General features: G+C 38.5%; 2 protein-coding genes across 4 annotated transcripts in view; one reads left to right on the top strand and one right to left on the bottom strand.

Moving 5' to 3' along the window:
• Nucleotides 1-13,145: 13,145 nt before the first annotated feature.
• UPF2 (UPF2 regulator of nonsense mediated mRNA decay) lies at nucleotides 13,146-118,871 on the bottom strand. 2 transcript variants are annotated; one of them, XM_039246008.1, is made up of 21 exons: nucleotides 118,623-118,871; nucleotides 112,413-112,792; nucleotides 107,580-108,359; nucleotides 97,328-97,488; nucleotides 89,806-90,003; nucleotides 80,861-81,010; nucleotides 79,023-79,126; nucleotides 73,745-73,830; nucleotides 56,582-56,690; nucleotides 47,725-47,838; nucleotides 44,794-44,910; nucleotides 43,576-43,761; nucleotides 41,030-41,233; nucleotides 39,581-39,856; nucleotides 37,233-37,416; nucleotides 31,565-31,704; nucleotides 27,943-28,047; nucleotides 27,538-27,636; nucleotides 23,720-23,887; nucleotides 14,498-14,639; nucleotides 13,146-13,270 (listed from the first exon to the last, which is right to left on the bottom strand). In XM_039246008.1, exons 2-21 carry the CDS (start codon nucleotides 112,772-112,774, stop codon nucleotides 13,146-13,148), a joined length of 3,810 nt encoding a protein of 1,269 aa, XP_039101939.1. In that variant the 5' UTR covers nucleotides 112,775-112,792; nucleotides 118,623-118,871. The 2 variants fall into 2 exon arrangements, with proteins under 2 accessions (XP_039101939.1, XP_039101938.1); XM_039246007.1 differs by lacking the exon at nucleotides 118,623-118,871 and adding an exon at nucleotides 118,393-118,467.
• Nucleotides 118,872-131,557: 12,686 nt separating this feature from the next.
• Nucleotides 131,558-144,179, top strand: part of DHTKD1 (dehydrogenase E1 and transketolase domain containing 1) — a 52,785-nt gene continuing 40,163 nt past the window's right edge. For both annotated transcript variants that reach the window (XM_039246019.1, XM_039246020.1), the window contains exon 1: nucleotides 131,558-131,818. In XM_039246019.1, coding sequence (XP_039101950.1) covers nucleotides 131,662-131,818 — 157 coding nt within the window. In that variant the 5' untranslated portion in view covers nucleotides 131,558-131,661. The remainder of the gene's footprint in view (nucleotides 131,819-144,179) is intronic.

The raw sequence follows: 144,179 nt of genomic DNA on the forward strand, positions 1-144,179 counted from the left end.
TCTGCAAACCAGTTGAGCAGACCAAGCAGGAGCCTCTGTGCAGCTCTCTTTCCCTGTGAATGATCCCCCTGGACACCTTGTGGTCTCTCCCTCTCAGCATCCCACCACCCAGCTGCTCATGTCAGGGATCCAACAGCTCCTCCCCACACCCTCCTAGCCCCCCGCCCCCAGCAGTCCCCTCGGCTGTCCTCAGGAAATACCTCTGAACCGGTTCCTTCTCCCCTCCATCACCCCCACTGTCTCCTGTCTGAGCTCCTGCCTCACAGGTCTCCCCAGGTCTACGTTAGCCCCTTGCTCTCCACTCAGCAGTGAGTGACCCATTAAAATCAGATCAAATCAGTGCTATCAAACCCAGAAGGCAATCCAAATTTCTCACGCTGGCTTACAAATCCTCTCTAATAAGAGGCCCTGCCTCCCACTGATCTCCCCCTTAGTTCCTCAATGGGCCATACTCATATCTTTTTCTCTGACCTCATCTGGAATGTGTTCCCCTGTCTCCAAGGGCCGATCCTTGTCATCTGGGTCTTGGCTGAGCCTGCTGTCTTTGCAGGGACGGCCCCTTCTCTACAGGGCCAATCTCAAGCAGCCGACCGGCCACACTGCCTTGGCCAGCACAGCACCTGGGTTACGGTGTGGTCTCAGAGAGCAGACCCCAGGAGGAATATATATAGCATGGAATGTTTATCAGGAAGGACTCCAGGGATCCACCACTGTGGAAGGGGGGCAGGGGGATGGGTAGGGGGCAAGTTGGCTGTGATGCAGGCCCAATGACACTCCCATGAGGAGCTCTGCTGCTGGAAAGGCCCTGGACTTATCCTGATTGGAGCCAAGGATGGCCAGGCCTTTGCACTCCTGCACTGACCAGCCTCTGCCTGTGGACCTCCCCAGGCCGCATCCAGCAACACCTGCAGCCAAGCCCATGACAGAAGGAGCGGACCGCCCAAGGTTCCCTGCTGGCAATGCTCCCAGAACAAGGCCTTCAGCCAAGGCGGTCCAGGCGGCCCTCACGGCTACTCTGATATTTTTCTTAATGGTTTTGATGACGTTATCTCTTCCTCCTAGAATGTAAGCTCCTTCGAAGCAGGATAGTGCCTTGTACATCCCTGTCACCGCAGCTTAGCCAGGTGTTGAAAGACTGCTTTACCTTCAATTTCAAAACACCCTAGGAAATTCAGAATTTGATTCTCATTGTACAAATGATTTCAATGGGGCTTAGGTTATGACACTTACCCAACAAGGGCGGGACGGGAATTCCAGCTGGCGTGGTCCAGCATCCCACCACCATACTGGGGGCACGGAAGGGGGCAGTGCGGTCGTTGGTCCCGGGCTGACGTGGAAGGAGACACCTTCTGAGTGCAGCTTTGATCAAGGTTATACATTTCTGAAGCATTTGGGCCATTCCTTACAATTCCTCATATTCTCAATGCTTCATCAATGGCCCCTGTGCACACAGAAGTTGTAGTAAACGTGGGCTCACAGATTTGAAAGCCAAGACCCAGATGCACTTGTGCCATACACGCAGGCGGGTAGTCAGACTGGTCAGACCAAGGAACAACTCCACTTTCTCTTTTCAAAATGCTTCCTGTTTCACCCCCCTTTACTTCTCATAGTCAATATCCATTCAAAGGAGCCCAGCAAAAACCCCATCTGAGTCTTGACATGACTTAAGTATTTTCCTGGCTCACCCTCTGTCTGCTGGAAAAGAAGTCACCACCAGCCTGTGGAGTTTCAAGCATCCCCACCTCTTTCAAAGTGCATCCAGGAATTTTGTCACTGTGGCCCCCTGTCCATGATACGCCTTGGGAAAACACTGAGGGGGGTTCGACCCAACAACACAATACTGCCTGTGAATGTTGGGAGACTCAGAAGCTTCCATCACACTTTTGGAGACCTATGAACTAGGACCACCATGGAGTTCTCCTTAGCATTCAAGTCAACCACCAACCCTCTGTTGTTGGGGAAGGAAGACACGAAATAACTGATGAGAAGAGGCTTGTGTCTGAATTTAAGTGGCCAGTATTCTCTGGGGAGACAGAGGCAGTATTTTTCTACTTGGTAAGAAAACGGGACTTAGTTCAGGCCACATTCACATGAAGGGTGGCATTCCCACTGCTTTTCAGGCACATCTTTCTGTGGGCAGTATAATTTGTCCAAAATCATGCTTTTCCTCTTAGCCACCCAGGTCTGAACTTAATATTCATTCTCTGCACACTTGAGGGGTTTATGAGTTCCTTAAGGGTTGAGTCTGTCCGTCAACTTTGTATCCAACACTGCATCTGGCACACTAAAGCTGTGGTACTACTACTACCACCACCATCATTACTAGTTAACCTCTATTGAGCACCTACTACACACCAGCCACTGTGTGAAGACTCTCATGTCCATTAACCTATTATTTCCTCCTATAACCCTGATAAGTTACCCCATTGTACAGATGAGAAAACTGAGGTCTAGAGCTTAAGGACTACCTAAGGTCATATAGGAAGGAAGCGTCAGAGATGGTGCTCCATACACAACTAAGGAGTGAGTAATCAGTGGTCAGCCTGGTGCCTTCACTGACCCTCTGGATAGAGCAGGCATTTCTTGCCTTTAGCCACTTCTGAAAATATGTTCCAGACCTGAGCACCTCCAAATCTCAAGTGTATACAGACGCACACAGCTCCTGGGAGACCGGGGGTGGGGGAGGGGAGACACATCAAACCCCTCTTAGATTACAAAATGTTTTACCTCTTAGATGACAAAGCAAACAGTTCACAGAACCAGAATAACATAAAAACACGAGTACTTGCACACAAACACATATACGCTCAACGAAACTTGAAATGCTTTTCTCAAAAACTGTAAAATTAGAACCACTTCCAAGGAAACAAACATTTGAGCCATGAACAATTTGTACCATTATTCCTCTAGAAAGAAGTAGATCTATTGAGATAACAGAAGGTGGTTGAATGTCCTTTGGATTTCCAAAGATTAAAAAAAATATTTAAATGAGAATGCCAAAAATGTGATTTTATTTACAGCATACTAAGTATCTTAAAATTTTGTTTTAAATGGATCCCACCCCCGTTTTGTTTTCATTCAAAGTAAGTCTACAGACAAGCCCCAGACTGAGAGCTGGACAATTACACCTGCATACAGCCGTATACAAAGTAAAAGTAAAAGGGATGCTTTAATGAGAGGTTGTATAGATGAAATATTTGGAGTTCTTTAATAACCTTACAGCTGTGTGGGGAATCTCACATTTAAAATCTGAGAGAACCCCAATTTTGGGAAACTTAGTGTAGGAACTGGCCCTCCCCCAGATAATTCCTAAGGCTCCTGCAAGACCACCCATGACTTCGCAGGACCTGACCCTTGACCACAGCTCACTGGGCCAAGGTCAGATGCCTGTGCCAAACGGCGCCAGCAGTTCTGCATACACAGACTTGGTTGCAGGGTCCATCAGGTCGTCTCTGTAGCTACAGATATGACTCAGGAAATGTCAGCAGCCAAGTTCACAACGAATGCTATGAACTAAATCAGGACCCCTCCTCTGAATTTATAGGGTGAAGCACCAACCCCCAGTGTGACTGTTATTTGGAGGGGAACCTTTAGGGAGGTTACTAAGGTTAAATAAGGTCATAGGCTGGGGCCCTAATGTGATAGGAGTGGTGTTCTTATAAGAGCACGACACTACGGCGGCGGCGGGGGGCAGGGGGAGGGGGGCGGCGTGCACAGAAGAAAGGCCATGTGAGGACACTGTGAGAAGGCGGCCGGTTGCAAGCCAGGGAGAGATGCCTGGCCAGAACCTGACTGTGCTGGTACCTTGACCTTGGGCTTCCCACCCTCCACAGTGGTAAAGAATGAAGCCAAGGAGAAGAGAACATACATGTGAATTCTGACTGTATTTAGTTATGTCTCAATGCAGTAAACAATACTCTTGTGCTGGTTTCAAACTTAGGATCACTACAGTCACCTGTGAATTTAAGCAAATTCAAATTGGGTATGTTCCATTTGCAATTAAATAACACATTGGATAGCTGGAAGGTCATCCATAAACCTAAAAAACATTAAAACCGTTTCAGAAGGGAACGCAAGATGTTTCATGTCTGCCTTTTATAAGAGGTTGTGTTGTTGTTGTTGTTTTTAGAACAATACGTCAGGTTTTCCATTATGAGTATTATGAAGATACTATATTCTATGATGGGAGTTATTAGGAAGTCTGAGGTCTACCTCTCTTAGCTATTGGCCTCATCACTCTGGGTCCATTCCTTCCTATAAGACAGTTATTTCTGCTGATTACAAAAATTCTGATACCACCAATGACTGACCGTACCACATTAAATGGTGTGAAGTCACTATACCTTTCAGGATGATTCACCATCTGTAGACTGCCCAGTACTGACATTCCACATATTCTATTTCTGTGTCTTGCATACGTGGTTGTTAGTTTTCTAGTCTTGCTCCTTCTCATTGCTTTGAGCTATTGCACGCTACCTAGGCCCTTCCTTCTGTCTGGCCACAGGGTCTATATGGCTCATGTTTGTAATGACTCTGGAAGAGACAGAGCGGTTAAGGTGTAGGCGACTCTCAAAGGAAAAGTACAGGGACTCACCTGGAAAGAACTTTTAGGCTGCAGAGAGCCTTTTTTGGCTCATGAGTCCCCAAAAAGCAATCAAAGGATCAAAATCTGACATCTGATTCATTAACATCTGTCTACCTTGGTGGATCATAAGAGGAAAAAGGCCCAAAAGACTGACAAAGTTATGAGAATCCGTATGTTTCCCAAAATTAAGGATGCTTTCCTCTTTATTTGGTCCACTTTCTTTATGGTTCCCAAAACATGTTACACCTACTAGTGACCTTAGTCACTCTAGATCAAGGACTGAAGGTGAATTATCACGCCAGATCTTCAGATATTCTCTGCCCTGTTTATGATATACATTCGAAGTGCCCCTGGCTCCCTCTAATAATTTCACACTTAGAAAGAATAGGAAAATAACAAAACTCGTAAGCCATTTTCCCTGACAGAGAATCACAGGTAACGGCATACAGAACAATGATAAAGATGGCGATGAGGGTTGGAAAAATGGGTTAAAAGAATGGAGTTTTGAAACTTCCTTTTTTTTTTTTTAAGTTTATTTCTTTTCGAATTCTAATGACTCTCAGATTGTGGGTTGCGTAAGGCAGCCTTGAAATGAACACCTGGAAAGAAACTGAGAACAATGGTTCTTGGGACTCCTTCCCGAGTTGCTTAGAGGATTCTGTCAATCCCGCCTCACGCACACAAGTAAAATCATAAATGTTGCCTCGCGGTGGGCCAGGCTGTGTCACAACTTTTTCCATCCTAACCAGCTTCAAGCCTATTCTAAAAATGCTTGATTCTATTCACGGGCTCCCTTTTGTACCGACCCAGTGGTGAGCTGACTCAGGGAGCCAAGAAAACCATGCAAACAAAGGAGGCTGCATGGCCAGGCCAAAGAAAGTGACTCTGAAACTGTTCCAGAAAGGACGCGGAGGATCTAAGCATTAATAAATCTCCAAAACCCACGCCAAATAAAGCGCGATCACGCCAAATCTAAATGACAACACTTTATTGCAGCATCGGCAAAGGTCAGATTTCTGAAGCTGGTGAAGATCGGGCAGCATTTCCATGTGAAATGTTACAACTTTACAAGTTTTGTTTCTTATTTAATTCTACATGCAGAAACTGAAACATGGTAAAAGAAAAAAATGCAAAATAGCTAGAAAAAAAGATGTGATCAAGTTGTAGCATACAGATGTGCTCTTTAACTAAATTTACTATGCCTATCGGAAAGCAAACGAAAGACAACTATCCTAATAAATTAACAGATTGCCAGAAACAGACTAAGAACCCTCATTTCTATTTATTGGGGGGGGGAACAAAACAAAACAAGAAACAAAACAAAAACAAACGCAAAATAAAAGCTCTACTGTTTCCATACTTTGTTTAGAGACAGAGGCTGTAAACCCATGGAGGTCAACAAAATCTTCTGATCCCCTTCTTGCTGTCCTTCGTCCATGTTCTGTGACATGCTGGCCGGCACGCTGTCTGTTTTCAATGATACTTACAATGGGCTCAACTCTCCCTTCTCAGGTTGCTGTCAGACTCTCCTAAGCCATCTGAACTCATGCTCTTTGTATACTAAAAGTCTTCACATTTTTCTTTTACCCTAATAGGCAATTTTGTATTACCGACTCTGATGGATAAAACTGATTTTTCTCCCTCATCCCTTGTTCCTCTTGAAACAAATTCCTAAACAAAAGCCTTCCTGGTGGATTATCTGGTATTTGGATATCTTTCATCATTTTGTTGTCCTGCATGTAAGGTTTACTAGAAGATTTTACTGCTTGCTCTATACTTTTCTACTGTAGTCCTGGAGCCCCCAAATGTATCTTCTTCCAACATGGGATGTTCAATTCAGAGACACTGTAACTCAAATCAAATTTAAAACTCAGGTTCATTTCCCCCATACCATTACCATCACAACCGTTTCTTCTCTGGCTCAGTCGTCTCACTGATGCTCTTCTTGGTGTAGCTGCTCAGGAGTCAAGTTAACCATCTCATTTCTTGACTGCCATTCTCAAGAGAAGATTAACCCTCACGTGATTTCCATTACAAAAGGCCTTTCCGCCTTATCTGGAAGCGTCGGCTTGTTCCGGTGTTGGCAGAGGCTGCTGTTCCCGCCTCACGGCCCCAGCCTGTCCCAGGTTTAGATTCGCAACTCTCTAGACCGACATGCTGAGATGTGTCCACTGCTCTCATTCAATTGCTGGAGGACTCCACTATCCACAACATCAGATACAGGACCTAATGAAATGACACGTGCTGCTGGATCAACGTCTCCTGGAGGCACAAACAGGGCAACGTTAAAAAGAACTAGTACTGAGGGCAAACTTGCGGCAAGAAAAGGTGCCCTAAAAACCACCGACTGCTGTTTACTGTTGTCTCCCAGGCAAATCAGTGCTTCTTAAATAGCATACAAGGAGCGCCTGGGTGGCTCAGTCGGTTGAGTGACAGGCTCTTGATTTCGGCTCAGGCTGTGAGATCAAGCCTGGCATTGGGCTCTTTCCTGAGGGCAGAGACTGCTTGGGATTCTCTCTCTGCCCTCCCTCTTGCTTGCGCTCACGCACTCTCTCTCTCAAAATAAATGAAACTCCAAAAAAAAAAAAAAAAAAAAAAACACACAAACTCCTATTGGACTAAGAAACAACAGGAACAGAGAGGCAGGCACTAAAAAGAGCAGTGCTGATGGTGATCGGATGGGTGGTCCTGGAATCTTTCCTGTAACTACTTTCTAAGATGTTTAGGGTTTGTACAATGGTTGAACTGGGTCTCCCCACAAAAGTCACATGTTGAAGTCTACCGCCAGTACCTCAGGATACGGCCTTGTTCGGAAATGGTCAGTGCAGATGGAATTATTAGGATGAGGCCACAGTGGAGTAGGAGAGGGCCCCAATCCAGTCTGACTGTGTCCTAAGGAGGGGGGACTGGGCACAGACACACAGAGAGGGAGAATGCCAGGTGAAGATGGAGGTGCTGGATCAACAAAGGGAAGCCAAGGGATGCCAAGACTGTGGCAAACCACAGGAAGCTGACGGAAGCAGCTGAGACTCTCCCTCCCAGCCCTCAGGAGGAAGCAGCCCTCCAGGCACCTCCAGACTAAGGTGTTAGTTCTGTCACTACAGTCACCCAGGGGTGGTACTTCTTATGGCAGCGCAAGCAAACACACACAGTTTGTTTCTCACAAGGCAAGTTACAGTAGCAAGAAAATGATTTCAAAGAATAAGACGTGAACATGGAAAAGTGTATCTTTGGTTGGTTATATCTAGAGCAGGAATGAACTGAATGGAAGACAGTCAAGAACACAAGTATTCTCTGAGAGAAAGAAAAAGTCTCCTTGAAATCAAGACAAACCAATGTTCTAAAATGGAGTATTTTAAAGTTTATTTATTTATTTTACAAAGAAGGGGCAGAGAACAGGACCAGGGGAGGGGCAGAGAGACAGGGAGGGAGAGAGAGAATCCCAAGCAGGCTCTATACTGTCAGTACAGAGCCCAATACGGAGCTAGAACCCACAAATCACAAGATCATGAGCGAAATGAAGAGCTAGATGCCCATTTCAGCTGAAATGAAGACCCAGACACACAACTGACTGAGGTACTCAGGCACCCCTAAAATAGAGTATTTTAAATAAATACAGTAAATGACAGGAAAAAATGTCCAGTCTTTGATAAGACAAATATATCCCTATATATAGTATAGAATGTCATTTGACTGGTTTATAGGCAAACAATCATTTTGAGAGATTTAAAAATTTAAGAGTTCAGAAACTACTTAAAATACACGCTTTGGATTACGTGCTATTCTACTTTACAATAAAAATATCAAATTACTTAACTTTATAATAAGGACACAATAAAATATCTAACAAAAAAGGCCTATCTCCTTAAGATGCGTTTAAAGTCTGAGAGCACAACTCACACTTGCTACTTAGAGTGTGACCTGCATTCCAGCAGCTCTGACATAACCTGGGAGACATTGTTAGAAACAAGAGTCACAATGATTAAAATACATATTTTAAAGTTTAAAGGAGCACCTGGCTGGCTTAGTCAGAGAAGCATGTAACTCCTGATCTCGGAGTCATGAGTTCGAGCCCCACACGGGGTGTAGAGATTACCTAAATAACTAAAAACTTTAAAATCACAAAAACAAAAAATAAGGTTTAAGGGGCACTGGTTTAATTCATATGAATTTCAGTGTATCAACCATATGAGCACTAACACCTGCCAGAGATGTAAAGTTTCGGTTTTTTCATCCCCAGCAGAGTAGAAAACAACTTGGTTCTACACTGGTTAATTGTTTTACTTAGAGAACTTTGCCATTTTAATGCATTATAAGCAAAGACCTGTACTTTACTAGGGTATCAGTGCCCAGTGAGAATGGCCACTATTTTAATTTACAACCTACTTTAAGGACGCCTTGTGATTAGAAAAATCATAAATCATTATATTTAATGTCTGGGAACCTATTAAAATCCATGAGTAAGAAAAACTTTAACTGCTTTAACTAGCAGTTTCCAAATGAATTTCCCCTCATTTGCCATATAACATGGACAATGTTAATAACGAATTTTTAAAATAAGCAGTAGCCAAGTTAAAAGTCAAACTGAAAACAGTTTCTCAGACCTGACAATTCCCTTCCCTCCTGTTCAGGAGCTCAGTGCGCAGCACTTTCTCCCTACGGGACTGGATGAGCCGCCACTCTAGATACATGTCTTCCCGCTCGGGTCCAGCGTTAAAAACAGACAAATAATAAAGAGGTGCCAGACCACCAGCAGACTCCACCCACCAGTGATTTTCCTTCAAATCAGTACATTTCTTCACTTAAAAATGAAGTTTAAAGAAATGGCAAAGAACGGGATTGCTTGTTCCTCTACCATGTTCACTCACACCTGTATCTGAAGAGCACTGGCTTTGAAAATACCTTAAAACTTTACAGAGAGCCATTCTGAAAAATGATGGACAAGTCAGTTTTTTTTTTGAGTTATAATTTTAAGAAGAAATTTAAAACAGGAAGAGATGGTAGCTCAAGAATTGAGACTTTCACAAAATCAGGAATGAGGTCAGAAGAGCTCCTAGGGAGCAGAGCTTAGGGGAAAAGCTCATTAAATGACCAAATACAGATTTCTCAAAGTCCCTCTGTCCACTTAACAAATATTAACTGAGAATCTACTGTGTGGCAGACACAAGAATGACAAAGGAGCCACAACAGAAAACAAGACAAGGCTTCATTTCTGTCTTCAGTCTTCAGTCCCATGGGGGATACAGACGAACTAGCAGGTGACTACACGGGATAAGGTCTATAGAATATAGTGAGAAGGGCAGCATATATGTACCACCCTACGTCAGACTTGAGAATATCAAGATAAGACCCAAAGGAAGAGCAGGAGATATCCAGAGGAAAGCGTGAGAAAGTTCCACAAGAGGGAGGTAAACAAGAACATAACCAGAAGGACTAAAAGACCAGCTTGGTTGGGAGTAGAGGGAGGAAGGAAGAGAAAGAGATAAAGCCAATAAGGTAAGTACACCCCCACCCCATCATGCAGGGCCATGGCAAACAAGTTTAGGAGTTTGGACTTTATCTTACAAGCCCTGACGAGCATTTTAAACACAAGAGTTCACCTACTCAGACAGCAGACTGCATCTGAGAAAGAACAATGTGAGTACAGTGCAGAGAATGAACTGGAAGGGTTGGCAGTGGAGACTGAGAAGAAGATGTGGGGGCTGCGGGCAGCAACCCAATGAGAGGTGATAGCGGCGTGATCTCAGGTCTCAGGAGCAGAGGGAGACTCAAACAGGCAAGTGTGCGAGCCATCCAGTAGTAGAATCAAAGGATTTGTCAGTTAATTAGATACGGAAGCTGAGGGAGCAAAGAGTCCAAACTAAAACCTCCATTTCCAGTTTGGACAACTGGCTCGTCAGTGCCTCCACTGGCGGGGCCAAAGAACAGAGGAAGAGAGAGGCCTGGGGGCAGGGACATGCCTTCTAGATGGTGGTTTAGAAGACAGGTGGACATACAGTCAGAAACTAAACCATGAGACCTGACCTGGAGCTCTGGAAGGGAACTGGGCCACAGGAGGGAAGGATGCCTCCTGCGGAGAGTACACAGGCTCAGGACTGGAGGGCCTAGCATGGACCCAGAGGGACAGAGTGTCTGGACAGAGGCAAGCCCACAGAGGAGTCAGGAGACAGGAGGAGGAGTCAAGGAGGAAGAGAATGACCAGAAGACAGGAGAGCCACAGAAGTCCAGGGAAGAGAGCATATGTTAAGAAAAAGAGGGGTCACGTGCTAAGCGTTGCTGACGTGCCTGAAAGAGACAGAAGTGTCTCAGGAGCAGCTGGGGGCTGGGGAGGGCAGCAGACTGCAGAGGGGAAGAAGAAAGAGCAAACGGCCAATTCTTCCAAGTTTGGTTAACTAGGGGCTGGAGGGAGGGAAGGAAAACAAAGTTAACAAAGAGAATTAGGAAAAACAACCAAATAACTGTAGCAAACGAAGAAAGGTATACCTTTGTGTTCATCTATTAGCATATGTACGTTCACACATCTGCTTTCCCATATTTTCCTCCTACTGCTTATGAATGCCTGGTACTTAATAAATTCTTAATGGCTTTTTAAATAAATGTATGACTTGGATAGAACTGGCTCTTACAAGTAGCCACACTTGGTTTTCCCACCAGGCTTGAGGGTAAAGACTTTGTCTTTTCACACTTTTAGTTTGTCACAATGCAGGAGGACTGAACCCATGGCAGATGCGGAGGGCAGCAAATCATACTGGAGATATCCATCCTGTACCAAATGTCCTAGTTACTGATTCTATGAATCCATCCAAATATTTAAACATTAGGAAAAGACACTACACTTGCATTGTGTGACTCAAGAAAGGATTAGGTATTAATAGAAATACTGCTGTTCAGAGATGTTAAGTTGTAATATAAACAGGTGAAACTGATGGAAAACATCAAGATAGAATATTCCTCTTTTTAAAGTTGTTTTTTTAACTTAAAGAAAAAAGGTTCATTTATTTTTGAGAGAGAAAGATAGCATGAATGGGAGAGGGGCAGAGAGGGAGGGAGAGAGAGAATCCCAAGTAGGCGCCATGATGTCAGCACAGAGCCCAACACGGGGCTCGACCCCATGAACTGTGAGATCATGACCTGAGCTGAAATCAAGAGTCGGACACTCAAAACAACTGAGCCACCCAGGCGCCCCTCAAGATAATATATTCTAATAGTTCTGTTTGCCAATCATGAGACAAGAAGAGAAACGGGTATTATCAAGAACCCTGAAATATATTTAAAGCTATGTAAGAAAACAAGAATTTGCATAGCCTGATAAACTAGCTGGCTTCTATATTTTAGCAGCAATAAAAGATTTTATTAAAGGACTTTAATGAAGCTTGGATAATAAAAATAACTTAATATCTTATTATGCCTAATTTGATGGATTTGTACGTCAGTTCTAACTTGGACTTCTAAAAACATTACACTCAATAGATGTTAAAAAACAGACCCCTAAAGTGTCCTGACAAGCCACTGTTCTAACCAGCAATCTGATTAGACCTGTCTGAGCAAATAGTACAAAGAAAACTGTTATCAGGAACATACACACACACAGAGTGAGTAAAGGACAGAGACCTGTGCATTTCCCCAGCACTGCTCTACACAATAAAGAACTTCTCTGCTCCCACTCCGAGCACACTCCCTTCCATACCTAACTTGCCCACCCCTAACAGCAAGGTGACATCCTGGGACTGATGTATGTCATTAGCTAAATACGAGTACCCTGCATGAGATCGGTAAGAGCAGCAAAGACAATGACACCTTTGAACACAACTCAACCACAAAAGATAGAAAGCTGAGTTGATGGTATGGGTTTTTAGATCAAATCTTAGAAAAACTTTAAATAATTTTCTCCCTTAAAAGATGAATAAGATCTCATTAGGAATTATCTATGTAAAAGTTCTTCTAGAGTTTTAACTATTTCACTTTAAGCAACTCAAGTTTAAGTAAGACTAGCATGGCTGGGAGGACACTTGGGCACCTGGGTGGCTAAGTCGGTTACCCATCCTACTCAAATACCAGGCTCATGAGTTCTAGCTCTGTATTGGACTCTGAGCTGAGCTCAGAGACTACTTAAAAAAAAAAAAAAAAAAAAGTAAAACTGGCATAGATCCCAGCAGTACATTTTATAATTAAGAATAAACAAAATACCTCAAAACAAACTCAACCTGCAAGCGTGAAGTCTAGGAAATGGGCTCTGAGTTTTTGTAAACACTGATTACTTAACACTCACCTCAGAAATTTTAACACAAAAGCCTGTGATTTCTCTCAAACTCATCTATAACTACTCATCTCTATGAACGCAAATGAGAAAACTTAAAAATCCAAAGAAGTCCACTCAGAGAAAGGGAAAGGCACATCATTTTATAAATAGGTTTTCTTTTCTCAAATATCTACAACTCAAAGACTTTTCTAGTTTGCTAATAATCAGGCCTTTATCATTAGTTGTACTCCAGAACTATCTATTCATGTGGACATCATGAAAAACAAACAGCTACAGGAGAAGAGAGAGAGACAGACTATCCTACCTCCCACCAGTCTTAAAGATTAGATCCGCATTAGGTGCTCCCTTTGGATGTTGGTAACGAGGCCGCCTTTCCCGATTGGTGTTTGCTGGGGCTGGGCGCTGGGCAAGAGACTGCAGCATTTCTGTAAGCAGGAACAAAACAGAAAAGGTGGCTAACTCTGGTAAATGTACTCCCCTCTGTGAAACAAGTAAAACCCTAGGGAAATCAAGTTTACTAGTTCTGTTAGGTAGGTGAGTAAACAAAAATAACCACTACACAGTCTACAATGATTAAGAAATTCTGAAAGAGCACATCAAGAGAGGAGACATGCTCTTTAATATCATTTAATATTCAATGCCCCCCATTCTGTCAATTTGGCCACCACATATGTGTCTTGTGAGGCAGTAAAAACAGTATGAGAAGCGGCTGAGTTCAACAGCTACAAGCATTACTGTCTGCAGCCACAAGACACTAGTGGTACAAATCCCAGTTCTGCCACTTACTAGCCATGGGTATTCCAGTTCAGTTTCCCTAAATGTCAAATGGGGATAAGAATAAGCACTTATCTTCTAGAACTGTGATGAGATTACATGCTTTCCAGAAATACATAAGACAGTGTCCAGCCCACAGTTAAGCCCTTTACACTGAGTGCTAGTTACTCTCACTTATTGTCAAAAATGCTGGGTTATCAACCTGAAAAGATTCTAGAAGACAGACTCAAGGACAGAAAACCAAATACTTATTTATGCAACAGTCTCCTGCACAGAAAGCAGTGTGTCAGTACAGTGCTATATAAACAGCCATGTTATGGCTCTAAAATTTGGGTGACACAGAAATGCCAAGAGGCTGGTTTATGAGGTGTTCATGGACTCTAAACACATAAGGTTCCAGTTAAACCAAGAGTGATGGGTTTATCTGCATAAAACTGGAATCCTAATTTGAGTATACTCAAATCTGAAGAAACACGGGCCCTCAAGACAGGACTCCCAAACAGACAAAATGAGATAATGAATAGGTCTTGATTTAATTAAATTTAATCACAGATGACTGGCAACATGAGGCAATTAAAAATTGACCTTCATCTCACTTGCACACAGAGCTCTAACAGTGTGGGATCTAACTGAATAATGGAGTTAGCAAAGCATGATGAAAATTATATTGCTATTTTACAAGTAAGTGAGAAAAATGTAGAATGGAATATAAAAAACAATAAATTTTATAGGCTAAATATTTACAAAGATGACATGAAAAGGGGGACATAAGAACTCTGTTATTCTGTATTTTAAAAGCCGAAGAGGAAAAAAAAAAAAAAAAAAAAGCCGAAGAGGTATAAACATTTTCTATTTCTGTCCTATAAATGACTGTATACCTTGATAATCTTCTTGTTCTTGCCGTTCATTGATATCTAAAGTGAGCTTTTTCATTCTCATCCTCTCTTCTTGTTCTGCCTGTTGCTGGTTCCAGTGATTTGCAGCAAGTTGGGAAGACATGGGTACATTAAGGATCTTAAACTGAGAAAAAATAACAAAAGAAATCACAAATGGCTTGAGAAAATCAAAAGAAGGAAAAAGATCTCAAAGAAAATGTTAAGTAGAATTAAATGAGTTCAGAAAATAGGAACATCTTTCCTGTAAGTCAATAAAGACAGTATCATCTAAGAACAGAAACTGATAATAGTCTTTTTTTTTTTTCTGAGCGAGAGAGAGAGAGAGAGAGACAGTGTGAGCAGGGGAGGGTCAGAGAGAGAGGGAGATACAGAATCTGAAACAGGCTCCAGACTCTGAGCTAGCTGTCAGCACAGAGCCTGACGCGGGGCTCGAACCCACGAACTGTGAGATCATGACCTGAGCCAAAGTTGGATGCTTAACTGACTGAGCCACCCAGGCACCCCACAGACAACAGTCTTAATCTACTAGAGACAAACCCACTAGGGTTGGATAGGAAATGTAAGACCATCAAGTTCAACCTCAAGAAAAGCAGAAGCTTCTCTCTTTCTGTACTATGTTTGGAGGCACACATCTAGCAACAGGGTTTCAATTTCTATCATACAGACCCTATTATGTATGGGTGATTATCAAAAAAGGCTTTTATATAGCAAGCTGTAACCTGCATCCTTTTCATTTCTATCCTCTGGAACCAGTTCTGGCCTCCTGAACAATACAGAACAAATCTATGCCACCTTTAGTATTGATAGACTTTATTTCTAAAGAGAGAATGAAATGTTAGAACAGAGGAAGAGTTAAGCAACTGCCCTCAGACATACTTCTCTGTTATGAGACAGAATCCTTATCTGTGAAATGCTTTTGTTTTCAGCAGGATGTCCCTGGTTAGAGTTGTACAACGTAAACAAACCTAGATAGAAATCTATGAATTTAAGGGCCATAGTTCCCTGAAAATTGATGAGTAAGCTATATAACTGAGTACAAAAGAGAAATGTTTCATAACCCTAATTCTCTCTGCTGTGTATAACATGCACACCTCAGTTAAGAGACCTCAGCTAACACTTTGGATCAGCAGCCATGCCTCATGAGGAAAGAAAGTGCAAAGGGAGCTGTGCTCAGGAGCCCAGACCTCTCTCTGCTTGATCTATGCCCTTTTGATGCTTGCAATCTTGAAATTACTCGTAAAGCTTAACACTGTGTAAGAATTCTGATTCATTTGGATCTAATGAAAATCTGATTCTTTGTATTAACTCAGATGTCCTCTTCTGGTATTCTCTTTTATAAAATGCTCTTCAGTCAGGCAATATTCCTCTTAAAACACAATACCCAGAACTACATGCACTAGGCCAGGTACACTAAGGTGAAGAATATTAAGTGTGGGTGTGAAATATCTACAAATCCAACTAACCACATTTCATCTTTATCATAGTAGATAACTAAATGTCTCATATAGCAAAATAAAAATATATTAAAGGTAGTTCATTTGGCAGGGTGCTTGGGTGGCTCAGTTGGTGTGGCTCAGGTCATGAATCTGAGCCTTGCATGAATCGAGCTTTGCTCGGATACCTGGTGTGTTTTACTTTTTAATTTTTTTTTTAAAGTAAACTCTACACCAGGCTCTCTGCTGCCAACATGGAGCCTACTTCAGACCCTCTGTCTACCTTCCCCCTCGTTCATGCTTTCTCTCTCTCTCAAAAATATAAACAAACATTAAAAGAAAAAAAAAGTAGTCCATTTAGCTACCAGTCTAGCAGACCTCATTTGTTCTCCTTGATGAACTTAGTATGACATAATATACTCTGAGTGATTGAGCACAGACTCCTAACTATCCCTTTCTATTTTATGAGCTCAAAACCATCTTTTAAAGAAAAAAAATATGCATACACATACAATCAAGAAAACCTCACTGAAATCAAGATAATGAGCATGTCCATCACTTCTAAAGGCTCCTTTTGTCCCTCTGTAACCCATCTCTTTCTCTACCTCACCCCCAGGCAATTGCTGACTTGATTTCTGTCACTATCGAATAGTTTGTACTTTCAAAAAGTTTATGTAAGTTGAATCATACACCACACATTTTATTTTGTCCAGCTCCTTTTACTTTGCACAATTATTTTCAGATGCATCCATGTGGCTGTGTGTATTAATAGTTCGTTCCTTTTTATTGTAGAGCTGCATTCCCTTGTCTGGATACACCACGATTTGTTTATCCACTCACTTGTTCATAGCATTCAGGATTTCTATTTTGGATTACTACAAATATACTTAACAAATGTTCATGTAGACGTATGTCTGCATTTCTCTTAAATGCGAAATGCTAGTAATGAAAAGCTCGAATACCTGGTGTGTTTTACTTTTTAATTTTTTTTAAAGTAAACTCTACACCCAACATGGGGCACGAACTTATGACCCCGAGATCAAGAGTGACACACTCTAGTAACTGAGACAGCCAGGCACCCTGTGGTGTGTTTTACCTTTTAAAAAACTATAAAAATGTTTTCCAAAGTAGTTGCACCATTTTACATTCCACCAAGAGTGTATGTGAGCTCCAGTTCTGCCGCACTCTTACCAGCACCTCGTACGGCCAGTCTGCCTGCCTATCTATATTATCTACTTACGTCGGTCTTTTTAATTTTAGCCATTCTAGTGAGTATACAGTGGTATTTTTCACTTTGGTGTCGATTTTCATTTTCATAATGACTAAAATCACCTGTTTTAAAATTCAATCTAGAATTATGCTAAAAGTTGACATCAAGTTTTCTGGATTGCAGTATTCAGAATGTACTTTTCCTTGCTTTTTGAACAAGGATATCATTTGCTTATTTATGAATCTTTTGACTACTGCCTCATTCTGAAAGACTTTCTAAATTTAACATCTGCTCTACAATTACACACAGAAGTTGTTTCAGATCTTGAGTATGTAATTTATTTCTGCCTAAAGACTGGGAATCATTTAAAGTAGGTAAATTATCCCTTTTGACACTATCTGATTTTACCCAACCTGCAACTTACCCTTCCTGGTTGAAATCTTTTTTTTTTTTATTTATTTTTTTATTGTTTGTTTTTGAGAGAGACAGAGAGAGAGAGAGTGCGCACAGTGGGGGGGGGGGGGGGGAGAGAGAGAGAATATCTCAACAGGCTCCACATTGTCAGCTCAGAGCCTGATGCAGGGCTTTAACTCCTAAACTGTGAGATCATGGCCTGAGCCAAAATCAAAAGTCTGGCGCTCAACCGACTGGGTCACCCAAGTGGCCTGAAATATTCCTACTTGATAAAAATGAAAGTGAATAGCTATTTTTTCCCAAAATCTCTCCAAAAGCAGTGGGGTTATCCTTCTTTGTTCTTATGACCCTGAACGCAGCCTTTTAAAAAGTACTTCCTCATGTCAACTACCCATCAAAATTTTTAAAAAAAGGATCTCCATATACTCTCTCAACAATATCTCCTTTAAAAACTGCAGGTTATGGACTATTTATTGCTAAATTCTACTATCCATGGTTTGATCATGGTCCTGTTTTCCCTTCATCCACAACTATGAATTCTGTGCCATCTTTTTTTCTGCCTCTTCCCCAAGCTTCCTCTCAGTTCCATGTTAGTTGGTGCTCCCATGAAATGTGTGCTTGCTGGCAGTGCTGCAGAGAACACAGATTTCTGTATCAGACAGGCAGGCTTCACAGCTCTTCCTCTCAACTATACAAGGAGGATTTCCACACTACCTTTGAGGTTTGCTGTGAGAATTAAGTAAGGTAAATATGTAAGGTGCCCAGTATAAGGCCCGGCACACACAAGGGTCTCCATAAATATTACCCATTCATAATGTGCCAAAATAACAAAGTTCAGAAGAACAATCACCCTTGTTACTTACTGTACATTCTGAAACTAAAACTGCAGCAAAATAAAACCACAAGTCAACTAAAAAAAACCATCTTCTTAGCAGAATGTGACTGACAACCACCAAGTAGCAAGTCACACCCGTGACTCGGGCCTGTGCAGTAGTCTGCACCAGGAATGTCTGTATCAGATGGGACTTGCCTCAACTGTCTCTTATTTCCACTAACAAAACCAATGGAAACAAGGTGAAAATAAAATGGCCATAGATCCCTCCAATAAATCTTTTCATTTACATTTTACAATTCAGGAAGATACACAGAAAGTAAGTTGACAAAAAAGTTCAGCTCCAAATGAATTTTCTGCCATACTCTTTACTGAGATGTCACAATAATTCATAATGAAATTTTTAATTTTCAGCACTATTCATGAGGAAAGCATCCTGTTACACCTGCATTTCCAGGTGCTAAAAAAACTAATGGTAGAGAAAAGCTGAATTAAAATGGACTCTGTACACAGAAGCAGGCCAAATTACTATGACAGCAGAGACAGAGATGTCAATTTCTAGAAAGACCACAACTATGAGAACAATCTCCAGAATGATGACCTGAAGTAATTTTCCAATCTTCCCTCAACACAACTGTGAAATCTGGTTAGTAAATATATACCAGAGGTACAAATACTCTAAATAAAATTTAACCAGTCAGTATGAATCAATAAAGATAGAGCTACATAAATTAACCCACTAATTTTAAAGATATAATTACATCTTAGTGTAATTATAGTGTTGGAAACAGTAGGAATTCAATATATTTTAGCTGTTTTTATTGTAACTTTATTATTATTTTTATTAGAGTAAAGAAATATGGGCAATGTTGAGTACTGTCTCAGGGAAATATAAAATGCCTATTAGGCTTCAAGAATTGCAGCTAAACTTTAAGTCATTCTCTGTTCCTAGTATCAAATGTGATGTCTTATTTTAGATGATAAGGGTAAAGAGAGACGAAAAATCTGAGTCTCTCAAGGTAAGTTACAGATTCCCCTATTACAATGCTCTTTCTTATTCAGCTGGCTGTTTTTTTCCTCAGGGGCTTTACAAACTGGTTTGTAAATGTGTATAAATACATGCAAATGTAGAAAGACTGACATATTACTGTTTCATGAGATACTAAAGGCAAAGCACACAGACAGATAACTTCTTGATCACCATGAAATCACAAGCTGCAATTCTAAGATGCTTCTACCTGTCACTACATTAACATATTCAGAGAGAAAACAGGGTGGCCATTTTTTCCTCCTTACTGGGTTCCTGATAATAACATTTGAACTGTCCTTCATAATTCAGTAATGACAAGATTAATGGTGATGGTGCTTACCACACTAATGAAACAATATAAAAGAAATTACATAATGATCAAAAAATGTGCAAAATACAGATTTCTATTCACTTACAAGACTAATTGACCTGAGACAAATTTTACAAAAGAAAGTGTTCCAAGTATTAGGTACTTAACAAGACGACAAAAGAGACAATAATAAATACAGAGAGCATAAGAGACAAATTTCCTGATGTGACCTCACCAGTGCCTTTACTATAAAGCTGCTAAAACAATTTTAAAAGAGAATCAGTACTTTATGACAAATTAAATGACAAAAAGACTACAGTCACTCAAATATGATTTCTTTAATATAATAATAGGATAAAGGTGACTTACTTTGTACCTTAAAGCTACTTCATAAATGCAGCTGAAATTGAAACACACACACACACACACACGTATACATACATAATCCCAAGTTACTGTAAGTATCAATTGATCCAGTCAAATGATATATAAAATAATGACTCCTTATAAATATTAAAATACTGCAAAAAATGGGTTGTTTACAAGTATTAAGCTATTGCACATTTTAAAAAATTTTTTAAATATTTATTTTTGAGAGAGAGAGAGAAAATTAATGAGCAGAGGAGAGACAGAGAGAGAAGGAGACACAGAATCCGAAGCAGGGTGCAGGCTCTGAGCTGTCAGCACAGAGTCCAACGCGGGGCTTGAACTCACAAATCGTGAGATCCTGACCTGAGCTGAAGTCAGTCACTTAACCAACTGAGCCACGCAGGCACCCCTATTGCACATTTGTTTAAAGCAATCAAAAAAGTTCTTTAAAACATTATACAATGCACTTATCACATTAAAACTTTTGTTTTAATGATCAAAAAATATTATTTCAATTCATTATTCTAATTCATAAATATTTAAATCTAGAAAGAAATAAATTATGAATAGCATTATCCTCTTTGTTTTCAACTACTCATTTCATTGGTTCAAATTTTTATCTTCCTAATGACTAGAGAAGAAAGTTATTTCTGAGCACAAATCTGGTACACAAAGAGATCTTTCACTGAGGAACTAAAGATTCCTATAAGGCAAAACATTTCACATTTCTAGAAAAACCGTTGCACCAGAAGGGCCAACACCCAAAAGTTAAATAAAGAAATAAAAATCAGACAAAATAACTTTCTTTTTCAGACCACAAAATTCCAGTGATGTTTCTTCAAATAATGTTCCTAAAACTGAACATCTTCCAAAATTCCAAATAAAGTTTATGAGTTGAAAATTTACTTAAAAACCAAGTACTCTGAGCTTTCATTTCATGCTTGCTAATATTTTTAAAGTTCAGTAAAAACATTTCCTTAAAAGTTAAAGAGAATTTCACATTTTAAGAAATAAGGACTTTCACTCTTCATTTTGTATAGTCATATGGGTTATAACACATATAATTTATCTACTTTAAACCAAAAATATTCCTTCTGAAAAATAAACACATAGTCTTACTTTGATTCATACAATTTAGACTTTAGGACTGCTGAAATGAATGTATTTTTCAAAGCTTAGGAGTTTCTTAAGGTAGTCTGGGGTTTAATTTATGCCCACATGTTCTAAAAAGATCAAATGGGATATATGAGTTGACAAAGTTTAAATGAATTTTCACATGAGCCTCACAAAAGGGAGGGACAAATGAAGAAAACGAATTATTTCCTCTTGTGTGATTTCATCTCCACAGAAAGATATTCCCAAGCCCCCTTTTAGGTAAGAAAAAGGGTTAGACAAATGTGCCAGCAATAGGAATGTCCAGCAGAGCTACAGGAATGGAAAGCAAGGGACAGCGAACTGAAATGGTCAGGTACAGCCCTTTACAATGAAAAACCCCTCTCTTTCGTGCCAAGAACATTTGGTGATGGGGTTAGGGAGGGGCTGAGAGCTTTGAAAGAAAAAAGAGAATGAAGTCTAAAAGGTAATGACTGAAATAGAAAAGCGAAGCTCAGAGAGCAATGTAGTCCCTAGAAAAGTAAAGCAGAAACTCTGGGCTTGGAGAATCCTGGGAACCGTGATGAACTCAGTTTCAGGTCCTGTGAGGAGAGCAGTTTTGCAAAGCTCTTGATTCAACAACTCAGCTTAGGGTCTGGCTCAAAACCATCCTTATTTTTCTAGGGGCTCAGTGGAGGATGGGGGAGTGAGGAAATGCCAGAGCTCAACCCTGGCCTAGAGGTGGGTGTGCGCAAGCTAACCCGAGAGGCCGAGATGGAGGAAAGGCTAGAGCTGGAAAGGAATCGTGAAGGCGGCATCTGAAGACACAGCAGTGCTCTGAGCCTGAGCCAAGGCTAACTTCACACACAACATGATGGAAAGTCTTTTCTGGTCTTCCCTTCCAGGATTCTAACTGGGGTACAGTTTTTATATCTCAAGATTTACTAGCAGTATAACAAAAAATATATCCTGGACAAGTCTGATCCTTTGACTACGTAAGAAATTACCTGACAAAAGCGAAGATAAAAATTAAATTGAGCATCATCTCTTGGCAGCTGTGCTGATGGAGGGAACAGACTATCCCGTCCATCACAGATGGCATCACATTAGAGAACCTGCAGATCGTCCCATTCAGAAGAGCAGTCTCTCTCTAGCCTCTATTTTATTTTCCTTGCAAGCATTTCCCCTAAGCTGACATTACATTCCTAGCACCGGAATGAAGGCTCCTGAGAGAGGAAGGGCTGTGGTGGCTGCTGTACGTTCTGCACAAAGGGCAGTGTCTGGTACGTAGCAAGTGAGCAACAAATCACCTGTTACATGACCGTGTGAATGAATATGGAAGCCAGGCATTCAGCTCGACTCTGAGTTGTGGTGGCTGCCATATTTCATAGAATCTAATGGCCCATTAATTGTTGAGACACATCACCATTTCATACATCACTAGAACAGAAAAAAATGCTGCCAGTTATAAATGCTAAGAGGCAGCTTGATTTCAGAAATGTTAAAATGTGAAAATACTCTCACAGAATCAGTAATATGTGATATATCCTAGAGTTGTATCTGAGAGTTGAGCTTTATTTTCTTCACAGCACTTTTCACTCTCTGCAAATACATTTGTCTATCAACCTTGGGAGGATGTGAGCTCATGAGGGCAGGGACTTTTATCACCATAGCCTCAGCACCTAGAACAGTATTTGGCACATATGAGATGCTCAATAATATTTGATGAATGAATGTATGAACCAATGTTTAGCTGAACCCTAAAGTAACAGCTTAAAGGTCAGGGAAATAATTTTGAAGGCCATCTGTAAGACATGGGAAACACAGGGGAAGCAGTGTAAGGAGAATGGAGAAGGGTTTAGGGGTCTGAAAACAATGATTTAAAAGAGAAAATTTTAACAACTGAACATTTTCTTGAGATGTATCATCACCATCCTTTCCTTTCCTACCTGAGTTAACTAATGAAACCTTCCTCCTGAAAGTCAAAGTATTTATATACCGCACCCTCACTACCCCTTGCTACTTCAGTCTATATACTGCCATTCTAACAAATATATATGAATTCAAAATTTAAATGACCTTTCCTTTACAAAATATCCATTCAAAAGAAGTCTGATGTGTCTTCTATACACAATAAAAAACAAAATTATGTCTACCACTGAATACTTTAAATGTTTCCAATTCTTGGGGCGCCTGGGTAGCTTAGTCAGTTAAGCATCCGACTTTCGCTTGGGTCATGATCTCGCGGTTCGTGGGTTCGAGCCCCGCGTCGGGCTCTGTGCTGACTGCCAGCTCAGAGCCTGGAGCCTGTTTCATTCTGTGACTCCCTCTCTCTCTAATCCTCCCCTGCTCACGCTGTCTCTCTCTCTCTCTCTCTCTTAGAAATAAATTAAAAAAAAAACCAAACATTTAAATGTTTCCAATTCTTTCCCCCTTGAGATAACTTACAACCTATAAAACAAAGTTACTGTTTACACTTGATAAGTAACAATCACCTGTGGTGGAGTCTCTTACCTGCTGTTTATTGCCTTTTCTTGTTAACATTACAAATGGCATAGTGTCTGCAGACTCCGCCTCTCCCTCCCCACCACCTAGTGGTGGCCCTTTCCTCAGCTGGCTTTTGAGATGCAGAGGAATAGCAACATCAAGTTGGTGCACTTTAACAGATTCGCCACTTCGTTGCTTAAAGACAGAAATGAAAAAATATAAGTATTCCAAGGCACACAGGGATATATGTGAATATAAATTGTACAATTCATTCAGTGCTATTATTTCTTTTTTTAAAACTTTTTGACATTTATTCATTTTTTGAGACAGACAGACAAAGCGTGAATGCGGGAGGGGCAGAGAGAAAGGGAGACACAGAATCTGAAGCAGGCTCCAGGTTCTGAGCTGTCAGCACAGAGCCCAACGCGGGGCTCAAATTCACAAACCATGAGATTATGACCTGAGCCGTAGTCAGACACTTAACCGACTGAGCCACCTAGGTGCCCTTCAGTGCCATTATTTCTTAAAACACAACGATCATTAGAGCCAAAGTAATCTTTCTTTCTTTCTTTTTTTTGAAAGAGAGAGAGAAACAGCGTGAACAGAGGAGGGTCAGAGAGAGAGAGACACAGAATCTGAAACAGGCTCCAGGTTTTGAGCTAGCTGTCAGCACAGAGCCTGACGCAGGGCTCGAACCCACGAACCATGAGATCATGACCTGAGCCAAAGTCGAATGCTTAACCGACTGAGACACCCAGATGCCCTGCCAAAGTAATCTTTCTGACAGGCGGCTGAAACAGAGGCAGCCCCTCCCCTGCGCTCACCTCTTACTTATGGCTGTGTAAGACCATTGTGGCGGTGTGATTGGCTCTGTTTACCGCTGCAGCCTCTCCCGAGTCCAAACACACAATGCTGTAGGTTCCCCTGACTTCGTCTGCTCCTGAAATGCATACCCACACCACGTATCTTCCTTCATATATCACGTGTCCTAAGTGCCTACTTCTCAGTGACAATCCTCCACCAGACTAGCAGGGTTCTGCACTGAATACCCATCCCTTGGTGTTCTCTAGCAATGTTTTACATACCACAGGTGCTGAATTAATATTTAGGAATGAATGGAATCTATTACTGTTCAAATTAACTTTGTTTGTTAATATCAAGTTTTTAAGACACTGGATTTATTAAGCAATTATTTAAACGAACCTTCACTGAAGAATACTTACGTGTTGGGCTTAGAGATACTGATACTAAAAAGGCAGTCTCTACCCTCAAAGAGTTCAAAAATGGTTAATTAAGATAGAGAAATAAATTAATTACAATCCATCCAAGTCATGTGTAACCTGTGCTGGGGGTGAAGTGACTATATAGGCCTGGCTGGGAGTGGGTGGGTGCTAAAACTTCGGGGAAGACAGAATAAAGATGGGACATTTGAGGTCTTTAAGGCTTCCTATGACTTCTTGTAAGCAGATGGCAGCAGAGTGGGCTGGGGATATGAAGGGACTTTCCAGGGAAGGACACGGAACAGCACAGTGCATGTTGGGAACTGCACATAATTTTTTGTATTTGCTGAATGGAGCACAAATGAGGAAACAATTGAATGTGATTCTTCAAATCTAAGCAGGTAATGCTAAAAGGCCACACAGGTTTTGAAACTGCTTTACCATAATTTAAATGGTCTTTGATATAGGCTCCATATTTGCAAGAGAGCTAAATCAAACAAAATGGTAACAAAGATATGAGGTTTTATTTTTATGTTCTAATTCACTAGAATTTGTGTGAAGTTATCCCAGATTCATAAAATTTATGAAGACTTCTTTACTTAAAATTTGAAAGGATCGTGTTAGATCAATCTTTATTTGTAAATTAACTTCTTCCTAATTATAAAATGAACATATTCTCTTTGTAAGTCATTTAAATACAAAAACGTATCATAACAGCTAGTATGTCCATACCAACCCCTCCCTCTGCCCTGCTCCAAGGTGCAACAACCAGTATCAAGGGGGTATGTTCTCCAGATTTTTCTGGATAATAGTAGTAACCCACATATACATACAAGCTGCATCTATGCATACTGTTCTATATTATATACATGTTTTTCTTCTTTTAGATTCTATATCATGGGCATCTTCGTAGTTGAGTACATACAGAGCTAATTATATGGATATGCTCTTAATTATATAGTTGGTTCTCTACTGATAGTCTAGACTTTTCCCTATGACAGTATGACAGATTTATATATTTAAATTCATGTACTTGAGTGAAAATTAGTTAAGGGTATATTTTCAGATCAAATGGCATGCCCATTTGCTGGGTTTGCGAAGTTTCTCTCTAAAAAGGCTGGCCTGATTTACATATTCCAAATACAGATATTTACCCACACTTAACCACAATGGGGATTATCACTTTTCACATTTTAATCATCTGATAAAAAGGCCCATCTTAAGTTGCTTATCTTTTGATTATCAGTGAGCTTTAACATGATTTTACTGATTGTTTCAATCAACAACAACAACAACAACAACAACAACAACACTTGGGTCACTCATGTGTCCTCACTGGTCTGTAGCATCAGCTGGTGCAGTGCAGCCATTCCCCTGCACTATACAGGCTAAAATGGTCTGTCGCTGCTCGCAGCATTCTTTGCTGGAAAGCAACAGAGCAAGATGGTTGAAAACAGGGTACACCACTTACTCTTGTGGCTTTAACTGAAATATGGCAATATTAACAGTATCTGACAGCACTGCCTGAAGAAGAAAGGTGAAGCCTTAATGCAATAATCCATAGTCTTCACAATTATTAAGATTTCTGATAAATTTGCAATTAATTCTGGTGTGGATATAAAATAGAAATTCAGCTTTATTTTTACTGACCGTTCATTGAATAATACATTTTCCCTCAACTGAGTTGCAATGTTATCTTTATCATATTATTAAACTGCCATGTTTTAAGTCAATTTTGGACTTTCCTATTTCATTAATCTATTTTTTCTTATGTCAATGTATTATTGTGTGTTTAAAAGGTTTTACCGTCTTATTGAGTATCTCACACTCCACTTTCCATAAGCTTCCTAGCTATTTTGTTTCTTCATAATTATTCTAAATCACTGGAGAAGATGGGGCTTTTTATAAAATCCGTGTATTAATGTCAAGAATACATTAAAACAAAATTTCTTTAAATATCAAATAACCAATATTCCTCTAAATATTTATATACAAGTTATTCACATTTTAAATCAAGCTTAATAATTTAGTATATTAAATTTCACCAAATATTTATCTTTGGCCAAGTTTGAATCGTAAACAAACTGTAAGTAAAAGGTCTTAGAAACAGAAATAGGACTTTAGAGGGGCGCCTAGGTGGCTCAGTCAGTTAAGCATCTGACTCCTGACTTCGGCTCAGGTCATGATCTCACAGTTCATGGGTTCGAGCCCCACATAGGGCTCTGTGCTGACAGTGTGGAGTCTGCTTGGGATTCTATCTCCCTCTCCTGCTGCCCCTCCCCCCTCACACTCTCTCTTTCAAAAGTAAATAAACATTAAAAAATTTAAAAAAAGAGAGAGAGAGAAGAAATAGGACTTCAGAGAGAAACAGCAGAGACTGGTATAATGAAAGTACTCTGTTCGAGGTCTTGTATTTTTACTACATTTTCCCCGCATTGTATCCCAAAGAAATGTGCACATGAGGATGGGGGATAAGAAGTACTGGCAGATGCAAACTGTACAAGTTAGGAAAAAGCTGCAACAGAGGCAAATGTTTAGATGTAGGGACCCTCCTATCAACCACACTGAATGTGCTGTAGTATCCTGTAGGGAGAAGACCCTCTGGAGTAGAGGAACCACTCGTACCTGGAGATTTTCCAGCATCATTTTATCCAGAGCTTGAATGAAGTCCTCATCTTCTACACAAGGTACATGCTTAAGTCCACCTCCCTTAATCATTACCTCCTTATTAAAACAAAACAAGAAATCAGACCAGAAATTTTAACTACAATGTTTTGGGTGGCAGAGTCTTTTGTATGGATAACTTCTTCAACATAACTCAAGGAACAAGTAAGTAAAATATGTAACATTATTATATGTTTTTATAAAACTTGTTAATACAGTAAAGTACTTAGATAGGAAAACAAACTGAAATGAATTTACAAAGGACTATTCTTCCATAATCACAAGAAACATAACTTCAGTGGCTAAAAGTGAAATACTCATGAAAATGTTACATGACTTCAAAAACAAATTTTCAGCCATACATACAGTATTTTCTTCATCGGTTTCATTCTCTTTATTTGAATCTGTAAGGTAATCGGTATTCTCTTCCTCTTCCTCCTCGCCCTCATCATCATCATTATCAGAACCCTCCTGAAATTATACAACATTAGAAGATTAAAATATTTTGAAAAGGGTTACCATATTTTACATCACTTAAAAGGGTTTTAAAACCTTCTGTATAATTGTTCATTATTCTCAAGTTCCAGCCTTTTATGTGGTTTGCCTACAATTTAGGGCAAAGTCAGCTGGCAACATTAGATGAAAACTAGTGCACACCAGTTGCCGAAAACCCATTTCACTATCTTCCATCGATCTAATCATACAAAGATCCTTTGTACAAACTCTTCCTTGAATTCCAAAAGGAATGAGCTTCCTGAACCATCTGTATATTTCTATTCCTGGCTATTTTGAGACTGAGTTTCTCATAGTATTTCTTTTAATACTCAACTAACTCTGGAATGAAAGTTGGCGTGTAGTTCAAATTTACCCCAGTTAGCAGTGGAAAGCAAGGGCAGTAGATTTATAAAGCGCTACACTGTAGATGGCACGAGAGAGTGCAAGGTGCTCTCAACATACTTCATTTTGTTTGCTTTACCCAGTTCTAAGAGAAGGCAGGATAAGCTTTCATATCCCCATTGTTATACATGAACAAACTGAGGCTCGGATAAGTTAAGTGACTTGCCCAAGGATACACTGTCTAATCAGCAGAGGAGCTAGCCGTTCTGATCCCCCTCACCACTTCTCCCCATCCTCTCGTCAATACCCCCACTTCCTCTTCTATCAGCCAGATTTCCTTTCAAACAGAAGACTGGACAGAACACCAAAGGATATTTCAAAAGGGCATACACACACAAAAGCACACAGTTGTACCCCATCTGTGCAGCTTTTCACTTCCAACAATACAACTCACTCCCACTTGGTTCTATGAGTATTAAAAAAAAAAAAAAAAAAAAAAAAAACTACACTAAATCCAGTTTCTTCTCATCGTGCCAAGAGAAAGAATATGAATGAGAAATAATTCCTAAGGGAGAATAAATTATTTTAATTTGTTACAACTTTTTTAAGTATATATGACAATTAATTTTAAAAATTCAAATAGTGTATTATAATTTACTATACATATATAGGGAGACTTTTAGAGTTTCAAAAGTAGAAATACTCTAGGAATGTACAGAAATGCATTTTTCAAATGCATTCGCTTTTTTTTTAACATAAGTCTGTAATTCAAAATCAAATTTGCAATAGAGATGCTCTTAAATTTGCCCTTGGTAAAAAAATCAATTATTTCTTTTTTTTTTAATCTTTTTTTTAACGTTTTATTTATTTCTGAGAGAGAGAGAGAGAGACAGCGTGAGCAGGGGAGGGTCAGAGAAAGAGGGAAACACAGAATCCAAAACAGGCTCCAGGATCTGAGCTAGCTGTCAGCACAGAGCCCGACACGGGGCTAGAACCCACAAACTGTGAGATCATGACCTGAGCCGAAGTTGGCCACCCAACCGAGCCACCCAGGCACCCCAAAATTAATTATATCTTAACACATAAGTTAAAATGCATCGAGGCCCCTGGGTGGCTCAGATGGTTGAGCATCTGAATCTTGATTTCGGCTCAGGTCATGATCTCAAGGTTTGTTCTGTCAGCACAGAGCCTGCTTAGGATGCTGTCTCTCCCTCTCTCTCTGCTCCTCTCCGACTTTTGCTCTTTCAAAACTAAAAAAATAAATAAACCGCATTAACTTTTTCTCCTTACCCTTTATTTTTTATATTACTCAGGCAAATAGAATGGGTTAACTTTTGAAACTGGAAGGATGAATAAGAATTCCATTGTCCTAATTCCTATTATACACTGACATAATAACCTGTGGGATCTAGAAGTAAACGGACCACAAAATCTAAGCTGGCTAAGGAGAGTAGGAGGGGCCAGCACAGCACCAGTCACACTGTCTGAGTCTAAATACTGACTCACCACTTACTACTGTGAGATCTTGGACAAATTTACGTATCTGTCCCTTTCTTTCTCACCTACCTCACAGGGTGGTATGAGAAATGATAACATAAATACAGTGTCTTAAAAAATGACTATGGGGGCGCCTGAGTGGCTCAGTCGGTTGAGCATCCGACTTCGGCTCAGGTCATGATCTCACAGTTCATGGGTTCGAGCCCCATGGTGGGCTCTGTGCTGACACCTCAGAGCCTGGAGCCTGCTTCAGATTCTGTGTCTCCCTCTCTCTGCCCCATCCCCACTCATGCTATATTTCTGTCTCAATAATAAATAAACATTTTTTTAAAAAGTGACTACGAACAATAAATGCGCGATAAATATTCTTGCTATTATAATGATAAATCTTGTACTTAATCTGCCAAGTTATATAAATGCTACAGAAAATTCAAATTTTAGCAGAACATTTATTTAATCTTTACAGTTATCTTTAATTTACATAGCTAATATTAAGGAGAAAATATTCTGGTTGTTAGGTCCTGGGAAGAACTTCAAAATGCCATATTGAACTTGAATGAGTTGAGGACCAAGATGAAAAATAGAGCACAATTTATCTGAAGAGTGAATTCTAGCCATTTACTTTCTCAGCTGAAACAAGTTGTTGCAAAATATCTTATTCACCGCTCTTATTAATCAACCCACTTTCTCTCTTTAACAATGTTCTCCCTATGCTCAGAGAGCAATCAAGGGAAATGGTGGTCTTGAGTGGGAGGAGAAGCAAACTACACCAACTTCATTTATTAAGCCACATCTCTCTCACTTTTGCTCCCAGACAAGGCACATAGAATGCCAACCTAACACTGTTTTTTTCTACTTAACAAACACACTATATCATGTATGATATTCAACTGCAATTGAAAAAGTAAGCAATGGTTAAAAATCATACAAATTTCAAGGGTGCCTGGGTGGCTCAACTGGTTGAGCATCCGACTCTTTGATTCTGGCTCAGGTCATGATCTTGCGGTTTATAAGACTGAGCCGCATCTCTGGCTGCCACTGACAGTGTGGAGCCTGCTTGGGATTCTCTCTATCCCTCTCTCTCTGTCCCTCCCCTGCTCAAGCTCTCTCAAAATAAATAAATACACTTAAAAAAAAAAAAAAGATACAACTTTCAAAATGATAAAGTTCAATTTTGAAAAAGAGGAAATATATTCACTGAAGAAAATGTAATACATCCCAACTCTTCAAATGAGAAATTTATATGAAAGCAAGTCACTCTTTAAAGTCACATTTACTAAGGCTGTTTAATTTATTAGATTCTGTTTCTCTAAATGGTATAGTAGTGAAATCCAAAGACAGCCATAAGATTAAACTGATACTCTCATTTCCTTTTATTGTTATAAAATACTTAATAATCCAATTTAAATTATATGGTTGAATGTTTTTAAAACAATTTCATTTTTTAAAAGAACAATGTAATGTCCAACTATTATATGAAAACCAATTACAGAAAATTCCAGTTCTAAATTTTTATGAGTTTATTTGTATCTACTTTAGGGGAGTTCACAGGTTGGAAGGAAATCTTATTTTATGCATTCAAGGAAATCTTGGCTCAAATAATCAAGATACTCTTGTACAAATGTACCTATTTGCTATAAATAAAAGTCATCACCTCTTCTTCTGGGTCATTTACTTCACTTTCATTTCCAGATTGTTCTTCTGTTTCAGCTCCTCCTTCTTCTTCTTCTTCATCCTCTTCAAGATTTTCTCCTTCTGTCATAGACTCTTTTGAATCTTTATCATTTACTAGGCCTTGAAATGAGGAGAAAGTGAAAAAGTATTTTAAAAAAAGGGATAAATTTTCAATATTATATCACTTAATTTAGAAGTATGTATTAAGATAATTCAAAAGCCATTTTCTCAGAAGAGTAAAACAAGAATACAATTTAAAATTACTTTGAGAAACATTTTACAAACTAAAGGGACCTTCATTTCAACAAAAAAGCAATGATACATTATATATATAAACCAACATATATATAAATACACATATAATATGTATATACATACACATATACAAGCACAACATATATATACTTTTTTCCATCTTCTGTTTATTTCCATCTCAGATGAACATAACAAAGAGTGCTAGCACATAAAATGCAGCCTCAACCATGTAAGAGAAATCACATTTGGCTATCAATTTGAATGTCTGCAAATTAAGACTAAGGGAAGAGCCAAAGGTGTGTCACCAAAGAACTTAACTGTTTTTTTCAGTAACATCATTCTCCTCCTAACGGAATTCCCTGGCTTGAATTGGCTCCCACCTCCTCGTATTCATTCACATCTCACTGTCCAGTCAATTCTTCTTAATTATTATTGGAATTCCAAGCAACTCTCTACTTTCAAGATGCCTCATCTGATCTGACTTTCCTCTGGTCTCTCCTAAGCCTTCCCCTATAGCTGGGCCTCTTCTGTCACAAAGCCTACTAGTAGTCTTGGAATCTTGCTCATCATATACTCTTCTCAATACAGAGTATCCTTCACTATGCACTTTCAAGTCCTATACATTCTCTAAGTTCAGTCTAAATTTTACTTCCTGAATAAATGCAATGAGTACCTGAATCTATTACTCTTCCTCCTACTTGCTCCTAAAGCTCTTAAGAGAATTTCTCATGGCACTTTATATTTAAGGATACACCATGTAGTATTTTTTCTAATGATTTCATAAACATGACATTGAATACCCTTGAATACAAAGACCTTGTTTTATACATTCAAAATTTGTCAGAGGCTATATATTAATAAACACACAGTAGGTGTTTAATAAATACTTGTTCATTCAGACTCTTAGATGATTAGGGCAGAAAGAAACTTTAGTGACCATGTAATGATTTAACTCTTCCATCTTATGAGAAAGACTAAAGTTCAGAGAGTTCCAATAATTAGCTAACCAATAAAAGTAAAAAAATTATTCCAGCGTCTTAAATCTAAGAAATTAACTGAACTGACAAAAGTATGAAAGTACAAAGTGATTAAAGTAGGTACATGCAAGTTTGGAAACAAAATTTAAGAAAAGGTGGATAATGCTCAGAGAGAAAGGAGAATTAATGCTGAGAAAAGAAGGTGGTGTCTCAGAATGAGAATCCATTAACTTAAATATTTTCTCACCACTTACTAGTTTTCACAGATACAAATATAGATTTTATATATATAAATCCTATTTATTTGCTTGTTTATTTATAGGGACTTTAAGCGTCTTGTTTCAGCTCAGGTCATGAGGTGTTTTTTCGAGCTCCACACTGGGCTCTGTGCTGGCGGCGCATAGACTACTTGGGATTCTCTCTCCCTCTCTCTCGGACCCTCTCCTACTTGCACTGTCTCTGTCTCTCTCAGATAAAATTTTTAAAAAATTAAGTTAACAAAGGCAAAAAATTTAAAGTCACGACTGTCTAAATCTATTTTTTAAGGTTTATTTATTTGGGGGGAGGGGGATGACAGGAGGATCCAAAGCAGGCTCCAAGCTGACAGTAGTTGAGTCCAATGCAGAGCTTTAACTCACAAACTGTGAGATCATGACCTGAGCTGGAGTGGACACTCAACCAACTAAGCCACCAACGCGCCGCACAACTGTCTAAATCTATACATTCTCGGTAAAAATACCATGTGCTGATAAATTCACATGGGATGAGCTATCTTTATGCCTTTGTTATATCCACTTAAAACATGCAGGATTGGAAGAACTATAACATATAAGTCACTTTGTTTTGATAGTCATACTTCTAATTTGTAAGAAAAATACATACTAACATTTTCATTTGCATTGCAAGTCAGTTTCAAAAACAATTTATAAATATATTTTGCATTTGCTCCAAAGTGTCATAACTATCCTGTGCTGACCCCTAGGACACTGTCAATCTAAAATATACAATGTAGATAAAAATGTATACCCACAGAACATAGGGATAACAATACAAAATACAAATAATAAAAGGCTGTTTGGTGCCTCAGCTTCCCTGCTCATAAAACAGATAGTAATAACTGTAATACTTCCTTTTAGGCTACTTAAATTTATATTTCTCTGCTTACTAGACATGTTGAGCATTTCTTCCCATTCTTAACAAGTCAGAGAGAGCAGTTTTTGATTTCTGACATCAGGCAGCACTCAGTAAAAACATCAACTCTCCCCATCTTCCCTTAAGAGATTATGTCATGTTCATTTATCTTTTGGGATATTCTAATTTATTACCAATTTGCCTGTGCCCTTTCTGTAAGTGAAACAAACCTTACAGGCAAACTATCTTTACTTTAATTTTAGTTATTTTTCTATTGTATAAAAGCTTTAAACACCCAGATCTGTGGCCATGTGTGTGATTTCTTCAATTGTTTTAGAATTTGGGAAAACTGGGGAGCCTGGGTGGCTCGGCTGGTTAAGCATCTGACTTCAGCTCAGGTCATGATCTCACAGATTGTGGGTTTGAGCCCCACGTCGGGCTCTGTGCTGACAGCCAGCTCAGAGCCTGGAGCCTGTTTCAGATTCTGTGTCTCCCTCTCTCTCTGACCCTCCCCTGCTCACGCCGTCTCTCTCCCTCTCAGATATAAATAAAAATAATAATAATAATAATAAATTTAAAAAAAGAATTTGGGGAAATTAACACCTCCAAATATTTGATAATCACATCTCTTTTTAAACTTTTTAAAAATAAATACTTAACTCCTTAATCCACCTGGAGTTTCAGGATATCAGCTGTGGCTCTATATCAGTTTTCCTCCCAAATGCTAACCTGTTGCCCTTATGCTATTTTTAAGAATCTTAGTTTACTATGTACTAAATAATTTTGTATACAATTGGAGCTGCTTCTAGGCCTTTTATTCTGTTCTACTGAATTTGTTTCTAATTTATGAAATACACTGTTGGCTTTATAATTTACTCATGTGGCTTCCTTTTTTCCACTTTTGTTTCCTCATTTCTATTCCTTATAATCTAGAACTTCCAAGCCTGGTTAAATAATATTGCCTATTTCCACTTTGTTTTATGTTCTTAAAGTGGAAGAGAATGTCTTAACCAATAATTCTATGTCTACCTTGAGAAAACCACAATGCACACAAAATCACACAGAAATGTTATTTATATTAATGTAAAACTAGAAATAGCCTAAGTATCAAACAACAAGATTAAATAAATTATGGCAAATTCATACAAAGGAATACGGTTAATTAAAAAAAATTAAGACTTGGAAAAATATTTCATGTGAGGAAGAAATTTCATAAAGTATTAGGTAGAAAACACCCAGTTATAAAACTATAAACATGAAAAAATTTCAAAAGAATAGAACATGTACCAAAAAATGTTAACACATGATTATTCTTATGTATGGAATGTGATTTTGGGGTTTTTTGGGTATTTTTCAAGATTTCTACCACAAACAAGTACTACTTTTAATAATATTAAAAATGACTTTAAAATCTTAGGGAATTCTGTAGTGCTTTCTCATTAACTAAATTCTAGGTTAACACTGGGTTGCTATAAAGTTAAAATAATAAAGAATTTACAATGTGCTTGAAAACAAAAAAAACCTATCAAAGATACTATATTATTTATCAATAGGAAATAAACTTAATATAGATTCATTCATGTACATCTTCTTCCTGATATTTAGACTCTATAACAAGAGAAAAATGGGACTTGGGAGCATACTGATTCTAGTTACCATCATCTTTAGAGTTTAATTCACAAATGGTGGCCTATTTTTTCCTTGCCATGTTCTAAACAGGAACAGACCTCTCAAAAGAAGTCTGAGATCCCTTAATTTAACCTTTGCTCTACAAAGATAAAGCTATACTCTTTTACCACTACCAAACTGGGTGTCAAACTAGTGTTTTCTCACGCCCACAGAAAGAGAGAGAGAACCATTAATAAAAGTTTACAGGAAACAAGACTAAGACTTAACTATATTAAAGTATGTGAAGTAAATGAAATAAATAAGTAGATAAATAAGTACTTTGCTTGAAATGACCATTTTATACAATTGGAAATCTGAAGGTACGGGGCACCTGGGTGGCTCAGTCGGTTGAGCATCTGACTTCGGCTCAGGTCATGAACTCACAGTTCATGAGTTCAAGCCCCGCGTCGGGCTCCGTGCTGACAGCTAGCTCAGAGCCTGGAGCCTGTCTTCAGATTTTGTATCTCCCTCTCTCCCTCTCTCTCAAAAATAAATAAAACATTAAAAAATTAAAAGAAAATAAAAAAAGGATATCTGAAGGAAAAAAAGTACTAACTTGGGACAAAGTTCAAAGAACATTAGAATCACATTATGACCTTCTGGGTGGAGTGGTGGAAAAGTCAATAGTTGCACAATCAGTAACACCTTTAAAAATACTGCTCAATTTGGTAACAGTAACATTCTCCAAAGGAGGATGGATCTTTGGAGAAAGAAATCCTATTAAAACGCTGGATATACTAAGAAAAACAGTTTTAAAGGAAAAAAAGTCACAAATGCCTTTGCCATGAAAAGTAGTTTTTCAGATATGCAACATACTAAATTTATGCAATCAGTATAACTGGTGAAGCTTAAGGATCTTCTAGCGATAGACATATGGGTACCAAGTACTATCAGGAAATAAAATACTAGCTTAATAGCCTAAAAACATGTCACTTTGAAATGACTACAATAAAACATGCTAACATGGTAAGAACTGTTAGCAAGCAAACAAGACTCGTAAGACTACATCTCATTCCAGCTATTTCCACTGACAAAGTCAGTTAGCTCATTTAGTCCCTGTGTGAACTGTTCAAGAGCTAACTCTTCCAGAACAGTTGCAGCAGGATGTTGAGAAAATAAGTAGACCGATTCTCCTGGAGCACATATTTCTCACAATTTCTCTAGTCCTCAGAAAAAGAGACAACTCTTCCAGGGAGTCAGGTCTGAAATTCCACAAGGTAGTTCCAAACTTCTAACAGACATTCCTCTCTACAGTGTCTCACCTGGGCTATCTCAGGAAACAGTGCTTGTTGAAAATATATACTGTATATGTAAGAGATGCTTTAATCAAAAGTACTTTGTATTAGCAACCAAAAATCCTAAAATTAATAAAGGCTAACAGGACTGTGGTTTTTTTTTTTCCCGTCAATACTTACATGACTGTTTTCCTCCAACTTGGGATTATTTAATGAAATCAAGAAGTATGCCACCCAGGTCTCACCTAACACTATTATGAGTAACACTCAACACTGAAAACAGAAAGTAGACAAAAGCAAACTCTGATAACAATATGAAGCAAATTCTAGAAACAATCTGCCAAAATTCAGCTTCATTTTCTCTCTGTCATTAGTTGCTTACCTAGTTTTATTAGGAATTCTCGTTCCAAGTCGTGTACCTGCCTGATGGATTCTTCTAGAGAATTACAGAGTTTGATCTTTGGTCTTAGCAGTTCTAGTGTATCACTAATCATGTAATCTATGTCGATAGGAAATGGATGGTCTTTTGTCCAAACCTCCAAACTTTTCTTCCACCAAACATAACGCTGATAACAAATGAAAAATAAGTTTAGCAATAAGAAATTATTAACAAAAATACTTTAAAATAATAATCTGTATTGTGATGTTACCTAATTATAATAACTAGGCTAAACAGTTGTACAAAACACCTACCATTTGATTAATGGGTCAACAGCAATGATCCTATTCTACTTTCCAAGCCATTTGATGATTTTAATTTGATTTTCATTATTATAACTGTCAAAAAATTTTTTTAAAGGCAAGGAAAAATCATAAATAAAATACCAAATAAATTTCTAGGTACTGACACAAGGCAGAAACCCCACTCCCAAACCCCAAATCTGATTTTACAAAACAGATTCAAAGCCATAGTTTTGATATGTTTTTTATTATTTTCTACATACTACCTGCTTCGGTTTTAATTTATAAAGGTCAATTAAAGTATCTGAAAATACGGTTTCTGAAATATATAAAAATCATTAATCACCAAGCATTCGTTGAACATCTACTGTGTATATGGCACGGAGATCTTCCCTTTCTTTTCCTAGCATGGAGCCTTCATTCTATTTCATGCTTTGTAATTCTTAACTTTAGTTTAACTAAAAAGCACAACCCAAGAAACTGCTTGTATATAAACAGATATTCTTCTGGGTGCTTTCATTCTCCTCTTTCAGTTTGAGTGTGGACCACAAGTGGGAGCTTATCAGAAATGCAGAATCTCAGGGCCCCACCCCAGACCAAATGAATCATAATCTGCATTTTAACAATACCTGCAGGTGGTACACATGCATTGAAGTTTAGAAGCACCACTGCAGGTGGTGCTGTCCATATGGCTTTCCCATACTTTACTCTGTCCTGGGAGAACACACTGCCCTCATCTCCGGGGCCTCACGCACTCCTTACTCCCAATTTCCTAGGTATATCCTACTATAGGTTTCTGCCTAGTAACCAATATGGAAAATACTTTGGTCTCTTTCTGCTCCTGGATATTTCTAAGTGGCTTTTTTCTCTCAGTCTAGGATTTCAGAGGGAATGCAAATAAGGACACACTTCTGAAATAGAGTTTATTTGTGATGATGATAGTTACAGCTGACATTTTGTAGCAAAACTCGGGTTTTCAAAACAGATGGCTTCTAACTTAGTCTTCACATAAAACAGGCAATCTAGTTCTCAAGTTTGCAAAACTCCCCTCCCCATTTTCTAGTTATCAGCTGAGAAAATAAGGGAATATCAAGTCATCCCTTACTGCACAGGTACACTTTAGAACAAAGTTATCAAACTGCTCTTCCCCAAGAATATTTACCCCCACCTAACACCAGCCATTCTGTGGAGGTAGTTTTGATGCTGCAAAAATTATAGTTTTAAATTTATTTTCTTCACCAATAAATAAATGAAGAAAACACTAACAAGAGATTATACAGAATGGAATGATCATATAGAATTGAATGGTACTTTTTTTTCAGTAACACCTGGAGAATGATAGTGAACAGCTAACCCTAACCAGTATTTATAACAGTGTATTATATGCGAAACAGTGATTAGGTTCCAAACAACCAACCTATAAGTTAACTTTCAGAACACCAACTTTATAGAAGTTACAGAACTATCTCCATATTTGTATCTGAATTTAATTTATACTATACTTACTCTAAATTATAAGTTTGCATAATTAATTAAAATTAAGATATGGAAAGTACAACACAAGAATTTACCATGAATGAATAAACATTTTTTCCTGTGTTGAAAGTAACATATTTTCCCAAAATGACAGTTTTTATAAAACAAAAAATTAAATCCTTTAGAAACAAGAATTTTAGATACAAAAACAGAACCTAGAGGAGTTTGTTATTAGATGTACCAAAAAAAAACCCCACAAGTAATTTAATCCATAATTAACATACCAAATACCATAATCCATAATCACTGTACCAAATTTATAACAAAATAATTCCCAAAACTAATGATGAATTACTGTCAGTTATAAAAATGACAATGCAAGTAGAATGTTTATACAATAGAATTCACCATGTATTTTTTAAACTATAGAGCATCCTTGCAAGAGGAATAAATCTAATCAAATGATGAGCACATCTTATGTATGATATGTGAATGCTACAGCATTTTTTTCTCTAGTATTTTTGTAACCCAAGCAATGCTTACGTGCCAAACTGCATATTTCAGTTTACATACCTGAAAGTATACAAGGAAGCAATCAAGTTTTCGTTTACTAGACCCTCTGTCAAAGTACTGGCCGCAGGTATCCAAAATAGTGCACACTAGTCTGATTCTGAAAAGGTGCTCAGGGGGGTCTAGTGAACTTGGAGAGCCATCCGGGTTAACACCAAATGAAGTGAAAGAATAAAGAGTTCTAAAAATAACAGCTGATTCCACCATTCGATAATTATAAAGTTCCCCTAAGAACTTGGCACTGCTGATACGTCTCTGATTAAATTTAGGTTGATTAACCTAAAGGGGAAAAAAACACACAGATTTCCATTAAAGAATAGTGATGTATTTGAAAGGAGGTAAAATTCTCCTCTGTTACTTGATAATCAATTACTGAAAGAACACTAAACAGGAAAAATAATGGGTTCTTTCTTTCTTTTCTAAATAAGATGATCATCTCTGGATACCCTCTTTCTCTAACAAATGGCTATATTTAAATGTTTTAACAAAAAGAACAAGTTAAATACTAAATTCAGTATCAAGCTATTATTAAATGAGCTGACAAAATGTTAAAATGTAATTCTCCCTATCAGTCCCCAAAACTTTTTTCTGTAATTTATGAATTATACACTTACAGAAATTCTTTACAGAAATCTGTTTATAAAAATTATTAACGATTTCTCCTAATTAAGAAGTTTAGAGACTCCTATCACTTAAGTCCTAATTATGCTTCTAGAAATAATAAAAATCTATTATACTCTTTCAAAAGCCTAACTGAATCTGAAAAAGGGGCAAAAAAACTCTCCAGCATTAGCCTGCAAGACTAAGAAATCTAAGACAACAGGGTTAATTAAAGAAACACTAACTCTGAAAAAGTAACAGTAAATTGACATTTTAAGGGGAAGGGAGGGTCGCCTGAGTGGCTCAGTCGGTTAAGCGTCCTACTTCGGCTCAGGTCATGATCTCATGGTTCGTGGGTTTGAGCCTCGCATCGGGCTCTGTGCTGATAGCTAGCTCAGAGCCTGGAGCCTGTTTCAGATTCTGTGTCTTCCTCTCTCTTTGACCCTTCCCTGCTCACACTCTCTCTCAGAAATAAATTTTAAAAAAAATTTAAAAAAAATAAAAGGGGAAGGGAAAGTTTTCAAATTATTATTTTTCAATAATCAAATTTACAAGCTGTTTAAATTCTCCACAAACTCCAATTTGATGCCTTTATTTAAAAAAAATTTTTTTTAAGGTTTTTATTTATTTTTGAAAGAGAGAGAGTACAAAAGTGGGAGATGAGCAAAGAGAGAGAGAGGAAGACACAGAGTCAAAAGGAGACTCCAGGCTCTGAGCTGTCAGCAGAGAGCCCGATGCAGGGCTCGAACCCACAAACTGTGTGAGATCATGACCTGAGCTGAAGTTGGACGCTTAGCTGACTGAGCCACCCAGGCGTCCCAATTAGATGCCTTTAAAGAAAGTACTCAGTACCTCCATTCCTAATCGAATATCTTCTAAAACTCCATCCACAACATGGATTCCAACATCTTCTTGGTAGAGTACCAGTCCTGCTAAGAGGTTGGCTACACAATGAATACTATTATATTTCACGTTCCAGATGTTTATCATACAACATATAACATAGTCTTTCACTTCTTGGTCCTGCCAGGGCAACTTTCGCATCTGTCTCAAAACCTACATGAAAAGAATTTTGTTTCAATTACTAACAGAGCACACAGTATTCCCATATACCCAGTAATAGAGTTAATTTGATTGTGCAGTCATACAACTTCCAAAATGAAAATGACTTTAGAGACAAGAAAAGTGAGATTATTTTTCTTATTACTGGCAAAATATATTCACATTTGCCCCTAAATTTATTCACATAAAGTCCCTAAATTACCTAAAGTTTCCAGATCTTCACACAAGCTAGTAATATATACTCCTAAAAACAAATCACTAAAAAAAAAAAAAAAAAAAAAAGGGGGGGGAGCGCCTGGGTGGCTTAGTCGGTTAAGCGTCCGACTTTCGCTTAGGTCATGATCTCGCGGTTCGTGGGTTCGAGCCCCGCGTCGGGCTCTGTGCTGACTGCCAGCTCGGAGCCTGGAGCCTGTTTCAGTCTGTGACTCCCTCTCTCTCTCTGACCCTCCCCTGCTCACGCTGTCTCTCTCTCTCTCTCTCCTAGAAATAAAAAAAAAAAAAAAAAAAAAAAAAAAAAACCACCCAAGATTTACCAAAAATATTTTCTTTTGCGAATCATTAATATAAATAATCTGACACTAATTATTATTCCAAACAATTTTTCATTAAGTTAAAAAAAAATTTCCAGTAAATTAAACCCAAGGTCAATTGGTTAAAAGATTACTTAAAATGGAGGGTACAACATCAAGACATTACACAGCATCCTGTTTCCTCATGTGCAAAAGGGGAGGTAATAAAAGCACTTATTTCATAGTTTGTTGTAAAGATTAGACAAATTAAAACATGTGAGATACGCAGGAAAGTATATGGCTCATTATAAGTACCGCATACAAGTTAGCCATTACTATTTCAAAAACTCTACTGGTAATGAGATGATGAGCAGAGCTCTACCTATAATCAAGTTCCTTCCATTTTTATTCTGGGGGGAAAAAAAGGATACTGTTGGCAGACTGCAAAGCCCACCTTCCATCTCTGCTCTATAGCCACAATCCATCAGTCAAGCACTTAATATGTCCTCCAATCAGCTTCAGTGGAAGTGTTAATGCTGCCTCAACTGTATAAGCAATCTATATTTTTTAAACCTTTAGCCAATTCTAAAACAGCTTTCAAATTGCTTATTGTTTGAAACAAGTACTGTCTCTGACCCTCTGAAAGTTGAGTCCAATTTCCACAGTTGTATATATAATACAAGGATTACTGCATGCCTTTTCTCCCCTATAAAGGTTTACTCTGTCCAGAAGTTAATTTGTTTTATTTTTTTTTCTAAAAAGAAAAAAGTTCCACACTGCGTTATTTCAACATTTAGAGTTAACCTTGAAATGTTCTGTTCAACATATCTTACTTAAAAGTGAAGTTTCTAACAAGGTAACTGCAATAATTAAAAAAATAGGTTAGTAGTTCTTAACCTTTTCTGGAAATTGACCTCTACTAAGAATCTAAGGAAGACTATAGACATTCCCTCCAGAAAAATATAAACAGCCCCCACACATTCAAAATTATGAAATTTCAGAGGGCCATGGACCTCTGAAAGCCCACTCAAGGTTATGATCCCCTATATTGAAGCAAAATATTCAGTCAAATTGATTATAGTATGAGAGACAAAGTAGTGACTGTAAATAAACAACAACAAAATTAATACGAAAAGAACTGCCACTTCAGAGTAAGAATCATAAAAGGAAAACAAAACATATGCCCTATATATTATGTATCATCATATGAATTCCAGTTTAGGATGACCTGTATAGAATCAATCATAATTAAACTTGGGATCTAATCTTACCTCTCCTAAACTTCAGTGCTGGAATTTAACAGCTCTGCTTCAATTTCTCCGCTTACAAAATGTGAATAATGCACGTTGCTTACATTTCTTATCCATACTTTGTCAAACACTAACGCAATTTATAAACAAACTGATCCAGGGAAGCTGAAATATATGTTCCTGACCTAAAGCAATTTATTGAAAGGGCTAAAAGGAAAGTGCACTGCTCTTAATACTACTGTGATTAAGATGAAGGAGAATTAATTTGGTTGAATATCTCCATAATCTTTTCTTTTTTAAGAGACAGACACAGCACGAGAAGGCGAAGGGCAGAGAGATGGAGACACAGAATCAGAAGCAGGCTCCAGGCCCTGAGGTGTCAATAAAGAGCCCGACACAGGGCTCAAACTCTGAACAGCGAGATCATGAGTTATAAGCTGAAATCAGATGCTTAACCAACTGAGCTACCCAAGTGCCCCTGAATATTATATATTATATATAAGATTATATATATATATATATAATCTTAACACTCCCACAAATCTCAAATTTACTATATGATTTCGAGGAGATTTACCTTCTCAGTGGTAACCTTGGAGAGATCTTTGTACAAAAGTTTCCGAACATATTCCTGGAGAGGAGGACGTTTCTTTTTCACTGTTTTTTCAGCTGGAGGTGGGTTGCAGTAGTAATATGCGTTCTCCACCATTGTGACGTATCTTGCATCAAGGTGCATTGCTTGCTTCTTTCTCATCATTTGTTCCTAAAATAAAGAAGTCTAAGTTAGTCAAAATACTTTCATTCTAATGTTTATTCCCAACAAAACCTCTTTCTCTCTCAAAGATAAACATTAGGGGTGCCTGGGTGGCTCATTTGATTAAGCGTCCGACTTCAGCTCAGGTCATGATCTCAAGATACATGAGTTCGAGCCCCATGTCAGGCTCTGTGCTGACAGCTCAGAGCCTGGAGCCTGCTTCAGATTCTGTGTCTTCCTCTCTTTTTGTCCCTCCCCCACTCACACTCTGTCTCTGTTTCTCTCAAAAATAAATATTAAATAGTTGAAAAAATTTTAAAGAAATAAATTCTTGTGTTTCTTCATTTTAAATGTCACTGGCAGAGAATGTTTAGGTTCACAACTAGATTAAAAAAAAAACTTATCTAAAGAAAATGACACAATCCAGGCTTCTATAACAGCAACACTGATATAACAGACAGTATATGCCTGGGGAGCTCCCTTTAACACTAACACCAATCCTCCCTCCACCACCACACTTCTAAAGGTCCCAAGACTGCAAGGGAATGTATGGATGCTATTAATAAGCATAACAACTTAATTGCTTAATAAACTTGATGGCCATTTCGGTATCCTAATTAGCTTAAAAAATAACTTCTACCCCAAGTTAATTTGTAAAGCTTATAGTTATTTTTAACATTTTAATTTCACATTTTAAAGCTTATATTTTATATGCTTATGGCACTTAACAACAATGGCTTCTTTGAATATCAAAGAACATCCGTAACAATGGTTCTAATGTAACAGTATCAAGAGTACTTGTTCATTTTAATCATTTATCAAAAGTTATTTGAGGTAGAACTTTATCCTCATTTATAATAGTGTGAACTCACTGGCGCCCAAGTGAGAAAAATTTCTCCAACTCTCTTGGACTGGCCACAGCACATAAATATGGGAGGTTCTAATTTATAATGTAGAGCAAGATCAGAGACTGGTCAATATATTTCTACCCCTGAGGTAAATCAAGAACCTCAAGCTCTTGTAGCATCCTCAAGCCCTTACCAAAAGTACACTGGTCCTCAGGTGCGATTCTGGAGATCTGAAAAGAAATCTTCCACATGTTTCCAGTAGAGTACATGCCATTTCAATATGGTGATGGGAAAAGTCTGATAGAAGCATCTGTAATAATAATGATGATGAGAGAACACAAACACAATACTTCAGTCCTATTAGAGAAAGAAAATACAGATCTACTGTGTGTAACAACTTTAAAAATATCAGTGTGAAAAACAAAAGCTACTCTACTTTAGCTTAAAAGGATTCACTGTTAACTATCTTTTGTGTTCAGCCACAAAAATTTAACCTAAAAACTTCAAAATATTTAATGCCTTTCCTTTCAGATAAATACATGAAAACTAATACCAAAGCCCTTTCTAGAATGATTATTAGATGCTATGTATTTAAACATCTGCAACATACAAAGCTAACATTTTCTAAATGGCTTTTTTGTTTTGGTTTATATGATATTTATTTGTAAAATTCTGACTACAACAGCCTCACTGTACGAAATTTACAAACATGTCACATCACTACAACATTTAAGTATTTATCCCATCAATCTTTTTCTATGTATATTTTCTAAACCAAAATAGATTCAAATATACTACATCATTTAAAAAAATATATATACTACATCATTTAATAACTTGGTCTTTTTTAGCTAATATAACTATTTGGATGTATCCTTATTTATCCTTGTATGCCATGATTTAAAAGGGACATATTTCTGTATAACATGAACTACACTAAAACTTCAATGATTCTTATTTACTGAATATTAAAATGGTTTACAATTTCTTATTAAACAATTGTGTACTTAATTGTTAAGTACTGGGGCGCCTGGGTGGCTCAGTCGGTTAAGCGTCCGACTCTGGCTCAGGTCATGATCTCACGGTTCGTGGGTTCAAATCCCGCGTTGGGCTCTGTGCTGACAGCTAGCTCAGAGCCTGGAGCCTGTTTCAGATTCTGTGTGTCCTTCTCTCTCTGACCCTCCCCTGCTCATGCTGTCTCTCTCTCTCAGAAATAAATAAAAACATTTTTAAAAAATTATTAAGTACTTAACAACACTTAAACATCCTTATAGATAAATCTGTGCACACCTTTATGATTATTTCCTTAAAACAAACTTACAGAAATGGAATTTCTGTGTCAAAGAAATGTATGTCCTTCCTATGTATTTATAATAATTACTATGAAAAAATATACTAATGTTTTTATTATTCCATGCTATGACTCCCTTCAGTTATAGCACTGAGAAATCTTTAACAATCCCTCTTAAAATGCTATCCAGAGTTTCCCTAAATGTACTTTGTAGTCACCTGAGACGCTCCAGGCAGGCTTAGGAAACTGAACCCCTTGAATATTTACAATGACTATTCGTATTTTAAACACTCTTAAGAAATCAAGCAGTCAAGAAACTGGGCAAATTTATTTAACTCAGGGTTTTTTCCAAACGTACTTGAATCCATGAGACTCATTTTGTGTAATATACCTAATAATATCTCTATGAAACTGATTTGATACAGAGTTTGTTACTGTTAGTCATGATCAATTCCAAATGTAGAATTATTCCATCTATGCTGTATTAGCTTTGCCACATATAACTACTTTTTAACTAATTTCTTGCTTAATTCCATTGTGGACAGAAAACATAATCTGAATAATTTCAGTCTTTTCTAATTTGCTGGGATTTTTAAAAATGTTTATTTTTGAGAGAGAGAGAGAGAAAGAGAAAGAGAAAGAGAAAGAGAAAGAGAAAGAGAAAGAGAAAGAGAAAGAGAGAAAGAGAACAAGCATGTGAGTGGGGAAAGGGCAGAGAGAGATGCAGACATAGAATCCACAGTAGGCTCCAGGCTCTGAGGTATCAGCACAGAGCCTGATGTAGGGCTCAAACTCATGAACCATGAGATCATGACCTGAGCCAAAGTCAGATGCTTAACTGACTGACCCAGGTATCCCTAATTTGCTTAGATTTTAATGGTTAATTATGGTAAATGATCCATGTATATCACAAGAGACTGTAAATTCCGATGCAGTTGGGTATAGTCCGAGTTAGATCCAAGTTATTGTGTTATCAAATTTGTGTATGTGTACTGATTTGGTCTGCATCTTCTTTCAGCTAATGAAAGGTGTTTCTGACTCTTTCACTATGTTTGTGAATTTGCTTACGTCTCCTTTCCGTGATTTTTGCTTTATGTATTTTGAAGCTACCTTACTGGATTCATAACAATTCAGGATGGTAATAGTTTCCTGTTAAAATTACCTCTCCATCATTATAAACTATCCTTCTTTATTTCTAATAAATGCTTGGTGCCTTAATTGCCTGATAATAATGAAACCAGGTGTCTTTTTTTGTTTTTTAGTATTTATTCATTTTTGTGAGAGAGATAGAATGTGAGTGGGGGACAGGCAGAGAAAGAGGCAGACACAGAATCCAAAGCAAGCTCCAGACTCTGAGCTGTGAGCACAGAGCCTAACGTGGGCTCAAACCCACCAGCAGTGAGATCATGACCTGAGCTTAACCGACTGAGCCACCAACTGAACCACCCAGGTACCCCAGAAACCAGATGACTTTTAATTAGTGCTTGCCCAGTATATTTCCCCCATCTTTTTACTTGAGCCTTTATGGTGTTCATATTTAAGGGCATCTTTCTTATAGGCAGCCTATAGTGCTGTTTTAATCAAGTCTTATATTCTTTATGCTTTTACTTCATGTATTTTGTCCTTTTCCATTTCTTGTAATTACTGTGAGAGCCGCATTTCTCTTTATCATATTATTTGTTTTCTACTCTGCTCATCTGTTCAATGTTCCTTTTTACTCCTATCTTATCTTCCTTGACATCAACAAATATTCCTTACTTCATTTTTTCCAGCATTTATAACCAAAACTTTAAATTTGTCTATTAAAAACAACTCAAATAATGCAGCACTAACCTTTAAACAATGTAGTGTATCATTTTTTGTGAACATCTTAAATTTAGTTAATTCTCCAATAAAACGAACAGTTTTGTTCTTTGTTTCAATATTGATCTGGTCCTTTTTTCGTACCTACAAATTAAGAGAAAAGAAACATTAATAGAGATTAACATTTTGAAATCTCTGTGATAAGAAATGTTATTTTATTAAGTCTACATTCACTCCAAATATTTTAAATAAGTTTGGGTAAATTTCTTACTATTCAAATCACTTTCAGTTAAGGCAAAATAAGTTCTGCAGAACATAAGTGCTGGGATATGATTTGCAAACAGTTTCATGGTCAAATAATTTGGGAAACAAGGCAATTTATCAGGCTTAAACAGGTTCTCAAGTAAAGAAGGCTGTTTAACTCAACTTATCTCAAATTTATTTAGTACTATAAGCCCCCTTTTGAAATGCTAGCAAGTACTAGTTAACATCCCATTAAATTAGTAAGGAACACATTTTAGGAAATGCTGCTTTAAAAATAGTAAGTACAAAGAGCTCACCTAAGCAAAAATATTATTAAAGCTTAGTGCATTGCACTTACGAACTACTGTGCAATTTTATTATAATTTCATTATAGTGAAATTTCTGATATAATTATTATTTTTTATCACCAAGTTATATATTAAATTTCAAATCCTTTGCAAATATACAGCCTCTAACTTGGGCACACATTTCAAGAAGTATTCAGTACAACAAAATCCTCTTACAACAGTACAGTGCAAACAGACATAGGAAGATAAATGTAAATGGATTACATTTTCATCAAAAACTTAGTCTAGAAACCTTCCATGTGGACAATGACAATTACATGGTGGTACTTTGTGCGAGTTTAGTGTACATTTTCAAAATACTCTATCTTATGCAATTGTTCAATATGGTGGTGACCTGAAAAGGTTTTTCAGTGTTTTCTATGTTTCTAGATTACTATCCTATCTTATTTGTACATAGCATATACATATAATTCTGATTTAATAACTAAAATAACAAAACAACACAAAACTCTCAAATGACCTGATGAAGGATCAGTACTAAAATCCTAGTCTCCTAATTAGTACTGGAGTTCCACTACTAATATGCACTGCATTTTTTTTAAATGTCTTTTTTTTTAATTTTGAGAAAGACAGAGCGCAAGCAGGGGAGGGGCAGAGAGAGAGGGAGACACAGAATCTGAAGCAGGCTCCAGGCTCTGATCTGTCAGCACAGAGCCCAACGCGGGGGTCGAACCCACATCTGTGGGTTGATGACCTGAGCTGAAGTCAGACACTTAACCAACTGAGCCACCCAGGCACCCCTGTGCTGCTTTTTTTTTTTTTTTAATGTTTTATTTATTTCTAGGAGAGAGAGAGAGACAGCGTGAGCAGGGGAGGGTCAGAGAGAGAGGGAGTCACAGACTCTGAAACAGGCTCCAAGCTCTGAGCTGGCAGTCAGCACAGAGCCCGACGCAGGGCTTGAACCCACGAACCGCGAGATCATGACCTAAGCGAAAGTCGGACGCTTAACCGACTAAGCCACCCAGGCACCCCCCCGTGCTGCATTTTTAAATAAGGCTTAATCTCACCAGCAGCCGTACAATTCATGATAATCATTTTATAAATACTAAATTTCTAAATACTTAGAGAGTTAACACTGAAATTTATCATCTTCAATTTTAAGGACCTATTTTCTATAGTAAGCAGTGGTAGATGTTTAGACTTTTTAGTTCTTCAAAGATAATTTTTAAACAAAACTATGTTTACTCATTTCAAAAATCAGAGCGAACTTAGAAGCTCACTACAAGAATTGATTAAAGCATCAATAAAACTGCACTGATTAAATATAAAATCATCTAAGTCAACTTCTAGAACTTTACACCTTGACTGTTTCAGCAATTCAAAAAAGAGCACAGAAAGATCCTTTCACAAATAAATGCTTGTTAAGTTCTGCATTATGAAAAGCTCCTCACAGTGATTTAGCTTATTATCTAGGATACATTAAGAGTATAAACCCTAGACCAGATGTGCTAGGTTTAAATCCCAGTGCTATCACTTACTAGTTGTTAAACTTTGTGCCTCAATCTCCTCATCTTTAAAATGGAATAAAAGAAATTTTTTTTAATGGAACTAATAAAAGTAACCTACCTCATAAGGTTGTCTTAAGTGAACTGATGTAAAGCACATATAATAGTGCCTGAGACCAGAGAGAGTTCAATATTAACTATTATTAATTTTATCCATCTTTATATGTTCATATCTCTAATATGTGGACACTAAACATATGCTCAATGAGTGAACAAATAAGTGAAAATGTTTACATATGTATTGCAGTAATGCAAAAGAGCAAATGACCTATAGTCAGAACATCTGAGCTCTTGAGGTCATTTTGTGCCATTCTGGGGGGTACATGATCTTAAGATAACTCGGGTAATTTCCCTAAACCTGTCAGATCACTTGGTAAAATAAATATAAAAATAAGAATGGCGATGGAGATAGTGGTGGCAGTAACTTGACAACTACACTTCACTTGATTTCTAAGCAATTAATGTACAGAACAAAAAATTACACAACTTTTAAAATGATGTGTGAGAGGTATTGTAAATGACTGCAAAATGCTTCTCAGTGAGAAATGAAGAACAGAAAATTGTATATACGCTATAAATTCATAAAAAAAAAAGAAAAACACTACAAAGGAAAAAAGGTAAAGAAAATATACCAGAAGATTAATAAGTCTGTTTTAAAGTGATAAAATTATGGGGTTCGTTCCCCTCTTCTTTCTCATTTATATATTTTATGTTTCCTAAATAACCCACATTGAGCATGTGCTTCTTTTACAGTTGAAGAAACATGGAAACAAAAAATGTGCAAGGAAGCATTTCAAAAATGACATACTGAAGCTGAGTATTTATACAGGGAGTAGGGCTGAGAAATATAAAAATGCATTTTTATAAATCTCTTTGGGTGCACAAGCTCTTAATGACTGCTCTCGAGTATCATACAATTTTAAGTATTACTGAGCATTATAACTTTCAAAGCATGTAACATAGTGTATAATCCATAATTATTTTAAATACTATTGAAGTTAAGGAGATACAATCTAATATGACAAAATTATATAATTTTTATTATTTACTTTTTTTTTTTAAGTTTATTTATTTTGAGAGACAGAGTGAGCAGAGGAGGGACAGAAAGAGAGGGAGAGAGAGCATCCCAAGCAGGCTCCATGCTGTCAGCACAGAGCCCAACGTGGGGCTTGAATTCACAAACCATGAGATCATGACCCGAGCCCAAACCAAGAGCCAGATGCTTAACCAACTGAGCCATCCAGGTGCCCCCAAAGTACATAATTTTTAAATGAAGTATGAAAAATCAATGATCTCACTCCCTCATTTACAGATGAAAAAGATGAAAGCTTTTCAAAAGGCTGTAACTTATAAAAAAGACTAACTTATTCTGACTCCTCATTCATTATTTTCTAATCTCATTTGTTGACTCCTTATGATCAAAAGGCATGTCAAACCACTTCGGCAAAAGTAAATGAATAAACAACATAAAATTTTCTATATATATAAAAAAATGTTCTATATATATTTGGTTCAATGTCTCTTATAAAATTTCACTTATATAAGCAATCATCTTTAGCAAAAATCATTACATTTATTAATGACTGCTAAAATTGAGATCGACTGAATAACTAAATTCATAAACATTAACAAAATCTTTTCAGATATGTCAACACATAAAAAGTAAGAATTTCAGAGGCATATCCAAGGAAGATGGTCTGTCCCAAACTGGCTCGTCTATAACTTTACCCAAATAGATACTATACTCTTTCCTCTATAATTTGCTCATTTTGTTTTACATAAACTTTATCCATTTCATCATTCTAATTTTTTGGAAAATCTACTATATGCTAAACACTAAGTAGACACAGGGTCTATAAACAAGTAAATTTGCCTTCAAAAATTTTTTATTTTATGCTATGGACCACTGATCTCCAGGGTAGGGTGGGTAAGATCTACTAGAGTGTGGTCTGAAAAAATCTTGGAACTTGTATTTCTTTTTGATACCATACACCTTTAAATTTGTTTTTATTTTATAAATTCACATAAAATACTTGATAGAACTGCAAACACATATAATTTATATAAAAATATACTCAATTGGGATACATGGTCAACTTATTTTACCACTAGAGAGGCTTGATTTAAAAAGCTGAAAAGACCACTAATTTTAAAAATGTCAATCAGGGGGCGCCTGGGTGGCTTAGTCGGTTAAGTGTCCAACTTTCGCTTAGGTCATGATCTCGCGGTTCGTGGGTTCGAGCCCCGCATCGGGCTCTGTGCTGACAGCCAGCTCGGAGCCTGGAGCCTGTTTCAGAGTCTGTGACTCCCTCTCTCTCTGACCCTGCCCTGCTCACGCTGTCTCTCTCTCTCTCTCCTAGAAATAAATAAAACATTAAAAAAAAAATTAAAAATGTCAATCAGATTGATATACTCATATCTAAATATAAAGTAAGCTCTGTTGAAAATCTGGAAAGCATGGACAACTAGAGAGGAAAAAATATTATTTATTGCCCCTATCCAAAGACAATCACAGCTGACATAATGATATGCGATCCTTTTCTATTCTTTACTTTCCAAATATTTTAACAACATAGCCTTAAATTTATTATGTTTGAGATTTTACAGCTTGCTTTGATGTTGTTTTTTGCCAAAAGAAGCACTTTCTCCATGTTATGAAAATTTTTTGGTAAATATTACTTCCAATGGTTCTATATCATTTCAGCACTGTGATTAGATGGCCATTTTCTTTATTCACTGTTGGGCTTTAAGATTATTTTCCATTTTAGGGGCGCCTGGGTGGCTTAGTCGGTTAAGCGTCTGACTTTCGCTTAGGTCATGATCTCGCGGTTCGTGGGTTCGAGCCCCGTGTCCGGCTCTGTGCTGACTGCCAGCTCGGAGCCTGGAGCCTGTTTCAGAGTCTGTGTCTCCCTCACTCTCTGACCCTCCCCTGCTCGCGCTGTCTCTCTCTCTCTCCTAGAAATAAATAAAACATTAAAAATTAAAAAAAAAAAAAGATTATTTTCCATTTTAAGAGCCTAAGTGTCCATCAACGGACGAATGGATCAAGAAGATGTGGTTTATCTATACCATGGAATCCTACATGGCAATGAGAAACAATGAAATCTGGCCATGTGTAGCAACATGGATGGACCTTGAGGGTGTTATGCTGAGCGAAATAAGTCAGGCAGAAAAGGACAAATATCATGTTTGCACGTATAGGAGGATTAGGAGGAACTTAACTGAGGAACAAGGGGGAGAAGGGGGAAATGGTAGGGGAAAGGGAGAGGCAAACCATGAGAGACTCTTGAATGCTGACAAAAACTGAGGACTGATGGATGTGCGGGGGAGGGGGGAGGGGCATGGAGGAGGACACTTGTGGGGATGAGCACTGGGTGTTATGTGGAAACTTATTTGTCAATAAACTATTTGTAAAAATATATATATATATATACATGCACAAAAAAAAAAGATTATTTTCCATTTTTTCCTACTATAATCCATGATGTGAATAAAACTTTTCTGGACAGATCAATTTACTTAGGACAGACTCTCAAAGCTGTCTAATGTATAAATGCCTCTAAGGATCTTGAAACATATTACCAAATTCTTCCTCAAGTATATGTGGTTTCTCATTTCTGTTACCTTTACTAATCTGTTGGTCAAATTAGCAGATCTGTTGCTTTAAAAGTAGAATTTCTTTGACTACTATATGACATTTCATATAGTTTTGTTAAGCAGGTTTATTTCTCAGGTGAGGCGCTTTGTTTGGTTTTGTTTTAATGTCTGAGAGGAAGTGAGCGTGAACAGAGAGGAGGCAGACAGGAAGAGAGAAAATCCTAAGCAGGCTCCATACTGTCAGCACAGAGCCCAACTTAGGGCTCAAACCCATGAACTGTGAGATCATGACTTGGGCCAAAACCAAGAGTTGGACGCCTAACCGACTGAGCCGCCCGGGTGCCTCTCAGGTGAGTTTCTTAAGAGGGCAAATATGATCAGATTATAACATCATGATGGAAATTAGACAGAAAGCAGAAACAGGGAAACTAGGTAAAATGTTATTCTCATCATTCAGCCTATGAAGAGGAGATACTAGTTGAGGAGATGTTTCAGAAGATAGTACCAACAGAATTGGGTGAATGCTGGCTCCTGAATGTCCAAGGGGCAAAAGCCGGAGTATTTCTCTTAGTGATGAGAAAAAAAGAATAGTGTAAATTTAAAGATAGAATAGAGGTTGATATGAGGAAGTGAAGGACAAAGATGTTTCTAAGAGGTACCGAGTTTTTTTATGGACATATTTAGCTACAAGTACATGAGAACTGACTAAGCACCAAGAGCGAGGTTCTGGCAAGAAGTATGCATTTGAGGTTGCTGAGAAATCGAGGTCAACTGAATCCTGGATAAAATGTATTCTTGTCAAAAAAGAGGCTGAAGGAAGCAAGGTGTGGGGAATGTAAATATATAAACTCAGCTGGAAAAAAGTAAAAAATATTTTACTATTGACAAATGATACTGAGAAGAGCAGTCATTAGTAAGAACCAGGATAGAGTGGTAGGAGACAAAGGATAATTATTATTATAATATCTATGTCTGGGTATTGTGTGATGAATTTTATATCCATTTAGTTTAATCCATAAGAACAATCATCCCATTTAAAAAGATATCAGCATAAAAAGATACCAGTATAGATCACCTAAACAACTTGATCAAAGTTAACAATGCTAGCAAGTGGTGGAGACAGAATGACAGAAAAAAGAACAGTCCAGCAGTTTAGAATGTGCGAGGACATCAACTACATGGAATGATTAGGAGAATGCTGGTGGTCTCTGCCAGGGTTGCTACGATGGTAAGACAAAGGATAAATGTCTTCGAAGAACCGGAAGAGGCAAGTATACTCTAAAAAAAACTCAAGAAGCAAGTGAAAGACGATAAAGGTAAGGCTGGAAGACATTTCCTTGTTACTATTATTTTATTTTCATTTAAGGATGGGAAAGTTTTGAGCAGAGAAAGCAAGAAAGAGAGAGAGACTGATAACAAGTAGTTAGCAAAGTCTGCAGATCTGGGGGTGAGGAAAGACAGATCCTGGTGGAGGCAGACCTCAAGTACTTTTTCTTCTCTCCCCTGAGAGCAGTGTTCCCACATCATTCTCCTAGAATTCTGTCAGTCTCTGAGTCGTAATGGACCATCACATCAGGAACAAAACTGCCAGTTTCCTCAACTCTCACCCCAATTATCAAAGGTGGGAGGGGAAGTATACATGAATAGTGGACTCTTAATTTTAAGTTTCTCACCAAAAGCTTGGTCCAGCAAGTTTTATGTTTAAATCTGGATACGGTTGAGGGGTATGTGCATATAACTCATATAATAGAGTCATAAAACAGTTTGTTTTGCATAATGGGATTAAATAAATCAGCGAGACTATCACAACATCTGACACATCAGTCTCTGAACTGGCAGCATTTACCAAAGTGTGTTCTATGAGTGACTACATATTTGACCCCTTCTAGGAGGTTCACAGTGCACATGACCCTATTAAAGTTTTGGGAATTCTTATAATAAAATAAAACATAGTCGTTTAACTTTCTTGATCTCAGTGTTTCCAAACTTCTTTTAAAACACAGAATCCTGTCCTTGCTTAATACTATCCATAAAAATCCAAAATATACTTCAACAAAAACTGCCCCAGAAAAATGTTAACTACAAATCTCATATAAATCAGGTCCCATGACGAGAAGCCTTCAGAGGTCAACCACACCTCACTGAGGCTCTCTCCTTCCTCTGAACTTAAGGCTCTCACTCTTGAATAATCATTTGGCAATTAAGCATGCCATTCCTTATAATATTGAATATATTTAGAGTTTAAATGTTTATTTCACTCTTATTTTTGTGAGCATTTATGTCTTGTCTTCCCAACTGTGTTGTGAGATTCTGGATCTCAGGAATTATTTCTATTCTCTGAGTGCTCAGCAATACCAATTTCTGTATAACGAGTGCAGTAAAGTGGGATTATTGAGCACAGTAAACATTTATTTGCATTCCAAGCAACTTGCTAAAAGCTAAATTGTGTCAACACAATTTTTCCACTCGCTAACATAACCACTTAAATTTCATGTCTTTTCAGTCTACTGATATTCACTTTCAGACACTTGTAAGGAGACATTTTACTCCTTCAACCTTGTATTTGTGTCACCTGCACAAGGGGACTGGGTAATACGGATTTGGAGAACCACTGACAGATAGTTAAGACTCCTAGGACTAGAAAGGGAGAGAAGCTGCCTGGAAACAGGTCCTTGACTACTATTCAAGGTAAAGACTGTTAAGGGAAGAATCGGTAAAAGGTAGGCCACAACGGCATTCACTCATGAGAGCAATTATGCAACTCCAGGTGCCCCAGGTACGTGGGCTCCCAACACCTGAGAAGGCCTCCTCCAGGCCCTGTGCCCTGACTTGCATGGCCACTGCTAGGTTTCTCCTAGGAACACCAACGTGACCCACTGACTCTCCTGACCTCAGAGAATGGTTCTGACTTTACAAAATCAAAAAGTGCAGTATCTGTAGGAAACAAAGTAGCAGCAACAGCTCATCTCCAAACTGGAACATCACTTATCAATTTCAAGTTTAGTTGACAAAAATTCACAATTTAAAAACTCAGAAGTCCATACATTCTGACCTGTTACACCTATTGAATTTCAAAAATATGCTTACCAATACAATCATCTTATGTTAAACTGAAGAATCTGCACTTAACTTATGTGTGTGTGTGTATAACAAAATAAACGCTTAAATACATACATGAAATCTGAAATCCCCCCTCAGCATGGAACAAAGATCCTCTGCTACATCAGACATGCAGGGATGCAATGTAGCAACCAATCTTGCATAAAATGGTAGCAAATCCAACCTGCAAAAGTTATATGTGATATATGTAAGAGGAAAGACATACCAGAAGTAATTCATTTTAAAATTTAGTTTCTCAGATACACTTATACATTAAATGATAAAAACTAGTAATCATACAGACATGCCTAATATTGCCGTCATAATGAAGCATATGGAAATTCAATTTGCTCTATGAAAGCTTACAAATAATCAATGAGTTTACTGTACATCTGTGATTTCACTACGTATACAATTTTGATAAAATATGAAATATCAAGCACAGAAAACACAAGTTTTGACATGGCCTAAATATTTAATCACATAATTACTGAGTAAACAAACCTAAAGGTAACTCAAATAGGGCAAAGCAGAATCCTTTTAAAACTATTTCCTTCATTTACCCACAGATAAGTTATTTGGAAACTTTAATGTCTGAAGTGAAAGGGTAAACATAGCTAAGAAGGCATCTAAGAAGGGAAAAGATTACCACACAACCACATGCTAACTTCTGTACCTTCCTCATTACAGAACCGACTCAGATTCTCCCACAGTGCCTATCTCCTCTTGCTCTAGACAATAAATGACAAACATGTCGTTATTCACACTGCCACCCCCTTTCATTATTAGCGCCCTTTCTCATAAAACTTGAAGGCAACTCCAGAATCCTGCTTAACACAGCACTCGAAATGGCAACTACTAATCAGAATGAACACACAAGCTGGAATTTATTTTCCATTCCTCCCACAGACATTATTTTATAAAACTCAATTACCCAATGATGCAACACTGAACAGATCAGACACTGTAGATGAGAAGCAGTGAGGAACTCAAAACAGCAGCTGCACTGACAGTACCAAGTAATGGGGAGTTGACAGTGAGAAAGGAAGTTTAAAAACTATAAATTCAGGGTGCCCAAGCGGCTGACTTGGTTAGCGTCCGACTTGGGCTCAGGTCATGATCTCACAGTTTGTGGGCCTGAGCCCCAAGCTGGGTTCTGGGCTGACAGCTTGGAGCCTGGGGCCTTCAGATTCTGTGTCTCCCTCCCTCTCTCTCTGTCCATACCTGACTTGCACTCGCTCTCTCAAAAATGTATAAACATAAAAAAAAAAAAATCAAAAACTATACAAATTCAACCCAAGAGCTCAAAAAACTACTAACATAGCCTAAAGCCATTGAGGACAGAAACAATCCTACAGGCCTTAGTTATCCCTAATACATCACTATAGAGTGAAGAAAAAGGTTTGATCATCAAAGTCTGCACATTATGCAAGGCTTAAGATTAGATCTGGAAAACTCCCAACATGAACAGATTAAGCCTGAGACAAAAGAAGATACACAGCAAAGAAAGGAAGAATGGAGGTAAATCTGAAACGGAAGAAAAGTGCTCAAATTCATACTTAAGAGCCTGAAAAACTTTGCATTCCTTCTTGATTATTATAACTTCTTTTCTAAATGATCACTTAGGTTTTTTTTAATTAAAAAAAATTTTTTTCATGTTTTAGTTCTGAGAGAGAGAGAGAGAGAAAGAGAGAGAGAGAGAGAGAGAGACAGCGTGAGCAGGGGAGGGTCAGAGAGAGAGGGAGAGACACAGAATCTGAAACAGGATCCAGGATCTGAGCTAGCTGTCAGCACAGAGCCTGACACGTGGCTCGAACCCACGAACTGTGAGATGGTGACCTGAGCCGAAGTCGGACGCTTAACCGACTGAGCCACCCGGGTGCCCCCACTTAGTTCTTACTAACATGTCAGGCTCTGTCCTAGGCATCTAATATATATTATTTACCTTTTTGATACTAATAACCATTTTACAAGGTGGGTATTCTGATCACCATTTCATAAATAAGGTAACAGATGTTGAGAAAAATCAGAAATAGTGGCTTTGCAGTAGTATCTCCATAAATTTTGTTAAAGGCATCATATTCTTCTTTACTGAAATAATAAAAAGTTCAATCCATTAGGGGCGCCTGGGTGGCTCAGTTGGTTAAGCATCTGACTTGGGCTCGGGTCATGATCTCACAGCTTGTGGGTTCGAGCCCTGCACTGGGCTGTGTGCTGACAGCTTGGAGCCTAGAGTCTGCTTCGGATCATGTCTCCCTCTCTCTCTGCCCCCCCACCCCCCGCTTGCTCGCATGCACACGCTCTCTTTCTCTCTCTCAAAAATAAATAAACATTAAAAAAAAAAGTTCAATCCATTAAGTAAAGATCTAAATCTCAACACGTTTAAGGTTTCTTTAAATTATTTAAGAAGTTTTATCAACTGAAGGTTAAACTCCTATCACAGAAAATAAACACATGAAGGTCACATTACTCCTTGATATTACAAAATGAAGTATTCCTGTAAGATACTCATTAATATGCAGTAATTTTCTTTATGTCTATTAATGCAAAAAAAGCCTAAGACAAATGAACCTTCAAATTTTCTTGCTTAGTAAATGGATTCACACTAATAGCAAATATACTTTTTAAATTTTCAAACTTTGGATGTAATATTGTATTTTAATATAATACATTTTAGTTAAGATACTAGGTTTTCATTTGTTTTTCAAACCCACTTCAGGAAAAAATACATTTTTTCTGTTTCAGTTTATAACCAATTACCAAATACAAACAAGCAACTTTAAATTTTTATTTTAGAGAGACAGAGTGTAAGCAGGCGAGGGGCAGACAGAGAAAGGGAGACACAGAAACTGCAGCAAGCTCTAGGCTCTGAGCTGTCAGCAAAAGCCTGATGCAGGGCTCAAACCCACACACTGTGTGATCATGACCTGAGCCAAAGTCAGGTGCTCAACCAACTGAGCCACCCAGGCACTCTCAGTCTTAAAATATTCTTCACCATGATGAGGAAGTATCATCTGCTACTTTTATAAAAATAATATTAAGCTTCATCAAGTTTTACATTTTATTAAAGCTAGCCTATCAAATACCTTTTATACAATTAATAGGATAATCATATAGTTTCTTATTTTTCCTACATTGTATCTATGTTTCCTATCTAAAGTATCTTTTTAGGGGTCCCTGTGTAGCTCAGTCAGTTAAGCATCTGACTGCTGCTCAGGTCATGATCTCACTGTTCATAAATTCGAGCCCTGCATCGTGCCCTGTGCTGTTAGCTCAGCGCCTGCTTCAGATCCTCTGTCCCCCCTTTTCTGTCCCTCCCTGGCTTGCATACTCTCTCTCAAAAATAAATACAAACATTAAAAAATAGAGTATCTTTTTATTCCTAAGATCAATTGCCTTTGAACCTCCTGGATTTTTAAAAATATACTATTAAATATGATTTGCTAGTGTTTTGCTCAGAATTTTTATATCAACATTCAAAAAAGAGATTCAATAGGCAGTCAGATTCTGCCTATTTATACTATGAAATGGCAAGGTTGCTTTTCTATAACCAACACAGCAGAGAAATTACTTCTTCCATAAAAGATCGAAAGAACTCAATAAAGCTATCTAGCCTTGGACTACTTAAGATGAAATTAACTGATAATTTCTCTGGTCTATTTTATTTTGAAATAGTTTGGAAATGTATTTTTTTCCCAAAAAAATTATGTTTCACTGAGATTTTCAAGTGTTTCAAAAAATATTTTTAGTTTATTATCTGGCTCCTTTCTTAAACTTTTAAAATGTTCTTCTTGGGGCGGCTGGGTGGCTTAGCCAGTTAAGCATCGGACTCTTAATTTCGGCTCAGGGCACGATCTCACAGTTTGTGAGTTCGCGCCCCACATCAGGCTCCAAGCTGTCAGCACAGCGAAGCCTGCTTCAGATTGTGTCTCCCTCTCTCTTTGCACTCTCCTGTGCGCATGCAGGCAAGCACTCTTCCTCTCTCTCAAAAATAACTAAACATTAAAATTTTTTTTCAAAAAATAAAAAATGTTTTTATTCTTTTCTAAATGCTTCTCATGAACCATCTCTTGAGTTTTAAAAATTAATTTTTATCTTCTTTGTCTTTCTCAATGTAGTTTTCAACTGAGTAAGATTATACTCAGTTAGCATCAAAAGCGTTAACCAACACTTCCTTTTTCTTCTTTTCCAGGACAAGTCACTTATACTTTGTTTCATTTTTTCCTTCTCCTAGAAAATCAGCCCAATCTACATCAAAGCTTTCTTCCAGTCCCAAAAGAAAGGCAGATGATAGGTATCCTTTTTAAAGGAAAGTAGTCCCTGCTACCTATTCAGGCCCACATTAGTGAACTAATAACACCGCTAAGTGCTTTCAGCTTCCACAGCAATTTAAAAAATAGTTTAAGAATTCCCTGGAAGATCTTAACTCTTGTTTGTTTTTCCAGGTAGTTTAGTAATCCTGGTTTTTACTTTGTGGAGACTGGCCATGTGAAAGTAAAGTTAGATATTCCATTTTCTCAGAATCTACTACTCCAAAAAAGCCCACCAAATCTTTCTCAAACTAAGGAGTTTATAAAATTCCTTATAAAATTCACCTTGCCCTATTTAAATCCTCAAACTCTGACTACTGATTCATAACTTCACAAAATAAAACCCTTTATACTATAAATAAGGTAATAAATTATATAGTTCTTAAATGTTAGCTCGGCTTAAGTATGTTTTTCTGTCTTTTCTACTCCTCTATGCACATAAGCCTGCAAGGGAATGGAGTGCCAAATGCTGTACCAATCATCACTGGTACAATAATATTTTATTTTATTTGTATCAGGCATAAAATAAAACATTTGAATCAACCTAAAAAGCATATTTCTGTGTTAAAATTTAAGCTAACCATATGTTATTTTAAACTTTTCTGAAAGTCAACTAGAAAATAAACAAATCCTTACTTTGAAAACTGAATTTTCATCTTCTAAGAGAATGATGACTATTTTTTACCAACAGTTACCGAGTGAACCGTTTTAAAAACAATGTTCTTTTTCTTAAACAGTAAAACCTTGCTTATATTTTCAAGTTCTTGAATCACACATTTAAGTACCTCACTAGCAGTTAATGATCAAGTTAGTAAACATCTAGTCAGTAATTATTAAGTAACAAGAATGCAGGAATACACACACTTTTGTTACTGTGGGGGAAGAAAAGAAATTCTTAAAGGTTTTTATCTTGTAATCAATTAGCTTCCTAAAAGAAATGTCCAGGTTTCCCCCCCACCTCCTTAAAATCTAAAGAATTTAACTGGTGGAAGCTATTAATTTTATCTTGTTCAAAAATGCCTAGGAAAAGACCAATGTGAAAGAACACTGCTACCATTCAATTAAAGAGTATAAAGGATTTTCTCTATTGAAACAATGAAGCAGATGATGATTCAAAAAGGATGAAACATAATAAAGGACATTTACTCTGAAATCAACAACCAAATGTTCTAGACTTTTTCAGCAATGTTGCCACTTTCAGGGCAATAGTGCCATCTAGTGGTAGACCATGCTAATAGGCTTCAAAAGACTAAAAGGAAAAAGCTGTTCAAGAATCAAGCATTCATTTCATTCTCTGAACAGTTTGTATATATTAATCTAAAGAGATCCTGATCATTCCTGTAAAAACTTGGCAATCTATATGGCTTCAAAGTCATTAAAACCAATACTGGGTTCATCTACACCAGAACAGGAACTAAGATATTCCTAGGCCCTTTCCCTGATTCTGACTTTACATTCCAAAAGATAGTTAAGGTGAGGGGGCCTTCTGAGGTGCTAGGTCTGATCTCTAGCCTGAGCTACATGATGGATACATATATATACTTATGACATGAACACTTTATATGCAACTTCAATTATATGTTACAGTTATATTACAAATGATAAAATAATACGAAGTATCTAAGGGGATTTCTACCAGATTTCATTTCTGTGGAGTCCTTCTGAGAGATAAAATACCAAGCTATAAGATTTTTTTAACCATTTATTTAATGAAGGAAAAATACACTGAACATTAAAACATGTTTCAGATCAAACCTTTAAGAACTGTACAGATGAAAAAAATTGTACAGATGGGACATCAAATTTTAAAACGTCTGTACTACAAATGATACCAAGAAAGTGAAAAGACAACTCAAAGAATAGGAGAAAACATTTGCAAATTATACTTGATAAGGCACACGCATAAAGAACATGTAAAGAACTCTTACAACTGCATAATTAAAAATAACATAATTGAAAAGAGGACAAAAGATTTAAACAGGTATTTCTCCAAAGAAGACATACAAAAAGCCAACAAGCACATGAAAAGATGCTTAAAACCAGGAGCCATTAGGAAAATGCAGACCAAAATCACAGCGAGATTAGCACTTCTCACCCACTAGGATGGCTATAAGCAGGAAAGGGACATTAAGAAGTGTCAGTGAGGATGCAGTGAAATTGGACCCCTCATACAGTGCTGATGAGAATGCAAAATGGTGCAATCACTCTGAAAAAAGTTTGGCAATTACCAAAATTAGAGTTACTATAGCACACAGCAATTTCACTCCTAGATATATACCCAAGAAAATTAAAACATCCACACAAGAAATCGTATCAGCATCATTCCAAGTATCTAAAAAGTCTAAACAACCCAAATGTCCACCAACTGATAAGTGGGTAAACAAAATATGGTGTATATACACAAAAGACCATTATTCAGCTTTTTTTTTTTTTTAAATGTTTTATTTATTTCTAGGAGAGAGAGAGAGCGAGACAGCATGAGCAGGGGAGGGTCAGAGAGAGAGGGAGTCACAAACTGAAACAGGCTCCAGGCTCTGAGCTGGCAGTCAGCACAGAGCCCGACGCGGGGCTCAAACCTACAAACCGCGAGATCATGACCTAAGCGAAAAGTCGGACGCTTAACCGACTAAGCCACCCAGGCGCCCCTATTCAGCTTTTAAAAGGAGGAAATTCAAATACATGCTACAACATGAATGAATCTTGAAAACATTATACTAAGTGAAAGAAGCCAAGTACAGAAGACATATACTGTATGATTTCATTTATATGAAATACTCAGAATAGGCAAATCCAAAGCGATTGAAAGTAGGTTAGTGGTTTCTTTGTCAAGGAAAGGGTGAGCAGAGAAATTATGGGATTGAGTACTAATGTATAGGAAGTTTCTCTGGGAACAAAACTGTTTAAAATACCAAAGTGATGGCTGCATATATTTAGAACGATGATAAATTGTATACTTCAAATAAGTGAATTGTACAATATGTGAATTATCTCAAAAAAGTTTTTTTTTTTTTTTAAAAGGAAAAGAACTATAAAGGACCTTAAGACTTATACAGTTTTACGCTTCCTAAACCAACCTACACAGACTAGCTAAGACAGTCAAATTCTCTTGGATCAGGAATCCCTGACTTTCCACATCATGCCACTTTGCTTTTCCTTAAGACCTACATTTGCACCTGTTTTTGCTAACTGGAAAACATCCAAAGAGGATTTCCCACTTTTATGAAAAAAGGTGAAAAGCATACACAATGTTCAGCGCTGGTTTTGCAGCAAGCATTTAGAGGCAGCACAGAGCAGGGGCAGCAAGTGGCCCAGCCAAGCTCCACACCCAGGAACCCTGCATCTCCGCATCACATCGCCACAGCTCTGAACTGTGTCTGTGAGCATCTGTGCCTCACCTAGATGGATTAAGGATTCTGTTACCACAATGTGTCCCAAGGTACCACAAAAGCCTAAAAGAGGTTTTTCTTTGGGTCTGGGCACATTAAAAAACTTTTCCATATGAATTTATGGTACTTATTGCTTTATTTTACAGCATTTTGGCTTAAAATAGGTTTTACAGGAACACTCTACTTCCAGATAGTGGGGGCAACCAGGGGATCCCTGAACATTACAAGTCTGAACCATGCAGGTCCACGTATATGTACAGTACTGTAAATGTTATTTTCTCTTCCTTATGATTTTAATAACATTTTTCTCTAGCTTACTTTATTGTAAAAATACAGTATATAATACACATACAAAATAGTTGTTAATATTAAATATATCACATATATAACATGTGTTTGTATAAACAAACAAAATTATGTGTTAATCAGCTATTTATGTTATCAGGAAGGCTTCTGGTCAATAGCAGGCTATTAGATAAGTTCTGGGAGAATCAAGTTATATGTGAATTTCTTACTATGCAGAGGGCCAGTACCCTAACCTAACCCCCACATTGTTCAACGGTCTACTGTCCATATAAAACCTTTGGGCCCTCACAGTTGTAGGCACTCAAATAACTATTAAACAATTCATTCTGATTTTGGTAGCATATTATGCGGTTAGCTCAGGCAGGATGAGCTGGATAAAGGAAGGAATCCTGGGCACAGAAAAGAATAGTGGCCATTAAGATACTCAAAAGGATTCATGTCCTTTGGGGAGGGTGGGGGAGAGAAAAGGACACACCAACAGAAAGGTGCACCTTACCAAAGGGGTCCGGGGTCCCGCAGAGTCTCAAAGGGCATAGGCAGAAAGTGAGGCTACGTAAGAGCAAGAGCTAAAAGAAGGTATTAAGAACCTTTCCCTACGTCTAGAGGCTCAAAGAATAACTGGCTACTACCCAGGAGAATATTCTAGCCTGCTCATTCCAGACCCAACATCCTTTGTTCCTCTTCTTACTGCTCCCCTTAAAGCTGATCAGTCATCTCTTTTACTCAAGGTTCAATGAATAAAATCAATAAAAGATGGAGAAGGATTTGTGAATCTTTGAGGGCAAGGAGAAAGGGAATGAGAAACAGAATGAGAGGAGACTCACTGGCACTTGACTACTATCATTTTACTCCGGCCTCCCTAGGGACCAAGTTATAATCCTCAGGACAAGCCAAATGTTGCAGGAAAGGTAGAAAGATGCCTGGGGATTAAGACAAAAACAACAAAAAACCTTCCAAAATTAAAGGTTTTTCTTATCAATAAAAATATACCGTCAACCAGGAAATATTAGCCTACTCTAAGACTCTAATACACCATTTCACAGATGTGTAAACAGAGGCCTTCACTTTCCAAATCACTCAGGAACATTAAAAAGACAAAATTTTAACTCAACACCGAAACTGTTAGAGACTAGAGAGTACTATTTACACTAGAAAAGCAGGCAGATGAGACATCTGCTCTTCTACGAATTAGAGATTTTTCTAAAACTCAGCTCATCTGAAATGTATATAAAATACAGAAAAGCCAGTAATGAGTAATAGTCAATGCTACTTGTAAATTCCATTGTTGAACAGACTTCCCTCTACCAGCTAATCCATAATTAATATCTTTTAGTGTTTTCAGAAAGAGAACTTACTAGAGAAATAAAAATCTAATGACCCAAAACAAATCCCTGTATTTGTGAAGTGAAGTCAGCAGTGTTAGCCCAAGGCTCCATGTGCTTCTCCACATTTTATGAATGTCCCTGTGATCCTTCTCAGGATTCGGGCTGAGTGTAAATGAGGCATCACTTTTTGTCCACTGTACCTAGAGAATGAGATGAATCCACATGCTGTTCTCCCGTGCCACAGCAGTCTTGGAAACTATGGCAATGATATAAGATGAAGTTTGTAAACTTCATTTATCAGAGCAAACCCAAATGCTGCAGAATGTTTGACTGGGGCTACCAAATCAGTACAGATTCGATGCAAGGTAAATTATAGCAGAAGCCACAAGTGAAACGTGAATAGAGAGCTAACCCAAACAGGGCAAATTTTTGGAAATGATTTATTATTATTATTAACAACAATTTATTTAAAAAACAGAGAGGGGTACATGGCTGGCTCAGTCAGTAGAGCATGCAACTCTTGTTCTCAGGGTCCTGAGTTTGAGCACCATGCTAGGAATAGAGATTACTTTTTTTTTAAATGTTTGTTTATTTTTTGAGAGACAGAGACAGAGCACAAGTGTAGGGGGTGCAGAGAGACAGAAACACAGAATCAAAGCAGGCTGCAGGCTCTGTGTGAGCTGTCAGCAATGTGGGGCTCGAACCCACCAACTGTGAGACCATGACCTGAGACGAAGTCAGATGCCCAACCGACTGAGCCACCCAGGCACCCCAGGTTAAAGATTACTTTTTAAAAATGTAGTAAAAAATTTTTTTAAATAAGGAAGAAAAAGAAAACGAACAGTTCCTTTAAAAATACCAAAATTTACCAGAAAAATACTGCCATGAAATATATGAAAATTGTGGCCAAATATTTTGCCATGATTTTAAAAATACTAAATGATTCCAGAAGAAGTGAGGAAGGGAGCACAGGGAAGAACTATGTAGAAAACCGAGTAAGAGACTGAGGATAAGACAACACTAAAAAAAGGGATCAGTGAGAATATGACAGCTAGAAATACGCAGAGGAGATTCAACATATGCATATCTGGAGTACCCAAAAAAGAAAACCACAACAAGAAAACAGAACAAGTATTCAAACATATTTAAAGATGAAAATGAGGAAAACTTCCCTGAAGTATTCAATACGAAAACTGAAAGGGCGTGGAGAGTGACCCAGAATGATAAACAACACAGCATCTTCATCCTAGTAAAGCCACTGGATTTACTAGGAAAAAAAAAAAATTAACTGAGCAGCCAAATGAATGACCATGTCAATTACAGAAAGAAAAAAGGCAAGCTGGCCTCCAATTTCTCCACAGTAGTAGCAATGCTAGATGACTCCGGGTATTCAGGGAAAATGTATGGGCCGTGGGTCCTTTAATAACCAGCCAAGCTGTCCTGTAAGTAATGAATCTACAGACCCATCACTCTGTACAAGAACTCAAGGGATATTTTTCCCCAAGAACTCTCCTTCAGAAAATAATTAGAAGATAAACTTCAGAAAAAAAAAAAAAAAACAAGAAAACAAAAAAACAAACAGGTAACTGAGGAAACCAGAGAAACAAGACTGGCAGGGAGCATGGAATATTTTAAGCTGTAGAATTAAAATAAAACAAATGAGGGGGTTAGAGTGACAACTGAGGATGTAAATGTCACATTCCTTATCAGGATGTGTTATCAACATAGAGACAAAACAAGGGGAGGGAAAATGGAAAAGAGGAGGGTAAGTCTGGTAAGCTTCCAGCTTGCCCATTCATAGTGCTGCAAGCGAATTAACATTCAAGCTGATAAACCATATGATACAAGCATAAGCACACTTAACGGTAAAAAAGGAAACCACCTAAAAAAGGAAACCACCGTTAAGGGAGATAACAGTAGGGACCAATACCAGATGGGTGAGGAAAGGAAGTGAGAAGAAAGGACAAGAACACAGTTAATTTTATCATCACTTGTGGTAGGAACAACAAACACTATCTAAATGACCAAGAACCAAATCTATAATTATGAAGGTAACTATTAAAATAAAAATACAAACCTTTCTCAAATCAGAAACATGTATGGCAAATAAAATACCGATTACACAATGAAAGACTTTTTAAAAATTAAACCAAAAAAGACAAATAATAAAACAGAACAGGGAACAATCATACATGCCTTATCAAAAATGTAAAAAGCCTAGGGGTGCCTGTGTGGCTCAGTCAGTAAAGCGTCCAACTCTTGATTTTGGCTCAAGTCATGATCTCATGGCTCATGTGTTCAAGCTCCACGTTTGGTTCTGTGCTGACAATGCAGATCCTGCTTGGGATTCTCTCTCTCTCTCTCTCTCTCTCTCTCTCTCTCTCTCTCTCCTCCTCCTCCTCCTCCTCCCCCCCACTTGTGCTCTCATTCTCTCAAAATAAACAAGCATTACAAAAAATAAAATTACGGGCACCTGGGTGGCTCAGTCAGTTAAGTGTCAGACTTCAGCTCAGGTCATGATCTCACAGTTTATGAGTTTGAGCCCTGCATCGGGCTCTGTGCTGACAGCTCAGAGCCTGGAGCCTGCTTCGGATTCTGTGTCTCCCTCTCTCTGTGATCCTTCCCTGTTTGCACTCTGTCTTCTTCTCAAAATTAGACATTAAAAAAATTTTTTTAATAAAATTATTTTTAAAAATAACATAAAAATCCTAATTAAAAGAAATGTATTTTCACAACAAATCTCAAAGTAAAATTCAATTCAAGAATATACTAGATAGGAAGCACCTGGATGGCTCACTAGGTTGACAGTCCAACTCTTGATTTTAGCTCAGGTCATGATCCCAGGGTTGTGGGATCGAGCCCTGTGTCGGATTCCATCCTCAGATTAAGTGCTTAAGGTTTTCGACCTCTGTCCCTCTCCTACGCTTGCACTCCCTCTCCCTGCCCATCCCTAGCTTGTTCTCTCTCTCCTGCCCATCCCCAGCTCGTTCTCTCTCTCTCCCTCTCTCTCTCTCACACACACACAAAGAACAAGAAAGACTCAACTAAAATAAATCTATTATGAAAGACAGAATATAAAAGGGCAAAAGCATACTATAAAAACACAAATGAAAAGAAATTAGAAATTATAATGTAAATACCAGATAATGAAGTATCAGGCCAAAGAAAAGAATAAATAAAATGAAGAATAACACTTTATAATGACAAAAGGTGAAATTCACACTGAGGTGTAAGTTTTATCTTCACACCAAGTAACATAACAGTAACATTTCAAAAACAAATCACAGCAGTTACTAGGACAACAACACACGTCATCAACAGCAGTCTTTAATTTACCTCTCTGCCCAGGACCCCTGGCCAAGTGGACAAAAAAGGTCAAGAAAACAGAAGAACTTAATAAAAGTTATTTAATACTGTAAACTTCCCTGTCAATACATTTAACTCTGCACCATAAAAACAAAGAATGTAAGATTTAGGGGCACCTGGGTGGCTCAGTAGGTTAAGTATCTATTGTTTCAGCTCAGATAACCATCTCATAGTTCGGGAGTCTGAGCCCCATGTCAGGCTTCAAGGTTAAAGTCCAGAGCCTACTTGGGATTCTCTCCCTTTCTCTCTCCCCCTCTCTCGCTCATTCTTTTTCTCAAAATAAATAAAAACTTGAAAAAAAATATATTAAAAAAAAAAATGTAACCTTAAAAAAAAAAAATCTTGTGGAATGTTCACAAATATTGATTCTATAAAGGCCAGAAAGAAAATTTTTAAAAATTCCAAAAGAATTAAACTGTATTTTCTATTCATAGTACAGTAAGAATATAATTATTAACCAAATTATGAAATATAACAAAAAAGTCCCACTATCTGGAAGTTTCAAGCCTTTCTCAATCATCTCCTTAAGAAACAAAAAAGAAATTTATACTGAAATTGGAGAATTTCTACAAAATATAAAAATAGAAATTATAAGTCAGAACCAAGAGCATTCATTCTCAGAGGACAAAACAGTAAATGCCAAAAAAGTAACGGAATGAAGAAACCAAAAAAGGGCAATTAGTAAAGATAAAAATAGGAGTAAAAAAATCGTAAAGTGGTAGAATACATTATAATTTGGAAGCTAGTTTTCTGGAGGGGTTTTATTGGTGAAAAAAAAGTAAAAATGGATTAACCAGTAGCTAACATGATCATAGGAGAAAAAAGAAAGGGGAAGTACAAAATACAGTGTTGTTTGTAATGGCAAAGACTGGAATGTCCAAAATAGTTAAATATAGTACATTCATAAATAGAAACACTGGAGCTTTAAAAGAACAAGGGAAATCTTTATATACTGATCTGTAAAGATCTCCCACATATAGTGGTAAGTGAAAACAGTAAGGTTCAGAATGATAAGTACACTAAGTTGCCCTTATATAAAAAAACAAGAAATATAGGAATCTATATTTGCATTTTCCTTATACATGAAAAAGAAACTTTGGAAGGATATACAAGAATCGAGACCGTGGTTTCCAACTGTAAAGAGTGGAAACTGGGTAGAGGGAGACAAGGATATACTGAAGGATGTTTTTCAGCACACAATGTTTTACGCTTCTGGGTTTTGAGTCCTGTAAGTGTACTACTTACTTTTAAAATAAAACTTTAGATTTGCATATGACCAACATTAATTTATCAAATATTTTCAAGCACTTACCAAAACCATGTTTGGTGCTGAAAGTGTACAAAATGAAAAGATCCAGAACTCTCTTCTTTATTTTCTAACCAATCTCTACACCGAGTGTGGGACTCAAACTTACAACCTAAGATTAAGAGTCACATGCTCTACCGATGGAGCCAGCCAGGCACCCCCAGAACTCTTTTAAAAAGCCTGTAGTTTGTATGCTTTGGTAGGGACACAGGTGACAACGCAACATTGGGAATATGTGACTGATTCTTCATACAAAGACATTACATGCAAATTGCTAAAAGGGCACCTATATGGACATAATGGAAATGAGGATATTGTTCAGGTAAGATGACTCTTAGGCTAAGATTTAAAGGGTGAGCCAGAAATTTTCGGTGGAAAAATAAAAAACATCCCAGGCAGGGATACCTGGGTGGCTCAACTGGTTAAGCGTTCGACTCCTGGTTTCAGCTCTGGTCATGATCTCATGGTTTAGTGAAATCCAGCCCTGAGCTAGGCTCTGAGATGACACCGTGGAGCCTGCTTGGGATTCTCTCTCTCCCTTTCTCTCTGCCCCTCCCCTGCTCTCTCTCTCTCAAAACAAACTTAAAAAAAAAAAAAAAAAAAAGAACATCCCAGATTAGAAAACAGAGGTTTGGAAGTAAAGAGGGCAAAGGGTATTCAAGAAATCATTACTGATCAGGATTCTGAAAGAGGGAGTGTCCAGAATTCTGACTGAAGCTGAAAGGGGGCTAGATAAGAAAAGGCACGAAATACCCTGTTATGTAATTTTATTGCCTTCTTTCTACATGTTCGGTATTATGCTGCGCGCTGGGGATAAAGAAGTAAGCACAGCCTCCTCCCCGCAGCTTGGTCTGGAGGACAACACCCTTGAAAATCAAGAAAGCAGCTTTTACGATACTTTGATGCCGTGAGCTTTGCTGTCTCTAGCTCTGCGCACACACTCCACTGTCTCCATGAGAATGCTCTCCCCACACGTCCTCTCCCCAGCCATCCCAAGCCCAGCTAATTTCTTTCTCAAGACACACATTAAATGTCCTTGTTCCAGGCAGCCTTCTCGGTCAGACTCCTCAGACTAAATCAATCAGTTCCACTTGCTATATACTTGAAAGCATGCTGTGATTCTTCTTGGTAACTGCACTCAGGAGTCTTTGTATTTCTTCTTTTTCAAACTGCAAGTGGATATAAGAGCCTAATCTGTCCTGTCCACCATTGTCCCTCTAGCACTAATCACAGAATACAGCAGACCCTTAATGAATTAGTTAATAAATGAATAAATTGTAGAACATAATTTAATCTTTCCTAATCACTCGGTTGGATTATCAAAAACCCAAACAATTGTACTTATACATTTCAGGTATATATTTCTCTTCCTTATGGCTCTAGAATGCTACACATTTCAAGTACTTGTCTCTTGACTTTTTTTCTGTCCTCTCAAACCACAAAATGTCACTTTCTACTACTTTTTTTTAATGTTTCATTTATTTCTGAGAGAGAGAGAGTGAGCACGCGCACGTGAGCAGGGGAAGGTCAAAGAGAGAGGGAGACACAGAATCTGAAACACACTCCAGGATCTGAGCTGGCTGTCAGCACAGAGCCCAAAGCGGGGCTCAAACCCACGAACCGTGAGATCATAACTTGAGCTGAAGTCAGACACTTAACCAACTGAGCCACCCAGGCGCCCCACTTCCTACTACTTCTAAGTCTACATTTCTAGCAGATTCCAGGTAAGTCTAATCTACAGCTATTTCCTGAGCCAAACAGATAAACAAAGTTCTAAGAAATACAACAGGCATAAGACCAAGTAACAATATGTAGTTTCTGAGGACTCCCGGGGAGGAGGGGTAGAGGGGGTTGAGGAGGGAAGGGTGTGGGAGAACAGGACAGAATGGGGATGCAAGGAGACATGGTCTTTTACAAGGAAACTACTCAATCATCACTGCATAATTTCTTTTGTAAACAAGGCTTTTTATTTTTGCTAACTTTGATTTACTCTATGTTATGTAAGTTCAAATAATCGTTAATGCCATGTTTCTTCATGCAAATAAAGAGTTGAAATGAAAAACCTGGAAATAAATATTCCATTGTATAAGCAAAGAAACGAATCACTTGAAAAAAAAGAGGTCTAAGATACTGAGGAAAAAGTATCTGAGTTTTCATCTATTCAAGGTGTACACTTTTTCCCCATTTACAAATACATGAAAGTGGAATGTGTCTCACAATTAAAGTCTTAAATATAACTGACAATATATTTTCTTAGCTGTACATAAAATGATGGTGCACCTCATAACTGATGGCACCTTAAATTTGATGAAATGCATGTAATAAAAATATTTATCTATATGACTTTCTCAACTACATAATCTGTAATTATCTCTATTATTAACATATTCCATCTCTCCTGTCCCACTAACATGAAAACCAAATGCTCATATTAATGATGATGACAGGAGATAAAATCCAGTATGAGAGAAAAAAAGCAGCAATTTTGTTTCACTGAGAAATCTTACATTAAGAGACCATGGGCCTAACTAAAATTCTGCTCAAGAAACTTTAGTTACATCCCTCAGAACCCTTAACTTCTGAGGAAAGTGTATATCTTAGCTATGTTGTATGTAATCATCATAACAGTTCACAATATTACATATTCATTGTTGAATAGATAGAAATGCATCTCCTCTGGATCCTAAAGTCAACATCTGAGTGGTTCTACATATTTCAGGACCAGTAATTTAGTGTCATTTATAGCATTATTCTCTAAAAGCATTATGCAATGAAATATGCTTCTCGAATTGCTAGCAACATAATCACTAATGTGACTTTCAACTCTAAATAGCATAATGACAAAAACTTGAAATTTTTCATTTATACACAATTGGAAAAATTAGATATAGTCTCATCTTCATACAAAATAAAAACTCTACAAAAAACTTATAGACCTTTTGTTACTTTTTCCTCCTCAAAGGAAAAATATAAACCGTTTCTAGAAATGATTAAGTTATTATTATTCTTATTAAGTTACTATTATTCTTAAATATTTTCTCTTAAAATAACAGGTAAACATCAGAAAAATATTTCCACTAGGGCTAATGAACAAAAGAACAGAAGTCAATGAGAAAAAGTTCTAGAAAATATACTAAAAATAATCATCTATGTTAACAAAAGATATTTTGAAGAGGTAATTAAAAAGAACATTTATAAGTAAAACCACTAGCGAATTACTTTTTGTTTTTAGTACCTACCTTTGTCTGGGAACTATGAAGAGTGCCCGTACCAACTTCTTCCTATTTGCTTTTGTATTCATGTTCATGCAAAAATCCATTGCTGCCTATAGGAGAAAAAGCAAACTTTTTTCCTTAAAAAATTTTTTTAATTTAGCTAACAAAAGCAGAAACTGCATGCTGCAATGGACTTCTACATGTTCCTAAACATTTCGAAATGGCTTTAGAACACTGGTATCATAAGTATATGCCATATTAAAGGATCACTACCCTCTCCTTTTAGATCTCAAAATAAATGTTTCATAACCTTTTGAGTTGCAACCTAATGTTAAAAACAGAACCCCAAGTGGCTAGACTGAAGACCTATCATGAACTGACAAATAATTATATGAAATGTGTAATTAATGCCTTTGACCTCACTGAAGTCAGGTAGATCAACATTAATATAAGAAAAAATATTCTGATAGAATTAGAAAGTAACAATAATAGTTACCAGGAGCCAAGAAAATTACTAATGCTGATAACAATAACCAAAAAGGAGCAAAGATAAACTGGAAATGAGAGAAAGGCATAAATTATTCTCAGGAATATGTAAGAATAAGTGCCTCATCAGTGACTAAAAAGGTTTAGTTCAGTGTCAACAATCAGATTTGACAACTTAAAACTAAAGAAACCATATAACAATATTGTAATAAATGCCCACTATTAATAAATACAACTATTATTTACTATAGTATACTACTATCCTATGCTACAGTTTAAAAAGTGTTCAATAATTCATCAATATGTCTAACATAGAAGTGTGAAAGAAGAGCTAGGAGAGGTGAACATTCTGAAAAGCCACTGGAAAACATAAACGTGAGTAACTATTTTTAAAACAGAGGCATGTAAACTTTTTTTTTTTAATGTTTTATTTATTTCTGAGAGAGAGAGAGAGAGAGACAGCGTGAGCAGGGGAGGGTCACAGAGAGAGAGGGAGACACAGAATCTGAAGCAGTCTCCAGGCTCTGAGCTAGCTGTCAGCACAGAGCCCAACACGGGGCTCGAACCCACAAACTGTGTGATCATGACCTGAGCCAAAGTGGGACACTTAACCAATTGAGCCATCCAGGCGCCCCAGGCATGTAAATTTTTTAAATGTTAAAGATTTTCAGTTTACTGTATTTTTTATTTGGTTTAAGAAAAATAACAAGTTTAAGTATTTCAGGTCAGGTCATGATCTCACAGTTCATGAGATCAAGCCCCATGTCCCATCAGGCTCTGTGCTGACAGCATGGAACCTACTTGGGATGCTCCTTCTCCACCCCCCCTCCCCCGCTATGCTCTCACTCTCTCTTGTTCTCTCAAATAAATAAAATAAAAAGGAATAAACTACTTTTAAATATACTTTTGAGGATCCCAAATACTGTCCTTCTACAGGCTCACATGTAATGATTATTTTATCATTAATCCCAGTCTCTAACTTGATCATCTTTTGATTATCAGATGCAAATAGAGGATCCAGAGTTCCCTGAACTATAAAGGATTTCTACTCTTCACTACAGACAAAATACACTATAACACCTCTAATTTGGTTAAGTCTTTTGATGAAATAAATGGCACAACTGACAGATTACATTCAAACTCGGGAAACTAATTCACCCTGGAAGTATTCACCAAGATCAAAATTTTGTATCAACATTAGTCAAGAGAGTAAAATCAATTTAAATGTTTCTTCTGCAGTGTGCCTGGGTGGCCCATTCAGTTAAGCATCTGACTCTTGGTTTGAGCTTAGGTTATGATCATGTGTTCATGAGTTCAAGTCCTGAATCAAGCTCCATGCTGGCAGTGTGGAGCCTGCTTGGGAACTGTCTCTCCTCCTCTCTCCCTGCACCTTCCTGCTCATGACTGCTCTCTCTCAAAATAAATAAACAAATAAATAAATAGATAGATAAATAAATCTTTTTAAAAATGTTTAATCAAAAAAAGTTTTCTTCTGTTTGTAAAAAGAGTATAATAAGTGTTATCAAAGCTTACATTTTATAACATTAAAGATTATAGCTAATTAAAATAAATAGAAAAAATAAAAATATGATACATTTCCTTCAAGCAATTTACTCATATGAAGCATTGAAAAATTCTGGACCTAAGAAATAAAAACCCCAAAGTCATGTACTCAGGAAATAAAATAGGTTAACAATGGAAAACTTCTCACACAAGCATGGGGGAAAACAACTTCAAAGCAAAATTTGTGAAAATATTAAGAAAAATCTTAAATAGCTAATAATGGGTATGTTTCACCATAAATTAGAAACCATGAAAAATAAAATGTATTTCAAGAACTACATTAGAACACTATCCCTAAAAATACATAAGCACTTTGCATAATCCGTCTAAATAAATTTTGTGAAGACAGAGATGGCAATATTTGCTTCATCTACCACAATAATCAAAGGTCAGTTAGATAGGGAAAAGCCTACAATGTTCAAAAATCTCCACAGATTAGGAGTCTGTAAAGCATGTCAACGCTTGGCACACAGTAGGGGTTCAATAAATATATGCAATAAGTAAACAAAAGATGACAGGAGTAGAAAAACTGCCAGAATTAATAAATTTCAGAAAACTAAAAAGAGAAAAGCTTCATGTGGATATGAATTCCTAGACTTAACCAGAACTGTCCTATGAGGAGAAAGAAGCAAAGGAGTCTTCCTGGTGGTGTCTGTCTGTCTGGGTTACAACAGCTGAGTAACAACTCAATAAGCAGGATTCTGAAAACTGTTTCAAAACATTTTAGGTCAATGAAAGACAATTCGCCAATCATTTCTTATTGTATTTATTAAGTAAAAAAGTCTTATAATCATCAAATGTATGCAGAAATAAACAGTACCATGAATGACATTACTCATAGAAAGTTACTTAAAAGAAATCTTCACTCTGATGTCTACATTGTTACGTAATTACTGAATTCAAACAATTCTTGGATTTTTCTACCTGTTTTCCAAGTACCTTTCCCTCTTAAGCCATTTGGACCTCTGTGAACGTATATGGAGAAATTCCTTTCATGAGGAAGCGGACTCCCAGGGGAACCCTCTGGAGTACATCAGGGAAGAGTGGTCCCTATTTTTCACCTGACTCTGAGAGTCAACTTAGTACTGAGTAAACAGTCATTACTGGCAATAGCTCTTAATACTGAGCTGGGCGCTAAAGGATACTTTCCAATACACACTCGGAACAATAACACTACTTGCATACAAAACTGATGAGACCCTTCCCACCTTCAATTTTCAGGATACTCAAAATGGAGTACAGGGTAGAGCAGGAGTATCAAATCCCTCTTTCATCCTCTGTTTATGTCATATGAATGAATATATGAACATCTGTCAGGGGAAAGATTCAATCATGTTTCAAACTTAGTTTCTGAAAGCTATACATTGATCTAATCACTCCAAGAAGCCAATATGGAAATTTTTTTAATCCTGCGTGATTACATGAATAGTTACTGAAATACAAATTATGTAAATTATGTTAAGGACTAAATGAGTTCAAAGTTGAAAAATAACCTAACTTCTATCTATAGTTTTCTTAGGAGACCATCAAAGCATTATGGGAAAAAAATAAATGATTATATTATACTTCGACCAAAAAAAATGGCTTAAAACAATTTTTAAACTTTGGGCCTCAAGAGCCTTTTACTTTATACTCTCAAAAATCAAGAACCTAAAAGAATTTTGTTTATATGTTTACATTTATCATCATTTATTGTATTAAAAATGAAAACTGAAACACTTTTAAAATATTAATTCACTTAAAAATACCAATAAACCTATCAGTTGTTACTTTTTTTTAGAAATAACTATATACTTTTAGAAATAACTATATACTTTTCCAGATGAAAAAAAATTAAGTGACAAAAGTACTTTTGTAGAAGTTAGCTAGATTTTCGTGTCTATTTATGCATTTAATTGTCGTGATGTGGGTTTTTTTTGGATGAAGTAAATGAAGAAACTCCAGCTTCACACATACACATAGCTGGAAAAGGGAGGTGTATTTTAATATACTTTCTAGTAATTGCAGGTATTCTTTGATACTACACCAAAATTTGACAAGTGGAATTTTCTTAAGGGCCAGATGCAATGTGGAACTGAAAACAGAGAAACCAATTTTTCATTCTATGTTAGATTAAAATCCACTGGTCTGTCTTGCACTTTTGAATGCATCTTTAATACCCAAGCAAGATTCTGTTAACACTGTGCAGGGGTCACTGAGAACAATGGTTCACTGAGCTGTGCAGATCTTCCACACACATGCACAATATTTTAAGATTATATTATTTAATATCACTGCCGTAAGGTCTGTTCAGAAAAGAAGAGGAACGAATCAAGCTTATGGTGGTAAACATTAAGTTTTTCAAAATTCTAATTTTGTTGAAAACTCAAATCTCTTCACTGCTAATACTTTGTTGTTTTCCTTGAAGTGAGAGGTGCACCTTTGTTCATGTTAGAAAATGGTCTGCTAAATATCAAGGTTGAATAACCAGTCTGCCCAGTGGTTATTAAAGTACTTCTTCTCAAGTAAAAATGGTATTCCATGAAAAAAGCAACTAGTTCAGCTTACAACTCAAACTACCACACAAGTGGTTCTTCTCAAGACAACCTTGAGACAGCAGACACAACCTTGTGAGACACAACCTTGTAAGTGCCTTACATGCCATTCCCATTTTTTCAGATTAAAAGGATGTGTGCTCAAAGGCTGAAATAAAATCAAATTCTGATGGAGTCATCAAGGAGATTCTAAAGTGAAAGTAGCACTCTCTTTTTAAATTCATGGCAGTGAAGAACACAAAGGCTCCAGTTTGCTACCACTGTACCCACTCATGCCATATTGCCAGCTGCTTCTGCAAATGTAAAAAACAATGAAAAGGTAGGGGACAGAACCCTAGTATTAGTATGAAAAGAGTTTTAACCTTATAAACCCCATGAAAGCACCTCAGAAGACTCCAGGAATTGACAAAGCATACTTTAAGAACTTCTGGCCTAAAACCATTATTTTCCAAACTCTGGGGTCCCTATGTAAAGGGGAGAAATGTCAGGTCATCAAAATTCTAGACACCATTCCAGACTGTAAAAACAGTTCTAAACTCAAACAGAACATTCACAAAATGCCTCCAATCTTCTATGTTTATTCTGCATTCCCATATAAGATTCCACATGAAGACATGGTTCACTCTATGGCTAAAATAGTCCAAAACCCACAGACATTCCTAATTAGAGCTATCCTACAAGGTTTATGTGCTTGCAAAAAGTTAAAGAAACAATTATACCTTGTCTATCAGATCTCGGTTGACACAGTTGGGCAACTGCTGGAGGAAAGCATCTACTATGAGCTTGAGATGAGATCCAGTGCTAGCTTCTTCATCCTCTTGTTCTAATACAAAATTAGTTTTTAAATAGGTTAAAAAAATAAATACAGGCAATCTAAGAATATAAACATTCAATTATAAGTTATTATATACATTCAATATAAACATTCAATTATAAGTTATTTGGGAAATAGATAATTTAGAGCTTTTCCTACTTGTGAAAAAAATAAAACCTTTTTTGAGCTATTACCCTAAAGTCTGGATATCTCTAGAATCATAACCCAAAGTCATTATAGTCTTTCAGACATTGAATATGAAAAGGCAAACTTTTCCTTTTCCAACAGACACAAAACCTTCAACAACTGCCTGCTGTTTTAGAGTAACATTATTATTTTTATCTACTGAGCCCCTCTTCCCCCATGTCCTCAAGTAACAGCACTCCCATCACCTGCTTGCCTTTGAAAGGAACCCATGGGATTTTGAAAGGGAAGGGCACTGTCAAAGCACAGCACATCACCTTCCTCTCAGCCACAGGCAGCCATGACACCAAGCCAGAACCTTCCATGACACTTATGTACAGACAGTGAGAAAGCAGAACCTTGGGATGTAGGATTTGGACCTAGAACAGCCTCCAGCCATGCCCACCCTCCCTTTAGGACATGGAGAAAAGAAAATCTGCAGGAGCAAACCATGAAGCCAATGCAGAAATACACAATACTGACAGAAGGTATCCTTCTAATAAAAAAATCCTAATAAATGGATAAAGAAGATATGGTGCACAAATAACATGGAATATGATCAGCCATAAAAAAGAATGAGATCTTGCATGTGCAACAACACGGATGGACCCAGAAAGTATTATGCTAAATGAAATAAGACAAACACCATGGGATTTCAAGCATATGTAGAAATTTAAGAAACTAAACAAATGAGAGATAAAAAAAAAAAGACTCTCAAAGACAGAGAATTGTTGTCTAGTGGTTGCCAGAGGGGAGGCAGATGAAAGAGATAAAGGGGATTAAGAGTACATTTATCATGATAAACACTGAGTAACATACAGAACCACTGAATCATTATATTGTATACATGAAACTGACATAACACCGAATATTAATTATACTTCAATTAAAAATGTCCTAATAAAGAAACTTAATAGGAATTATTTAGGAAACAATTAACAATATAATATTTTTATTATTAAATACAAAACATTACTCAATTATAGACAGGTAAAAATATAACAGATAAACTAATATACTAGTTGTCTTTTTACAACTCAACCATTTTAGAGTAACTTTCAAATACTTTATATTAAGACTATAAAGATTAGAGTAAATACAGGATAAACTAGCAAGTAAAGAAGAGTAAGAAATACCTATTAAGATATTTAGAATGTAGGTGATCATTAAAGCATGTAGTCACATTATATGGGACATGTGGTGTTTGTTCTAAATCAAATTCCAAAAAACTGACGGCCTAGAAACAACAAGAAAAACAGGGAACTAAAGAGTAAAGATCTATATTCTTAAGCAAGAGTTCCACATATAAAAATTAATTAAAAATTAAATCGTTAGAGGGTTGGTTAAGTGTCTAACTTCAGCTCAGGTCATGATCTCATGGTTTGTGAGTTCAAGCCCCAGGTTAGGGTCTGTGTTGACAGCTCAGAGCCTGGAGCCTGCTTCGGATTCTGTGTCTCCCTCTCTCTCTGCCCTTCCCCGGCTCATGAGGTCTCCCTCAAAAATAAAACAAACTTTAAAAAAAACTTTTTTTAATTAAATTGTTAGCAATATAGCACTTACCTTGCTCATCAAGAAGTTTCTTTGTAAGATCTTCAGCTTCTTCTCCACCCTCTAACTCTAAGGTATCATCATTAATTTCTAGGTTCTCCAACTCAAGCTCCAAATCATCAGGATTGGATACCTCCTTATTATCTTTAAGTTCTTTTGCCTCTATTTGAAAACAAAGAATCAGTATCTCTGAATTAAAAGTCGTATTGAAATCCTGACACAAAAAATAGATAAGAATTCATAAAATCTGCATCTTTTTAGAACATATATATATATATATATATATAACTGGTAATAAATTTGAGTGTGTATTTAATATATTCAGATTTTGTAAAATGTAGTAAATTCATTGAGAACAAAAACCATAACTTCTTTGATTCAATATGCCATCTATTTACTGAAGAACAAATGGAGGGATGGATGGATGGATGGATGGATGGAGACACATGGCATGAAGAATTGAAGATGAGAAGAAAATAAAGTTGATTAGATAAAGTGGACTCAGATTAAGGTGGGTCCCAAACTTCACCATGAGTTCAGACTTTCTCTTTTATGCAGTACAAGCTTTACTCAGTCATGAGGAGGAAACAACATCTAAAAAAAAATTTAGTGTTAATTTTTATGAGAGTTAAGCAGGGGAGGGGCAGAGAGGAGCCAAAGGATCCAAAGCTGGCTCTGTGCTGACAGCAGCGAGCCCAATGTGAGGCTCGAACTCACAAACCGTGAGATCATGAACTGAGCCAAAGTCAGACGCTCAACAGACTAAGTAAGTCACTTAGGTACCCCCAGGGGATAACATACAGGTGATGTGAAGGGGTACCTGGGAGGCTCAGCTGGTTAAGTGTCCGACTTTGGCTCAGGTGATGATCTCACGGTTTGTGAGTTTGAGTCCCAAGTCAGGCTCTGTGCTGACAGCTCTGAGCCTGGAGCCTGCTTCAGATTCTGTGTCTCCCTCTCTCTCTGCCCTTCCCCTGCTCACTATCAAAAGCAAGCTGATCAGCTACTATGTAATCAAAACTATGCCAAGCTACTGACTATGCCAATAGTCAAAAAAAGCTTAAAATGTTACACTTGCTCTCAAGAAACGTACAACCTGGGGCACCTGGGTGACTCAGTCGGTTGGATGTCCAATTTCAGCTCAGGTCATGATCTCATGGCTCATGAGTTTGAGTCCTCCATCAGGCTCTGTGCTGACAGTTCAGAGTAAACTGTGTTGCATGGTTTGAGAAATCAAATGAGATAGACTAGAAACTGGTCATGAGGTGCAGCAACATGAAGATGATTGGTAACTATGGCAAACAGTTTCGGGGTAGAGGAGAGGATAAAGCCAGATTGGAGCAGACTAAGCAGGGGAAGTAAGAAAGTGAAGAATCTGCACACAGCCAATTCTTTCAAGAGGACTGCTTTAAAAAAGGTAGATGGAAAGAGATGGGAGGCCCAGGAGGTGTCAGAGTATTCATAACTTCTTTTGATCTGTTTTGTTTTTTAAAGATAAGAATACACTTGAATACTGAGATTAAGGATCCAGTAGAGAAAAGGAAAGAGAGACAGAGTTTGACACCAAAGAGATCAAAAAGGTATGGATAATAGGGTTCAAAAGAACGAGGGAAGACAAGATTCAGAGCAGTAAGATGAACTGACCTTTAATAGAAGGTGTAAAAGTTCACCTTATCACCCAGGGAAGAAACATTCTATAAGCCCTAAAACAGGTAGATTTATAAATCAGAAGGGGCGCACTGCTGAGGGAGTTCTATGTGATGGTTTCTATCTTCTCTATGAAGTACTATATTACACATCATCATCTGCTAACGAGGGAACCCAACTGAAAACGAGAAAGAATGAAAATGTGTTATGGAGTGTGGGAGAGTAAGCTGAGGTCAGAGATGCTGTCAAGTTTCCATGAACTGTGGAGACTTGGTGGAGGTTGGCGACCAGTAATTTATCAAGTTCTCAAGCTATCTAACTGAGCTTCTAGATCTAGGAGAGCTCAGCAGTTTGGATACAGAAACCAATATGGTAGATGACTGAATTCAGCCAAGGCTAAACTTGACAGGCATATATGAATGAAAGACAGAAAGAGAAAGAATGTACAAGAGAAATACTAAAGATGTATACCAGAATGCAACTAGAAAGGAATGTAAGTGAAAGTGAAAGTGGAGACTAATGGAAGGGGAAAAAAGAAAAATTAAGGAACCATACAATGGACTAGAGGTCTCAAAGCAGAAGAGGGGCAGTGAGGGAATCGGAGAAAGTAAGCTGCAAAGACAGAGAAATACGGAAGTCAGAGACTTTAGGGGTGGTGCAGTTTGGAAAGATGCATTTTCTATCATGCTGGTAAAAATGAAAGGCAGAGAGACTCCTTAAGTTCAAACCAGTTACTGGTGGAAACTGTCCTATAATTTTTTTTATCCACAAAATATCTCTACCAAATACAAGGGTTATTTTATTTCTTTTGAAGTTAAACTATTTAGCCACCAAACTGTATCTATTCATTCACGATTATATATCCGTATGTGAGACCATATCTCCTTCTTTTCATTCTTGTTACTGCTCCTCTGACAGACCTCTTATGTTACTAAAACAGAAACTTACCCCATCTATACCATATTTCCTCTTTAATTTATCCTATATGCCACTGACAGAGTAAACGTTAACAGAAAGTAACAAAACTGTAACAAGCTGCTTATGTTATATATTACAAGCTGCATCTAGGTTATATAAACTTCCATTAAATGGTATTCACCGTCTACAGCAAGACAGTCCAAACCAATTTCCCCCTACTCTCCTATTTACTACATCTTCTAAAAAGGCAAAATGAATTATGTGATCCCTATTTCCTCTCCAAATATACTCAATCATTTCCAGCTTCAGTGCCTTTTTTCACGCCATTCTCTCTACTTGGAAAGTCCACCCCAATGTCTCTTGTCAAAATCCAAGCCAAACTTCAAAGTCTGTCACAAGAGTCCATTTCTTGCACAGAGTTTTATCTGATCTCCAACCATGGTTACTGCCTCCACTGTCTTAACTGCCACAATTCTTTGTACTCTTCCTTAAGGCCCCACTCCTACTCTCCTTCACATTAGAATTCTTTGAGCCCTGGCTGCTCCCCACTAATGTGACTGTTAAGACCACAGACCCTATACTCGTATCTGTCTTGCCCATGGCACTCAGGACATTATCTCACATGAGAGGATGAGACCCTACACCCACTCCTCAAAGAGAAACAAATATTAGAACCCCTCAAGTACGTCAAACTTGTATGATGATATGAAAAACCTATACCACGGCAGAAATCACACAAATTTTTCAAATCCTTAAAACTGTAAGAAATATTCAAGTGACTACTCCTCACTAGGAGCTTCAACTGTATATAAGCGGAGATACCTTCTAAAAAATTTTAACGGACAAAACTGGGTAGGAGGTATCTAAAATGAGCATTTTATCATATTTTTCACTATAATTTTTAACATATTTCAAATATTTCAACACTAGTCTTCATGAAATACAAAAGAAAATTTACTTTAAGGTAAGAACATCTTTCAGATCAACTAAGAGGTTTTTACATTTTCAAATTACCAGAAGGGCCACTTGTAAAATGTTCTAACCATAGGATGACCCAACGTTTTTCACAAAAATAGCCTAATTTTCATGTTCAGTGTATTTAACTTAGATCCTAAAGAATATTATAAAAAGAAACAGTTTTACTTCTTCCAGTCAGTATGCTAACCAATACCACCCCATCCCCCATTTAATATATATGTTACACACAGAGAAAAAAAGAACAAAACTAATCCTTGAGAAATTTTTTTCAGGTAAAAACTTTTGTGTCTAGGGATAATGATGTTATTACATGTGTTACCTGTAACACATTCACCACTATGGTGGGGATGGTACCGGTGAGGGAGGCTATGCACATGGGAGGAGGTCAGGAAGGATATGGGAACTGTGTACTTTATGCTCAATTTTGCTGTGAACCTAAAACAGCTCTAAAAAATAAAGTCTAGGGGTGCCTAGGTGGCTATCCATTAAGCATCCAGCTCAGGTCATGATCTCAAGGTTTGTGAGTTCGAGCCCCATGTAGGCCTCAGTGCTGAAAGCTAAGAGCCTGGAGCCTGCTTCAGACTCTGTGTTTCCCTCTCTCTCTACCCCTCCTCCGCTCATACTGTCTCACTCTCAAAAATAAATAAAACATGTTTTTTAATTTAGAAATAAAATTAAATTAAATTTTAAAGTGTAGTCTAATATTTAAAAAACAGGTTTTATGCATCAAAGGACATTATCAAGAAAGTAAAAAGACAGTCTTTAGAATGGGAAAAAATATAGGGCACCTGGGTGGCTCAGTCGGTTAAGTGTCCAACTTCAGCTCAGGTCATGATATCATGGTTCGTGGGTTCAAGCCATGCATTGGGCTCTGTGCTGACAGCTAGCTCAGAGCCTAGAGACTGTCTTCAGATTCTGTGTCTCTCCCTCTCTCTCTGACCCTCCCTTGCTCATGCTGTCTCTATGTCTCTCTCAAAAAAACTAAAACATTAAAAAAAATTTTTTTAGAACGGGAAAAAATATCTGCAAATATGATAAGGGTCTACTATCCAGAATATTTTAAAAACACAAAAGACAACTGAATTAAAAAATGGACAAAGGTGGGAAGCCTGGGTGGCTCAGTTTGTTGGGTGTCCGACTCTTCGCTTCCACTCAGGTCATGATCTCAGAGTTCAGGAGTTTGAGCCCCATGTCAGGCTTTGTGCCATCACTGCTTGGTATTCTCCCTCTCTCCCTGACTCTCCCCTGCTTCAGTGCTCTCACTCTCTCAAAATAAATAAACTTCCAAAAAATGGACAAAGAAATTAAATAGACATTTCCCCAATGAAGACAAATGGCCAAAAAGCACATGAAAAGATATTCAACATCACTAGTCATTATGAAAATGTAATCAAAACCACAATATCATTTTCACACTCACTAGGATGGCTATAATCAAAAAGAATATCATATAATAACAAGTAATGACAAGGATGCAGAGAAACCTTGTACATGGTTGGTAGGAATGTTAAAATGGTTCGACCACCGTGGAACAGAGTTTGGGAGTTCTTAAATTTAAACAGTGAAGTTTCTATCTCTTAATCCTCTTCACCTATTTCATCCAACCTCTGCACCCCTTCCCTATGCCAACCACCATTTCTTGGGTGTATTAATAAATCTGGTTCTTGGGCGCCTGGGTGGCTCAGTCAGTTGAGCTCCGACTTCAGCTCAGGTCATGATCTCACAGTTCATGGGTTCGAGCCCCGCATCGGGCTGTGTTGACAGCTAGCTCAGAGCCTGGAGCCTGTTTCGGATTCTATATCTCCCTCTCTCTCTGACCCTCCCCTGCACACACTGCCTCTCTCTCTCTCTCAGAAATAAATAAAACATTTAAAAAAGATAAATAAATCTGTTTCTGTTTTTTTTTTCTCATTTGTTTTATATTTCAGATTCCACATATAAGTGAAATCATATGGTATTCATCTTTGTCGAACCTATTTTACTACCATGACACCCTCTAGGTTCATCCAAGTTACTGCAAACAACAAGATTTTGTTCTTTCTTATGACTAACATTTCACTTTATATATATACCATATCTTCTTTATTTATCTACTGATGGGGACTTAAGTTTGCCTCCACGTTTTGGCTATTATAAATAGTACTGCAATAAAGAGGGTACATATATGCTCTCAAATTTGTATTTTTGTTTCCCTTGGGTATATATCCAATAGTAGAAATCATGGATTGTATAGTATTCCTATTTTTAATTTTTTGAAGAAACCCCATACTGTTTTCCATAGTTATTGTACCAATTCATATTCCTATCAACAGTGTACACAAAGGTTCTCTTTTCTTCACATCATCACCAACACCTGATATTTGCCTTTTTGATACTAGCCACTCTGACTGGTGGGAGGCGATATCTCACTGTGGTTTTGATTTGCATGTCCCTGATGAGCAGTGGTATTGAGCATCTTTTCATCTGTAGGTCTTCTTTGGAAAAATGTGTATTCAGGTCCTCTGCCCATTTTTTAATTGAATTATTTGGTTTTTTGGTGTTGAGTTGTAGGAGTTCTTTATACATTTTGGAATATTAACCCCTTATTGAATATATCATTTCCTAGTATCTTCTCCCACTCAAGAGCTGTTGTAATAACTTTGTATGGGGACAGATGGTAACTACGCTTATAGTGGTGAGCATTATACAATGTACACCTAAAACTAATATAACATTATATGTCAACTACACTTAAATTGAAAAACAAAAACAACAGGGTTGCCTGGGTAGCTCAGTTGGTTGAACATCCGACTTATTCTCAGCTCAGACTGTGATCTTGCAGTTCATGAGCTTGAGCCCACATTGGGCTTTGCACTCACAGTGCAGAGTCTGCTTGGTGTTCTCTGTCTTCCTCTATCTCTGCCCCTCCCCTGCTCACACATGTACGCACACTCGCTCTCTCACTCTCTCAAAAATAAATGAATATTAGGTAGCTCAGCTGGTTAAGCATCTGACTTTGCCTCAGGTTGTTATCTCATAGGTCTTGGGTTCAAGCCCCAAGTTGGGCTCTATGTTGACAGTTCAGAGCCTGGAGCCTGCACTGGATTCTGTGTCTCCCTCTCTCTCTGCTACTCCCCCGCTCACACTCTTGTCTCTCTCGCTCAAAAAAGGAGCATTGAAAAATAAATAAATAAATAAACATTTTTAAAAATGGAATTACCACATAACCCTGTAATTCCTAGGTGTATACTCAACAAATTTAAAGTAGGGACTCAAACATAGCAGCCCAAGTCACAGTGTCAAAATATGGAAACAGCTCAAAAGTTCACCAATGAATAAATGGAAAAATAATTTGTGATATACACACAAAATGAAATATAATTTTCATAAATAAGAATGGAGTATTGATAAATGCACAATCGATGTACCTCCAAAACATGATAAGTAAAAGAAGACAGACTTGAAAGATCATACATATATTGTGTGATTCCAGTTATATAAAACGCTAAATAAATAAATCCACAGACACAGAATGCAAACTGGTAGTTGCCAGGGACTAGAAGAAGGGAGGAATGGAGAGAAACTGCTCAATGGGTACAGGAGTGATGGAATGTTCTGCATATAGGGGTTATAATACTTGTACATCAAAGCAAAGACTACTACTTCCTAGTTTTAGTGTAAGGCACAGAAATTACTAATCTTAACATAACTTGAAATGCAGTATAACACAGTAATTAAGGGCCCAAGTCATTAATTAACATGGCTGAAATTTCAGATCTACCACTTACTAGCTGTGAAAGTTACTTAACCCTGTGTAGTTACTTAACCGCTCTGTGCCACAGTTTCCTCATCTCAAAACAGGGACAACAAGAGTGGCTGCCCCACAGGGTTATTATGAAATTTAAATAATTTTTTACTTACAAAATACTAAAATGATGTTTGGCATGAAATGATTATTAAATAAAAATTACTAACTATTATTTTATTATTATTACTTTTTAACATTTATTTTTGAGAGACAGAGAGACAGAGTGTGAGGAGGGGAGGGGCAGAGAAAGAGGAAGACAGAATCCAAAGCAGTATCCAGTCTCCTAGCTGTCAGCATAGAGCCTGATGTGGGGCTCGAACCCACAAACTGTGAGATCATGACCTGAGCCAAAGTCAGATGCTTTAATGACTGAGCCACTTAGAGGCCCCACTTGCTATTATGTTTTTAAATGGGTTCCCTAATAAATACATCAGAATACAAAAGTACAGGGGCACCTGGGTAGCTCAGTCAGTTGAGCAGTTGAGCATCCAAATTTGGCTCAGGTCATGATCTCACAGCTCATGAGTTTGAGCCCTGTATCAGGCTCTCTGCTGTTAGTCCAGAGTGTACTTTGGAGCCTCTGTCCCATCTCTCTCTGTCCCTCCCCTACTCACACACACACTCTCTCTTTCAAAAGCAAATAAACATTAAAAAAAAAAAAAGAATACAAAAGCACATTTAAAAACAAATTATCTGGAAGTGCCTGGGTGAGTCAGTAAGTTAAGCATCTGACTTCAGCTCAGATCATGAGTTCACAGTTCATGGTTTTGAGCCCCAAGTCGGGCTCTGTGCTGACAGCTCAGAACCTGGAACCTGGTTCAGATTCGGTGTGTGCCTCTATCTCTGTCTATCCCCCACTTGTACTCTGTCTCCCTTTCAAAAATAAACAAACATTAATAATATATATTTATCTGCTATCTCTTCAAATCCCTGGCACTGTTCCATCCCATTTCTCCTCCATCTCCAGAGTTTGGCAGAATTCCCTTTAGAAAACAATGTGACTGGCATTCAGGACCTCCCACTAATGACCTCAAAGCTGTGATTTCTCTAAAGCAACTCCTCCTCATAAGGAGTCAAGGACATGTGGCCTAGAAAGAGCATTACAGGTAAAAAGTACTACAGAACTAACACTTTTCCTAACAATCCCACCAAGAGAAATTCAAGTCTTACCAAGATCTCACATGAATTGATTACATTATGAATAAACATTTTTAGGGTCACCAGGGTGGCTCAGTTACTTAAGCTCCCAACTCTTGATTTTGGCTCAGGTCATGATCCCAGGGTTGTGGGATACAGACCCATGTTGGGCTCTGCACTGAGCATGGAGACTGTTTAAGATTCTCCCCCTACCCCATACCCCTCAGACCCTTTCCCCTGTTCATACCATCTCAAAAAATTTTAGAATGAAAAAAATTTTTTTCAAATTATTTTACATTAACATAACTGTTTTAGCACTGCAGAAAATATCAATTATCACCCTTTCATGCTCCATTGCATTACTGTCAATCATTTAATCTAATGACTCATGTTCATACTGCAAAACTAGTAACTAAAAAAAACCTTTTATAAATACCATTTTGAAACCAATTTTTATAGCACTTAATGTAAATATTTATCCTCTAGCATTTACCTTTGGAATCATCTTTGTTGGAATCTTTATTCTGATAACCTTTCTCGTTATCTTTGAACAAGATGGCTGGAACAAAAGCTTTCAAATCGATGAGGTTCTCATAAAAATTCCGAGCATCTTCATCTTCCCATATACCACCTTCCAAGTCATATTCTCCAGGCTTACCAGGTGTAAAGATATCAATTCCAGGCCCATGTTCTACAATAAAATAAGCCACAGGGAATTAAAACCATTTCAGGTTTAGTATGGAAAACCACACAAGATATTTTATATTTTCAATTTCACAACTAATGAACCTTAAGTGTTAAAATAAGCTTCTTTCAATCAACAAGTACTCTGAATTGTTCACAAAACTATCTTTAACGTCAAATCATCAATTGTGTTTTAAATAAAGCTCCAAATCTGGACAAGGTAAAAGACAGCATATGAGAAAGATGCTTTTTCTCTTAAATGTTTTAAGCAATTATTATGACATTAAGTAGCCATTTGATATATTAGTCCTGCTTCATGAAACTTAAAACCCAAATAAGAAATACATAAGCCTGGCCATTCCTAAAACATCCCAATCTCCCATGAAGCACTTTTTTTTTTCTTTATGACTCCCAACCCTCTGTCCCACTTACATCACAATCACCTTCACAAGTAAAACAAAAAAACTTAAGTTTTCAAAAAAATGTTGACAGTTTATAGACATTTTTTAAATGTTTCTATTTATTTCTGAGAGAGAGAGAGAGAGAGAGAGAAAGACAGTGTGAGCAGGGGAGGGGCAGAGAGAGAGGAAGACAGAATCAGAAACCAGCTCCAGGCTCTGAGCTAGTTGCCAGTACAGAGCCTGATGCAGGGCTCGAACACACAAACCGCGAGATCATGATCTGAGCTGAAGTCAGACGCTTAACCAACTGAACCACCCAGGTGACCCTTAAGATTTTTTATTAAAGTAATCTCTATACCCAACATGGGGCTCAGACTCACAACTCTGAGATAAAGAATCACATACTCCACCAACTGAGCCAGCCAGACATCCCATAAGTAAACCATAAACTTTTAATTAAGAAGTGTCCCTCCTTTTGGCATAATCCATGGTATAGGGCAGACTGCTATAAATGGTCAACTGATAACTAGAAAATAATGGAAGAAAAGATGAAGAAATATATAGATATTTCAGTAGAAGGTAGAAAACCATGTACACATTTGCATACATGCATGCACATATACATGCTCTACATTTTACATACAACTCTGAATTCTTAAATTCAGATCAGGAGAATTAATTTCCAACTTCATGATCATGAGACCATTCATTAATTCATCTGTTCTCACTGTGCTTCTCTCCAAACCACAAGTGGAGAATGATCATGTAGATTAATGTTTCTGTTTTGTTTTGATTTGGTTTTTTTTTTATTTCTAGGAGAGAGAGAAAGCGCGAGCAGGGGAGGGTCAGAGAGAGAGGGAGACACAGAATCTGAAGCAGGCTCCAGGCTCTGAGCTGGCAGTCAGCACAGAGCCAGATGAGGGGCTCGAACCCACGAACCGCGAGATCATGACCTAAGCGAAAGTCAGACGCTTAACCGACTCAGCCACCCAGGCGCCCCAGATCATGTAGATTAAATATAACCATAAGAGGGGCACCTGGGTTGGGGCGCCTGGGTGGCTGAGTCGGTTAAGCGTCCGACCTTCGCTTAGGTCGTGATCTCGCGGTTCGTGGGTTCGAGCCCCACGTCGGGCTCTGTGCTGACTGCCAGCTCAGAGCCTGGAGCCTGTTTCAGTCTGTGACTCCCTCTCTCTCTGACCCTCCCCTGCTCACGCTGTCTCTCTCTCTCTCTCTCCTAGAAATAAATAAAACATTAAAAAAAAAAAAAAAATTTAAAGAGGGGCACCTGGGTGGCTGAGTCGGTTAAGCATCCAGCTCCTGGTTTTGGCTCAGGTCATGATCTCACAGTTCGTGGGTTCAAGCCCTGCATAAGGGATTTTCTCTCTCCCTCTCTTTCTGCCCCTCCCCGCTCTGCTCTCTTTCTCTCTCACTCAAAATAAATAAGTAAACTTAAAAAAAAAAAAAATTACTCATTTCATAAGAAGAACAAGAAGAAAAACAAAAGAACACTGGCTACCTGATGCATTACTTATATGCCGCATACCAAATATATTTATATTTAAACACAGGACACTAAAACCATATACTATAAGGGAAAAGAGTGATAAATTTATAACTTCTGATTAATGAAAAATATATACAAAAGCAAAGGACAAACTAAAAGACAATACTAGCAATATCCATACAAAAAAATTAATATTCATGAATATAAAGATCCCTACAAGTAAAGGCCAAGATCCCTATGTAAAAATGAATAAAACCTCTGAACAGCTAAGTAGGAGTATAGGAAAAAAACCTTAACCTCAGTACTCATCAGGATAATGTTAAATAAGACATTTATCATTTTGACCCATTAGATTATATTTAACAAAGATTGGTATCATTAAATGTTAACAAGACAGTAGGGTAGTAAACACTCTCATATCTTATCTAAGAATATAAATTAATACAGCATTAAGGGAATGTAATCTCTACCCATCAATATTTAAATTAAGTATAATCTTTGATCCTACAAAATTCCTTCTAGGAATTTATACCAACGAAATAACAAAAAATGTGAAAGATTCACAAAGATGTTGACTATAGCACTGTTTGTAACAGAGCAAAATTGGGACAGAATTTAAGTATCTACCAGTAAGATATCAGCTGATATTTATACACTCTGTAACACTAATCAAATGCTAAAAAAATTATGTATATCTACCTGAACGGACTCAGTAGTTTCTCAAAAATACTTTATTGAAAGAGAAAAGCAAGTCATGCAAATTAACATGCCATGTAAACTAACAATAAAGCTATGTATCAATATCTCATTATATACTTTACATAAATATTTTATATTACAAAGGTCTGGACAGATTCATATTAAACTGTACCAGTATCTTGGAAAATGGAATACACATGATAGGAGGCTTTCACTTTCTACTCTATAATATGCACGAATGTTTTACATATATGAAAAATGGATTTGATTTGCATAGTAATTATAAATTATGAAAAATCAACCTCTGAGAAGGGAAAAAAAATGCTACAAAGTTAAAAAAAAAGCAATAGATAATCACAGGAAACTATCTGCAATGCATATGACAAAGAATAATTTCCTTAATATGTAAAATGCCTTTACAATTCGATTAAAAAATATTTTATCAAAATGACAATAAAAGGGGCGCCTGGGTGGCTTAGTCGGTTAAGCGTCCGACTTTCGCTCGGGTCATGATCTCGCGGTTCGTGGGTTCGAGCCCCGCGTCGGGCTCTGTGCTGACTGCCAGCTCAGAGCCTGGAGCCTATTTCGGAGTCTGTGTCTCCCTCTCTCTCTGACCCTCCCCTGCTCACGCTGTCTCTCTCTCTCCTAGAAATAAATAAAACATTAAAAAAAAAATTAAAAAAATAAAATAAAATGACAATAAAAAAGGAAGTGTTAAAGGATTCAAATCAGTGTGTCACAGAGAAACAAACACATATGTGAAACAGCCAATAAACTTAAGAAAAGATGCTCAACCTCACTCAGAAGGTAAAAATCAACAACTACAATATAGTAAGAGTGTAAGGAAACATTCTCATACAGCTAGTGGCATATAAATCTCTTTGGAAGAATATTTAAATTTATATATACATTTTTCTGATTTTTTTAATCTTTATTTATTTTTGAGAGAGAAACAGAGTGAGCAAGGGAGGGACTGAGAGAGAGGGGGAGACAAAATCTGCATCAGGCTCCAGGCTCTGAGCTGTCAGCACAGAGCCTGACATGGGGCTTGAACCTACAAACCATGGGATCATGATACAGCCAAAGTCAGACACTTTACCAACCAAGCCACCCAGGCATCACTAACTTTACATATTTAAATTTAAAATGCACATGCCTATGGAATTGTTGAATCACTATATTATATACCCAAAACTAATATTACACTGTATGTTAACTGGACTTTAAATAAACACTTAAAAAATAAAAAGTAAAATAAAAAAATAGATGCAGAATAGTATATATAATATGATCTCATTTTGTACGGCAAGAACAGATATTCTGATTACTGAAAAGCTGAGGCTTCTCCAAGCCAGGATGAGGTACCAGTAACCTAAAACAACTAAAAAGACCAAACAATATATATAAGTTTTTGAACACAACATCAGACAGCACAGGAAAGTGATTCCTAGAGAGAAGAAATTAAAAAACTGAGCCCAAAAATTAACCGCCCTAGCTTATTGCCTGGTAAGATTTTCTTTTTTTTCTTTTCTTTTTTTAATGTTTTATTTATTTCTGAGAGAGAGAGACAGCATGAGCAGGGGAAGGTCAGAGAGAGAGATACAGAATCTGAAACAGCCTCCAGGCTCTGAGCTAGCTGTCAGCACAGAGCCCAACGCAGGGCTCAAACCCACAAACCATGAGATCATGACCTAAACTGAAGTCGGATGCTTAACCGACTGAGCCACCCAGGCGCCCCATTCCTGGTAAGTTTTTCTAAGCTACAGCCAAGTAAGGGAGAAGTACAGCAGACCCCAGCAGTCTCCATGAGCTGAGGACAAGCTGAGTCCGGCAAGACTACTCTCATCTATGTGGCTAGCCGTTGCAGGACAGAGTACCAAAAAGGAGAAAGCATATACAGACCTCAAAGATCAGGAGAAAGCTCCCCTTGAATGTTCAGCCAAACACTGATCAGCCCATACCTATGAGGGAACTGGATGAGAATGGGAAAATAACTACTTATACTTCCAATTCATGGGAAATCGGGTAGAGTAGAGAGGACCATTGCCTCTGTAATATGGAAAATTAGCCCTAGACTAACAGCTGCTCTGACCTAACAAAATCAACCTGAAAAGGATAAAACATTCCAAGTAGCTTAACTGTGCCCCATAATGAAGCTCAATGATATTTCTAAGAATACAAAAATATGCAGCAGTGGGGTGTCTGGGTGGCTCAGTCAATTGAGGGCTGGACTTTGGCTCATGTAATGACCTCACGGTTCAGGAGTTCAAGCCCCACACTGGGCTCTCTGCTGTCAGTGCAGAGCCCACTTTGGATCCTCTGTATGTCTCTCTCTCTCTCTGCTCCTCCCCCACTCATGCTCTCTCAAAAATAAACATTAAAAAAAATATATCCAGCAACCATCCCAGTATATGTGATCAGACATGCAAAGAAGTAGAAAAAAATACAAAGCTATAGAAATCACTCAATCAATTAAAACCAATGCAGAAATAATGTAAATGATAAAATTAGTAGACAAAGAAATTAAAACAATAACTATTTTCATATACCCAACAAACTCGAAGATAGACTGAGCATGTTTGAGACCATGGAAAATAAAACCAGGTTAGAGATAAAAACTACATTTCTATAAGATTAACAGTACATTAGGCACTGTAAAAAAAAAAAAAAAAAAGATCAATGAATTTGAAGACACAGCAAGGGAAACTATCCAATACAAAAACAGACAAAAAAGTACTGAAGACTACAAAGCACAACTTCAAACCATCTAACAGTTGTAATTAAATCTCCATAGCAGGAGGGAGAGTAACAGAAAATATATTTGAAGACACAAGGGTCAAGGTTTTGCAAATTTGATGAAAATTGTAAATTCACAGATTCAGGAAGTCCAGTGAACAAAAGCACAAGAAACATATAGAAAACCACACCACACCACATCATAATTAAGTGATAATAAAGAAATTTTAAAACAACCAAAAGAAAAATGCACCACATGCAAAAAACTATTGAAAGAAAAAAAATATCACCCTAAATTTCTATACCTGGTGAAAATATCTTTTAAAAATGTCTTCTAGTTTGTTGAGTATATGAAAATAGTTATAATTGTTTTAATTTCTTTGTCTACTAATTTTATCATTTACATCATTTCTGCATTGGTTTTAACTGACTGATTTATTTCTGAGTACCTGTGTGGCTCAGCTGGTTAAGCATCCGACTCTCAGTTAAGCATCTAACTCTTGATTTCAGCTCAGGTCAGGATCTCAGGCTTTGTGAGATGAGGCCCTGCATCCAGGCTCCACACATGTGTGAGCAGGGGAGGGGCAGAGGAAGAGAAAGAGAGAATCCCAAATAGGCTCCATACTGTCAATGCAGAGCCCGACGTGGGGCTCAATCCCATGACCCTGTGATCATGACCTGAACTGAAAATAAGAGTCAGACACTCAACTGACTGAGCCACGCAGGCACCCCAAGTGGAACTTCATTTAAGAAATCAAAAAGTTTGAGGCTCACTAAATAGAAAAAATAGTAGGGATTATATACATAGTTAAATATAAATAAAATAAATGCATTTGTAGTATGCAATACATATTTTTTATTGAGATATAAAATACAAAATAACTCTTGTGCTATAAAAAGATACCTTACAAATACCTTACTCTTAAAATTTTTCAGTAAACAGAATTGTCAGATAGCTTCAAGATTAGTGCCGTATCAACACATTTACAAATATAAATATAATTAGTTTATCAAGTACTTGGTATGATAGATTAATGTATTAGGTGCCCTACCAATTTATGGACAATCAAAAAGGAACTTTAAAACACCTCTGAAATAGTATAAAAAACAACCCATCTCACAAAATAAAAATTTACCTCATAAAACTGCAAGATTTACTTCTAAATAACGATTTAAGATAATGTATCATTCAAAACCAATATATTAAAAATAAGGATAAATATTGCACCTGGGTTGCTCGATTGGGGCTCTTGGTTTCAGCTCAGATCATGATCTTATGGTTCATGGGTTTGATCCCCTCATTGGAATCTGCACTGACAGTGCAGAGCCTGCTTGGGATTCTCTCACTTTCCCTCTATCTGCCCCTCCAACTCTCCCTCTCAAAATAAACAAACTTAAAAAAAAAAGGATAAATATAAAAATATTAGAAGGACATGTGGGTGGCTCATTTGGTTGTCTTTGGCTCTTGGTTTTGGCTCAGGTCATGATCTCACAGTTTGTGAGATTGAGCCCCATGTTGGGCTCTGTGCTGACGGATTGGAGCCTACCTGGGATTCTATCTCTACCTCTCTCTGTGACCGTCTCCCACTCATGCTCTCTCTCAAAATAAATAAACTTAAAAAAAATTAGAACCCCAAAGATCCAATCTACTTTATTACCTCTCCGAGAAAGAAAGTAAATCTTTCTATAACCCCAAGTATGGTATAAGACAGGTCCCTATTGGATATAATCCAAAGACATTTAATACAAAAGAACCAAAAGAATACATCATAAGATCATATGAGTTAATTATTGTTAAGTGCAAAGCCTTTGCCAGAGGACCATTTCAACTAGCAGCTTTGCAAAGTTCTTATTAGGTCTTAATACTACTTCCTCATTTAAAAAACTTTAAACCATGTTGAAAACTTAAATCTTTAATGATATACATCTGACAAAAGTAAAAATAAGAGATAGTGCTTACTGAAATATCAGTGTTTTTAGGGTTATCTTACCTTCTGGCGTTGGTTTGTCTTGAGGAAGATCTGGCATGTTTTCATCCAAAAGGTCTGCTAAGGATTGAGAATTTGCTAGCAGCTTCTGATATGACATAGCAAATTCCTCATACTGTTTATGTCTATCTTCACTTAGCTCCCCTTTAGAATGGAGAATACGCCTATAAAACGAATGATGAAATAATCTGATAAACTCATCAAAGTAGATGTGATCATGTATTACATTAGGAACGTTCCACAAATTTTGATTTTATCACATAAGCTTATTAGCATGATTTTCTTCATGCTAATGAAAGAATGAAATTATTTTCATTAAAGTTTTCAAGATGTATCTGAAATTAAAACTAGTACAATCAAATTCACTTAGATGATTAGATTTCAACAATAGTTCTTCAAAGAACATTAAGAGTAATTAACAATTACGCCAGGAGATATATAAAATTTAACAATGCCACAAAACATAAATTATTTTTTAAACTATTTTGTTAAAGTCATACCCCCTTCATACTGTTAATCAAAAATACTTAATATACCTTAAAAAGTTACTGTTCAAAAACAATGGGTTATAAAATCAGTATCCTTCAACTTTTACAATGATAGGAATCAAGATTATCTTTTGAAAAAGACCACATCTTCCAAACAGCCAATTCTGTTTACTGCACAAGTGCTAGTTATTTATCCATTTAACAAATATTAATTGAGCAACCCACATAAGCAAGGTCAGGTCATCTCAGGAGCAGAAAACACAACTAGTATTTCACTCTACAAACAGTTCACTAATAAGCCACTATAATTAGAAATGTAGAACCTTTGAAAATTTTCAAAATTTATACTCAAGCAAAAATCTATATATAGACAGTTGAGATGTCTACAAATGCAACTATTTATCACACACATGTAATGTAATATTTGAAATCTAGAAATCTTAATGCAATATAGGTTTCAAAAAGCCAATTGTAAATTAAATCGTCTTCAAATTGTTAAATTTATTACTTGTCATTTGAGTTTTCTTGTGAAAAGGGAAAAAAATGAGTTATTTTATGATGCTATTTTCTTAAAAGTTATAGAAAATAAAGTGAAAAACAATGACTACATTTAATCATCCATGCTTGGCTGGAACAATTTCCAAATTTTTCTATCTTACCCTATTCCTACCCACATAAACTTCTGTTTAAATGCTGTAACATTGCAGCTAACATTTTTTTATGTTAGGAGTATCGGCTCCTATTACAAGCACAAGATAGATCAATGCATATATTATTATTCATTAAATCCAATTTTTTCCCCAAATCTGGTCTGTTAGGATCTAAAATGAGAAATCTTCACACGATTTAAAACTATATTAGACAAGGGGCACCTGGGTGGCTCAGTTGGTTAAGCATCCAACTTTGGCTCAGGTCATGATCTCGGGGTCTGTGTCAGCTGTGCTGACAGCTCAGAGCCTGAAGTCTGCTTAGGATTCTGTGTCTCCCTCTCTCTCTGTCTCTGCTCCTCTCCCATTCATGCTCTACCTCTCTCTGTCTCAAAAATAAACATTAAAAAATTTTAAAAAACAGGGCGCCTGGATGACTCAGTAGCTTAAGCGTCCGACTTCGGTTCAGGTCATGATCTCACAGTTCATGGGTTCGAGCCCCACACTGGACTCTGTGCTAATAGCTAGCTCAGAGCCTGGAGCCTGTTTCAGATTCTGTGTCTCCCTCTCTCTCTCTGACACCCTTCCCCCACCCCCCGCTCATGCTTTCTCACTTTCAGAAATAAATAAAAAACAGTAAAAAAATGTTTTTTCCTAAATAAGCAAACAAATTTTTTTAAAAAACTACATTAGACAATATTGTTCTATCAACAAGAATAGTTTCTCTCTTCAACCATTTATTTTAAACTAATCTTACAGGAAAAAACACTCAGTAAATTTTACCAATGAATTCTAAACTCAAAGCTTTCAAAAATACTCAACCCATGAAAACAATGACTGCTATTACTTTGAATGAGTGAACTTGTTAGAACTTTTAATTAGAAATCGTCATTTTTGAAGTTAAAGCCACTAAAATTAAACTGTTTAAATAAATAATGCTCAAAAGTAGGCTACTCTAATATGTTCTGTAATGTATGATTAGAAAAAATGTTAATAAAACTTTATCCTTTTTTTTAAGTAAACTTCACACCCAGCATGAAGCCCAAAGCGGAGCTTGAACTCACAACAGAGATCAAGACCTGAGGTAAGATCAACAATCAGACCCTTAATCAACTGAGCCATCCAGGCACCCCCTTAGCAGTTTATTCCGTAGCAAATTATGTTAAGAGGGATAATGTCAGTTCTAAGGGATTTCAGAACCTGTAATGACAATTAAGATGATGCAAAATTATTTCAGTACTTGAAAAGAAACTGGAAAATGTTTCAAAGTAACAGAACCTGGAACTTTCTTTTTCTAACGTTCCAACACTCAAAGTCATTTAAAGTGCATACATCCAGTTTTAGGTTAAACAATATTCACTAAGGATTTATGATACATAGGCAGTAGCAAAGTGATGACTATTTAATCACAACAGAAAACAAACACTCTTTTTCCAATATCAACCTCATTTTCAAACATTTGCCAGGGACTTTGCATTGGATCAATTAAAAGTGATGTAATTCTACGACAATTGCCTATGTATGCATTCCAGTTCCTTTGCAGTCATCCTGGAACCAATTTAAAACTCGGAAGCTCCAGAGGTAACTCCTCACACTCCCTAATCTCAATCCCATGATCAAAATTGTTAACAGTACTAATTCATCAAACTGCTTAACTTACAGGTGCTTAGGTTACTACCTAATGAGAACAGTCACCCCCAAAAAAGCTTAGATTTTGGTAGATGTATTTTCTAATCATATCTTATACTGAAACCTTGGCAAGCAATACAAGATACCAATTTAAATGGCACAGGAAGAGTTGTTACACACAAAACTTAAACAGTCCTACATATTTTCCTTGACCATTTATTTAATACCCATTTACTAAACACCAGACTAACTACAGAGGATGTATTAAGACTATAGGTTTCTAGCAGAGAAATAAATGCATCATAGGCACCTGAACATTCAAAATCCCTAGAATCATTTAGAGGTTTGAATGAAATTGAGACATTTTTTAATGAATGTTTTATACATGGCAGTTTTTTATGTTTATGAAGCCCATTGGAAAAGATTTTCAGTTTAGATATTTTTAGAGGACCCGTATGAGAGAACTAAACATTACACAGCACATTTGACCAAAGTACCTATTCTGTTCATCAGTGTAAAATAAATCTCACCAAAATTTCCTCTGAGAATTCTATGAGAATCTATCACTATGCAAAATCAAGCTGAATATATGATTTATCATATATCATTTTAATTACAATCTCTTCCAGAAGCACATATATTCAGAATGTTGAATAGAAGCCATCCTTTTTGAGACTATCATAAATCAGAGGTTAGCAAAATATTTCTGCAAAGGGGCCAGATATAAATATTTTAGGCTTTGCAGACCATATGGTCCTTGTTACAACTATTCAAATCTGCTGATATGGCACAAAAGCAGCCATAGGCAATAATACATAAATGAACGAGGCTATTTTCCAATAATGCTTTATTCAAGGACACTGAAATTTGAATGTCATATAGTTTTAATATTTCACAAAATACTTTATTTTTTTGAACCAATTAAAAAGGTAATGACCATTCTTATTCCTAGCTCACCAGCTGTACAAAAAATAGTGGTGGTTCTATCTGGCCTGCAGGTCATAGTTTGCCAATCCTTATCATAACAGGAGTTCCCTGTATTAGTATCACTGTTCAAGGTATTATAAATGACTATATCCCTTCTCATGACATCACTGTACAATAGGGAGTTACTGGAACCATTTTGAAGATACGAAAAGGAAGCAATGGAAACAAAATTCCAAATCTGATTCATTATATAAAAATACAAGGTAGTAGACCTCCTTCACCCAATGATGAACTAGCACTGTCTGGAAGCAACCCTAAGATACATCAATCTTTGATTTCTAGTGTTTTTTTATATTACTAATTCAATACTGTAAAACTGAGAGAAAATATCAAATAGTCCACTCTTGAATGGATCATTCTATCTCATAAGTCATAGATGTCTCAAAAGATTCTAGTCTTGAGACATTTTGTTGTTGCTGTTTTTCATTTTTATTCTTGGCCTTCTTGTTCTTTTGTTTACTGTTGTTTCACATTATTTTAAAAATGAAATTTTTTAAAAGCTATGCAAGTTTAAGAATATACAAATTTTCAAAATCAAAAAAAGGCACAAGAGACATTCTCATCAAGTTTCTGAAGGATTAAGCAGGCAATATATTACAAATTATAAACCACATTTACTGAATACTTACAATGAGCCAGATACTGTTACTAAGTGCTTTTACACATGAATTCACTGCATCGTTCACATTTATCTCCAAGGTAGAGTGCATTGTTCACATTTATCTCCAAGGTAGAGTGCTAATGTTACTCCATTTTACAGAAGAGAAAACTCAAGCACAAAGATGTGAAATAACTTGCTGAGAGTTACAGAACTGGGTAAATGACAAACTAAGATCTGAACACATGTAGCCAGGCTCCGGCATCCATGCTCACAACTACTGCACTATACATACTGCCTCCCCAATTAAAATTATCCACTTGGTACCTAACATTGGAATTAGAATGTGTCTCAAATGCATCTACCAAAGGCAAGCCTTCTCACAGTGAGGTGCTTATTTTATATTATTTTGGGTCCTTCTGTCTCTAACTTGGTGAGCACTGAGTGCACTGATAATGTGTTTACTAGACATTTTAAAATCTAATACAAGTCCTAAATGCAAATGAAGAGGAGTAATATGGAAGTTGTGAAAAATAAAGTATGAAGAGGTATGAAAGAACCAGATCATTCACTTGCTACATAAGTCACAATGAGCAATCTCTTTACCCCTAGATCTGATCTATCACTTACAATAGTTATTATTGCAAGCATACTGCAAGGATCAAGTAAGATCATACATGTGATGCATTTTTCAATGTAAAACAGTATTTTCATGAGGAAAAAAAAAGCCATAGCCCACTACAGAAAAGGTAAGAACTTCAATGTAAATTATCTGATTTTATATTAGCCAAATTAAAAAAGAAAAAAAATCTTGGGAAGAATACAGAAAATCCATTCTAGTTTTGACCTTATGCAGTCATGCAAAATAACAGAAGAGTCAAAATCTTGAAAAAATCATGAAGCAGGCCCATGAAAAACTACTAGGTTTTACCTTTAATCTCCCTTAGCAATTTGTCAAATTTTCATGAGAATAATTTTCTTTTGGTTTCATTTTAGAATTTGGTTATGGATGTCTTATAATCTTGTGTGAAAGGCCACTACTGCATAGTAAGCATAAATGTACTCAATCAAATATTTATTAAACTGTCAAAGTCATTGAATCAGAGTTAGAGAATATCTGGAAAGAGGGAACAACTTTAGAGCACTTACAAACTGTTAAAGCCTCAGTGAGTATGTAATACAGTGACAGAACATGTTTTTTAATGTTTCTTTTTTTATTTATTTCTGAGAGAGAGAGAGAGACAGCGCGAGCATGGGAGGGTCAGAGAGAGAGAGGGAGACACAGAATCTGAAGCAGGCTCCAGGCACTGGAGCTACCTGTCAGCACAGAACCCGACACGGAGCTTGAACCCACGAACTGTGAGATCATGACCTAAACTGAAGTCGGATGCTTAACTAACTGAGCCACCCAGGCGGCCCGTGATAGGACATCTTAATAGTGCTTATGTACTATACAATTTATCAAACAATCCACCTGTTAAAACAAAAAACAAAAACCCATCTCTAATGGCAAGGTACAACTTACCTGTAAGAAAAGTATAAGGTAAAAGCAATGTTATTTAATTTTACATTAATGTGCTTTTAAGTTTCAACATTGGTAAAATAATACCTCATGAATTTGCATTAATGAAAGAAACCTCCCTGATTTTATTAACTAATGGAGGAAGGCCTCTATTGTACTTTTTTTTTTTAAACTATACTTAGTGCTGTTTGAACATGTAATCATGAAGGTCCTAATTCATCAATACTGAAAGGAAAACTTTGCTACCACTCCCATCTCTTAGATATAAAGAAAGGAATTAAGACATTTCAAAATTATTTAAGCAAAAATTGACTTAACCCCTGAATTGATGATTTCACTACTGAAAGAAATTGTTTTACATAATTAAGTTATAGCTAATAAAAATTAAATCATTTCTTCAATTTTTATTAAATGCCAAAAGGAGTAGGTAATATTACCTCTATGAGAATATCTCATAGTACAAAACATTTCAAGTACAGAGCACTGAACATAATAAAACACAAAACTTACCAAGAAGTAAAGCTATCAACTCTAAGTTGGCAAATGTTATAATATTTTTAGATGTGTATTAATTATAACTCCCTAGGATCAATCGCTTAACCAACATGTATTTTAAAAATTGCTTTAAGTACAAAAACCTTCTAAGTTCAAATTTATTAGAAGTCACCAAACCCTAGGGCCAGATATTTTACCTGCTTATAACTGTAAATCCCTCAGGGGCTTAAAAACAGAACTAGCTATGGAATACCTATGGTATCAGCCCAGAAAACATGAGAAAGGAACAGTTAGGACTCAAAAGGTCTTGTGCAGTCTCGGTCTTCATTCATTCACGTCTTTTAAGAAAATACCAGAGATTTTATTATCCTATTTTTTTTTTAATTGCTTGAAAGAATTCTTAAGTATAGAATTTCAGGAGTATAGGAGCACCTGGGTGGCTCAGTCAGATAAGCATCCGGCTTTGGCTCAGGTCATGACCTCACAGTTCATGAGTTCAAGCCCCACATCAGGCTCTGTGCTGACAACTCAGAGTCTAGAGCCTGCTTCAGATTCTGTGTCTCCCGCTCTCTCTGCCCTTCCTTCATTCATGCTCTCTCTCTCTCAAAAATAAATAAACATTAAAAAAAAAAATTTTTTTTAAAGAGTATAGACAAAGACTTCACAACCTTTAAAAACAATGCCATCTTCCAAGTCAATTAAAATGACCAAAAGCATTTAGGATTCATAGACTAAAAATACAATGGATTTGACGTTTTTTAAACTGTCATTATTAAATACTGAATAAAGACTTAAAAGTGATTTAACTACACGGGAGTCTTAAATATTTGCTTGCTCGGCACTTACAGTTCCAGCATTACCATGCCTAAGAGAAATCTTACTGGGAAAAATTACTTTCCCTGATTTATTCCCATGATTAGAAAAACCTCAAAACATCTACTGGATAATGACTGGGAGGGGGAAACTTTGGGAAACTGATCATTTTTATAGTACCCTATAATGTACTAATACTAGGCAAAGGACACTGCACTAATCCATTCTTCATGTCATCTGGGTCAGTCAGGTATTCAAATCTTCACTACAGAGGCTCCTTAAATTGAAGCTGTCCTAGGGATGAGTTATTTATTAAGTCATATACCAATTATTTTCTATATCGTGATTAAGATTTTCCCATCTCCCAAATTACTCCATTTAAGAAGACAGTAAATCATGATAAAATGACTGCTACGATGGCAAGGTCAATTTCTACGAGATAAATAACCTCCTCTAATAACCACAGGCTAACAGTTCCCTATTGAAATAAGTAAAAGTTTGGGGCGCCTGGGTGGCTCAGTCGGTTGAGCGTCCGACTTCGGCTCAGGTCATGTTCTCACGGTTCGTGGGTTCGAGCCCCGCATCAGGCTTTGTGCTGACAACTAGCTCAGAGCCTGGAGCCTGTTTCGGATTCTGTGTCTCCCTCTCTCTCCGACCCTCCCCTGCTCATGCTCTCTCTCTCTCTCTCTCTCAGAAATAAATAAAACATTAAAAAAAAAAAATGAGTAAAAGTTTGTAGGGAAAGGCCACAAAACCATGCTCTTAACACTATTTCCTGTTCAAAATTTATACCAGTGACTTGAATAATAATAATAGGTCTGCTTATCAAAGCTGAACACGAACAGAAGTACTTCCTAGTATAAACTGTTAATATATTAATAATAATCAATATTCAATATTATCATTAGGCTAAAATAATATGCCAAAAATACCTAAATAAAGTTAAAAGAGAGAAGTCTGCATTCAGGTTTAAAAGATTATTTCCACTAGTTCAAGGTGAAGAACTGATTTGGCAGCAGTTCATTTGAAAAATTAGTCTTTAGGCATATACAAGCCTAACAGTCAAAAGAATGACAAAGTAGCTATAAAAACTAATGGAATTTTAGGCTACAGGCAGGAAAAAAATGCATTCAAAACGAATGTCCTAAGGATAGTCATGTCGAAATCATGGAACAAACTGAAAGAACAGGAGGTATTTAGCCTTGAGAAGATGAAAGGGAAACATCCTGGCAGTCTGCAAATATCTGAGATATTATCATGGGTATGAAAGCGGAGACATGTCCCATGTCAGTGCTTCTCAAACTATGGTAAAAGAATTATTTTTTTCTAATTACCTCAGAGGCTTTTATAAAATACAGGAACGATACCACAACTATTGAAAACTGCTATAAAGATGTCTAAATGCTTCATCTGTTTTTAGACTTAATTCATTGTGAACAGGTAAACAGTTTACGGACTCCCACTTTCGGCAGCTTTATGCCATCTGAACCAGAAAAAAGTAAATCAAAGGGAACCATTTTATGGAGAGTTAACTTTCAGCTTGAATTTCTAGTAAGTAGGTGTGTCTAACACTGAACTGGCTTTGAGAGGTTTCCAAAGGAAGAATACTTTATCTGTCAGATAATCTATAAAATGGATTCCTGCACTGGGTGATTAGATTAAATCATTGTAGACTCTATCCTCTAAGGTTCTGAGAGGCCAATCAAAAATAAACACACACACAAAACCCTTAAAGTAGCCAATAAAAAGTTTTCAAAGCATACCTTACAAAATCAGTTGTGATGTTTAGGTAGAACACATGGGAAAAAGAAAAGGGCTAGGAAAATGACAAAACACTATGAAAGCCCTAATTAAGATTTTAAATACATGAGAATTATTAATAGAGGACCACTGTTTTCCTTTTAAACTCATTACTGACTATATAAATCTAGCCTGACGTTGCCTATTCTGCCTATTCAAAATTTAAAACAGTCCTCATTATCAAAAGCACGAAACAATATCTATATATATCTATATACAGATAGATATTTTTTAAGAAACTTTGAGAACACCATTGCCATCTTAAACTCTTGCCCCTTGAATGATCCTCAACCACCAGGGTTAAGCCATACAGTCTCTGAACCTATCCTGACCCAGACCTAACTGTACTATGGGCAGATACTACCAGTCTTCTAGTTAAGTCAATCACCTTCTAGTGGTTAACTACTTAAATTAGTAGGTCCTTCCCAACTGTGGAAGGACCTTAGGAAAATAGAAAAATATCCTCTCCCATACTAATTCCTGAAAAACAACCATTTCAGACTCTCAACCATGCACTTTAAATAGGTACAAAGTATTCAGTCAAACCCTACTGCTGTTGCCTCCTTTCTGTACTCCCTCAGCTCTCCAAATCCACCCTCCATAAAAGGTGACCTAGTGCCACCAACTTACATCAACTTCTAGTTTCCCTCTTCCAGGTACCCTCACTAATTACCTCAGGCACATACATTATTCCCTCAGAATTTTAAATGAATGTTCCCAGTAGAAAGACTACTTATAGGTGCACTCTAAATAGTAGCATTTAAGAATTTTTTTTCACATCTAATTTGTTGCACTATTTTCCAAATTTCTGATCTAAAATATAGACTCCGATCTAAAATAATGACTTGTTTTCCACAAAGAGCAAGTATCGGTAGTGACATCAACGAATTAAGATACAAAAACAATGAAAGCAAACCTTTCATAGACAGGGCACAACAAAACACACAAAAATAACAGCAGGTAAGTTAAAGTGACAAAAAGAAAATGCATCCCTCAACATTAAGGAGTTTTCTAAGGAAGAAAACACATCCACAAAGTAAAAAATCACCATATACTTCCCAGGTTTGTTTTAAATTCAGAAACAAAATCTAAGATAGACTCCTATTTACACATGAGTACTTAAACTGTTACACTGTGAAAATTCTCCTGGAACCATTAAGAAATCACCTGCAATGGGCCCTTCTCCACAAGTTCTTTCAGGGGCATGAAGACTTTAAAAGATTTTTAAGTATGGGCTCCAAAATAAATTCTCAATTCTGAGAAATATGAAAATCACCTGTTTTGCCTCTCAGTATTCTGAAGCTCCCTGTGGTCCCTTTTCAGGTGTTTGGTCAAAGATGTAAAGTATTCTTTTAAAAGATTCTGGAAAGGTTGTTGCTTCTCTGGACTAATTATCTCACTAGGAGGGAAACTCAAATTAAACTTCTCTGCAGCGCTCTTCACTTTCCGGGGTACAAGTCCAGCAATATCATCTCCACAGTGTCGACAAAAACTAATCACCACAGAAACATGAGTATGGGATTCCCGATCAGCATTAATAATATTTTTTAGCTGTTCATAGATTAAGGATAGACCTTCCTTGTCAGTGAAAATCCCAACTATTGTCAATTCTGCAATGAAACGCAAATCAGTTCTTAACTTGGTAATGTTAGGGGTTTTCTCTTCTTTCCTCGCTTCAAAATGCTTTTTCCAAACCTGAAGAAGTGAAGGAGCAAAGTCGGCATAACGCTGGTGAAAGAGAGAGCACAAGTGCACAGCACAATTCACATCAGATATTTTCAGCTTTGCTTCCACAATAGAAGCTACAGCTTCTGCAATATATTTGCTCAAATTTAGGCCATTAAAATCGTGGGACAAGGAGTCTCTCTGTTGTTCTGTAATAGTTTTTAATTTCTTCACAAAAGCGGTATTTTTCTTCAAGCTTGAGTCTAGTCGGCTGAAGAAATTTTCCTCTGGTCGGTTGTCTGGAGCATTTTGGTTTTTGCTACGAAGTTCCTTCCTTAACTGATGTCGTTCCCAAGCTTCTTGATGAAGCTGAAGGGATTCTTCTTTCTCTCTATATAAAAGTAAATAAAAAAGTAAGTAAATAAAACAACTTGTATATTTTGAAGCATCACTGCCGAATTTCCTAAGAGCAAAAGCAAATGAAGAAGTAAAATCATGTAAGTACCAGCATCCAAAAGGAACAAACCATGCAAAAGGCCCTTTTTCCTATTTTTTTTTAAAGATCCTTTTAAGTTACCTCCATACCCAGTGTGGGGATCAAACTCAAAACCCCGTGCATGCTCTAGTGACTGAGCCAGATAGGTGCCCCTTTTCCTAATTTTAAAGACATTTTATTAATGACTTAAGATAATGAGAACTCAGTACACTGAAAATATCAAATGTAGGGCGCCTGGGTGGCTCAGTCAGTTAAGCGTCTGACTTCGGCTCAGGTCATGATCTCACAATTCGTGGGTTCGAGCCCTGCGGCAGGCTCTGTGCTGACAGCTAGCTCAGAGCCTGGAGCCTGTTTCTGATTCTGTATCTTCCTCTCTCTCTGACTCTCCCCTGCTCACAGGGTCTCTCTCTCTTTCTCAGAAATAAAACATTAAAAAAGAAAATATCAAATCTGATAGAATGGAGCATTTTGAATAACTAGAGTAAATATCATTCTGCCAACAGGCAAACTACATGGATAAAACACTTTTATTTGTCAATTCTACCGCAATAAGGGTGAAAAAAATAAATGGATTAAATACATGATGCGAGTATGAAAAATATAAAATGCCTCAGAAGGACATAAAACCTAAAACAGATAAAAGCATTGGTACTATAGGGGAAAAAAAAAGTCCACAAAGACTACTTTAAAGAATAACGTTTGTAAAATAATGCGTTAAAAATGATTTAATATGTTAAGTACCATTTTTCCATACTTTAGCATTAATAAAGTACTTTTCTTGATTTGGGTCTTAAAATTCGAGTGTAATTAAGAAAATCTGGAAAGGAACCAGAAGATAACTATAAACTAAAACTCCTTTAATAAAAGGCTAACAGTTTACTCTGAAAAAAAACAAAAACACAAAAAAACAATTACAAGAACATGTTTAAATTGCAGAAGTAGTAGAATAACTTGGGCAACAGTGAGAGGGTAGGGACAATCTGACATTGAGGCCTCTGAGTTACCAAAATATAACTTTAAAATATAAATTTCTAACAAAGCAGATTTTCATCTTTCTGAGATAACCATCCCTGAACAACCCTTCTGTCATTTTTCCACTAAAAGCCACGATATGTTAACAGGGAATTGCATCCACCACTGTGAACACGGACATTTGAGTTATCTCTCTGAAGTCTTCCAGCCAAACACAAATACAAGATCAGCAGTGAGAATGCACTTTAAGAAAATAACTCATGGGGCGCCTGGGTGGCTCAGTTGGTTAAGCATCCACTCTTGATTTCAGCTCAGGTTATGATCTCACAGTTTGTGAGATGGGGCCCTATATGGGGCTCTCACACTGACAGTGCGGAGCCTGCTTGGGATTCCCTCTCTCTGCCCCTTCCATGCTCACACTCTTACTCTCTCAAAACAAATAAATAAATAAGCAAAAACATTAAGTCCATTTTCATCTGCAATAAAAACAGTTTAAGATACATAAATGAGGGGTGACTACGTGGCTCAGTCTGACTCTTGGTTTTGGCTGAGATCATGACGTCCCAGGTTTGTGAGCTCAAGCCCCGCACTAGGCTCTACACTGACAATTCAGAGCCTGCTTGAGATTCTCTCTCTCTCTCTCTCTCTCTCTGCTCCTCCCTGGCTCATTCTCTCTCAAAATAAATAAACTTTTTAAAAAGTTAAAATATATACATATATAAATCAAACATTTACCAGTGAAATAATAATGCTTTAAATTATTTCAGGGGAGGGGCGCCTGGGTGGCTCAGACAGTTAAGCGTCCGACTTCGGCTCAGGTCATGATCTCAAGGTTTGTGGGTTCAAGCCCCACGTCGGGCTGTGCTGACAGCTAGCTCAGAGCCTAGAGCCTGTCTTTGGATTCTGTGTCTCCCTCTCTCTCTGACCCTCCCCTGCTCACACTGTGTGTATGTGTGTGTGTGTGTCTCTCTCTCAGAAATAAATAAAACATTTAAAAAAAAAATCTTAAAAAAGAGAATATTCCAGAGGGAAAAAGTGGGTAGTTGATGCTGGGTAGATGGAGTGGCTGGGGGGCTTGGGAGGACTGATTCATTATTCTATCCTATTTTTTTAATATGTTTGAGTTTTTCCCAATAAAAATTTGGGGTTTTGGTGGCTGTTTTGTTTGCTTTCTATAGGAGAGTAGAGGGAGGAGCAAAGTAACAGTGAAATTGAATATCCTTGTGAATTTTTAAAATTAATTTGAACATATTTTTAGCTCAATAGATCTAAAATAAAATACTTCCATTTCAACATGTAATGAACATAAAATAGCAGTGAAATACATTACATTCTGTTTTTCATGAGTCTTCAAAACCCAGTGCTCTTTTTACACTCATACTTTACAGCACTCTCATTTTATACCTGCCTCATTCTGTGCAGTCCACAGCTCCTTGTTAATTTTTTAAGTAAAATATAAGAAGCTTTCAAGAATCATGGCTCTGAATATCCAAACTGGCCACTACTACTGTCTTCCAGACCTAAGGCTCTACTACCTCATTAAAAATAGAGGTGCTAAAAAACTTTGGTAGGAAAGTAGGTGGTTGAGCTGTTCTAGAGATCTATGAAAATTCATGTTTACAAACAGCTTTTCAAATTTATGTGAAGAGAAGAATCCCTGCTACTCAACAGCTGCCATTTTTGCTACATCTTGGTAGTTTTCCTGTGAGGACTACCTTGTTCTTTGCCAGTTCATTACACTATTGCATTGATTTACAAGGTTAAAAATAGATTTAGATGAAGAACGGGAGGTACTACAAAACTGTTTCAAAAGACCAAAGTTTTAAAGTTGGCTACATTCAGGGGCGCCTGGGTGGCTCAGTCCGTTAAGCGTCCGACTTCGGCTCAGGTCATGATCTCGCAGTTCGTGGGTTCGAGCCCCGCGTCGGGCTCTGTGCTGACAGCTAGCTCAGAGCCTGGAGCCTGTTTCAGATTCTGTAGCTCCCTCTCTCTCTGAACCTTCCCTGCTCATGCTGTCTCTCTCTCAAAAATAAATAAAACGTTAAAAAAATTTTAATAAATAAAATTGGCTACATTCAAAAAAACCTAGCAGCTCCACTGTTTATCAGGACTTTATGCAAGTTATGTAACCTTTTCAAGCTTCATTTTATTAATCTGTCAAATGAGGATCATAAAATCTATTCATTACGACTGCCTTTAGGATATGTGCTGATACACTTTGTAGCGCCCAGCACAAAGTAAGAATTCTGCAAACAGCCATTAAGAATTAAAGATTCTCAACTTAAAACAGACACTATGAGGGGCACCTGAGTGGTTTAGTTGGTTAAGCGTCTGACACTGGCTCAGCTCATGATCTCACAATTCTTGTGAGTTTGAGCCCTGTGCTGACAGCTCTGTGCGGACAGCTCAGAGCCTGGAGCCTGCTTGATTCTGTCTTCATCTCTCTCAAAAATAAATAAACATTACAAAAAAAACCAAAAAACAGAGACCATGAAAAAAAAAAAAAGCTATATTAAAAATCAAAACAATCCAGAAGTGCCTGGGTGGCTCAGTCAGTTAAGCATCCGACTTCAGCTCAGGTCATGGTCTCGTGGTTCAGGAGTTCGAGCTCCACATCGGGTTCTCTGGGCTTTCTGCAGTCAGCACAGAGCCTGCTTTGGGATCCTCTGTCTCCCCCTCTCTTTGCCCCTCCCTCACTTGTACTCTTTCTCTCCCCACCTCTAAAAAATATTAAAAAAAAAAAAATCCAGATTACCCTACCTCTCAAAAAATATATATTAAAGATTCCTATTATTTAATTGGAAGAATTAAAGTATCATAAGCATGCTTCTAGTCAGTGAAACTAACCAGTAACTTAAGATACTCCCAACTCTCAAGGAACTGCAACTCAGAAGTCCGATTTCAAATAATCATTGTTTTCCCAACATCTGATTCTTCCCATTCCTTCTCATCAATAAATGAAATAAATATTCTTACTTCAACTGGGCAGCTTCTTCTTCTTGCTGACGTTTTGCCTGTTCTTCTTGCTTCTTTTTCTCTTCCTCTTCATGTTTCTTTTTTTCTTCTTCCTCTTTTTTCTTTAATTCTTCCTCTGCCTTCACCTTTTCTTCTTCTTTTTTCTTTCGTTCTTTGTCTTCTTTTTTTCTCTTATCTTCTTCCAGTTTCTTCTTTTTATCTTCAGGGACCTTAATAACCTCCTTCTTGGCAGTAAGCTTGATCTCCTCTTTTGGTTTCTCCCTGCTGCTCACTGGCCGCCTTTCACTGCAGTCCTTTTCCTTGTTGTTTAGTAAAGTTTCTTTTTCTTCCATATTTGCTGGCTTTTTACGCTCAGCTGGCATTATGTTACCCAGAACAATCTGTAAGAGTAAAAGAATGTTAGTATTCTTTGTAGTAGTGTAGCTGCAGTGACTATATTTTTTTTAGTAACGTGACACTGTTTTTTAAACAGAACATACTAATGCACTGTTGTGAGAGATTAAATAAATGCATGCAAAATAAATACTATTTCTGTGATAAAATAATTTCCTGGTCACATTCCACATTCTATCATTATTAGCTATGCCTAAGTATTTTTTTTTTACTTTCTTTTTTTTAAATTTTTAACATTTATTTTTTTGAGAGACAGAACATGATCAGGGGAGGGTCCGGGAGACATAGAATCCGAAGCAGGCTCCAGGCTCTGAGCTGTCAGCACAGAGCCCAATGTGGGGCTCAAACTCACAAACTACAAGATCATGACTTAGCTGAAGTCGGATGCTTAACCGACTAAGACACCCAGGCACCCCTTTTTTTACTCTTTCTCAAGGAAAAATAACACAAAAGTAGAGAGCACAATATCACCAACCTCCCAAATTCAACCATTATCAACTATAAAACATAGCACTTAATCATAAATACTTCGGCATGTATCTGAGAATATTTTGAATCAGTGTTGTTGTTTTTTTTTCTTTTTTAAGTAGGCTTCACACCCAATGTGGAACCCAATTTCAGGGCTAGAACTCACGACCTGAGCTGGAATCAAGAATCAGGCCCCTGGGGCACCTGGGTGGCTCAGTCAGTTAAGCATTAAGCATCTGATTCCGCCTCCGGTCACGATCTCCTGATTCCAGAGTTTGAGCCCCACACATCAAGCCCGGTGCTGTCAACACTGAGCCGGCTTCGGATCCTCTGTTGCCCTCTCTCTCTGCCCCTCCTTCCTCGTGCTCTCTCAAAAATAAACATTAAAAAAAAGAGATGCTTAACTGAATGAACTACCTAGGCACCCCTGAATCAGTTTTAATCCCAACATTTTGCTTTCTGTTAGGAGATGCTGCTGACATTATTTCATACAACATGCAATGGAAGTATCTAAGCTGGAACATAAATGAGTTGCCATCTATAAATGAACAGACAAAATAGAAAACACAAATTTCACGTCATCGTTCTTAACCTTATCAAACTTTCAAATACAGAAATCATCAACTATCTCAAATTACATTAGACTTTTAATCTTATCATTAGTATGAATCAAAATTAATCTATACATCAACATAAGGATGATTATAAAATCTGTATATTTTATTCTGTATCTGTCAATACATTAGCCACCAGCCCAGGGTTTCTTAGCCTCAGCACTACTGACATTTTGGGCAAGATAATTCTTTGGGGCTTTTGTTTGAGAGATGGGTGCTGACACTATTTTGTGCACTACATGAACTTTAGCAGCATCCCTGCCTTGTCTACTAAAGAGGTGCAGGCAGTATCTCCCCAGTTTTGACAACCAAAAATTACTCCACATATTGACAAACACCTCCTGGGAGCAAAATCACCACCAGTTAAGAACCACTATACTAGCCAAGTAGTTACTTACATGCAAATTAATTAAGAGTTTGAAATTCAGTCACTACCCATATTTCAAGTACTCACTTCCACACGGCTGGTGGCTACCACATCAGACAGTGCAGATACAGAACATTTTAATTATCACATTAAGTTCTATTGGGTAACATTAGTCTATAGTACAGTCTATACAGTTCACTGGAAATAAAACTGTAGAACAAAACACTGTATTTCCCAGAAAAATTCAGCATTTTTCCTTTCAAAAAATAAATTTTCTCTACTTAGAACTAGTGTTCTAATGTAATTTCTTTAATGGACAGCAATTCATGTTTTAAGTCCTAAATCATCTGAAATTGCATCAAAATAGTTTCTATTTAAGAAATAGAGAATTAAATTATTTAAACTGCCTAGGTTTATTAAAAGCTAATGATATACACAGTAGTCTTATTATTTACAAATACAAATTTTAAGCTACAGCAGTAAAAACTAGACTAGCAAACAAAACATTTGCAATAATATTTATTTTATAAACACACACGCATTTATTTCAGCACTCCAAGAAAATGTCATCATAGAAAGAAAACCTCAGCCGATAAAAGCACATAATGTAATTTTTGGAGGCACATTCAACACTATATCTTCTCTCAACTAACTCTTCCCCTTTTTCTCTTTGATTCTTCATCCACATGAGCACCCAAAGGCTTTAGTTAACCTCATTGGTATAACTCAGAAGAAAAAAAAAGCTGTTAATCCCGTTTAGGCAATCATTAAAATACGAAACAGCATAATTACTTATTTGCTGGCAAGGTAGCCATTAACATTTATGCTATCTGGGAAGTATAGCTTATGCAGGTTCAAATACCCACCTTTAATGCGAAAATACCATGCCCTAAAGCAAACAAACTTTTAAAAGAGAATATTCCTAGCTACCACTCAATGACACCACAGTGAACATCTTACATACAAATCTCATTTAATACTAAAATCTTTATGAGGTATTATTTTCCCTATTTTATAAATGAGTAAACTGAGACTTTACCAAGTAACTTGACCAAGGCCTCCACAGCTAGTGACAGAGCGGGAATTTGAACCCATACTCTCAACTAAACTTATTAAGAACCAAACTGTGAAGTGGAACACTTGATCACAGATAGTGACTAAGACAAATCGTACAATTACGTATTTCAATAGAAAGAGTCCCTGACAGCAGCTTTTATATTATGTTTCTAACTTTTGGCAGATACTAGCGAAAGCATACAGGGATAAGCTAATTCCTAAGGTAGCAGTACAATCTTATTTAGGGATATTTGTCATTATATGCAAAATATAATACTGCTTATAGAGTTTGTATTTTCTGAAATGAAGTATCAACAAGCGACATTCCAGTGATACAAGGAACTACAGACAATAAAAAGAACGGCATCAAAATTTACAAGTAATGTCTCATTTATCAAGGTAAAATTAGATATAAGTTCTATAAAAACATTAAGAAATTCACTTAGAATCTGACAAATTCATAAAGGATCATTTATTAGCTTAACAGAATCTTCTAAATTTTTGTGACTCTACCATATTCATTTATTCAATAAATATATAAGTGACTACTATATCAAACTGAGGTAGGCACTCACGAATTAGTTCTGCTCTACAGCATGATAAAATAGATTCTCAATAAGACAATCTTAAGTCTTGGCACTGATACAGTCTTCGAATCCCCTCATCTCTGTACGACAAACATACCCAAAGTACACCTAGAACTAAATTTTAGTGAACAAAAAAAGGTGACGGAAATGTAAAGGCTCTCGTAAAGACAGCAATGCAACACGTGACAATAATATAAGGCTTTGAAATCAGACAGATGTTTACACTGCAACCTGCTAGCTATGGGAACTGGGCAACTTCTCCAAGAAAACTGAGAAAATGGAGGCACTGCTACCTCTCAGAGAATCCCTGAACTACCAACAGAGTAGCAATCATCCAGAAGGCATTCAATAAATGTTCTTTTTTTTTTTTTAATGTTTTATTTATTTCTAGGAGAGAGAGAGAGAGAGAGATAGCGTGAGCAGGGGAGGGTCAGAGAGAGAGGGAGTCACAGACTGAAACAGGCTCCAGGCTCTGAGCTGGCAGTCAGCACAGAGCCCGACACGGGGCTCGAACCCACGAACCGCGAGATCATGACCTAAGGAAAGTCGGACGCTTAACCGACTAAGCCACCCAGGCGCCCCTAAATGTTCATTCTTTAACACAGAACACTGAAAAGTTCGTTGGAAGACGGGAGTTTTTAGGGTTAGGACTACTAGATTTTACCTACTCCAATTCTCAATTTTTACTCTGACCCCACAGCAGAAGAGTGACCCACCCAACCAATTACACTAGTGTAGTGGCTGAGTCAAGGCTCACTGTCCAGTGCTCTTCTCCACTGTATAATATACCCTGACTGAAGATTTTAAAAGCCAAATTTACAAGCAACATAATTTAGATCAGTACACATTTGTACTGTCAATTAAACTGTTCTAGTGAAATGCCAAAACTTCTTTCAATTATTTTGATAAACCCACGTTTTAATAAACAGCCAAATGTTGTATCTGAAGTGCTTCAAAAAGGTTCAAGAAGAAACTAAAATTTTAAATAGACTGAACTTCAAAATAATCAAGTTAAATACAAGTGAACTTTTAATTGGAATAGGATTAGCTCTTACAAATTACTGAGTACAATAACCGACAGTCCTTAAACGGAAACCATGCTTTAACACCACCTTCTCAGCTCCCCAGGTAGAGTCCAGGGTCTTGGGTTGTATATTTTATTTGGTTTTCTAAAAATACTCCCGAAGTCCAAAAAAAAACAAAAGTGAACTACTTTATCAGTCAGTAAAACAGGTACCAATGGAATGAGTGTACTGGGGGACAGAGTGCAGAGAAGTTTCCTTTTTAAAGATATTTCTTTAGCAAAGTACCATATGGACTATGTATGAAATCACAATCGGACGGCTCTGAAAATACTCCAGAGTAAGACAATGCTGTTTTATCTTTTAATTCTGTCTCACTCAAGATGTTCTCTGGGCAGAATCGCACCGGGGCATTGTCTCCCAGTCTCTGGCTTTACAAAACGTCCTTCCTACCAAGGACTCATTCAAAGTTTTTCCAAATTTCACCAGAGTTCAAAACCGGTTTCCTCGAGGAGTTGTACAGTCCTTATAAACACCTAAAAACTATGATAAACCCGAAGGGTGAGTGATAGTTTTACTTTGGTCGGCGTCATCCCTACATACGGGTCCCCGAAGAGCAAGAGGGCAGGTGGTCGGGTTCAGAGTGTCCCCCCAAGATCCTAAGCTGGCTCTGCTTGGCCAACCCGATGGCCAAAGAAATACCCTGGGATGATCGGCTTGGTTCAGGAGTGCCAACGAGAGTAAGTACTAGGAGGCTTGGGATGAAGGCAAGCGAAGAACCCTCAGTCTCTGTGACTAAACAGAAGTAAAGCCAATAACCCATGCCCACCCTCCCCAAACACGCCAAGCCCCTTCCCCTGCACACACATCTCCCACAAACCCCCGCTCCCGCGGCACATTCCCATACCCAACACGCTTCCCCGCCACAACTCCCCTTCCTACCGGTGGCCACGGTCACCTTCGCGGACCCTCCTCGCCCCAACCCTAACTTCTCACTCCACACTCCCTCACCGCCGGAGACCGGGACTCTCCGGCTGGTCTCCCTACTCCGCATCCTCCCACACACGCACCCTCCCCACTTCCTCGCCCTCGCTTCCCTCCCGGCTCCCGAAGAGCTCTCCCCAACCTCCCCTCGCGCTTCTCCACACCCCCAAACACCTTCACCCCGCCACAGGAGGCTCCCCGCCTTCAGCCCCGAGGCCCAGCCCGGGCATGGAGGGTAGACACCCCCTCGGCCGCCCCTCATGCCGGCCCCGGGCCGGGGGCGCCCGCGGTGATGGGAGCCTCCGGGAGAGGGGTCTGAGGAGGACGACGCCGGAGCTGCGGTCCGTGTACTGCTCGCCGCCCCCGGAGCGCTGGGGTGCGGAGTCGCCTCTTGGGTCCCTCGGGAAGTAGGAGTCCAGGCCGGTGCCCCCCAGCCCCGCTTCCTCCCGATCGTTGGAGCGTTGGGGAAGGAGGTTCCCCGGGACTCACCTCGAGCCTGTTGTCAACATTAGCCCCGGGTTTCCCAGCACCAACTCCAGCGCTCGGGCTCTCCCCTCCCCTCCCCCCACCTATCTCGCAGCGGAGGGCCCGCCTTCCCTCAGCTCCCCCTCCTCCCTCCGCCCGCCGGCCCTCCCGCCCGCCACTCACCAGCGCGGCCCGGCTGCGAGTGGGGGCGGGGCGGAGGGAGGGGGAAAGGAAAGAGCCGTCCGCGCACTTGCCTGATCGAAAACTGTCCGGGCTTCCCTTCCGCAGGCATAACGACGTCCTCGGCTTGACGCTGTGGTGGCGGATCGCGAGCGAAGGCTCAGATATGTGCGACGCACAAAGCGGCTAGTTCAAACTGTCTACTAGATGAGACAAGCGAGTTTTTCACACAGGCGACAAACCAGCACCTCAAGCCAGGTCCCCAGCCGAGGGAAGGAGTGTTACAAGGACCGAAGGCAGGAAGTGGATTGGTCGCCTGGAAAGGGAAAGCGCCTGAATTAGAGATGCGCAGGCGCAAGGACTGCCGGGGGAGGTTGGGGGAAGCGAGAATGGGGTGGGGCGGGGCTAACAGGAGGTAAGGAAGGGCGGTGGAACAGTAGAATTACGGAGCGCCATTAAGGACAAGTTTGGCCACGTGATCCTCAGGGGAGTTTCCTGGAGCGAACGTAAGGGAGAGGTCTAAGAAGGGAAAGTTTGATTGGACTAATTCAAGGGTTGAGGTTGAAGATTTAGGTAGTTGGAAACGGGAGAAGTTAAGGAATATGGCTGGTGAGGAAGGTAGAAGTTGGGTAGAAATGGGTCTAGATTTAAGAGTGCCCTAGAAAGACTACGAAAGCCCCGTGGGGAAATTTCCAGAAGCAGTTTCTAGATGTTCGACGTAAAAACAACCTAGAGTGAACAAGAATCAAGGTTTTTCTCAACAGATCTTAGAAAATACCCTGTTCTAGCAAGCAAATCTTAAAAATTAAAATGAAGTCACCTCTCTGAAGTCATTATTGTAGTCATCCGTTTAAAAATTGGCTTGTCTTGGGGCGCCTGGGTGGCTTAGTCGGTTAAGCGTCCGACCTTCGCTTAGGTCATGATCTCACGGTTCGTGGGTTCGAGCCCCGCGTCGGGCTCTGTGCTGACAGCTCAGAGCCCGGAGCCTGTTTCGGAGTCTGTGACTCCCTCTCTCTCTGACCCTCCCTTGCTCACGCTGTCTCTCTCTCTCTCCTAGAAATAAATAAAACATTTTAAAAAAAATTAAAAATTGGCTTGTCTTGTCATTTCTTTCCAATGAAAAGAAGTCAGCTTTTTAAAATAGGTATTAGTTTATACACACAACTTAATTCTGTTAATTTCTGGAGTTTGTGTATCCGGCCTCCGATTTTTATCGAAACTGTGCTTGGATCTAACAACATGATTTAATGGGGTGTTCATATAGATTGGCTTTGGCTGGTCAGGAGTCAAAAAAACAAAGGTGTAAAACTGGTCTTGATTCTAGCTTGACATGTGGCGCCCCACCCGATATACAAACCCACAAAGTGAGCTACTACCAACCTCAAATATTTGAGGCAGGTCTAGGTTCACTCATATTCAGCATTTGCCCATTTGCTTCTATTTACTATTTTTGCTTCCCATTTATCATTAGCATGCAAAGTGCCTTCACAAGTTGATTGTTAATGTTTCCTGTACTCAATTTTTCCCCCCAAAACACTACTCATAGGTCAGTCATTTAAAGGGTAGTGAAAGAGAAAGACAAAAACTACAATTCTGTACCTCTGATAAACAATTAGGAGAGAACTGTCCCCAAACACCATACTGGTGATGACCACCAGCGTTCTTTTCAAAAGTATTTTACATTTTGTCTGTTTACCTTAAGAAAATTTACCTACGCTGTTAACGAATAAATTCTGCTTATCCTAATTCAAGACAATCTTTGCCTTTGATCAAGTATTAAAAGGAAACCGAGTGAATACATGGGATCAAAAAAGAGGAGAGTGTTTTTATTGAGCTTTTGCTTATTTTAAATTTGTTATAATTAATAATGATAATAATATTGTCGGTATTATTCTTATTTTACAGAAACAATCATAGATTAATTCATTATCACAAAACTAGTAAGCATAGTATTATATGCAAATCTAACTCTAAAAACCTAAGCCTTTTTTTTGATGTATCCTACTGCCTTTATGCCTAGACTTTTTCATAGACTGAAAATGCTTCCCATTGTTTTCTTTACAAAGAAAGATGTCAAAAGCCACTGGAGCCTTCTGATGTGGGGATATCATTGCAATCTCTTATTGGAAAAAACACATTTCTCTGAAGAAGCCATCATTTTTGCGTTCTGATAATTCAAGCTTCGTTATTTTCTGTAACTACATTATATTTAATTTTTAAGTGTTTAAATATTTCATTATTTGAGAAAATTCTAAAAAATGCCTTTTCCTTTTTGCCTGCTTCAGTTGACAGAACTGTATGATATGAAAAAAGAAAGGATGGATATATATATGTATATACCTATATATTTACATGATACTATTTTCTATTTAAGGGGAACCTGGGTGGCTCAGTTGGTTAAGCATCCAACTTTGGCTTAGGTCCTGATCTCCCAGTTCGTGAGGTCAAGTCCTACGGCAGGTTCTCTGATGTCAGCCCAGAGCCTGCTTCGGGTCTTCTGTCTCCCTCTCACTCTACGCCTCCCCTGCTTGCTCTCTATCTCAAAAATAAATAAACATTTAAAAAAATTAAATCCAGTTACAATGCTGCTTCTCAGAAGAAAGCAAACACAAGAGAAAGGGATTACAATTTCAGGGCAAGACAAATCCTAAATTAAAACAAAACAAAACAAAAAAACACCTCATGTGAGATGAACTGCCTGGTGCCCTGCCAAAACTGCTCTGTACCTTGAACAAATCCATCTCTGTCTTTTAGATGCTGATGTCTAGTTGGACTAAGCTAGCTTAAGCTACCTGTTTCTTTAAGCACGCACCTTTTCAAAGTGTACAGTGGAAATTTTTTAAACAACTTTACCTTCATCCCTCTACTTAACAGTTTCTCAAATGAATGTGTTGTGATATATTCATTCAATAAGAAATCTTTAAGTGATTGAGGGTACATTTAAGCAAATGTAAATATCACATATATGAAACATAATAGTACTAGTTACCAAATCATTGAGATATCTCATGGGACTGGAAGATTGAAAATCAGTTCACTAATACTGCCTTCTATTAATGTGACTAAAATAGAAATGAAGCAATGTGAGCTTACTCTTTTTTTCTTAGTTTTTGATAAATGTGAGTCAAAAAAGCAAAATAAATCACAAGACTTATGAAGTGCTTAGAACAGTGCCTACCAAATTAGTGAAAGTTCAGTAAATGAGATTATAATCTAATGAAGGAGGTCGATAGTAAATAAGCAAAAGGCTAAAAGGTTGGAATAAATGTGGCAAAGGAAATAAACAGGGTAATGTAATGGAGAGTAAGTGGAGAAAAAGAAGAGGCTGGCTATTGTAGAGTAGTCAGGAAAGGCTTCTGTAATGATGCAATTTTTGAGCTAAAACCTGAAGAGTTGAAAGATTTCAAGCTTTGCAACTTGATATATAGATATCCTATGGACAGAGAGGAGGGCTGTGGCCTAGACATGACAATTAGAGCATCACCAACATAGCTAGTATTCAAGGCCATAAGAAAGAATGAGATCACTAAAGAAAATGTAGTAAGAAAAAAGAGTCCAGGATTAAGTTCGAGAAACTTCCAAATATAGAGGTTAGGCTTCTAATAAGGAGACTGAGTAAGGAAAGGAGAAACCTGGAGAGTGTGTCATGAAAGCCCCCCCCCCAAAAAAAAAAAGAGAGAGAGAGAAGCATCAGGAAAGGAAAAGTGGTTAACTGTCTCAAATATTGTTAAGAACGTAATATGAGGACAGAGAAGGGCTCATTGGATTGGCACCATAGGGATCAATATTGACTTTAATTAATTTAATTTAATTCTAAGTCTTTGCTGTGGGACAGCTGTGATGAAATTAAGACAATTAGATATTCCACATATACTTCAAACATAAAATGTCCAAAATTGGACTTAATGTTGGTCTGCAACTCCACTACTTTTTAAATTTTTATTCTTTCAGTTAATGGTGCTAACGGGCATCAGGATATGCCACCCCAAATATGACACTTCAGCATGATGATTATTTTCAGCTGAAGACAATTGAGAATCAACAGATGCAGGAAGAATTCTCTAGAACTCCCCCTATCTGCCTAAAAGCAGTGCATGAATTTCCCTTTGTGAAGGTTTCTGCTCCCCTCCCCAGCTCCAGTATCAGGAAGAAGAGCGGGATTCTATCCCTGGGGATAGTCAACACCCCGAAAGGTTTGCATAAACAGATCAACTGAAACAGCCCTCATCTTCCATCAGTTTCCCCATATATTTCCAAGTCACTTACTCACGCTTTGTTGACCCTTGAAACGCAAGCTCCTTCTCCTTTGTTACAAGGTGCTTAAACCCTGAGTCTAACTGCTTCTTCCAGTTTTATTTCTTTTTGGTGAACTCCTGTGTGTGTAAATATAAATAAAAATAGCGTGCCTTTTCTCCTGTCAGTCTGTCTTTTGTTAGTTTAATCCACACTTCCAAATGAAGAACATAGAGGAAACGTTTTTCTCCAGTAGTTAGGTCGTTCTTAGTCTTCATCCCTTGCCAAATGCAGTCAGTATGTCTCAGAAATACCTTGCCTGGGTCCTCGACCATCTCTCTACCCCCACAGCCTTTGCTCGTACCCACGTAACTCAGACCCACCTGCTGGCAGCCGTCTCTCTGTTCTCCTTCCTAATTGCTTCTTCCCTTTTCCACTCCCAACCTCAGAGGGTCTTAGATCATTTAACCACCCTTAATGGCAATCATCCCCAAACTTTTTTGATCATATAATCGTATGGAGAGGAGACGAGGGCATCCTCCCAAAGCTTGTATATTTACTTAGGTACAAACTGTGTATATACATTACTACACAAATATATTACAGCCCCCACCAATAGAAAAGGTAAGAATAAAAAAAATCCCACAAGTTCTACTATTTTCACCTAAGTAAATCATCTTGCATACCCCTTTGTGCCAATCCACTTTGGAAGCCACTGACTTACAAGGTAAAATTCAGAGTCCTTAGCAGGAGACCCTAATAATGCATACCTTTGCCTATATATCTAGTCTCACTTCCTGCTCTTTCCCCCTCTGGTCTAAGTTCTAGCCATAATAAATAACCTGCACAGACTAGACTTCCTCTTCCCTGAGTGTGCATATTATGCTTTTGTCTAGAATGTCCTTTCTCCTATGAATGTGTTCTAATTGGACGTTCAAGCATTATTTCCCCGGGGAAGCCATTCTTTATCACCACCACCCACATATATCCAATTAGGTCCCTGGCCTTATTTGGGTTTCCATAGCAGCCTCTGAACATCTCTGTTATAACATTCATTATATTATATTGAAATAATCTGTTTATATTATATTTGTTTTCTCATTAAAACTGTGAGCTCCTTGAAGACATGATTTATAGCTTATTAATCTTTGTGTCCTGGGGCCACAGAAGGCATTTAATAATATTTTGATAGAAGGATTATTAAGTAAATGAATATGAAGGAGATTAGAATATTCCACTGCAAAATACGCCACTTTGGCATACAAATTATTTTGAGCTGAAGGCAATTGAGAATCAACAGACACAAAGAAGCCTTCGCGGACCTTTCATTGTCTGACTGAAAATAGAAACGTCTATGAAATGAGGACGTTCATTGATCTTCTCTCTGAGAGATTTGTGACTATGAAGAAGATGGAAAGTTGACCCTAAGAGGAGTCTGAAGAAACAAACCTTACTAAAGCAAGCCTTATGTTCCATCAGTTTCCACATATATTTACCTTCCTACAATTTACTGCCCCTAGAAGTCCAAACTCTCCTTTCCTTTGTCCATTCACTTTTGTATAATTTATCACCCATTATTAAAATGACATGTAAGCTTCTGAATCTACTTCTTTGGATTTTCACTTCTGTGTAGCGTCCTTGCATGTAAAATAAAAAACATAAAGTCGTAGACCATTTCCCCCTTTGATCTGTCTTTTGTTAGCTTAATTCACACACCTTAGATATAACACCTAAGAAGATAGAGGAAAAGTTTTTCCTCTTCTACAAATGCTGTCTTGGAAGAGGGAGAAATATCTGTGTACTGATGCAGGAATGTAGGATTAAACTAGAGTGAAAAGAAGGTGCTGGGTGGCTCAGTCGGTTAAACGTCTGACTTCAGCTCAGGTCATGATTTAGCGGTTTCTAAGTTTGAACCCTGCATTGGCCTCTGTGCTGACAGCTCAGAGCCTGGAGTCTGCTCGAGATTCTGTGTCTCGCTCTTTCTCTGCCCTCCCCTGCTCTCTCTCTCTCTCTCAAAAATCAATAAACATTAAAAAAAAAAACAACTAGAGTGAAAAGAACACAATACTTTAGAGGAAACAATCATAGACTGGAGTTTCATTTTTAATTAATTTTTTAGAGAGAGAGTGTGTGTGTGTGCACAGGGGAGAGGGGCAGAGATAGGAAGAGAGAGAATCTTAAGTAGGCTCCACACTCAGCACAGAGCCCAACATGGGATTTGATCTCACAACCCTGGGATCATGACCTAAGCTGAAATCAACACTTGGATGATCAACCGACTTTGCCACCCGGGTGCCCCAACTTGTGTGTCAGTGGCAAAGGAATGGGTGTAATTTCCAACTTGTTTTTCTTTGGGAAGATTCTGTACTGCAGACACAATTATGTATACATTAAACTTCCCTAAATTTCCCCATAAAAGCTGTAGAAATAGCCATGTCTATCGTGTTTTGCCCTCTTTCTTCCATCTTCATGAAAGACTCATCTAAACACTTTGGTTTAAATTTCTCATACCCAACATTCAATATCAGTTTAATAATAATGACAATAAGCCATCATCTTTTGGTACTTACTATTTTGCAAATTCTATGCAACTATTCTTTTTTTATTTTTTATTTTATTTTATTTTTAAAAATACTTTTGTTTAAAAAAATTTTTAAGTTTATTTATTTTGAGAGAGAGAGAGAGCATAAGCAGGGTGGGGGCAGAGAGAAAGGTTTGAGGGAGAAACAACTATTCTTTTTTAAAATTTTAAAACAGCTCCACTGGGTGTTATATGGAAACCAACTTGACAAAAAACTATTAAAAAAAATGAGAAAAAAAATTTAAAACAGCTCAATCATAATACAGCTAACTTTATTTCTTATGTGTCAGGCATTGTTCTAAACATTTTACATGCGCTAATTATTTAATCCTTACAATAATCCAATGTGATAGGTACTATTAAGTCCATTTTCCTAATGGGAAAAATGAGGGATAGAGAAGTTAGGGAACCTGCCCTCACTCCCAGCTGGACTGTCAGTGCAGAGCCCAGGGCGGGGCTCATCCCATAAATTGTGAGATCATGACCTGAGCCAATATCAAGAGTTCCATGCTTAACTTACTGAGCCACCCAGGCGCCCCACCCCTTCCACTCTTCCTCATCTCCCTGAATGGCATCAACATCAACTCAGTTGCTCCAGAAGCAAAGCTAAGAAGGAGACTGGGGAATGAGTCACTTACCTCAAGGATATTTTCTTAAGGGAGCCACATTTATAATAGTTTTCTTGTCTTGTCTTTATTTTTTTTTAATGTTTATTTATTATTTTTTAGAGACAGAGACAGAGTGTGAGCGAGGAAAGGGCAGAGAGAGAGAGAGGAAGATACAGAATTTGAAGCAGGCTCCAGGCTCTGAGCTGTCAGCACAGAGCCCTATGCAGAGCTTGAACCCATGAGCCATGAAATCATGACCTGAGCCAAAGTCAGACACTTATCTGATTGATCCACCCAGGGGCTCCAACAATAGTTTGCAAAGACAATGTGTTAACATAATAGTTGTTTTGGCTCTGATGAAGTGATGTAAGAGGAAAGAAAGTGAAAATAAGACCATGGCACAAGAGTATGTATTTAAAAATACACTCCCTCCTTCACGAAGCTATAGGAGAGGATAAGGAGCTTGTTACAACCTGATGTTGCCCTTGAGTTATTCATCCTTGACACCTCTTTTTACTTGCCTAACTCCTATTTCATTTTTAAGGTTTCTGTTTATATAATCCTCCAGACTAGATAACATTCGCCTCAGTTATGTGGTTTCATAACATCTTATGCCTCCCTTTCATGATTCTTTTACAATTATAGTTAATTATTTATGTGATTACTTCTGTCTGAGATTGTAAGGTCCTGAAAGTATGGACATTGTCTGACTTCTTCACTTCTGTATTCCAAAGCACATAGCACAATTCTGGCATATCGTGGGTACTCAATAAATATTAATTGAGTAAGTAAATGCCTGTTACTTTCCATCAAATGAATATATGCCAGATTGATTTTCAATACAGTAAAACGATGTCATGCTTCTGCTGTGTTAGGTAGGAGATGGGACTTACTGAGTTATAGAATGCTAGAATCAGGGGCGCCTGGGTGGCTTAGTCGGTTGAGCGTCCGACTTTCGCTTGGGTCATGATCTCGCGGTTTGTGGGTTCGAGCCCCGAGTCGGGCTCTGTGCTGACTGCCAGCTCGTTGCCTGGAGCCTGTTTCACAGTCTGTGTCTCCCTCTCTCTCTGACCCTCCCCTGTTCACGCTCTCTCTCTCTCTCTCCTAGAAATAAATAAAAATATTTAAAAAAAAAAAAAGAATGCTAGAATTGGAAGTACTCTCACAGAGCACTCAAGATCAACAACACTCAAGCAAACAGTTAAAAAAAATCATTATCCTCACTCAAATACTTTATCTTTTGGGAGACAAGATAAACAAAGGGAAAAAATGTTCACCTGAAGACACTGCCTCTGTGTTACGGGAATTCAGGAGAGGAAGGGGTCAGCTTGAGTGCATCAACTAGATGTTTCACAAAGGTGGGAGAGCTGGGCTGCAAGTCTCAATGGTGACAGTTGGACTTTCTGCAAGAGTGAGCATAGAGATGAAAATCAGAAGTTGGAAAAAGAAAACGAGAGAAAAAGCATTCAGAATAGAAACAGAAAGGATGGAGGGCTGCCAGGGCAGAGTGTCATGGCGGCCAGTGGAAATGCTGCACGATTGAATGCATGGATAACAGGCCAAAAGGATGAGCACAGTGCATCCTGCAGTCATACATTTCTAAAAATGGTCACGTGGCTATGGTAGGTGGTCTCTAAGATGGCCTCCAATGATGCCTCCTTCTGGTCTTCACACCCTCATGTAATCCCCTCCCCTTGAATGTAGGCTGAATTTAGTGACTAACTTCCAGTGAGTAATACAGCACAAATGATGGTGTGCTAGCACAAATGTTAGTTTACAAAAACCAAAAGGTGGCTTCATCTTGGAGTTTTGTGTCTCTCTCTTTCTCTCTTTCCCTTCTCCCTCTGAGGGCAGCCAGCTGCCATGTGGTGAACTATCCTTTGGAAAAGCACACATAGCAATGAACTGAGGGAGGCTTCCGACCAACATCCAATGAGGAATTCAATCCTGCTAACAACTAAGTGGGTGAAATGAAAGTCAATTCTCACCCAGATGAGCCTTCAGATGAGATTACATTCTCAACCAGCAGTCAAACTGCAACCTCATGAGAGACGCCTAGAGCCCCAGAAAGCTTTAGAATAAAAAAAACTTTTAGAAATGGAAGGAACGTTAAAGACAATGTAGACCATGAGGAAATAGAGTGGTTGTGTCCTCCCAAGGTCACATAACAAATCAATGGAAACAATGGAATTAGAATCTGGTAGCCTGATACCAAGCACAGCACTCATGCAACTATTACAGCTTTATATTTTAATTCTAGGTATTTATATAGAACTGTACAGAGAACCATCTCTACATAACTGTCTGTATCTAGTCTATGTAGGCATAACATAATAGCAAATAAGAGAACAAAACATTTGTTTTCCAGGAATAATAAAACTATTAAATTATATAAAATTGTAGTTTTACAACAGCATTAGTAGTTTAGTAATGATTATAATAGCTCTTTTTCCACAGCCTGCTATGTATTTTTTAAATTGAATGTTCTAATTTTAAATTCAGGCAATAGCTATGTGAAGCCAATATTAATTCTAGGAAAGAAGTCTGACTCAGTGTGGAAGAAGTAGGGTAAGGCAAGCAATGACCCGAGGCTGAAAGGCCATTTAGGAAGCCACTGTGGTGCTCCTGGAGACAGGTGCTGATGGCCCAGAACAAGCAGTACTGATGGAGAGTAGACAGATTTGAGAACTCTTTTGGATATACTGTACTTAGGATCCAGATATGGGAATCTATATCGTCTTTATTCCCAGTTACTGCCTAGAGTTTTGCATATTTCTCTGCTGATTTGAATCCACACATTGTTGGGGGAGGGTGGTTTCCTGGGAGGCTAAGTTGGTTGAGCCTCCCACTCATGGTTGCTGTTCATGTCATGGTCCCACAGTTTGAGCCCCGAGTCAGGCTCAGCGCTGTCAGCACAGAGCCTGCTTGGGATTTCTCCCTTTCTGCCCTAACCCTGCTTGCACGAGCACATGCGCTCTCTGACTCTTTCTCTCTCTCTCAAAAAATAAATAAGTGAACATTTAAAAATAAATAAATGAATCCATGCACTAGGGACATGCCATACCTTCTTCCGCTCCTCAGCATCATCTACCACCTCCCTACTTGTTCCTCTTCATTCACCAGAGGCTTCAATATATGACCAAGATGTCAATTCTGGCCATTTCCAAGGTGATATTAATGTTCCAATGGCAACTCATCTAAAAATCTGACCTCTCAGTTCCTTGACCTTCACACTCTCCTTTAGCCAACCAACTTTTTCATTGTCAAAATTTGCATCACTTCTTCAATTATCACATCAAACACCACATTTTCTTACTATGACCTTCTGTTCTAGCTCAGATTCTCAGGCACCCCCAGTTTACCTATTCTTCAACCTTGTTGGAATTGCCAACCCACTGGCATCTCCCTTATCAGTCCATTCTTATATTTCTAGCCTTTTTTTTTTCCAGCATAGAGCCCATGCTTTTGTTTTTGTTTTTAATTTCATTCTCTAACTAGTATCTTTTTTCAAATAATTTTTAATGTTTATTTTTGAGAGAGAGAGAAAGAAAGATGGAGTGCAAGTGGGGGAGGGGCAGATAGAGATCTGAAGCAGGCTCCAGGTCAGGCTCTGAGCTGTCAGCACAGAGCCTGACCTGACGAGGGGCTCAAACTCACAAACTGCAAGATCATGACCTGAGCTTAAGTCTGCTTAACCAACTGAGCAACCCAGGCACCCCTCTCTGACTAGTATCTTAAACGTCTTTGTCTCTTAGCCTGTTACATATGCTTGGAAAAACTACAGTCCTGAATGGATTCCATCATCATCCTTCTCACCTTCTCTGTACCAAGCCAAATGAGCACTAATGGAGAAAATCGCAAAAGAGCAGAAATTGGTATCTCTATTCATGGTCACCAACCTCAAAGGGGTAGCCCCCAAAACTTTAAGACAATCTTCTACATTTCACTACTCTTCTCAATGATGGTTTCGTACTGTCTCCACCTTTCTCAACTCTGACTTGCCTTACCACTCCCCAGCACCTTTTCAGATAAATCTTTTGGGGGAAATTATAGTCTCATACTTCACAAAGAAGAAATTCCCTCAGAATTCCACCACTGAATCTATAACTCCAATTGCTTTTGTACCAATCTTCTCTTATTTTCACCTGAATCGATAGAAGACACGTCTCTTCTCCTTTCCAGCATCGTCTGGGACCGCATCCTTTCCCACCTCTGCATGGACCTCAGTCTATTGGATTATCCCTCCCTTCTGTATTTTTGATTTAGTACTTTGTAACATCTTTCAAACATGTTCTGGACTCTTCTGTGTTAAAATGATAAAGAACAAACTCATAATCACCATAATCGGCGTCATCCCTGAAGCTTCTGTTCTAGTGTCCTTTCCCCTTGGAGGGTTCCCTGGCACACCTGTTTGTAGTCCACGCTGATTTTCTGTGCTCACAGGGCACCTGCACATGCTTGTGTCCAAGCATCTCTCATACTGTGTGTTGAGTTCAGTCTGCAACCGGACTGGGAACTGATTAAGGGCAGACACTGTTTCTTACTAATCCTTGGCACCTAGCAAAGTGCTCTGTGGGCACCGTGGTTGAGCGAGGGAGGTGGACAGATATCTTGGGCTTGTATGTGTAATGTTCTTAGGAGTATGGGGTACAGCTGCACACTGACTGGAATGATGGATGACTGGCGAGGGAAGGATTCAGATCCCTTTTGTTGCCCCCCCCCACCGCCGCCCCCATTGGCAACGTTAAAGATGAGTGGTGGAGTAAATTAGTTTGGGAAATTCTGTCAGAGACAGACCAAGGGAGAATCTCAAATATATCCACACTGCCTGATTTCTCTTCACTTTTATTTTATCCCTTTCTTACAGGCTCCTCCTCTCCTATTTTCTACTTTCTCTCTCAGTGTTTTTTTTTTTATTAAAAAATTTTTAATGTTTATTTTTTGAGAGAAAGAGAGAGAGAGAGAGAACGGGGGAGGGGCAGAGAGAGGAGGCAGCATCCGAAGCAGGCTCCGAGCTCTGAGTTGTCCACACACAGCCCGACGCTAGGCTCGAACTCACCAACTGCGAGATCACAACCCTAGCGGAAGTCGGAAGCTTAACAGACTGAGCCACCCAGGCGCCCCGTCCCTCACTGTTTTTAAGGAACAAATAAAAGGTGCGATATTGATTTTCTGGCTCCTTCAGATGGCCTTTCCTTCTTGTGTCCCTTGATCTCAGTCCCACCACTTTTTTTGCACCCTGTCGCTGGTTTCTCCCTTCGGCATGAGACCCTGTCTCGTGTCTGCGGGGTTGTGTTCGGAAGCTTCCAGCAGAAGGGTGGTGGGTGAACACTCCTGGCGGGAATCTGCAGGATATACGGAGACACCTTTGTACCGGAAGCCGGGTGAAGCCTGGCTCGGCGCTCCCGGCTTCCCTCAGCTGCCAGAACCGCAGGCGCGGCGCCGGATCCAGGACGTGGCTCCGCCCCCCCGGCCCTTACCTGCATTGGCTCCCAGCGGCGTGACCCTGGCCAATCAGGCGCGGGGGCGTTGTCCCGGGGCGGAGCTCCCGCCTCCCACCTCCTGCCTCTGGGCTCCCGCCCCAGCTTCCCGCTCCTCCCCTGCTCCGGTTCCAGGCGGCCCAGGAGCAACCCCTTCGGGCTCCGGGAGACTGCTGCCCCTCGTCTTCCGACCCCGGGTCCAGGCCGAGACATGGCCACGGCCACTGTGGCAGCAGCAAGACGAGGCTTCTGCCGAGCCCCTCCGCTCCTCCTCCGGCGCGGCTACCAGACGGAGAAGGGCGTCTATGGCTATCGGCCGAGGAAGCCCGAGGGCCGGGAGCCCCGGGGCGGCCTGGCGCGCCCCTCAGGTCGGGGATAGGGCCGGGCCGTGCATGTAGGGGCTGGGGAAGCACGGGGCCTCCCTGACAAGCCTGAGGTGGGGTGCTGGTGTGGGAGAGGCTGGACTTCTGAGGGTCTGCAGTGTGCGCTCAGGCCAGTGGGGAATAAGGGCACGTGAAGGGGCCAAGGGACGCAGGTTGGGCCGGGGGAGGTTGTCCGTGTGAGGGTCATCCTCTGTCCAGCCTTAGTAGCTGGGGAACCGTGAGGTCGGGGTCTCGGCGCTGGACCCACACTTGGGTGATGGGTCGTGTTCCAACTGGTTTTGTGAGGTCTTGTCTTTTCTGTTCCTTGGATGTAAACTTGTGGGAACTTAGCTCTTTGCGAAGACGGGGCTGCGGGAAAAGAAGAGCTCTAAGATCTCCTAACTGGTCGAGCTGACTCAAAGATACATTTCCAAGGCCATCTCGAAGGCTCACGTGAGCAGAATATGTGGGGATCTTGACTGTACAGTTAGGGTGAAGAGGGCAGTTAGCTGGTGGTTGGACCCCAGTATGGTATTAATTGTCTCCTTGACCTAACTAGCCTCTTACTTTAATTTCAGAGTTTAAAACTCTTTGCTGACTATAGAGCATGTCACTGATGGTTTTAATGCATTAGGAGACATGAATATCAGTTTTTGAGACTTCTCTTTGCATGCTCATGTGCAAAAAACCTATTTGGAGTATTTAGTTTGTGCTGCAAAGTTGCGGTTCATTTAATCCTCATAGAATAGAAGATGACTACAGTGATTATTAGAGGAAGGTCATTTGGCATCTTTGATCCAGTTACTAGATTAACAGTGAAGATTGTCTTCATCATATAAGTACCTGAACTTTGACTCTTATATTATACACTGGGACCTCAAATATTTTGCTCTTGACTTCAGGTGACATTGGTAGTAAACCTGATTTCTCTCTCTTGGATGCAATGGGGTTCCTTTAGGGAAAGCATTTTGGCCAACTAGATTGTTCGTCCTTGGGGGTAAGACAACTGGTATCTTATTTCACTTTGCAAAAGAATTTTATATGTCAGTTTTTCTCAAAGTTAAGTGTGTCTTCAAATCACTTTGAATTGATTTTTAAAATACCAGTTCCCAAGCCTCCCCCCACCCCAGCGTTTTAATTCAGTGGTCTGAGATAGGGTTCAAAAATGCGGATTTTTATCAGGCACCCCTGGTGTTTCTTTAGCAGAAAGTCTATAGCCGCCTATGGCCAGATACTGTTATAGTCATAGGTCAAAAGTGTAGGATATTTTTGACAATCTCTTCTTCATCTAGAATCATATTAATGTGTGTTCATTGAACAATTATTGTGATCTTGTTTAAGGTTTCCCTTCACAATTGGGTCTCTAGTTCGTTCTTTCGTTCTTTCTTCCTTCCTTCCTTTTTCCTTCCTTCCTTCCTTCCTTCCGAGAGAGCAAGCTGGGGAGGGTCAGAGAGAGAGAGAATCCCAAGCAGGCTCCCTGCTGTCAACACAGAGCCCAACATGGGGCTGTGAAACACATGAACCGTGAGACCATGACCTGAGCCAAAACCAAGAGTCATTTGCTAAACCGACTGAGCCACCCAGGTGCCCCTATATTTGATTCTCCAGCCTGGCAGCTGAAAACTAAGTCTTGCCTTGGAAAACCTGGGCCAGTGGTTTTTACTTGGAAGACTGTATCCAAATCATTTTGGGAACTCTGGGCTGGTGTGGCTTGAAAAATATCTCTGGGGTTGATTTTATATGTAATCCCTTCCCTCCTCCCTTATCACCAAATTGTCTCTTCCCACTCCCCCCACCCCTCCAGACTAGTAATGATCTTGCTATACTGTGAGGTGCTTGGTGATGTTTTGAAATTTCAGTATTGAGTTAAGACTGCACCCCAAGGGTGGCCTCGAGTGGTATTGGGAGGAAAGAGTGAAATCAATGCTGGGAAATAATTTTTTGCTGCACAATTGCAAGATCTAGCTTAAGAAATTCTGTTGCTAAGGACAGTCTTTTCATTCTTACTTTTTTTTTTAAGTTCATTTGTTTATTTTGAGAGAGAGAGAGAGAAGCAGAGAGTGGGGGAAAGAGAAAATCCTGAGCAGGTTCCCGGCTGTCAGCACAGAGCCTGACCCAGGGGTTAGTCTCATGAACCGTGAGATCATGACCTGAGCTGAAATCAAGAATTGGACATTCAACTGACTGAGCCACCCAGGCGCCCCTTCATTCTTCCTATTTTTTAACTATTCTGCATAAAACTGAAAGGCAAGTGATCTACTTTGTAACTTTCTTCAAAATTACCATTATATGCAGATCTATAGCAGTTTTTTCTTCTCTCTGTTTCAGAGCTTACCCATTATTTTGTAGTGACTCTTTTTGTAGATCACTGTCTCCTTCTAGGCGAGGTGGGAGAAAGGGAGGAAGGAGAGTTGCTGTCAATTCAGGTAGCATCTCACCGGCAGGACTTGGTCAGTATCTGTCTACAAAGGAGATTGGAAACCATCATTTTTATTCAGGGTGGCCATGTACCAGCTAAGAATTACTTGGGGGAAAATACTGGAAAATGATTAGTAACCACCACATTCCATCCCTTTGGCCACTCAAATTACCTAAGCTTTTTTCCTCCTTATATAGAATGTATTCTCCCTCCTCCATTCAGTTCTTAAGTACACCTCAAAGTCCATTATCTCCCCAGAACTTGCAGTCCTCTCTGTCAGGACTGGCTGCGTCTTCTCATGCTTTGGAATTTTGTGAACTGCCACACACCCCCTACTGACACATTCGACATACAGAGAAAACTCCCATCTGGAAAAGGAAAGAATGAGGAACTCCAGGAGTCGCTATGCAAACCCCTTACCAAATCCTGCTGGAGAGGAATGATAAGAGCTCTTTGATGTGTCTATGCGGCAAGTTCACTACATTCCCTTGGCTTTGCCTTGTGGGTCTTTCTTTATCCGTTGTCTCCCATGGGCCATCTCTGATGTGGACACTGAGGACTATGCCCTCCTTGGGGGCTGCTCACCTTCCACAGCCTACTTTATTTTGCTAAGGTTAGGAGCCTGAGAGTTACTTTAGGGGGTTATCAACTGCACTTTTTTTTTTTTAAATGACCAAAGTTGGGATTTCTTTGGCAGTAGTTTTCTCATGAAATTCATAGGTTTGCAGTCTGTTTGCTTGTGGTCATTTTATGATCAATTGCCCCCAGACAAAGAGGTCCTCTAGAGCTAGTTTTTAAGCCGGAAAACTCCAGTCTTTTATTGACTGCTTCTGTGCTCCACCCACTCAGCTCCCCAAACTTAGAGGTGCTTACCTTGAGACCATCAAAAATAATAGGCTCGAGTGGGAAGGTAATACCCTTGATTGGACCTGAGGGCTATCTGGTTCCCATTGCCCAAAAGAGAATCTTTACTGGAAGGTCCTTGAAGAAGGGCCTGTCTGTTCTCTTCCCTCTTGCTAAGACAGCTTCTTCCGAACCACCTTTTGTAGTTGCTTCTAATTGTCCAAACCTGCCAGGATCTGCCTTCTCGCAGAGCTGCACTTCCCTCCATCTCTTCTTGCCAATTAGCTTGCTCTAGCTTGACCTCATCTCTCTCCCAGGGCTTTCCTGAAAGTGACAAGAAACAATGATCACACACTACTGAGCGACAGCTCCAGGGACATAGAGTCTGCCTTGCGGGCTGTCACCGGTGACAGTTGCACCGCACGTTTTCTCAGATAGCATAACACAGTGCTCATTAGCTTTCTAGTCTGAGATATCTGGGTCCTTGGTACCTACCGCCCGACTGCTAAGCCAATGTCATATGTATTTTAGGCTGTTACGGTAGCAGCCCATCTCGAGTACCGAATTGTGTATTAGGTAGGGAGGGTATGTTCAGGGGCTGGGTTGAAGATGTGGAGGAACAGAGACCTAAGTGAGACGAGTGAAGGTCTGAGCTGGTATGACGGCTTTGCTCTGCAAGGTCCGAGGGGGTTCAAGCTCCTTCTATGTTGTTTCTTCACCATCCTGTGGGTGTTGCCGTCTCCTCTGGTCCAGGCTGGCTCTCACCACTGCATCCACACTCAGTCCAGCAGGATGAAGGAGAGGGAGAAGGGAAAGAGGACACCTCTCCCTTTCAGGGCAAGACCCCGAAGTGCACACATCATGGCTACTACCTTCTCATTCATCAGAACTTATTCACATGGCCAACTGGCTGCCTGGAAGGCTGGGACATACATCTTTATTGTGGGTGGCCATATATTTGGTTATCACCATGAAAGAGAAGGGAAAATGGATCTCAGGAACTGTAGTAGGCTCTGAGACAGACATATTGTAAAAATCTGGGGCAAACGACCCACTTTCAACTTTTTCACCTCATGTTTCATATCAAATTTTGAGCACTGTGTTTCCCAAAGCCTTGATTTCTGTTTTCACTGTTGGGATCCTAATGTAGGCCTTTAATTCTGGTCTGCTGCTGCTGCTGCAAGAAAAATTAATCCAAGTGCTCCTGGCCAAGTCCATGGATCCCTGTGGAAAAGTTTCAGAGGTCTGTGGCCTTTGCACAACTGTGTGTGTGTGTGTATTTTTAAGCTAAGAGCCTGTAGCTTTCATTGAATTCTCAAAGAGATCCATGACTTCAAAAAGATAAAACTGCTAGCCTCCTACTATTAAAATTTGTAGCCTAGTTCCTTGCTGGCTTAGTACAGTTTCTCTAAAACATTGGTTTCATTGAATTATTTTCTTAACTCAAGTCTCCAAAGGCTCTGTTATGCCTCTCAGAATAAAGTACAGGTTCGTTAGCTTGATATTGAATGCCCTTCATGTTTCATATTCTGCCTTCTTTTTGACCTTTCTCTGACATAAATTTTATGTTCCAGTCTTTATCCAAGGCTCTCCCCCCTCATTTGGTATGCCTTTCCACTTCTTACCCATTCTCCATGGCCCGTTTCCATTCCTATCTCTTCTGTGACATCTGTCCAGACAATGCCAGGCCATCCTAATCTGCGCTCCCTCAGCTCTCAGTATGGGACCCCTCAGACTCTATTGAACTTTTTTTTTTTTAATGTTTTATTTATTTCTAGGAGAGAGAGAGAGAGAGACAGCATGAGCAGGGGAAGGTCAGAGAGAGAGGGAGTCACAGACTGAAACAGGCTCCAGGCTCTGAGCCGGCAGTCAGCACAGAGCCCGACGCGGGGCTCGAACCCACGAACCGCGAGATCATGACCTAAGCGAAAGTCGGACGCTTAACCGACTAAGCCACCCAGGCGCCCCTATTGAACTTTTTATGACTGCAGTTTCATGTAGGGACCATCCTCTCATGTTGTAAGAGCTTTACCTGCCTGGTAAAGTCTACATTCTGTTCAGCTCTACATTTAATTGAATACTTATTAAATGAGTTATTCCTACTAAGAAATGGAAATATGTTTCTGTATACGCATTTTATTTGTGGCATTTAGCACATTTGAATTTTGTGTGTATGATCATAACACCAAGTATCAAGAAAGGAAGCACTGTATACATTGGGTAATATACTATATTACTATGCTTTAGAAGAAGTAATACTTTCTTTTTTGCTGATGAACACAGTGAAGACTTGCTGGGTTTTTCCTTAAATTCATTTAAGTGTATGTTTATGGTCAGTTCCATTAATTAGAACAGGAGTACATGGTTTAATTGGCTCAAGTCTTTTTCACGATGCCTGCCAGTTGTCCTAAAAGGTACCATCTTGGTGGAGAGAGATTATCGGGTTGGTGTAATGGATCATGTCCACAACTTTTTGGGACTGGCAAAGTCAGTCAAAGGACAAGGCCTCCTGAAAATGAACACATGGCATCCTCCCACCTCAAAGGTGACATAGTGAGATGGGGCACAATCAAAGTTATGGTGCCTCCTCCTCCTCTTTGCCTTTCCTTCATCAGTCTTCTTTCTTAAATATTTATCTTGGCTGAAAATCAATGCCTGCATGGTGTGACTACATCATACACGAAGACTTCCATTATGTTAAGGCTTTGAAGAGATATTGAATTTTCTTCCAGTAACCTCTTAGATGGCATTGGTTTCACTAGTTAAAATTTGACCTGTGGTGAGTGTTCTTTGTTGCTGCCTACTAGTAACAGCTTGTACTTTAACCTCTGTAAACCTCAATATGGGCAAACTTGAGTTTATTCATCAACAATCCCAGGTGAAAATGGAGGAGTGTTGATTCATGAGTATACATTTCATTATGGAGGCTTTGGATTACAAAAAATGGCAGAATTTAGGGACGAGCAGGAGATGGGTGCTGTAGGATTCCAAGCAACATTTATGGTTACTGACCTTGGCAGCGAGCTTTAGTAGTTGAAGTGGGGTTGTGGGTATGTTGCATATTAGAAATAACAGGAGCCTTTACTGGACTCATGAGAAAAGCGGTTGAAGAAAATGTTATTGCATTAGAGATTTTTAAAAATCTAGATAATTCTGGAATACAAATGCCAACCAAAAAAGGCTAATGACATTAGCTCTTATACTTTTTTTTTCTAATATCTCAATGATTTCTAGTTTGCTCATCCTTTTTGCTGTAGGCTCTGGACTTCCCTTTTCAATTTTTGTTATAGAATAATGGATAAAACTCTGGGTTGAAGTCAAATATGCCTGAAGGTAGCTTCTTCACTATCTCTGTCACATTTTGCAGGTCACTGAACCTCCTTGAGCCTCAGTTTACTTTTCCACAGATGAGGACACCTATTTCAGAGTTGTTGCAGGGTTGGGTAAGATGATGTGTGTGAAACATTGAACAAAAGTTAGTACTCACTATCATTCACTATCAATCTGTTATCCTATTTATCTATCTTGGCAGTGACTTAAGAAAGGATTGGGGAAAAAACCAGAAAGTACCAGAGCAAGGTTTTTGTTTGTTTGTTTTTTAAGTATGAAATATCTAGTGAAATAAATTTTATTTTATTTTATTTTTTAAATGTTTATTTTGAGAGAGAGAGAGAGATACCGTACACAAGTGGGGGAGGGGCAGAGAGAGAGAGGGAGAGAGAGAATCCCAAGCAGGCTCTGCGCTATCAGCTCAGAGCCTGATGCAGGGCTTAATCCCATGAGCCGTGAGACCATGGCCTGAGCTAAAATCGAGAGTCATACGTGTAACTGACTAAACCACTCAGGCACCCTGAGATAAATTTATTTTATACAGATATTGTGTTTGAGGTGGAAAGAAAGGGTATGATACAAAATGAACTCAGTTGCACAGCCTAGGTCTATCTGAGTTTATTGTACGGAATATAGTAGTCTGGTACAAAGTCTTGGTTTAATTTATTTCTTTCTTCTTTAAATGTTTACTTATTTATTTTGAGAGAGGGAGAAAGAGCAGGGAAGAAGGGGAGAGGGACAAAGAGAGACGGGGAGAGAGAATCCAAAACAGATTCCACAATCAGCACTGAGCCTGATGTGGGGCATGATCCCATAACCTGTGAAATTATGACCTGGGCTGAAACCCAAGAGTCTGATGATGGGGTGACTTGGTGGCTCAGTGGGTGAAGCATCTGACTCTTGATCTCTGCTCAGGTCATGATCTCGCAGTTTCATGGGTTTGAGCCCCACGTTGGGCTCTGTGCTGACAGCACGGAGCCTGCTTGGGATTCTCTCTCTCCCTCTCTCTCTACTCCTCCCCAACTCATGCTGTCTCTGTCTCTCTCAAAATAAACTTTAAAAATTTTTTTAAAAAGTCTGTTGCTTAACCAACAGAACCACCCAGGTGCCCCTAAAGTCTTGGTTTTAATGTGGTTATCTATGAAGTTCCTAAGCTGAATTGGGCGGGGGGGGGGGGGGAGAGGAGTGGCCATCACATTTTAACAGGGTTTGAAGGGTCTCCAGTTATGAAATTCTCTTTCTTGGAGTCTTCAGTCATTTTATAGATATCCAACATTCCCACTTGCTATAAGCATATAGAAACCCGTGGATATGATCTAGATATTTTTGGGGGGAAGCTGTTTGTGACCAGATGATGAAGAACAACTGCACTGACTTTTAGATTAAGTACTAAGTTTAGTTTATCTGTTAGGGTACTTCATGCTGGTTAATACGAACCCGTCTTTTCCCGAAAATAAAACACTCTTCAGTGCCCCGACTGTGCTTGCTTACAGAGAGAATAAAGTAACTGATGTAGATATCCTTATCATAATTTTTTTTTTTTTTTACTCCCATATTGGCCAAGGTTTTTTTTTCAGTGTTTTATTTTTTGTGACAGAGAGAGACAACATGAGCGGGGGAGAGACAGTGAGAGAGAGACACGGAATCTGAAGCCAACTTCAGGCCCTGAGCTGTCAGCACAGAGCCTGACATGGGGCTCGAACTTGTCAACCGCGAGATTATGACCCGAGTTGAAGATGATCTCAGCTGTAGTCGGACGCTCGGCTGATTGAGCCATCCAGGTGCCCCTCGGCTAAGGTTCTTTTGACCACAGCAGAAACCAACTGTGGCCACTTAAGGGGAAGAGGGAACTTTGTTTGAAAAGATACAAGCGTATCTCCCAGAGCTGAAGGATGTGTGCAGCAACCAACGCTCAGTGGGGGAAAATCGGCACTAACTCTGGGAATAACGGCTGAAGCTGTGTGTGGGCCCACAGGGCGCAGCTGTTAATGTGCTCAGCTTCTGTGCTCCCCATAATGCGTGCCAGGAGCCCTCAAGACCACCCCTGCATTTAGCAATTCACCCAGCAGCCTCATGGCACTCAGCCTCTAGCTGTACTCACGGCTCAGATTCATCAGGGTGATGTAATAAGGATACACAGCTCTGTGTTGTAACGGAAAACAGCATAGGCACTGTTGTGCAGGCTTCCTCATGCTCTCTCTCTCCCATGAGGGGTGACGCAGAAACACTCCCGTTCGTGCAACACAAACAGCGTTATATGTGCAGGGTCACCCAGGGGAGTCCGTTTGAGGTTCAGCACCCAACGTTTTTATTGGCAGATGTCCATGTGAGCACCCTCTGCCCGTGTCGAAACTCCAGACTCCCGGAAGGAAAGCAAGTGTTCAGCATAAACCATGTTGTCTACTCAAACAGGAGGCAGAGTGGACACCTGTATCTCCCAATCCCAAGTCATAAATTCTGGAAAGGGTGAATCTGGCCTTTGGACCAGACTCAGGTGCCTTTGGAATCCATTAATTGGGAGGGAGGCAGAATGGAATGAGGTAGATATGGCCTTAAGAACCCATTCCCTGGAGGGGTGCCTGAGTGGCTCAGTCGGTTAAGTGTCTGACTCTGGCTCAGGTCATGATCTCATGGTTCGTGGGTTTGAGCCCCATGTCGGGCTCTGTGCTGACAGCTAGCTCAGAGCCTGGAGCCTGTTTCAGATTCTGTATCTCCCTCTCTCTCTGACCCTCCCCTGTTCATGCGGGCTTGCTCGCTCGCTCTCTCTCTCTCAGAAAAAAAAAAAAAAAAAAGAACCCATTCCCTGGAATGGGAGAGTGCAGTTCTCAGAAAAGGAGCTCAGGGGCACCTGGGTGGCTCATTTGGTTAAGTGTCCGACTCTTGATTTTGGCTCAGGTCGTGATCAATCCATGGGATTGAGCCCCGCATGGGACTCTGTGCTGGGCATGGAGCCTGCTTAAGATTTTCTGTCTCCCTCTCTCTGCCCCTCCCAATTTCTGTCCTCTCTCTCTCTAAGAAATAAAAAAAAAAAGAGGGGCTCAAAGTGAGGAAGAAGATGGTCTCACTACAGCTCTTGTACTGCATGTTTGAGGTCCCCAGCTCTGGAGAACTTTCATCACAAGGATCCTGTACTCTCTGATGAGATGCTGAATCGCAGGACTTCATTCAGTTAATGACAAAACATTTCTGTCTTCTGTGTGCCAGTCCCTTGAGCCATGAGCCAGAAGCATGCCTTCAATATTTTCCATTTTGTTTTGAAAAAGAGTATGTATGTGTGTTGTCTTCCCTATTCTCTCTGGCTTCTTAGGGATTTAAACATCAAATTAAATTCTTCTAAATTTCTATGGATATGCTGAGTACTAAGTTATTCATGTGATAGTATACCTAACATGAAGACATTCGTTTTTCTTTCACAGTAATCCTTTCATTTATTTATCCAGTGATATGGAATTCTTTTTATGAACAGTATATGTATTCAATGTGTTCTCATCCTTTGAGATCTTATATCATTGCTGCAGAATTAATATAGATGAAGCAATTTTATTTGATGGATTTTTTAAATGTTTTTTTTTTTTTTTTTGAGAGAGACCATGCAAGCAGGGGAGGGGCTGAGAGAGACACACACACAGAATCCAATGCAGGCTCTAGGCTCTGAGCTGTCAGCACAGAGCCTCACACAGGCCTCAGACTCACACGGGTCTCAAACTCATGCATGAGCCGTGAGATCATGACCTGACCTGAAGTCAGACACTTAACCAACTGAGCCACCTGGGCACCCCTGATGGATTTGAAATTAGAATGTAGTCAGTTAATTTAAAAAACAAAAACCAAAAAGGAGCGCCTGGATGGCTCAGTTTGTTAAGCATCTGACTTCGGCTCAGGTCATGATCTCACAGTTTGTGGGTTCAAGCCCCGCGTTGGGCTCTGTGCTGACAGCTAGCTCAGAGCCTGGAGCCTGTTTCAGATTCTGTGTCTCCCTCTCTCTCTAACTCTCCCCTGCTCACACACTCTCTCTCTCTCTCAGAAATAAATAAAAAAATAAAAATAAAAAAGGCTTTAAAGCTAGAAGTATGATAAAAAATGAGAGATGCTTTATGTATTTTGACAAATATATTTCTTTTTGATTTTGTTTTTGCAGATCTTTAAAATTAAGAGCACTTACGGAAGCAATCTGAATGCAGCATCTCTCTAGATTTTTATGATTTCTCCCCTCCTTACTTTACTTTCTTCCACAGCACCAGCCTTAGGAACAAATATAACTGATTCTTACAAGCATAAAGCCCACTGGTGGGGATGGGTGTACAGGAGTGCACTATGGGTGCAGTAGGCAGCAAGTCAGTTACATGGATAAAATCGGAAGAGCTCTGCTATACATGTTCACTGTGGCAAAGTTAGCAAATATAATAAGCAAAAGAAAACACAAGGAATTTTGTACAGGATAATCACTAAATTTTTGGTCCATTTCCTTTATGTATATGAGATATATGTACACACATTCAAATATATAAAGTATATTGATACTCATATTATGCTATATAGACTGTAATGAAATATACATTAGGTACTGTACATATATACATTGTAACAAAGAGCAGGCTCATACTATTTATACTGTTTATAGTCTTTTTTCATCAATATACACTGACACCTTTCCATCAGGCTCCTCCTACAACCTTATTTTATAATGGCTGTTGACATTGGTTGGAGATTAGTTGATAACTCTAGGCCATGTCCCCCTGGGGGCTGGGGATTTGCAGAGTTAGAGGACTAATGTGTGTGTGTGTGAGGGGGGGCAATGTCCCTGAGGAATTAAACTCCACTTTCAGTACTTGAGGGGTCTGTGTGGTGACCTTTACCTCCTGTTGTCCCCTGGGAGAAAGCAGGTTCCAGCTAGGATAGGGATATAAGGAATGTTTATGGAGGAGGGTAAGAATGCAGAGAGGTCGGTGGGTCATGGAGCAGAATTCCAGAGGTCGCAGTGGGAGGATCTGGGAGGCAGAGAGGGAAGGAATATGGGACTGGGTCTGGAACAAGAAACCAGAGTCATGGCGGGAGGAGGGTCTGAGAGACTATGTGTTGCCGGGATGGCTGTAGGGTGTGGCCAGAGATGTGAGGGCAGCGGACCTCTCTCTCTGGCTCTGCCAGAATAGTAGTTTCCACATGTCCCTGGGACTTGGTTTTGTGCCAACTTTCATGCCATTGCTCTTAGCATTGCATGAAAAGCCTGATGAACAGTTAGAAATTGGGGTAGTTGGGGCGCCTGGGTGGCTCAGTCGGTTGTGTCCAACTTCGACTCAGGTTATGATCTCGCGGTTGGTGGGTTCGAGCCCTTCGTTGGGCTCTGTGCTGACAGCTCAGAGCCTGGAGCCTGTCTTCAGATTCTGTGTCTCCCTCTCTCTCTGCCCCTCCCCTGCTCATGCTGTCTGTGTCTCTCTCTCAAAAATAAATAAAACATTAAAAAAATAAAAAAAAAATAAATTGGGGTAGTAATCTCTGTGAGCTGATGGGGGTTCACTGAGAGAATGTTTCCAACAGGGCTGCTCATTTGAGGATGGTGATGATAACCGTGTGTATTTACTATTAGACTTGCGCCACTAGAGATATAGTTTTATACTTGTTCCCGGAAGCCCTGGGAGGCACAAGAGATCACCCAGAGAGACAACAGCTTGAGAAAAAGGCTCCCGGCAGACCTGCAGAGCACCAATATTTTAGAGATGGACAAAGAAGAAGAGGATCCCCCAAAATGACTGAGGTTGAGTAGCCAGTGAGTGAAGA

The sequence above is a fragment of the Hyaena hyaena genome, unplaced genomic scaffold, assembly GCF_003009895.1.
Source record: "Hyaena hyaena isolate Hyena2069 unplaced genomic scaffold, ASM300989v1 scaffold_276, whole genome shotgun sequence".
Taxonomy (NCBI): Eukaryota; Metazoa; Chordata; class Mammalia; order Carnivora; family Hyaenidae; genus Hyaena; species Hyaena hyaena.

Coding starts and splice junctions, on each gene's coding strand:
- UPF2 (XM_039246008.1), bottom strand. CDS start 112,774: ATGCCAGCTGAGCGTAAAAAGCCAGCAAATATGGAAGAAAAAGAAACT. Junction 44,911..47,724: donor ATACACTACATTGTTTAAAG/GTTAGTGCTGCA, acceptor TTATTATTACAG/ATGCTTCTATCAGACTTTTC. Junction 27,637..27,942: donor AAACCGATGAAGAAAATACT/GTATGTATGGCT, acceptor TGTTTTAATAAG/GAGGTAATGATTAAGGGAGG.